We start from the raw sequence: 144,179 nt of genomic DNA on the forward strand, positions 1-144,179 counted from the left end.
TGTAAACATGTGTTAGGAATAATAAATTTACTGAAGTATGGCCATATTTTGTTCCCAGTGAATGAAGTATTGCACAAGTACTATTTGGTTAATGTAGTAGTTTGTGTGCTTATTTTTCTGCACGTTACATCGCCAGATTCCAACATACGTGTTGTGTGCTTTGATGGATTCTGTGCAGTTTGTAACACAACCATGTATTGATTTTTCGTGTCTTCATTTGACTGTGAAGTTTCGTGACATAAAGTTTTGAAGAATTTAACTTCCAGTTTTATGTCTGGATATAAATGTGAACAAATCATTATTGTGTAAATTAAATGACATCTGTTAAAAGTTTGGTTGTCTGACAGAATGTGTTGCATATGCAGTTTAGTTGGCTGTTTGCGGCAATTACAGACAAAAAAGTTCATTTCATCTGTGAGAATTTCGCATTATATGCACATTGCTCTGGCAGCTCTTGCTTATTTACTTTTAGTGTTCATAGATATTAATTTTTTAATGTGATTTTGTTCTTGCCATTGCATTGCAGAATTCCGTGGTAGATGTGCATAAAAAAGTGGTTCTACATGTTTCTTTCTGGTACATTTGTAAACATTCCATTTTAGTATCATTGCCCACACTGAATAGTACACTATGCCTGCTCAAAGTCTTTAGTGTATTTATTGCTATTCATTGCATTTGCACTGTTATGCCATTACTTGTTTAGAGAAATTCTGTGTCATTTGTACATGTGAAAGTTCTCATTTTTAAGGTTGAGAAACCTGTTGGGGTCTCTTTATTTTGGAGTGTTTCTTTGACCTTCAAAATTTTTATTGAAGCATTATTATTGTTATTAGTCAACTACTTAAATGTATGTACTTTTGCTGTATGGTATTTAATTTTCTTGATGTACAGATATTTTGTTGAATGATGTATGTCGTCTTTTGTTATTGCTGTCATAGCAGTTGAAGAAGTAGTATACAAGAATTTCTGCCAATGTTGCAACATTTTTCAACTTTACGCTTAGCTAAGAGAGAGGTATATATGTAGATATTGTTTTTGCATTTCTGTGATATGAGAAATAAATACAAAACAGTGGAGGAATATATCTGTACCTTTTGTTTTCATTGCCCCTTCTCTGCAGTTGAGTGGTCGTTGACCACAGTCTTCATAATTGGTAAGTATAAATTGTTACCAAAATTGATTTTAAAAGGACAATTACCATAAAGTCGTGTATTTTAACACAATAATTTCCTTGTTGAAAGACAAGATTAATTTTTTTGGGAAGAGATGAGTATTGGAGTAAAAGTTACTGTGTGTGTGTGTGTGTGTGTGTGTGTGTGTGTGTGAGACATCCTCTCATTGATGAGGTCATAGGAGACAGCTTGCTAGGGAAGTGAATGAGCACTGTTACTTTCAAAGGAACCACTTGGGTTCTTCTTGTAGTAATTTATGGAATTTACGGGAACCCAATACAGGATTGCCAGATGGAGATTTTTACTCCACTTTTCTTTCGTTTGAATCCAGTGCATTAGCCACTGCATCACCATTCATGGTTGAGTCTTTGGAAGATCATCTCTAAATTCAGGAATTGCAGAAAGTTAATGTGTGTAGTTTGAAATATTTAGGAACTGTAGATATGGATATTTACAGATATCAGTTCCATAAGTGATCTGCTGGATTAGCATCAAGTAAACCTAGCAGCAAAACCGTTATTGAGATAATATAGGTTTGTTTTTCAGGTGGAATATCTTTTTATTTTACTGTTTGAAGAGATGTAAATGGCCCCCAGCGGTCTTGTAAGGTGACCACATACTACATCTACATCTACATGATTACTCTGAAAATCACATTTAAGTGCTTTGCAGAGGGTTCATCGAACCAGAATCATACTATCTCCCTACCATTCCACTCCCGAACAGCGCACGGGAAAAACAAACACCTAAACCTTTCTGTTCGAGCTCTGATTTCTCTTATTTTATTTTGATGATCATTCCTACCTATGTAGGTTGGGCTCAACAAAATATTTTCGCATTCGGAAGAGAAAGTTGGTGACTGAAATTTCGTAAATAGATCTCGCCGCGACGAAAAACGTCTTTGCTTTAATGACTTCCATCCCAACTCGCGTATCGTATCTGCCACACAGTGTCTTTAAATGAGCCACTTTGGTAGCTTCTGTTTACTGGGGATGGTGCTGGAAGAGCCCATGGAAGTAGGGTGCAAGAGCATTCTCGCATTGCTCATAATGCACATTCCTGCGTCAGCTGACTGTGTGGAATCTACTCCAAGTAGGGAACCAGTACCTCGACCACTTGTGTGTGCATATGTATTGGAAGAATAAAGATGTGTAGTTAATTGGACTACGACAATTTGTATTGATCACCTGCTTGCCCTCCATGACCCCACACCCCACCACCACTCATCTTGAATGAAATACTGTATAACGCCATATTTGTGTCTTTTACCTGAAATATACTGTAAAAATGATAGTTGGTCTCAAAATGGTACCATGATTTCATCTATAGCAACAGTAATCACCTGTACAGAATTTTATTTGTAAATTTTAAATATTTTCTTGAACTTTGCGGGGTTTTCACTTTTTGTGGGAGTAATATAAAGTTATTTCTGCTCATTATTGTAGACACAATGTTATTCTGGAACAGAACTTTTGTACTTCAACAATCTTATGCTGTTGGGTACATCTGCAGAAAAGTGCTGAAAAATCTACAGAGTTATTCAGAGTTCATTTCTCCTCAATGCTTACTCCACACACTTCAATGTAAATAGTTGCCATCTAAAAACTGTGCAGCATATCTGTTGGTTTCTTTTACAATGAAACTGATGACTTCCTTTTTTCTTGACATCTCTTTCAAATGCAAACCACCTGATATCGTAACATTCTCCAGTGACTGCAGACTGACTTCCATCTGCACAAGGACTACTGAACTTTTTACTGTTCCCATCACATTTGTGTCATTTCCACTGTGATCACCATCAGTTGTTCACACACACCTTCATTGTCTGAATACCCTGGTAATCAAACTTCCTCAGTAATTCTATTATGAAAAGGAAAGTTGCTACTCACCATATAGCAGAGATGCTGAGTCACAGGTAGTCACATAGGCCTCTCTACAACTCAGCATCTCTGCTATATGGCGAGTAGCAACTTTCCTTTTCATAATATTTTTACATTCCTCACTAATTCTTCATCAGTGAAAACTGTATTTTACAATTTTTTAGTATTCCATTGTTTGATGGTGCAAGAACCATTTGAACTAAAACCATTTATATTATGCAGTAGAGTAGATGTCACTGTTCATAACTGAGCATACACTGATGAGTGAAAACATTATGTATAGCAGCTTAACACGGAAACCAAGCCCGAGTAGAGCTCGGTTCACAACTTTTTGTTAGAAAGATCGTCCTTGAGTATAGTTGGGGCCGCAATCTTTTCAACATGTGAGCCACCTGTCACTGTAAACCTGCTCATATTTTGTGCAAGAATGATGTACGGACATCTCACTGCTTGTACCTTGGCTGGTGCTGCCTTTTGTTGTCAATATCTAGAATTACTTCGAAAGAAACATTAGTAAACATAACAGCTGCTGTCTCTATTGGCTGAGCCAGTATGATCACAGTGACATAAATTCCTGCTTGTACTCATTAGGTTTCACAGGTGGCTGTAATTCTGCTACAAATATGTCACGTTTGTTGAGTGAGAGAAATTTTGGAAGCTCGAGAGGAAGAAATTGCTCAACAACTCACATTGCCTTATGTCATCCATGTTGGACTGTTTTTTAAGGAAACTGTGGCTGTTTTACCCTGTACACTGGAACAGATTGTAAGTAACTCCATCACCACTTCAAATGTACAATCTGAGTGTCATATGATGATAACAGGCGCCTATTGTTATTATTATTATTGTTATTATTATTATTAATTTTTTAGCAAAATGTAACCAAAACAGACAGCTAGCTGCATCCAGTTGGAACACATGTAACAAGATATCACTGTTTACCACCTGAAGACAATAGTACAAATTCTCTAAATACGTCTTCGGAGAAAATAAAAAGTGACTGACACAGATAAATTGTCTTGCTTGAACTTCTAAACTCACCTCGCACTTTTGTCTTGGGAGTATAATTATACTTTCTGTCCCTATTTTAGAATTTGTAATCTCTCAAAGAACTAAAGTAAATATGAAAAATAATTCTTGAAGCTTGGTCCTTTTTTAATATGTATTACTCTTGAAGATACATCAGTTACGTATGTGTTAGTAATGCTTTAAATAATGGCATACATGGTCGGTTTCCTAGGCCTGATATTCTACTAGGTAGCTGGTTTCCAAAATGTTAATAGCACGGTGGTTTGCTTGTGAAATGCAATACAGCAGTGATCCTGTGTAACATGAATTTGACAAGTCGTTAGAATTTCATAGATATATGGCACCATGTTTCTCTGCACAGGTAAATTACAGGCCAGTGGTTTGTGGCTATGGAGCCGACACCTAATAGTGTCCCAGATGTACTCAACTGGGTACAGTGCGGGAGCATTTGAAGGCTCATACATGAATGTGAGTTCACTATCATGCTCCTCAAACCACTATATCATTAGTCTGACTTGCAACGTGGAGATTTATCCTGCTGGAACAAGTCATCACCTCGTGGAAAGACATTAAGCAGAAATGGATGCAGATGATTCACAGTAACGTTCTTTTTGTTTACCGTTATCATGTTGCCTTCACTTACATCCCATAGAAGTCCAGCTGAATATCCCCCACACAATAATTTTGCCCGTGTCAGCATGCTTCTATGGCACACTGCAGATTTTAAGCAGCTGTTTTCCTGGATGACAGCATATGCAGACATGACCATCTACCTGGTGTAAGAAGAATCGTGATTCATCCAACCAGGACATGTTTCAATTGGTCCGTGGTCTATTCTCGATGATCTGATGCTCATTGCAGTGGTAATTAATGATGTTGTTGAGTCAACATGGAATATAGAGGGATTGTTTTCTTCAAGTGCAACACTTGTTACTGAACTAGCATTGCACTTGGTCATCAGATTGCTGCCTATCCTGCTTTACTGAACGACCAAGCCTCCAACCTCCATAGTCTGTGATTAAGTGTAGACATCCAACACCTTGTTGCCTACTCTCAGTTTCACCGTTGTTCAAACCACTTTCCAAGATGCTGCAGACAGTAGCCTTCAAACAGCCAAGACGCTATGCCGTTTCCAAGACACTCATTTTTAGAGCTGGGCTATAATAACACTCTGCCCTTTATGGAAGTTGCTCATGTCAGAGGATCTCCCAATGTGTGGTCCATATAATCACTAGAATGATTCCCTGTTCGCCTGTACTCCACTTATATTTGAGGGTCGGTCAAAAGTAATGCCTCCTTCTCCTCCTCCTCCTCCTCCTCTTCCTCTTCTTCTTCTTCTTCTTCTTCTCTCTCTCTCTCTCTCTCTCTCTCTCTCTCTCTCTCTCTCTCTCTCCCCCTCTCCCCCCCTCCCTCTCTCCCTCCCTCCCTCCCTCCCTCCCTCCCTCCCCCTCTCTCTTTTAAATTTGTCAAGAAAGTTGAAAAAACTTGACACCGATGATTAATTTATGACCTCTCATATAATCTCCATCCATTTACACAGTTCTGGTCCAAGTTTTAACAGGGGCATATATTCCAGTGTGGTAAAACACACAGTCCTGTTTCTGAAACCATTAATGCATGGACATTTTCATGGCATCCTGATCTTCCAAGTTATTGAATAATCAGTATCGTCCTACATTTAGTGAGAGAGGTAATCATCTGCAGTCATGTGGCGGTCCCCATGAATGATGTCATTGACTCACTCAATGTTGTGTGAAGTCACTGCAGCCACCGCCCTGCTGCTCCGAGTTTTGTCAGCCAATGATTGTCGCTCTTCAGCTTCGATACAGCAATGAACCTGTCTTCTAGGAGTGCGGATACCTACTTTTGCACCACCGTATACATTTTCAGTCTTTCACGAATGCAAGTGTGCATTTCACCTTCTACTTCCAATAATTCTAACACAGAATGCTGTCTAATATGAATATTGATGTCAGCCATTTTGCAAGAGTCTGCAGTACTGGCACCTGTTGATGAAGAAAGTTATTACTACAGTGGAGATTTGAGTAGTTTTGTGGAACAGTGCCAGATTCAAATTTTTCACATAACAAACTTTATTTAAGAAGAGAAAAATTACTTTTTAACTGACGCTCACCCTTTCCTAAGTCGTGTGCTTACGAATACCGCTAAACTGTATTCAATCTTGCAGTTGGTAGTGATCATGATGTCTCTGCTTGTCACTGTAAATTGGCAGTCAGCTTAAAAAGTGATAAATAATGGCACTGAAATTTTGTAATAAATAATATCACAGTTGAAAATAAATTCTGGAACAAATGATCAAAAACATTAAATAGAGGATTGTACCTGTTGCACTTTATAACAATATGAATTCAAGAAATACAAATTAATGCATAGAACAGCAAGAAATCTACAGCAAATAGAACTGTAAGAAGCAGCAACTGTGACCCAGGCTCAACTGATATTATCTCACCAGCTGAAGACTTCATCTACAGGCCAAATGAGAAAGCAGCTTGTAACTGACTGTACTTCAAATATGCCATTTTAAGATGCATTGTCCTAAACAGAGTGGAGCTTATGGCAACCTGTAGGCCACAGTGTCCTGTGTAGGGCTTTGCTTTGGCTGTTGCCTTCCACAAGGACGTCAGTGTGTTAAACAGTACAAAGTGAAAGGACAAATTTGGCATTTGTTAGCTTGCAGCCTCAACTACTGTTCTACATTATCATAAGACATTAACTTCTTAAGTCAGTCCATTAACACTCTTGATGACTGGAATTGACCATTACCAACCACTTATTTTTATGCCCCCACCCCTCCTCCTCTGTCCCACCCCCCTCCCACTGCCCCCCCTCCCACTGGCCCCCCTCCCCACCCCCAGCCCAATGAACCATGGACCCTGTTGTTGGTGGGGAGGTTTGCATACCTCAGGGATACAGATAGCCATACCATAGGTGCAACAGAAGGGTATATGTTGAGAGGCCAGACAAACATGTGGTTCCTGAAGAGGGGCAGCAGCCTTTTCGGTAGCTGCAGGGCGATCAGTCTGGATGATTTTACTGATCTAACCTTGTAACATTAACCGAAACGGCATTCCTGTGCTGGTACTGCGAATGCCTGAAAGCAAGGGGAAACTACAGTCATAACTTTTCTGGAGGGTATGCAGCTCTGCTGTACAGTTAATTGATAATGACGTCCTCTTGGGTAAAATATTCTGGAGATAAAATTGTACCCCATTTGGATGTCCAGGCAGGGCTACTCTGGAGAAACAAAGCTGTCATTCTATGATTGGAGCATGGAATGTCAGATCCCGTAGTTGGGCAGGTAAGTCAGAAAACTTAAAAAGGAAAATGGATAATCTGAAGTTAGATATAGTGCAAATTAGTGAAGTTTGGTGGCAGCTGGAACAGGACTTGTGGTAAGATGAATAGGGGTTTATAAACGCAACATCAAATAGGGGTAATGCGAGAGTAGGTTTAACAATGAGTAAGAAAATAGGAATGCTACTATGAACAGCATAGTGAACACATTATTGTAGCCAAGATAGACATGAAGCCTACAGCCACCACTGTAGTACAAGTTATATGCCAACTAGCTCTGCAGAGGATGAAGAGATTGTAGGCATGTATGATGAGGTAAGATATTATTCAGATGATTAAGGGAGCTGAAAATTTAATAGTCATGGGGGACTGGAATTTGATAGGAAAAGGAAAAGAATGAAATGTATTAGGTGAATATGGAGTAAGGAAAAGGAATGAAAGAGGAAGACGCCTGGTAGAATTTTGCACAGAGCATATTAATCATCGCTAATACTTGATTTAGGAAGGCTGTACACACCAAAGAGACCTGGAGACACTGGAAGGTTTCAAATTGATTATATAATGGTAAGACAGAGATTTTGGAACCAGGTTTTAGATTGTAAGCTAGTCCAAGGGTTAGATGTGCACTCTGACCACAATTTATTGGTTGTGAACTGTAGATTAAAAGTGATGAAACTGCAAAAAGGTAGAAAATAAAAGAGATGGGACCTTGCTAAACTGAAAGAACAAGAAGTTGTTGGGAGTTTAAGAGGGAGCGTTAGGAAACAATTAACAAAAATATGGGAAAGGAATACAGTAGAAGATGAATGGGCAACTTTTAGAGAAAAAATAGTGAAGGCAGCAGAGGATTAAATAGTAAAAAGACTAGGCCTAGGAACAATCCTTGGATAACACAACAGATACTGAATTTTACTGATGAAAGGAGAAAATATAAAAATGCATTAAATGAAGCAGGCTAATGAGAATACAGACGTCTAAAAAATGAGACTGACAGAAAGTGCAAAATGGCCAATCAGGAATGGCTAGAGGGAAAACATAATGATATAGAAGCATATGTCATTGGGGAAACTGCCTACAGGAAAATTAGAGACCTTTGGTCAAAAGAAAAGCAGTGGTATGAATTCAAAGAACTCAGATGGAAAACCAGTCCTAAGCAAAGAAGGGGAAGGTGGAAGGAGTATATGGAGGGTCTATACAAGGGATGTGAACTTGCAGGCGCACTTATAGAAATAGAAGACAATGTAGATGACAATTAGATGGGAGATATGATATTGCGAGAAGAATTTGACAGAGCACAGAGAGATGTAAGTCGAAACATGGCTCCAGGAGCCATTCTGTCGTTCTGTTAGAATGACTGATAGGCTTGGCAGAGCCAGCCATGACAAAAATATTCCATCTGATGTGGAAACAGACGAAACACCCTAAGATTTCAAAAAGAATATAATACGAGGGTTGAATGAAAACTAATGCCTCCTTCTTCGTTAATTGGGTTTGGATGGGAATATTTTAATAAATCAAAGACAGAAATAATCCTTAGAATGTGATATTTAATTATCAATATTCACTTTTCCACATAATCACAAGGTTGTTAGATACACATCTGTCAACAATGAACAAGTTTTCTGAAGCTGTCACAGAAGAAGTTGACACTCCTGGTTACGCAACCACGGTCTAACAGTTTTCTCAACGTCTTCATCAGAAGCATAATGATTTCCCCATAGATTGTCTTTCATTATTGGGAACAGATGGAAGTCAGACGGTGCTAAATCTGGACTGTACGGAGGGTGCCGTTTGGTGGTGAGATCCAGTCTCTGAAGTTCTGCTGTGGTGGCATGTGAAGTGTGTGGTTTCGCATTGTCATGCTGCAGGAAAACATTTCGCTTTTCCTTTTGGACCCTTGTTAGCTGCCATTTCAGAGTTCGCAGTGTTGTGATGTAACACTCTGAATTTATTGTCGTTCCATGATCAAGGAAATCAACATGGATAACACCATCTGCATCCCAGAACAATGTGGGACCGAGTCTTTGTGTCAATATTCCATAGACTGATGTTTCGTCTCTGGGTCGTAATGGTGTAACCACATTGCGTCTGCTGTCACAATTAAATGGAGAAAGGCATCACCTTCATTTTCGTAACGCAAGAGGAGTTCCTGGCAAATTTCAGATCTGTGCACTTTCACTTCAGGAGTCAGCTTCCGGGATTGCGCACAGATATTCCGATAACAAAGCAAAGCAATAATGTGATCCACACTTTCTTGTGAAATGCCGATTGTGCTTGCAATTTCTCTCTGAGTTATACGATGATTGTTCTGAATCAATCTGTCAACATTTTACGTGTGAAACTCGGTGGTTATTGTCACAGGACATCCCACTCTTTGTTTGTCATGCAGGTCAGATGTTCCCACCTCAACATCTTTAAAGTTACTCACCCAACGACGTGCAGCACTCACATCAACACAATCACCATAAAATGCATTCATTCTTTGATGAATCTCCTTTGGGGTGACACCTGCTGTACAGAGTTCAATGACTGGGCGTTGCTTAAATCGCATTGAGCGACCATCTGCACAGGGCTCCATGCTTCACACCGTAACAACAAAACTATTCAGTGCTAAGGCTTCCCGCCAACTAGAGCTGTAGAGAAGAGGCTATGGAACAAGCCAGTACCTGCTGCATACCAATGCTGCCAACTGTTGAAGAGTTACAAAGGTGGAGGCATTACTTTTCAGTCAACTCTCATAATTTCAATTCCAAAGAAAGCAGGTGCTGTCAGGTGTGGATATTACTGAAGTATTAGTTTAATAAGTCATGGTTGCAAAATACTAACACGAATTCTGTACAGAGGAATGAAAAAACTGGTAGAAGCCAATCTCGGGGTAGATCTGTTCAGATTCCAGAGAAATGAAGGATCAAGTGAGGCAATACTGACCCTTATGACTTCTCATAGAAGATAGGTTAAGAAATGGCAAATCTAAGTTTGTAACATTTGTAGACTTAGAGAAAGCTTTTGTCAGTGCTGACTGGAATACTCCCTTTGAAATTCTGAGGGTAAAATACAGGAAATGAAGGGCTATTTGCAACATGTACAGACACCAGACAGCATTTATGAGAGTCGAGGAACTTGAAAAGGAAGTAGTGGTTGAGAAGGGAGTGAGGCAGGGTTGTAGCCTAGCCCCAGCGTTATTCAATCTGTACATTAAGCAAGCAGGAAAGGGAACCAAAGAAAAATTTGGAGTAGAATTAAAGTCCAGGGAGAAGAAATAAAAACTTTGAGGTTTGCCAATAACATTTTAATTCTCTCAGAGAGACCAAAGGACTTTGAAGAGCAGTTGAATGGAATGGACAAGGTCTTATAAGGAGGATATAAGATGACCATCAAGAAAAGCAAAACTAGGCTAATGGAATGTAATCAAATTAAGTCAGGTGTTGCTGTGGGAATTAGATTAGGAAACAAGATACTAAAAGTAGTAGATTACTTTTGCTGCTTGGGCAGCTAAATAACTGACGATGGCTGAAGTAGAGATATTAACTGTTGACATAATGACAAGAAAAAGCATTTCCAAAGAAGAGAGATTTTTTAATATCAGGAATAAATTTAAGTGTTGGGGAGACTTTTATGAAAATATTGGTATGGAGTGCAGCCATGTATGGATGTGAAACATGGATGATAAACAGTTTAGACAAAAAGTGAATAGAAGCTTTTGAAATGTGGTGTTACAGAAGAATGCTGAAGATTAGATGGGTAGATCATGTAACTAATGAGGAAGTACTGAATAGAATTTGGAAGCAAAGTAATTTGTGGCACAACCTGACTAGAAGAAGGGATCAGTTGGGAGGACATGTTCTGAGACATAAAGAGATCACCATTTAGTACTTGAGTGAAGTGTATGGGGTAGAAATTGTAGAGGGAGACCAAGAGATGAATACACTAAGCAGATTCAGAAAGATGTGGGATGCAGTAGTTACTTGGAGATGAAGAGGCTTGCACAGTACAGAGTAGCATGGGGACCTGCATATTTTGACTGAAGACCACAAAAACAACAATATAATTTTTATATGCCTCCTGTACAATCATTGCTTCAAATTGGTCATCTACAGTAACAAAATTAGAATGCCATTTTTTTTTAATTTTGAATGCGGCTGTAAATCTGAAAAAAGTAAATATCAGAAAGGGTATATGCACAGATACAGCACATATGTATTGTCTAATTTTCAATGTTATCACCATTCGATCATGACATTGGTTGTAACAGTGTATCATCTTTCCTGTCCCCTGTGCAAGAATGCCTTATACTGTCCATTAAGGTGTGAGGGTGAATCAAATATACATGAGACTTAATTTTCTAAGTATTTTTAATTGATGGTAAAAAGTATTTAGGCCATTTTTCAGCATAGCCCTGCTGTCATAAAACATTACCTCCACCAAACAGGTAACTTCAACATCCTGTCCTCATAGAATCAAGTCTGTTGTGTATGCAGTCATTCTGGTCAAAAAAAAAAAAGTTAAGTCACCATGACATTGGCAGCTGACAGCCATAATTTTGCGTTCAATGGTCCCTCCATTCCCCATTCCGTGCTTGCTGCTTTTGATGCAAGGGTGTAATGATGTACCAGTGTTTCATCACAGGAGACAACGTGAGTTAGAAACAATTCTCTGCCCTAGACAAAGTATGCAAACAATTCAGTTTTTTATCAGTTGTCAAAAGGCAATGAAACCACCAGGAGCACAATTTCCTGAATGCTAGCTCGCCTGATGCAATAGCATGTCAGATTTAAAAGAACACAAAATCTCCTCGATTGGCAATGTTTCACAGAAGCCTGAAATTTAATGTGGTCGCCAATGTGAGATACTTTTAATAATTCCCGCCAAAAATCTCTTTCAAAATCTGGCAGAAAATCCAAAGAGAAACAGGATGTATGTAAAGTATGCCAATGGCTAGGCACAGTCAGTACCTACACTGTGTGGTATCAGTGGGAATGTTACAGTGACAATGGCACTGAAGTGGAGTTGCTAAACCCAACTTCCTGAAATTCCTTCACCAAAGAAGATGAAGTAAATATTCCAGAATTCAAATAATGAACAGCTGCTAATGTAACTGAGAAGTAGATTGTCTCAGTGTAACTGTGCACCAACTATGATCTTTCCAGTGTCTTCTGATATAATAGCTCCGTAGTTAGCAACTGTATACAACTGCTTCCATACCAAAGACAGACATTGCACAGCTCACACCAATACACAAAAAGAGAAATATAAGTGCTCTGCTGAATTACAGATGCATATCAGTGACGTTGATTTGCAGTAGGATTTTGGAACTTTTATTGCATTCAGACATTATCAGTTACCCCGAAAAAAACAATATATTGACATGCAGTCAGCACCGAATCAGAAAATATCATTCTTGTGAAAGACAAGTATCTCATTATACACACAAGGTAATGTATGTTATCGACAGGGGATCTCAAATTGATTCCATATTTCTAGATTTCCAGAATGCGTTTGACACTGTTCCGCACAAGATTTTTTAATCAAATTGTGTGACTGTGGAGTATCATTTCAGTAATGTGGCTAGATTCATAATTTCCAGTAAGGAAGATGACGGCTCATAATAACTGATGAGAAGTCATTGAGTAAAATGGAAGTGATATCTGGCATTCCCCGAGGAAGTGTTATAAGCCCTCTGCTGTTGCTAATCTGTATAAATGATTAAGGAGACAACCTGGGCAGCCATCTTTGTAAATGGTGCTGTCATTTAGCATCTAGAAAAATCGTCAGATGAGCAAACCCAGTTGCAAAATGATTTAGACAAGGTATCTGTGTAGGGTGGAAAGTGGCAGTTGACTCTTAAACAATAAAAAGTGTGAGGTCATCCACATTATTACTGATTGTCTACATCTAAAGACTGTGAATTCAACTAAATTCTTGGGGATAATAATTACAAACAATGTGAATAGGAATGATCTCTTGGAAAATGTTGTGGGTGAACCAAAGACTGCATTTTATTGACAGAACACGTACATAATGCGACAAATCAGTTAAAAAGATTGCCTTCACTATGCCTTTTGTCCTCTTCTGGAGTACTGCTGCACAATATGGAATCCTTACATGGCAGGATTGATGAACAACATCAAGAAAGTTCAAAGAAGGGCAGCTACTGTTATATTATCGTGAAACACGATAGCGTGTTACAGATATGATATGTAAATTGGGATAGAAATCATTAAAACAGGAACAAAGGTGCTTTTCATTGCAGCCAGATCTTTTCACAAAATTTCAGTTGCCAGCTTTTTACTGCAGTTGCCAAAATATTTTGTTGAATCCCACGTATATAGGGCAAATGATCATTTTAATAAAATAACAACATGCATGAAAAAATTTTAGTCTTTTTTCCAGTGCACTATTCAAAAGTGTATAAGTAAATCAGTTGTCTGGGCATTGTTCATTGATCCCTCTGCCAAGCAGTTAAGTGTTAATTGCTAACTAGTCATGTAGATGCAGATGTGATAACTGCAAAGGTTTTGGCATGACTTACATCGACCTCACCTGCAATCTTGGCAGCCGTGAGACACCTGTCACCCTCAAGAAGTTGTTGACCAAGGCTAATGTTGTTGTTTGTTATGCTGGTTCACAATCGGCTGTGATACTAAGTCTCAAGTGCTATGACCCGCCAAAGATAGCTTGTGCCAAGTAAACACTCAAGACCTCAAATGAGCTGCTTCTTTGAACTGTTGCGTAAATCTCCCAAGGGTTTCATCTGTCTTTATACCTTACCAAGAGATAAACTTAATAATAATAATAATAATAATAATAATAATAATAATAATAATAATAATGCACTGCACTGTGGAGATAGATAACTCTAAGCACGTCATGATGATGACTAATGGCATTGAGTGGCTCCACTCCACTGTTTTCACCACATCTAATATCTCTGCCCAACACAGACAAGAACAGAAACCTTCACATGTCAGTACCACACACGCAGGATCAAGAGTCGTGTCTATACTGTATTTTATACATTTGGTATGTTGTTGTTGTTCTCTGCAGTTTCTCCTCTGAGGTGAAACATTGTCCACCCAATTCTTAAAAATGATGGATGCCACGTGATGCCAACCAGATCTGTACTATAGGAAGGATGATCAGTCGCATCCCCATTTTAACTGTTGACGAGTTTTTATAATGCCAGAGTGTACAGGTCAGCATAGTCTCACAGTCACCTGAAGACAATGTGCCTCTTTAGTTTGAATGGCTTTGCATAGACTCCACAGTGTCTTACAGTGTTCAAATGCATTGATTATTGTCTCAGAAAGTGGGGTGTCTTAAAATGAGAAACTGCAAATTATTATGAAGGTACAGTTTAACCAATGGGTAGCTGCATTTTTCTTCCTGGAAGATACGAAAGTAACATTTGTTACAATACTTACATCATTCTTCCATTTGCTCTCTTTTATGTCGCCTTACATCTGTACATCTCTTTGTGGCCTGTGTGTGAGAGTAAATCAGGACGATAAACACTGAGTGTGATGAAGCAATGCCTGTATCTGTGCCATACTGCTGTAGCATTTAGCACATGACTGAGTCATTTGTATGTAGTTTTGAAAAGGTAAGGTAAATGAATTCCATATTTGAAGATGGTGAACACGGGTTACAAGTTTTCTGTATTTATGGTACAAATCCACACAAGAATTGTGCAATAAATGATACACAAAATTGTTAATGTATAACAAGTATTCATAAATCTAGAAAAGTAAAGAAAAAAATGCACTTTATTGTGGCAGTGTCCTTGTAAGCTAAATAGTAGCTCACAGAAATACTTAGTGTCCTATATTTCAATCAGTATATCTTCTAGTGGCTTGCGTTTGAGATCAGGAACAGTAGCATCATCTGCAGGGTATCCAACTGGCAGCAACAGAGTAAGTTTCTCATTTGCTGGCCGTCCCAACAGTTTACGTAGTGCTGGTCCACAGTTGAGTGGTGTGCTAGTGAGTGATACAAGCCCAGCATACTGAAATAAGGTATTATAAATCATTACTATTAGCATGATATGAGAGAAACCTACAAGTAATCAAGTGAAATTTGTATTCATGTTTATCTCCATTTTTGTGCACAGTAAGAATGTGTTTGTACACATTGTTAATGTCAAACTACTAATAATGGTTACGGAAAGATGAATTGGTACAAACAAATATATCATCCATCTGAAATAACTTGAGTAAACGGTGAAAACTCCAAATCAGGATGAGTGGACCAAGTAACAATTCTGAATCCTCATTACAAAAATTATTTCTAAATTTCATTTGTTTTAGTAAGCTACTTTGAGAACAATCAAAATTAAGTGGACATATATTACTCCTATAGAGAAAAAGTGATGAGCTTTGATTAGAAAATATTCATTTTGTTACTTTTAGTACTTGTGGGACCTTGTTGAAAATGTGTGCTGCAGAGAAACAAACACTTTTCTCCCAATACAACTGTCTTGTGCCCACTGAACAGAAACAGCTGTTCCAGGATGACTTTCAGAGAGACATCCATAATCAGTCATTGTTAATGCTGTCTTGGGTGATAAAACATGCTCCTGCTCTTTGCATGAACGAAATATGGTAAATCTGTAACTCTACATTGTTGGATGATGCTATTGAGGATTTCGCCAAATTGATGGGTGAGAAATGGGGTAGGTCAGTCTGCCAGCTATAGACTTGTACACACACATGCTTTTAGAATTGAAGGCAAGTGCAAATAATTGTGAAACACTGTAATAAATATATTTTGCAAAAATTATTTAGAGCAATCAGTAAAACAGTGCATCCAAGAGGGACACGCATTGTATCTGCTGGCAACAAGTAGGCCCAAATATTTTGATTTGGGTAACATAGATGTAATACTCTATGACCTTCAAGGCTATTGCAACATTATTGATCACTGGTATTGGGCAAAAGGTAATAAAAGCAGGAAGATATTTCTGTTTAACAGCTGTAATAGGAAAATAATTAGAAACTACCTGAGCAGTCACCAGCAAACATTCAGCTCTGGAAAAGATAATATGGAAAATCTCGGGCATAAGTTTAGATGATTTGTAGGCCATGTACTAGATAAGAAGAAGCTGTGGAGAGTATTAAGGAGTGAGGAGGACACTCCATCATTCAGTAGCAACGAGTAATGGTACAAGAAAGTAACCATCAATCACATAACACCTTACTCGCAAAATCCTGAGATTTCACATTCCATTCCAAGTTGAGAAACATGTTCCTTCCTTCAGCATACATCTCGTGTAATAATGATGGCTCTAAAATGAGAGACATTGAGGCTCATACAGAGGGGTACCATCAATCTGTCTACCTATGTACAATCTGCAAATGGAATAGAAAAAGAGAAAAATAATACTGGAATAAGATGTATCCTCCATCACGCACTATGGTGACTTGCAGAATACAGATGTTATGTGTCACACTCAGTGTTGAGTTTGATGCCAAATAACTGTGATTATTATGTAAAAATCACAAATGTTGGTATACTGGGGTATAATAAATTTAATACTGACAATTGTTGCACCCATATCACATTCATCATGAAATTACATTATATGCATTTCCAGAACTGGTTATCTGTTTTATCATTTAAGACAAGAAGAGGATCAAAACTGCTCATAAGAAATATGGTTTTCATAACAAAATTATCAACTTTGTATATCTACACTCCTGGAAATGGAAAAAAGAACACATTGGCCGTCGAATGGCGCTAGCTGCGCAGCATTTGTGCACCGCCGCCGTCAGTGTCAGCCAGTTTGCCGTGGCATACGGAGCTCCATCGCAGTATTTAACACTGGTAGCATGCCGCGACAGCGTGGACGTGAACCGTATGTGCAGTTGACGGACTTTGAGCGAGGGTGTATAGTGGGCATGCGGGAGGCCGGGTGGACGTACCGCCGAATTGCTCGACACGTGGGGCATGAGGTCTCCACAGTACATCGACGTTGTCGCCAGTGGTCGGCGGAAGGTGCACGTGCCCGTCGACCTGGGACCGGACCGCAGCGACGCACGGATGCACGCCAAGACCGTAGGATCCTACGCAGTGCCGTAGGGGACCGCACCGCCACTTCCCAGCAAATTAGGGACACTGTTGCTCCTGGGGTATCGGCGAGGACCATTCGCAACCGTCTCCATGAAGCTGGGCTACGGTCCCGCACACCGTTAGGCCGTCTTCCGCTCAGGCCCGAACATCGTGCAGCCCGCCTCCAGTGGCGTCGCGACAGGCGTGAATGGAGGGACGAATGGAGACGTGTCGTCTTCAGCGATGAGAGTCGCTTCTGCCTTGGTGCCAATGATGGTCGTATGCGTGTTTGGCGCCGTGCAGGTGAGCGCCACAATCAGGACTGCATACGACCGAGGCACACAGGGCCAACACCCGGCATCATGGTGTGGGGAGCGATCTCCTACACTGGCCGTACACCACTGGTGATCGTCGAGGGGACACTGAATAGTGCACGATACATCCAAACCGTCATCGAACCCATCGTTCTACCACTTGCTGTTCCAACAGGACAATGCACGTCCGCATGTATTCTGTGCCACCCAACGTGCTCTAGAAGGTGTAAGTCAACTACCCTGGCCAGCAAGATCTCCGGATCTGTCCCCCATTGAGCATGTTTGGGACTGGATGAAGCGTTGTCTCACGCGGTCTGCACGTCCAGCACGAACGCTGGTCCAACTGAGGCGCCAGGTGGAAATGGCATGGCAAGCCGTTCCACAGGACTACATCCAGCATCTCTACGATTGTCTCCATGGGAGAATAGCAGCCTGCATTGCTGCGAAAGGTGGATATACACTGTACTAGTGCCGACATTGTGCATGCTCTGTTGCCTGTGTCTATGTGCCTGTGGTTCTGTCAGTGTGATCATGTGATGTATCTGACCCCAGGAATGTGTCAATAAAGTTTCCCCTTCCTGGGACAATGAATTCACAGTGTTCTTATTTCAATTTCCAGGAGTGTATAACACAGTCTGGAGAACGTTAAAGTCAGTCATTGACCAGAATGTTTTTTAACAGTTATTTCTTCCCAGATGATCACAATAATTTTGAAGTTGCATATCTCTTCAAAACACACTAACTGTGTGCATATTTAGAGAGAGAGAGAGAGAGAGAGAGAGAGAGAGAGAGAGAGAGAGAGAGAGAGAGAGAGAGAGAGAGAGCAATAAGTCATTAATTGTTAATACTTACATGTACAGCTGTGATGAGTATTCCTGCTGCCATTGCAACACTCATCTCGTTGTAATAATGTATGACTTTTGTTCCATCTTCCTTTAAGCTATAGAGCTGCTTAAATACAAGGATGAGATATGGAGCAGTTGTAAGATACTCTTTAATCCAGTTTGTTCGGAGTGGCTTTAAATCAGTTGTCCACTGAACGCCTAACAGAAACAGATCATTAGGTAAACTTCTATGCAAGATAATATTATTTGGAATTTTGAAATTATATTGCTAATAAAACTGTATTACTAATGCTGTCAGAATTCACTTTATTGTAAAAGCAGTAACAAATCCTCTGAATTAGTAAGATTTAATGAATATAATATTTTGCACAGTATAAAATTAATGTCTACACTAAGTTGGATTTATCATGTGACTAGTACACCAAAACCTTTGTCACAACAACAGGAAATTTTGAATCATCGTGAATATTGGAAACAGCTTCAGTCTCATTATTTTAAATAAAAAAGTTCCAAGTTCATTGTTACTGAGGCTATTCCAAAGAAAACATTATTTAAAAATGGAAAAAGGCAATGTCGTTTTAAGGAAACATTAGTTCAAGAAGGTGGGCTTCTTGAATTTTACATCTTGAATGCAATTTTGTGATCGCTGTGTAGGTTGAAATTTGAAAAATAAATTTTTATCCACGAATATTTCATTCACAACCATAAACAAATCACCAGAGCATAAAGCAAACCATGGGAATCTCTGAGCAGAAAAGGATACAAACTATGCATGAATATTGTGACTTTTGCAACAACTGGTGCAAGATATGTAAATAGAGTATGCTTAAACACAAATTCTTTTATCTTTGTCAGGAAATTATAAACGTTGCTTCAGGCATCTATATACCTCACCAATGTCAGTACTCAGTACGTCAACAAGCAAAAAGTAAAATTAAAAATTTTAATTATTGTTCTGTATGGAGCATGACTCCTTTTGAGTACATGGAAACTTACTGAGAAGAAATACAGAGATGGTGTTTTTTTTTAAAAATAGTGAGCATTGAGAACAAACACACTAATTGGACAGTAGTGTTGAATTGTGTACTTTTCACCTGAGTGTCCAAAGAAGACTGAACATGAAGACCAATTTTAGTTAAGCAACAGTCTGGTTTCATAATCTGTTTTTTTTTTATGTGGGTGGTTATGTGGGGTGTGTTAGAAAATAATCCTTGATCAAAAGTATTTGGACTCACCTGTGTAATGCAGAATTGATTACTATATGAGGTGTGTTAGAAAAGTATCCAACATTATTTTTCTTTTGCAAACACCTGATTGATTTAAATTTAGCATGCCTGCATCAGCCTACTTGAACCTTCATCCGCATGCACGATTTTTTTCCCAACTGTCGACTGTGTCAGTTGCTGGCAAGCAGCAGTTAAGTGAGATTGTGTGTAGTGCTTGCATCAGTTTTTCATTGCAAGGGAAATGACGGAATGACTGGAGCAGCGCTACTGCATCAAATTTTGCCTGAAACTGGGCGCCAGCCAAATGGAAACCATTTGGAAGATTCAGATTGCTTTCAATGACGATCTATGGGCATCACACAGATTAAGGAGTGGTACAAGCAGTTTACAGGTGGCTGTAAATCAGTGGAGAGTGAGCCATGCTCTGGTTGGCCATCATGATGCCAAAATGACCAAGTCATCGCCAAAGTGAACACTGTGGTGATGTGAGACTGTCATGTAACTATGAGATAAATTGCAGAAGAGGTGGGCATCAGCACTTTTTCAGTACATTCCATTGTGTCTCAAGATTTGGCCATGAAGGGAGTGTTTGCGAAATTCTTGCCAAAGCTGCTGACAGTGGAGCAAACACAGCTTCATATTGAAGTCTCACAGTACATGATGGACTCCACAAACACTGACCCTGACTTCGTAAACACCGTAATCATTGGTGACAAGCACTGGGCATACAGGTACAACTCGGAAACCAAATACCAGTCGTCACAGTGGAAGAATTCCTCATCGTCGAGACCAAAAAGGCCTTCCAAGTGCACAGCAATGTCCAAAGTGATCCTGACTGCTTTCTTTGACTCCTGTGGTGTGATACACAATGAGTACGCACCACAGAGTCAATCACCAAAGGGTACTACCGGGATGTTCTCCATTGCCTACCTGATGCTATGTGGTGCAGGAGACCAGATTTGCAGTCAACAGAGAAATGATGCACCTCCATCACAACAGTGCTCCAGCACATTCCTCACACTTGATTGAGACTTTTTTTTTTTTTTTTTTTTTTGGACAAAAAACCAGATTCCTGTGTGTCGACAGGCTCTTTAATCTCCTGACTCCTGATATGGCCCCCTTGCAACTTCTGGCTGTTCCCAAACTCAAGAAGCCATTGAAAGGAAAGCAATTTCAGATGAGAGAACATTAAGGCAGCAACGACAGTGACCTAAACTCTATTCCAAAAGAGGATTTTTCAGCATGCTTGCAATAGTGGTGGCACTTGCTGGGAGCAGTTTGTGGAGTCTGAAGGGGACTACTTTGGGGGTGATTAGGTGTCCAGCACTCCAGGTAAGCCAGGTTTTTTCCCCTCCTGGCCAAAGGTCAGATACTTTTCTTACAGACCTCATATGCAATTATTTCTTTGTTGGGAATTTCAGTGACACCAATACATTGATGCCGTAGGAAAGTTATTGTAGAATGTAAATATTTTTGAATACAAGAAGACCACACACTGAAAAGCAGAAGCATTGAGTTGTTGATAGGTGTGCACATGCGCGTGTTCACACACACACACACACACACACACACACACACACATTCTTACTTTCAGAGTAATCCTTTGATGAGCTAAAGTAAAAGGCAGAAAAAGCACACACCTCAATCTTTACGTGTTGCCAGCTAGACTAACAGTGCTAGTGCTATGTTTCTCAGTGGGTGGACTAGTTATTTTGGGGTAGTGTCAGGTGGGATGGATAGTGGGTGTTAGAGACAGGGAGAGGGACTAAGGGGGTGTGGCTAGTGGCTTAGAGGGAGACACTTGCTTTGCCAGCTAGGAATGCAAGAGGGAGGGGTGGCAGGTATGTGGGCTATGCATTTAATGCACAGTTGTATAGGCTGGTGAAGAGCAGTGCACCCTGTAAGTAACATAGGTGTGACAGGGCAAAGGAAGGGGAATCTGTTGGGTGGAGGGTGCAGGGATTATATCTGAGATTGAGGCCAGAATGATTACAGGAGTGGAGGATGTGTTGTAAGAATAACTTCCATCTGTGTAGTTCAGAGAAGCTGGTGATGGAGTGAAGGATCCAGATGGCCCAGGTTGTGAAGCAGCCATTAAAACTGTGCATGGTGTGCTCAGCTGCATGTTGTGCCACTGATTGGTCAACTAGGTTCTTGGCAACAATTTGGCGGTGGCCATTCGTCATGGTGGACAGCTGGTTGGTAGTCATACTGACATAAAAGGGTTTGCAGCAGAGTTGGTATATGACATGCCTGCTTTTACAGGTTGCCTGGCCTGTGGCATGGTAGAATAAGCCTGTGACAGGGCTGGAGTAAGAGGTGCTGCGTGGTGGATATGGCAGGTCACACACCTTGGTCAGCCACAGGATTATAATCCCTGTGACAACGGATTGGGGATGAACATGGCATACAGATGGAGTAGAATGTTGTGTAGATTGGGTGGGCTAGATGAGAAGGATCTTGGGTAGGATGTCCATCATTTGAGGGCAGGATGAGAGAGAATGATAGCCTTGGCAAAGGATATGGTTCAGTTGTTCCATTCCAGGGTGCTATTGGGTGACCAGGGGGAATGCTCCTTTGTAACTGATTCTTGGATGTGGTGGGGAATAAGGCATTTGTGAGGATATGATATTTAAAATCTGTTTGACTAGATTTGGAGTGTATTGGCTGTTTGTGATGGCCTTCGTGTGGTCTTCAGCATATTGAGCAAGGGAATCCCATCACTGTAAATACGTTGTCCATGAGTGGCAAGGCTGCATGGAAGAGATTTTTGGGTATAGAAAGGAGGCATCTGTAAAAATGTTGGTACTGTTGGTGAGTAGTGGGTTTAATGTGGACAAAGGTGTGGGTGGAGCCACCAGAGAGGAGAAGGTCAACGTCCAGGGTACAAGAGGACCAGGTAGAGCAGATGGGAGAGATGTTGAGGTTGTGAAGAAATGTATGTAGGGTGACATGCACTCCATGTGTGTATTTTACTCTAGCTCAAAAAATGATTACTCCAAAAACTAGCAAGTTTTTTTTCTTTTGTGTGTGCCTATCAATGACTCAACCATTCTGCTTTTTGATCAGTGGCCTCCTTTAATCCAAAAGTAATTTATGTCATTATAGGCCATTTAGGTATTTAAAAATGCAACTGTCATGGTTGAAGCAACTTGAAATGCATTGTTGTTCTTTGTGATGGTTAGTTAAAATGAGGCAGCAATTGTTGTGCAGCAGATTGAATTCCTTCATAAATTGTTCAAGTCACTTGATTTACATGATTACTGTCATTGAGGTTAAATTGCAGACAACTAATGACCAGTGAATAAACCTCTGAACATGCCTGCAGAAGAAACTGCCTTTATCAGTTTTTTGCTGTAATTACATCGACAACAGTTTCAACACTGAATTGCACATCAGAGAACAGATCACTGCTCAAGCTTAATCTCATTTATCAGTGCTATTAAATATGTGTGTGTGTAGTATCATAAAGAGATATCCGTGATAAATTGCAATAAAATGTAGAGCAGATAAGGGAAAGACCTCACTGCATAAATAGAATAGTTTTGTTAACAGTCAAGCACTGACAATTATGAATATTATTGAACCATCAGTTTAATAAGTGATTGTTGTACATTATTATCGTCAAATATTAACAGAAGGATGGAAAGACTGATAAAATCCATCATCGGGGAAGATCAAAAATGTAGGTACAGCAAGGTCATACTGCCCCTACAACGTATCTTAGAAGACAGGTTAAAGAAAGGCAAACCCATGTTGATAGTATTTTTAGATTTAGAGAAAGCTTTTGAAAATGTTGACGTGAATACACTCTTTGAAATTCTGAAGGTATCAGACATAAAAACAGATAATAAAAGGGTATCTACAACTTGTACAGAAGCCAGACTGCAGTTACAAGAGTCAAAGGACATAATACGAATGCAGTAGTTGAGAAGGGAGTCAGGCAGAGTTATAGCCTATCTCCAATCACTCTGTACATTGGGCAAACAGTGAAAATACCAAGGTGAACTTTGAAAAGAAAGGGATAGAAGAAATAAAATGTTTAAGGTTTGCCAATGATGCTGTAATTATTTCAAAGATGGTAAAGGGCATAGAAGAGCAGTTGAACAGGATGGAAAGCAAAACATGGAAAGATGGATGTTACTACTTGGATAGCAAAATAACTGACGATAGTAGATATAAAGATGATATAAAATGCAAATGAGCAATAACAAGAAAAGTGTTTCTGAAAAAGAGAAATTCGTTGATGTTTAATGTAAATAAACAAGAATAGAATAGAAGCTTTGTAATGATGTACTACAGAAGAATTGGAAGATTGTATAGGCAGACTGGATAGCTAATCAAGGGGTACTGAATCTAATTGGGAAGAAAACAAGACTAAAGGAAGGGATCACTTGATATGTCACACCATGAGCCATGAAGGAAAGGTCATTTTGGTTATGGATGAAAGTGTGTGTTGGTGTTTGTGTGGCAGGTGGGGGTGGGGGAGAGGAGGGTGGCAGAGTGCAGTGTGGAGTAAACATTGTAGAAGAAGATCAACACTTGAGTACTGTAAGTAAACAAAAAAATGATTACAATTTCAGAAAAACTGGATGATTTATTCGAAAGAAAGAACTTCACAAATTGAGCAAGTCAATAACGTCTTGGTCTACCTCAAGTCCTTAGACAGGCAGCTATTTGGCTTGGTATCGATTGATAAAGTTGTTGGATGCCCTCATGAGGGATGTCATGCCAAATTATGTCCTACTGACTCATTAGATCATCAAAATCCCAAGCTGGCTGGAGGGTCCTGCCCACAATGCTCCAGATGTTCTCAACTGGGGAGAGCTTCAGCAGCCTTGCTGGCCAAAGTCAGATCTGGCAAGCAGGAAGACAAGCAGTAGAAACTCTCACCGTGTGTGTGTGGAAATTATCTTGCTGAAATGTAAGCATAGGATGGCTTGCCATGAAGGACAACAAAACAGGACATACAATATCATTGATGTACCGCTGTGCTGTAAAGGTGTCGCAGATAACAACCAAAGAATTCCTGCTATTAAAAGAAATGGCACCCCATACCGTTGCTCTTGGTTGTCAGGCCCTTTGGTGAGTGACAGTCAGGTTGGTATCCCACTGCTGTCTGGGGTGTCTCCAGACACTTCTTTGTCCTGAAATCTTATTGACTGGAGTAGAATTTTGTTTAGTGATGAGTCCCAATTTCAATTGGGCCCCAGTACCAGCAAAGAAACCCTGGAGACAACCAACACAAAGGTGGAATACCATACGACCCAACAAACAGGAGGGATGGTCTGGGGTGCCATTTCTTTTCACATCAGGACTCCTTTAGTTGTCATCCACAACACCTTTACAGCACAATGGTATGTCAACAATATTCTAAACCCATTTTGATGCCCTTCAAGGCAGTCCATCCTGGGCTTAAATTTCAGTAAGATAATGCCACCCACACCTGCAGAGAGTTTCTACTGCTTGTTTTTATGCTTGACTAAACGTACCTTGACCAATAGGATCACCAGATCTCTCCTAAGCTGAGAATGTTTGGAGCATTTTGTTGATCTACCATGCCAATTTGACAGAATTTTGCGCAATTTCTATCATGAGGGCGTCCAAGAACCTTATCAATCAATGCTAAGCCAAATAACTGCTTGCATAATGGGCAGAGGTGGAAAATCACATTGTTGATTTGCTCAGTTTGTGATTCTGTTCCTTATGAATAAATCATCCAATTTTATAGCAGAGATGCTGAGTCGCGATAGGCACAATAAAAAGATTCACACAATCATAGCTTTCAGCCATTAAGGCCTTTGTCATCAGTACACACACACACACACACACACACACACACACACACACACACTTCTGCAGTCTCAAGAGAGCTGAAACTACACTGCGAGCAGCAGCACCAGTGCATGATGGAAGTGGCGACTGGGTGGGGGTAAGGAGGAGGCTGGAGTGGGGAGGGGGAGGGGGAGGGATAGTATGGTGGGAGTGGCGGACAGTGAAGTGTTGCAGTTTAGACGGACGGTAGGAGAGAAGCTGCAGAGGGGGGAGGGGGTAAGGATACATCCTCCTACCACCACCTACTCCAGTCCGGTCACTAACATTACCTATCACATCCAAGGTAGGGCTACCTGTGAAACCAGTCAAGTGATCTACAAGCTAAGCTGCAACCACTGTGCTGCATTCTATGTAGGCATGACAATCAACAAGCTGAATGGCCACCTACAAACTGTGGCCAAAAAACAAGTGGACCACCCTGTAGCTGAACACGCTGCCAAACATGATACCCCTCATCTCAATGACTGCTTCACAGCCTGTGCCATATGGATCCTTCCCACCAACACCAGCTTTTCTGAATTGCGCAGGTGGGAACTTTCCCTGTAATACATCCAACATTCCCGTAACCATCCTGGCCTCAACCTTCGTTAGTAATTGTCCTCACCCATCCAGCCCCCTCCCTGTTCCCATTCCAGCACTACACAGCCATCGTTTCTCCACCACACCCAGTCTTTTAATTTCTTTTATTTTTATGATTATTTTTATTTCTCTCTTTTCTGCTACTTACCCCCTCCGCACCTTCTCTCCTACCCTCTGTCTAAACTGCAACACTTCACTGTCCGCCACAACCACCATACTATCCCTCCCCCTCCCCAACCCAGCCTCCTCCTTACCCCCACCCAGTCGCCACTTCCATCATGCACTGGTGCTGCTGCTCGCAGTGTAGTTTCAGCTCTCTGAGACTGCAGAAGTGTGTGCAAGTTGCGTGTGTGTGTATGTGTGTCTACTGATGACAAAAGCCTTAATGGCTGAAAGCTATGATTGTGTGAATCTTTTTATTGTGCCTATCGTGACTCAGCATCTCTGCTATATGGTGAATAGCAACTTTACTTCTCTCATATTTTTACATTCCATCCTGGATTTTCCATTGTTTTATCATCCATTTTTTTAAAAATTGTAATCATTTGTGCTGGTGCTGCAAACAGCTGAAAGCAAGGGAAACTACAGCTGTAATTTTTCCCGAGGGCATACAGCTTTACTGTGTGGTTAAATGATGATGGTGTCCTCTTGGGTAAAATGTTCTGGAGGTAAAATAGTCCCCCATTTGGATCTCTGGGCAGGGGACTACTCAGGAGGACATCATTATCAGGAGAAACAAAACTGGCATTCTACAGATTGAACCGTGGAATGTCAGATCCCTTATTTGGGCAGGTAGGTTAGAAAATTTAAAAAGGGAAATGGATAGGTTAAAGTTAGATTTAGTGGGAATTAGTGAAAATTGGTGGCAACAGGAACAAGACTTCTGGTCAGGTGAATACAGAGTTATAAATACAAAATCAAATATGGGTGATGTAGGAGTAGGTTTAATAATGAATAAGAAAAATAGGAATGTGTATAAGCTACTACAAACAGTGTAGTGAATGCATTATTGTAGCCAAGATAGACATGAAGCCCAGGCCTACCATAGTAGTACAGGTTTATATGCCAACTATTTCTGCAGATGATGAAGAGATTGAAGAACTGTATGGTGAGATAAAAGAAATTATTGATATAGTTAAGGCAGGCAAAAATTTAGTAGTCTGTGGGATTGGAAATCAATAGTAGGAAAAGTAAGAGAAGGAAAAGTTGTACGTGAATATGAACTTTGGGTAAGGAATGTAAGAGGAAGGTGCCTGGTGGAATTTTGTACAGAGCACAACGTAATCAGCTATCACTTGGTTTAAGAACCATGAAAGAAAGTTGTATACTTGGAAGAGACCTGGAGACACAGGAAAGTTTCAGATAGATTATATAAGGGTAAGACAGAGATTTAGGAACCAGTTTTTAAATTGTAAGACATTTCCAGGGACTGATGTGGATTCTGACCACAATTTATTGGTTATGAACTGTAGATTAAAACTGAAGAAACTGCAATAGGGTAGGAATTTGAGAAGGTGGGACCTGAATAAACTGAAAGAACCGGAGGTTGTAGAGGGTTTCAGAGAGAGCATTAGGGAACAGTTGAGAAGAACAGGGGAAAGAAATACAATAGAACAACAATGGGTAGGGTTGAGAGATGAAATAGTTGGTTGGTTGGTTGGTTGTTTTGGGGAAGGAGACCAGACAGTGTGGTCATCGGTCTCATCGGATTAGGGAAGGATGGGGAAGGAAGTCGGCTGTGCCCTTTCAGAGGAACCATCCCGGCATTTGCCTGGAGTGATTTAGGGAAATCACGGAAAACCTAAATCAGGATGGCCGGACGCGGGATTGAGCCGTCGTCCTCCCGAATGCGAGTCCAGTGTCTAACCACTGCGCCACCTCGCTCGGCGTATGACATAGTTAAGGCACCAGAGCATTGAGTTGGTAAAAAGACGAGGGCTAGTAGAAATCCTTGGGTAACAGAAAATATATTGAATTTAATTGATGAAAAGAGAAAATATAAAAATACAGTAAATGAAGCAGACAAAAAAGAATACAAAAGTATCAAAAGTGAGATCGACAAGATGTTCAAAATGGCTAAGCAGGGATGGCTAGAGGACAAATGTAAGGATGTAGAAGCATACATCACTGGGGGGTAAGATAGATGCTGCCTGCAGGAAAATTAGAGAGACCTTTGCAGAAAAGAGAACCACCTGTATGAATGTCAAGAGCTCAGATGGAAAACCAGTCTAAGCAAAGAAGGGAAGCAGAAAGATGGAAGAAATATATAGAGGGTCTATACGAGGGTGATGTACTTGAGAGAAATTTTATGGAAATGGAAGGAAACATAGATGAAGATGAAATGGGAGATGTGATACTGCGTGAAGAATTTGACACCGCCCTGAAAGGCCTAAGTCGAAACAAGGCCTTGAGAGTGGACAGCATTCCACTGGAACTACTGATAGCCTCGTATTAGCCAGCCATGACAAAACTCTTCCACTTGGTGAGCAAGATGTTTGAGACAGGCAAAATATCTTCAGACTACAAGAAGAATATAATTATTCCAATCCCAAAGTAAGCAGGTGTTGACAGGTGTGAAAATTACCAAACTATCTGTTTAATAAGTCACGGTTGCAAAATGGACGAATGGAAGAACTGGTAGAAGGCAACTTCAGGGAAGATCAGTTTGGACTCAGGAGAAATGTTGGAACACAAGAGGCAATACTGACCCTACGACTTATCTTAGAAGATAGGTTAAGGAAAGACAAACCTACATTTCTAGCATTTGTTGGTTTTGAGAAAGCTTTTGACAATGTTGACTGGAATGTTCTCTTTCAAATTCTGAAGGTGGCAGGGGTAAAATATAGAGCAAAAGGCTATTTACAATTTGTACATAAACCAAATGGCAGTTATAACAATTAATGGGCATGAAAGGGAAGCAGTGATTGAGAAAGGAGTGAGATAGGGTTGTAGCCTACCCCTGATGTTATTCAATCCGTATATTGCAAGCAGTTAAGGAAACAAAAGAAAATTTTTAATATTAATTAAAATCCATGGAGAAGAAATGAAAACTTTGAGGTTTGTTGATAATATTGTAATTCTTTCAGACAATAAAGTGCCTGGATGAGCAGTTGAGCAAGATGGACAGTGTCTTGAAAGGAGGATATAAGATGAACATCAACAAAAGCAAAACGAGTATAATGGAATGTAGTCAAATTAAATCAAGTGCTGCTGAGGGTATTAGATTAGGAGATGAGACAGTTAAAGTAGTAAATGAGTTTTGCTATTTGGTAAGCAAAATAACTGATGATGGTCAAAGTAGGGAAGATATAAAATGTAGACTGGCAATGGTAAGAAAAGCGTTTCTGAAAAAGAGAAATTCGTTAACATCAAGTACAGGCTCACATGTCAGGAAGCCCTTTCTGAAAGTATCTGTAGGAGTGCAGCTAGTATGGAAGTGAAATATGGATGATAAACAGTTTAGACAAGAAGAGAATAGGAGCTTTTGAAATGTGGTGTTACAGAAGAATGCTGAAGTTTAGATAGGTAGATCACATAACTAATGAGGGGGTACTGAATAGACATGGGGAGAAAAGGAATTTGTGGCACAACTTGACTAGAAGAAGGGATCAGTTGGTAGAACACATTCTGAGGCATGAAGGGATCACCAATTTAGTATTGTAGGGAAGTGTGGAGGGTAAAAATCGTAGAGGGAGACCAAGAAATGAATACACTAAGCAGATTCAGAAAGATGTAGGTAGCAGTAGTTACTTGGAGATGAAGAGGCTTGCACAGGATAGAGTAGCATGGAGAGCTGCACCAAACCAGTCTCTGGACTGAAGACCACAACAACAACAACAACAGCAGCAACCATTTGTTTGTTTATACTGTACATCCTTTCTACCAATTATGTGTCTGAAACAATTATATGTTTGAAAGTAGTAGACAGAAACTGCTATGCTTTGGTAGTTCTCAGAAACCATCAGTGAAAATGTGTGGGACATCCATGATCAGCTAGTATTGTCCGTGAAGTATTCTGATGACGACAGTAATAACCGACAAAGGAAAGTGGCATTTCTATACATTCCTTCATGTTTTTCTAACATAATCCTAATGACAGTTAAGCAGGACTGGTGTCTGTGTTTGTGGGAACAATAGCTTGAAACTGTTCTTATTTTCTGCAGATGCATGTCTCTTTCATCCAGTAATGATATCACTCATTATGAGATTGTTGAATAATAAAGGCAGATTAGTTGTATTCTTAATAAGTTCATTAATGGAATTTAGGAGCCACCTGTAACTCACTAACATTTCAAAAGCAAGTATTCGTCAAGGAGTACTGCTGCTGTTGGAAGCTGTGATTCAGCAATATGGAGACGCATATTCAAGTTACATCATCAGAAGAGAGAGAGAGAACGAGAGAGAGAGAGGAGAATATTGGTAATGTTCATGAAGAATGAATTTTAGTAGCTAACTAGTTGCCTACTTTGTGTACCACTGCCATATCCTAACAGAAATTGCACGTGAGGACTGACGGAAGTCAGATATATCCTCAAAGTATTTTGCTATGTAAGAATAATTTTTTAGTATCAACATGTATTCTAAAGGTGGTATTTTACTTACCATCTACCACATCAGACCAGCAGCATGAAACAATCCATTCTATTTAAAATAATTAATTATTTTAGTACATGTACTAAAAGTTTCAGGCAAAGGTGGTGTCATAGAATGAACTTCTTAAATAAAGTATGCATTAAGGCATTCACACATCATGTTTTACAAGACACAAATGGTGGTGAATGTTCAGTGACGTGGTACAGTAGTCTGCATGATGCATTATCATAAATTTACAGCTCAGATGTGCCTCTGTAGATCATGTTAATATGTAATTATCGCTACAAATGATAATCCCCAAAGTTTTCAAAGTGTTTCTGAAACATGCCATTTTTAAAGTTAATTTCCAGCCTCTTCACTTTGGAGGTATACTAGTGAGAAATGTTTTATGACTGGTTATTTTTTATTATTTTCCATCAATATTATCTCAATTTTTCTGATGTTATTGTATAATTACAGAAAAAAGTTGCAACATCAAGAAGGAGTTGTCACATAAGCAAAAGTTGGTAGGCATGTTTCCACATCTAGAAGATGATGTCTATTAAAATTTCACATCAACAATGTAGGAAAAGACATATTGCTACTTACTGTAAGGAAGACATGTCAAGTTGCAGACAGGCATGATTCAAAGACACTCATATATAGCTTTCGGGCACAGCCTTCGACAGTGAAGAGAGAGAGAGAGAGAGAGAGAGAGAGAGAGAGAGAGAGAGAGAGAGAGACAGACACACAAAGCAAGCAAGTACATCTCACATACATATGACCTCCAACTCCATCATCTCAAGCTGGAATGCCCAGTGACAAAGATGCATTAGCAACGTATCATTGAGTTTCAACGAGGTCATGTAATATAGCTATAATCCTTGGCAGGAATGTAGCCACACTATGTGATTGCTGGTAGAGTGTGTGTGTGTGTGTGTGTGTGTGTGTGTGTGTGTGTGTGTGTGTGTGCCTGTCTGTCTGTCTTTAGTCATGAAGGCTGTGGCTGAAAGCTGTATGTGAGTGCCTTTTAATCGTGCCAGTCTGCAACTTGACATGTCTTCTTTACGGTAAGTAGCAGTCTGTCTTTTCCACATTGTTGATATTCCTGCGTGGAATTTCCATTGCTTGAAAAATTTCACACTGGTCACATAAGTGTAGCACTAGTAGCACCACTATGAGGATGCAGATCAGGTTTGCTTTAAATACAGGCTGTAACGGTCGTGTTAGTTACCTTTGAGATTGGACATGGAGAGTTGATGTTCGTCAAGAATACCTTTAAGATGACAAAGATGCCATTACCAATGTCTGAGTGAGTTTCAATGCGGTCGTGTAATAGGGCTACAAGTAGCTGGATGTTTCTTCAGTGATATTGCAAAAAGACTTGGCAGTAATGTAGCCACAGTACATGACTGCTGGCAGCGATAGTTACGAGAATGTCCGGTTGCGAGAAGATCTGGCTCTGTCTGGATGACCACACAGTGCTACCAAGAGGGAAGACCGCCGTGTTCAGCGTATGGCTCTGGTGCATGGTACTGCATCTGCAGCAGCAATTTGAGCAGCAGGTTTCATCAAAGTGACACAACAGACTGTTGAAAATTGGTTGCTTTGAGGACAGCTCCCAGCCAGATGACCTGTAGTGTGCATTCCACTGATCCCAAACCATTGCAACTTGGTCTTCAGTGGTGTCAAGCAAGAACTCATTGGATGGCAGGATGGAGATCTTTCGTGTTTTCTGATGAGAGTTAGTTCTGCCTTGGTGCCAGTGATGGCCATGTGGTGGTTAGGAGGAGGCTAGTTGAGGGCTTGCAGCCCACCTGTCCTTCTGGTAGTCACATTGGACATACACCAGGTGTTATGGTGTGAGGTGTGATTTCATATGACAGCAGGAGCACTCTTGTGGTTATCCGACACACCCTGACTGCGAATCTGTATTTCAATCTGGTGTTTTGACCTCTTGTGCTGCCATTCATGAACAGCATTCTATGGGGTCTTTTCCAACAGGATAATGCTTGGCCATGTACTGCTGTTGAAACCCAACATGCTCTACAGTCTTCAGTGTTGACTTGTTGCCTTGGCCTGTTTGATCACTAGATCTATCCCCAGTCAAGCATATCAGATGACAACTCCAGCTTCATCCACAAGCAGCATTATCTTTTCTTGTGTTGACAAACCAAGTGTAAAAAATGTTGAATGCCATCTCACAAACTGACATCCAGCACCTCTAAAACACAGCGCATGAATGTTTTCATGCTTGCATTCAACTTTCTGGTGCTTACACAGTTATTGATGTACGAGAATTTCACATTTGCAGTGGCTTATCTTGTGCTCACATTAATCTGGGATCTTGCAATGTTAGTCACTTACATACATTACCTAGAGAAATTTATTCCCAAAATTTCATTACCCTCCATTAATTAGTTTTTGATGTTGGGTTTTTTCTGTCAGTGTAGTTCCATTTTAACTTTCAGTTCCAACCTAACATCATTGGTTTATGAATGAAATTATCTTTTTAGATATTGTCTAATTTTATTTCATAACTGTTTGATCATTTTATTGGATATTTGTTGGATCTGATAATTTAGGGATATACTCTAACACCTCTGATTATAAAATTGTGACTCTAAAAACCACTTTAATATTAAGAAAGAGAATATCATGATGAACTACCTGCAAAAAGGTTGGCAGTAGCCAATATTTTGAGATGCAATGAGACTTTTAATTTTCAATTCCAGTCTAACATTATTGGTCTATGAATAAATATCCTTTGAGTTCCTTTGGTATACGTCTTCAAATCCACTGCTTCAGCCATATATAATTTTAAAATCATGCACCCCTCTTGCTCGTTTCCCTCAAGGTCATTTTATTCTAGATGGGCCACCATGTTTTGAAGTCCAAAAGTATTTTAGAACTTGAATAAAAGTAGTGGTGTGTGTGTAGATAGGTAGTTTTTTAGATCAATTGTGCTACTGATTTTGCAGATAGATGTGATCTGTTCACTTTTTGCTTTTCGTTTTCTGTGGACAATTTTCTGCCCAAGTGATTTTCAATAAAATATGGTTACAGACGGAGCCAGGTCACCTGTGAATTCTGCTGGGATACTTATGACTTGTTCAGGCTTTGTGTTTTCAGCTGCTTTTCAACCCCATTATTACAGATTGATCCATCCCTTGCCGTTGGAGTATTACAACAGTTAAATGTTGAGAGCATACTTATAGTCTTTCTTTCTAAAGGAATATTGTGCAAAGTGCTGTTTTATAATCTAGTCCCTGCATGATCACTAATGTCTGGACACTATCTTTTGTGTCTTTGATACCCATTTACATATTACCAAAAATTTTTACACTTTTATGTCAGAACATGCAATGAGATTTGACAGCAAGAGTTACATTGGGTAGATTCTAGGGAACATTAGTAAGTGTGGCAGAACCAATATGTGGGAGGATAAGCAACAAAAAGAGATGGAAAGAAACACCGCGGTGGAATGATAAAATGAAGGATATAGTATAGAAGCAGAATAGAGCCTTTAGGGTATGGTTCCAGAAGAGAACAGTAGAGACGAGTGAAGAGGATCAAGCAAGAAGCAAAGAAGCAAAAAGAGTGGTGGCAGAGGAGAGATGAAAGTGGATAGAACAGTGGACCAGAATGATAGAGAAGGATAGTGAAGGTTAAAAAAAGGTGTTATATGGGATGATCAAAAGTAAGAGGAAGAACTGTACGACAGATTATGCCCAAATGGTGAACAACAGAGGCCAAGCTGTAGAGAATATGGAGGAACTCAAGAATATGTGGAAGGAGTATATTGAAGAACTCCTGAACTCGAATGGAGACCTGAATGAGGAGGAACAAACTGAGGAGAAAAAAGAGAGGAGGAACAGCAAATAGAAAAAGACCTTACATGGGGCAAATAGAAAAAGATCTTACATGGGGAGAAGTGGAAGAGGCATTGGGGAAGATGAAGGGGGGGAAGTCGTCAGGTCTGGATGAGCTAAGTGTAGAGATGATGAGAGCAGCAGGAGAGGTGGGGATACAATGGCTGTAGTGAGTAATGAAAAGTGTATGGAGACAGAAGATGATCCCAGAAGACTCAAAGAAGGGAATAATTGTCCTGATCTTTAAGAAGGGAAATAGGGAAGAGTGCAAGAACTATCAGGGGATAACACTGATGAATGATTGTGCAAAGATTTTTGAGAAAATTTTGGAAGCACGAATTTGAGCAAAATTAGAAGAAGGGATGAGAGAAGACCATGGATCTAATTTTTGCTGTAAGACAACAGCAGGAACAGCACTACGAATATGGAATAGATCTACTAATGACCTTCCTGGACATCAAAAAAGCATATGATAGTGTGCAGAGAAGCAAAGTGTGGAAATCCCTGGAGAACATAGGAATAGCAAAACAGATTATTTGGAGGATAAGAGAAATGTACCATAGAAGTCTGAGCTGTGTGAAAGTGGGAGGAGAGAGATCAGCATGGATTGAACAGAATAATGGCTTGAGGCAGGGAAGTGTACTTTCACCATTACTCTTCATTGAAGTGATGGATGATATAATGAGTACAGTAGCACAAGTAATTGGTGAAGAAAGATGAAAGCTATGGTGTTTGCAGATGATCTGATGATTTCAGGGAATAAGGAGGAGGAAGTACAAGAGCAGTTGGACATATGGGCATGAACAGTACAAGAATATGGGATGAAATTTAGTTCAAGTAAGAATGAGATGATTATCACAACAAGAATGAAGGAGAGAGAAACAACTGGAATAACAATTGGGGGGAACGATTTAGGAGAGTGGATAGTTTCAAGTATGTAGGAAGCCTGATACAGGAAGATGGAAGAAATGACAGAGAAATAAACAAGCAGGGGAGAAAAGCAGAAGCATTTCGGGAGAGTGTCAGAAGCCTGATATGGAGCAAGAATGTACCCCAAATCAGTAAAAGGATTATGTACCAATCACACTATGTCCCGATTCTGACATAAGCATCTGAAACCTGGGATACAAAAGGGAGAGAGAAAAGCAAAGTACAGGCTAGTGAGAAGAAATTCTTGAGGAACAATATTGGAGTGACAAAGATATACAGGTTAAGAAATGAGAGGATCAGAAAGTTACTAAAGGTGGGACCATTACAGGAGGAGATAGAGAAATCAAGGCTGAGATCATATGGACATGTTAAGTGATTGGAGGAGAAGAGGATACCCAGGAGGATACATGAGATGAAACTGGAAGTAAAGAGACCAAGAGGAAGACCAATAGACAGATGGCTGAAAGGAGTGGAAGAATGTGTCCAGAAGAAAAGAGAAGACTGGACCAAGGTGAAGATGGAGAGATGGTGGCAAGACAGAAGACGATGGAGAGGTCTATGTTCCAAACAGATGCAGCCAGAGGCTGGAAACTGTCCCAGATGATGAAATGAGATGAGTTACATTATCCTTCAGGTAATGAAAAATATTTCATTTAGCATGTGCCAGTCTGTGATTTTATGAGTTGCTTTGTAATTGCCATTCTTAAGTGGAGATCTGTGCAAAAGTGACCAAATATTTCATTTTTTGATTTTGTTTGAACTCAATAGTAAAATATATTGACAACTATCTCCTAAAGTTTCCTTCTTAAAATCATACGGGATGTGATGGAAAAAAATCTATGTCTTACGAAGTTTTCTATTTATGCTTGCATTGCAACTGTCTGTGGGATATCAATTCCAACACCCTCAAGAGATGCTTCCCTGAATGTGTAATGAATGTTATCAAGCCCATGTTTAAGTTCTTGCCAAATACTGAGCTACTAAGGAAATGTGTTCATGGAAAAACTCAAAAGCCAACTGGGTCACTGAATGTTCTTATTTTGAAAAATTGTCCCAAGATAACATTTTCATCATCTACAGTAGTAAAACTTTCAATATATGTTGTTTTTGTTTTTAATAATCAAAACATAGGGGCACTGGAAGTGTTACAGCATTTAGGCTTCAGGGATGGTGCATTCACAGTAAACATTCTTGAAAAATTTACCTTCCTTGTTTGTCTAGTGCTGAAATGTCTATTCAGGACGTATCAAAGAAGTAAGACAAAAGAAAAGTCTTGACAGAGAAATCTCTCACTGCAGTCCTGGAGCATTCTGAGAAGGTGTAATCGAAAAAAATATAAGTTTAATCTTTAAATCAATTTTTCCAGAAACATTTTATGACACGTACCTCTTTCTTGGGACATTTGTAATATAGTATAACTTCCTATTTGGCCCACACATTTCTCACAGTGCAACAAACAACACACACAGCTAAATTTTCAAATGTTTCGTTTAAGCTGAGATATGTATACAAAGGTGCTAAGCTTCCTGTACAGATCCTACCTAAAAGAGATAAAATATCATAAAATGCTAAAATATTAAAGCTTGTGGACTTTCCATTGTTTAAAATGTTATAAAATCTTTTTTAAAGATATTCAATGTTGATTATGTGTAATTGTGTGTGTATAAGTAGTCATAGCAAGTTCAATTTTGGCGATGATTGGTTTAATAGGTTATGAGGGAAAGGAACATTAGGCAATAATTTTAAATATATTAAAATTGATAACTTTATAATAATTTATAAATTTTGAAAGAAAATACAAAGTTACATTATTATATTACTAACCACCACATAAATTTTTACTTGTTCATCTTTAATATCTTAGGTACACTATTGGATGACATAAGAGTATGCTTTCATACTTCTCCCCACTTAATAAGTTTCCCCTGGTGTTCTTTTACTTATAGGATGGTGTATCATTGTTAATATTATTTTGCAGTTTACATATTTTTGTAGTGTGTCATCAGCTATTCACATAACCTTGAGCAGCATTTACTATTTGTTCATTGCCTGGATTAGATGACTGTTGCTTGTCAAACAAGGCAGCATAAATCTTTTTTAATTTACTGAACATGTATAACTTTCTGCTGATTTTTGTAGCATTTTGTATGTTGTTTACCACTGATAGCATTATTCAGGCTTTCAGAATTCACCTCATGGTTGATTCTTGGGCACATTGGTCATCATTCACTAACATTTCATTGCCTGATGTTCTTCCATTGTGCATGGCTAATTTTTGAAGATACTACTCGCACACATTGGTAAAACATTGGAAAGAAGAAATGTTATTGGACAATGAGAATTACATCAGAGAGTCAACAACCAGGTGGATTCGACATTATTGATCATTGTAGCTACAACTGCATCATCACCATCACCACTGAGTCTGTATAGGAACCAAGTCAAAGAGATCAGGCCTGTTTGACACCAAGCACTCTATTATATTTTCATCATGAGTTGCTTTCCTAACCGTCTGCACCAGTTAATTTATAGAGAAAGTTTTAACAAAAATTCCTCAAGAATTCCCAGCCCCCCTTTCATAAATCCTGCTTATGGGCTAGAACAGAAAGAGTAATCATTACTTTAAACAGGTAAAATATTATTCTGACCAAAAATATCTCTCAGAGTGTCTCACAAACTCCATACTAGGCTCAGTTCCTTTCTGTTCTATGTTGAATGATTTACCAATAAATAGCTATCCTTCATGAGATTTGTCTGCAGATCATACTGGTACTTCTGTGTTAGTTGAAAATCAGGATGCAGAAAAAAATTCCTGAATTGTTGATCAGTATCATCAGTAGCTTAGAATCTTGGTTTAAGCTGAATGGGTGAAATCTGAACATATCTAAAACTCACATGAAGAGCCAAATAACCAAAATGTGGCCAGATTGAAATTGTTCACAGCATCCAAGATATAGAAGTTGATTCCATGACATTATTAAGATTGAATCTATATAAAAATTTGAGTGTACAGACGCACATTGAGTACCCAGAAAACAAATTAAGCAGCTTTGCATTTGGAATGCAAATGTTATCTAATAAAAAAGTGTGATGTAGAAGTTACATTGAACAAATTATTAGGTATAATACTTTTTTTTCTTTTTTTTCTTTTGGTGTGGATGAGGGACTTTGCAATCATAATGGGGATACAGAAAAAATATCATTCGAAATATGTGCATTGTACATCAGAAAGAATGATGTTCCCCATTGTTTAGAGGCCTACAAATATTAACTATCTCATCCCTCCATGTTTATGAAATTGTTACCTTTTTGTATCAATATAGGCTCTGAAATGATAATTAAATGGACACCCTAGCTGCAAACAGGCATTGATGTATTTCATTGGGGACATGTTGAAAATGTGTGCCCCGACCAGGACTCGAACCCGGGATCTCCTGCTTACATGGCAGACGCTCTATCCATCTGAGCCACTGTGGGCACAGAGGATAGTGCGACTGCAGGGACTTATCCATTGCACGCTCCCCGTGAGATCCACATTCCCAACATGTCCACACCACTACATTCGTAGTACGCCTAATAGATGTTTGCCCATCATACTCATTACTCGTGGCAGATTAATCTACCAAGTCCCGTACGAGTTCGGGCATAGCGTGGGCGTTCGCACAAGAAGGTCAATGGCCGGGAAGCCATATTTAACTATATATGACAGTAGTATCTGTTCCCGAAAGAACAGTTACCGTGGATGACCATGCAGCTTTGCTAGAAATGAAATGATAATTAAATGGACACCCTAGCTGCAAACAGGCGTTGATGTATTTCATTGGGGACATGTTGAAAATGTGTGCCCCGACCGGGACTCGAACCCGGGATCTCCTGCTTACATGGCAGACGCTCTATCCATCTGAGCCACCGTGGGCACAGAGGATAGTGCAACTGCAGGGACTTATCCATTGCACGCTCCCCGTGAGATCCACATTCCCAACATGTCCACACCACTACATTCGTAGTACGCCCAGTAGATGTTTGCCCATCATACTCATTACTCGTGGCAGATTAATCTACCAAGTCCCATACGAGTTCGGGCATAGCATGGGCGTTCGCACAAGAAGGTCAGCTTTGCTAGAAATGAAATGATAATTAAATGGACACCCTAGCTGCAAACAGGCGTTGATGTTTTTCATTGGGGACGTGTTGAAAAAGTGTGCCCCAACCGGGACTCGAACCCGGGATCTCCTGCTTACATGGCAGACGCTCTATCCATCTGAGCCACTGTGGGCACAGAGGATAGTGCAACTGCAGGGACTTATCCATTGCACGCTCCCCGTGAGATCCACATTCCCAACATGTCCACACCACTACATTCGTAGTACGCCTAATAGATGTTTGCCCATCATACTCATTACTCGTGGCAGATTAATCCACCAAGTCCCGTACGAGTTCGGGCATAGCGTGGGCGTTCGCGCAAGAAGGTCAATGGCTGGGAAGCCATATTTAACTATATATGACAGTAGTATCTGTTCCCGAAAGAACAGTTACCATGGATGACCATGCAGCTTTGCTAGAAATGAAATGATAATTAAATGGACACCCTAGCTGCAAACAGGCGTATATATATTTAATTGGGGACATGTTGAAAATGTGTGCCCCGACCGGGACTCGAACCCAGAATCTCCTGCTTACATGGCAGACGCTCTATCCATCTGAGCCACCGTGGGCACAGAGGATAGTGCAACTGCAGGGACTTATCCCTTGCACGCTCCCCGTGAGATCCACATTCCCAACATGTCCACACCACTACATTCGTAGTACGCCCAATAGATGTTTGCCCATCATACTCATTACTCGTGGCAGATTAATCTACCAAGTCCCATACGAGTTCGGGCATAGCATGGGCGTTCGCACAAGAAGGTCAGCTTTGCTAGAAATGAAATGATAATTAAATGGACACCCTAGCTGCAAACAGGCGTTGATGTTTTTCATTGGGGACGTGTTGAAAAAGTGTGCCCCAACCGGGACTCGAACCCGGGATCTCCTGCTTACATGGCAGACGCTCTATCCATCTGAGCCACTGTGGGCACAGAGGATAGTGCAACTGCAGGGACTTATCCATTGCACGCTCCCCGTGAGATCCACATTCCCAACATGTCCACACCACTACATTCGTAGTACGCCTAATAGATGTTTGCCCATCATACTCATTACTCGTGGCAGATTAATCCACCAAGTCCCGTACGAGTTCGGGCATAGCGTGGGCGTTCGCGCAAGAAGGTCAATGGCTGGGAAGCCATATTTAACTATATATGACAGTAGTATCTGTTCCCGAAAGAACAGTTACCATGGATGACCATGCAGCTTTGCTAGAAATGAAATGATAATTAAATGGACACCCTAGCTGCAAACAGGCGTATATATATTTAATTGGGGACATGTTGAAAATGTGTGCCCCGACCGGGACTCGAACCCAGAATCTCCTGCTTACATGGCAGACGCTCTATCCATCTGAGCCACCGTGGGCACAGAGGATAGTGCGACTGCAGGGACTTATCCATTGCACGCTCCCCGTGAGATCCACATTCCCAACATGTCCACACCACTACATTCGTAGTACGCCTAATAGATGTTTGCCCGGCCATTAACCTTCCTGTGCGAACGCCCACGCTATGCTCGAACTCGTACGGGACTTGGTAGATTAATCTGCCACGAGTAATGAGTATGATGGGCAAACATCTATTAGGCGTACTACGAATGTAGTGGTGTGGACATGTTGGGAATGTGGATCTCACGGGGAGCGTGCAATGGATAAGTCCCTGCAGTCGCACTATCCTCTGTGCCCACGGTGGCTCAGATGGATAGAGTGTCTGCCATGTAAGCAGGAGATTCCGGGTTCGAGTCCGGGTCGAGGCACACATTTTCAACATGTCCCCAATGAAATACATCAATGCCTGTTTGCAGCTAGGGTGTCCATTTAATTATCATTTCATTTCTAGCAAAGCTGCATTGTCATCCGCGGTAACTGTTCTTTCGGGAACAGATACTACTGTCATATATAATATAGGAACTATTTGAGAAAAATCATTTTGTTAATAACGATGACTTAAGAAACAGAAAAAAGTTTATGCTTGCAATCTACCACCAAAAATTGTATACCCAGGCTCCTCAATATGTGGGAATGAAAATTAATAATGAATAAATTAATGAGACGAGGCTAGGTCCTCTGAAAAGAAAGCTACATGAGGCCCTGATACTGAAATGGCATTACTCAGTAGATAAATTTACGCAGTGTGAAGTGGTGGTTTGTGCTAGATACAACTTGCCACATATCCCACTAAATACATGCAGTTGTTCATAGAAATGTCGTTTTGATGTTATTTATTACTGTAAATATTATACCAATTATAATCTAAAATTTGTGACATGATGTCATAGGATGAATGAACCACAAAAAAGAAGAAGAAAAGAAAATTCTCCCACATCCGCTACTCATAAACTAATTTTCACAATTTTTTGTGGAGTGATTTAATTTCTTTCAATTATTACAGTAAGGCTGAAGAAGAGCATATATCCTGGTGATTTTTGCATGGGCATGAATTTCTGTTCTTTCTTAAAAAAATTTGTTGCACAAAGCAATGTTAATAAATTGTGTTGAACACCTTAATGTTTACATTTATATCTACAGTATGTGAAATAACAATGTGTACAAAGTTGTTGAGTTATAAGAGGAGATAAAAAGAAACACTTCTGTTATGTGACACAAATATCACAGGTGCACTGTTTCTCTGCTAGGCCAATGTTAGCAGGTGCTTTGACTGCTTCATATGTAACACATTGACATTGCTATTCAATTTGGAACACAGTTACATCTTATTGCTAAGAGGAACACATTGATGAACAATTAAATTATTATTGTTTATGTATGTTGTGCTTAATGAAAGTATCTACTGATGTTTACAGGTTTTTGGTGGCTGGTTACACTCTAAATGAGTTAGCTGTATATAACAATACAAATTCCTAGATGGAATAATACATAAAATAAAGACAACCAATTGCCTGTATCTGACTGATTTGTTTGCATAGAAACACCAACAGAAAACAGTATTTACATTAACTTTTGAGCTCTTGCTCCTTCTGTAGTAAAAGTATACACATTCATGCACTCAGCTGCACAGATACACAAATGCACACACCCACAGCCATGATGAGACTGATTGTTGATTATAAATAGCAGTTGCCTGGACAGATGCATGTGAGGAGGGTGTAGGGAAGGGTGCATGAGACAAGGAGGAAGTAACAGGATAGTGTGAGGCAGGTCTTTTGACAGATTCTTGGGGGGGGGGGGGGTTGAGATGGAAGGAAAGGAAATGAAGGTGAAGAAAAAGAGGGAGACAGGGAGGGAGAGGGAGAGGGAGAGGGAGAGGGAGATTGAGAGGGTGAGGAAGGGGGGGAGGAGAGAGAGAGAGAGAGAGAGAGAGAGAGAGAGAGAGAGAGAGAGAGAGAGAATACCCACTTGGGGAGGGGTGGGAGAAGAGTGGTGGAAGAAGGCAGTACACAATCGGGGAGGGGAAAGAGTGGTATGAACAGAAGAGAGAATGGGAAAATAGGTTAGGATTGGTTTAGGCTAGGGGGATTGTGAGAGTGTAGGATATGTGACAGGAGGTATCCAAATGGCTTGCATAGTGAAGCAGCTGTTGAAATCATTTGCATTGTGGTGCACAGTATGATCAGCAACTGGATGGTTTGGCATAGTTTGGTGTTGGCCATTTATGCAAGCAGACAGTTAGTTAGTTGTCATGCCCACAGAGAATGCTGCACAGTAATTGCACCATAGCTGATACATAATATGGTTGTTCTGACAGGTGACTCTGCCTTTTATAGGGTAGGAAATACCTGTGACTGCACTCTGGTAGGAGATTGTCGGTGGATGTATGAGACAGATCTGGTACCTGAGTTGACCACAGGACTTGAATAGGATTGGACAAGGATGTTCTATAGATTGAGTCAGCAGCAGAATACAACTTTAGGTTATGTTTGTAGGATTTGGGGTAGGATATCCCTCATATCAGGGGATGACAAGAAGTAGCCAAGTGAATGGTGTGGTTGAACATTTCAAGGCCATGGTGATACTAGGTGATCAGAGGAGTGCTGGTCCGTAGCTTTTTGCAGTCCCAAATCCCCCATCTCATCTTTACTGGCTTCTAGTTTTTCTCTAATGTGGTCTGGAATATAATTTGGCTTGTGTAACCCCAGTACATATTCCTTCCTCCAGTCAGCCTTAGTAGAGGCTTGTCAGCTGAGCACTTAAGCAGATGCTTCTGTTTTCTCCAAAGATGTCTAATTTTTCTGTATGTGGCTTCTGTCTTTCCACTAATCATGCTCTTATCCATTTTGTACTTTCCGCCATTGCATTTTTAAGTATCTGTGTTCCCTTTTGCCTGCTTCATTTGCTGTATTTTTAGTTTTTCTCATTTTTCAATTAAATTCAAAATATTTTGCTATCTTGTGTTATCTGAGGACTTATAAGGGGCCTTATGTTTTTGCCTACTTGATGCTTTGCTGCCTTCACTGTTTCATCTTTGAAAGCTATCCATTCATCTCCTGCTGTAGTCTTTCCCAAGTATCAAGCACTTGTTACTTGGTGCTCCTTTCAAAACTCCCCCTCTCTCATGTATTTATCTATTTATATTTTTTATGGTTTCTCATATTCTCTTTCCTTTCCTTCAGTTTTCCTCTCTCCTCTATTAGTATCTTCTCTCCTTCTCTCTGTCACTGTCAATCCTTTCAGCTACTGCTAACCTTTAAAGGTTTAAAACATTGTGTGTTGGTGGTAAGTCATCAGTAATTTTTCTCTCCACCTGTTACACTCACACGAAGTCATTTTTATGCTTAAACTTTGAATAATATGATTTCCTCTTTCTGCTGGATGAAAGCACTATCTGATCAGAAGTATCCAGACACCCCTGTGTAACACAGAATTGATCACTAGGTGTCACAAGGGGTGGACCCAACAGTGTAAAGTGAGGCAGAGAGTATTGTGTTGTTAAAAGAGAAACAGTAACTGTGGAGTGGGTTGGTCCAGAGAGCTCAGTGTCTTTGAACCTGGGCTAGTCATTGGGTGTCTCTTGAATAACAAATCCATCAGAAACGTTTAAACCCTTCAAAAATTGCCCAAGTCAACTGTTGGTGATTTGATAGTGAAGTGGAAACATGAAGGCACAACCACCATTAAATCATGACCAAGCAGACTTCACGTACAAAGAGACTGTCGACCATTGTGGAGTGTGATTGTAAAAAATCACATGAAATCAGCAAAAGGAATGACTTGTGAGTTCCAAAGTGCTGCCAACAGTCTAGCTAGCACAAGTACTGTACATAAGAAATTACACTGAAGAGCTGCAACAGGACATGGCATTGACTCGACTAATGTCTGAAGTATTGCTGGAGCGAACTGACAACATGAATCCTGCAGGGCTGTCCATAAATCTGTAAGAGTATAAGGGGGTGGAGATCTCTTCTGAAGGGCACGTTGCAAGGCATTCCTGATATCCTCAATAATGTTCATGTCTGGGGAGTTTGGTGGCCAGCAGAAGTGTTTAAACTCAAAAGAGTGTTCCTGGAGATACTCTGTAGCAATCCTGGACTTGTTGGGTGTTGCATTGTCCTGCTGGAATTGCCCAAGTCTGTTGGAACGCACAATAGACATGAATGGATGCAGGTGATCAGACAGAATGCTTACATAAATGTCACCTTCAGAGTCGTATCTAGATGTATCAGTGGTCCCATATCACTCCAACTGCACATGCTCACACCATTACAGAGTCTGCACCAGCTTTTACAGTCCCCTGCTGACATGCAGGGTCCACGGATTCATGAGGTTGTCTCCATACCCGTATACATCCATCTGCTTGATACAATTTGAAACGAGACTCGTCCTACCAGGTAACATGTTTCCAGTCATCAACAGCCCAATGTCGATGTTGACAGGCCCAGGCGAGGCTTAAAGCTTTGTGTTGTGCAGTGATCAAGGGTACAGGAGTGGGCCTTTGGACCCAAAAGCCCATATCGATGATGTTTCATTGAATGGTTCACATGCTGACACTTGTTGATGGTGCAGTATTGAAATCTGCAGAGATTTGCAGGAGGGTTGCACTTCTGTCACGTTGAATGATTCTCTTCAATCATCGTTGGTCATGTTCGTGCAGTATATTTTTTGTACCACAGTGATGTTGGAGATTTGATGTTTGACCAGATTCCTGATATTCACAGTACACTCATGAAATGGTTGTATGGGAAAATCCCCACTTCATCGCTACCTCGGAGATGCTGTGTTCCATCAGTCATGTGCCGACTATAATACCACGTTAAAACTCACTTAAATCTTGCCATTGTAGCAGCAGTAACAGATCTAACAACTGTGTCAGACACTTGTTGTCTCATATAGGCATTGCTGACCGCAGCACCATATTCTGCCTGTTTACATATCTCTGTATTTTAATACGCATGCCTATACCTGTTTCTTTGGCGCTCCAGTGTAAAAAGAATGGTCGAACAGCTCCTCATAAGCCACACATTTCTGTAGCTAGTGTTAACAAGGGAAGGCCTGTGCTGAAATTTTTTTACACAGGAAGAAGACAACGAAATGTACCGCCAAAATTTCAGCTGCTAAGAAGCACTGCAAGTATTTTGTAAAAAATGTTGAAGTTACCAATTTTTGCCGCAGCTTATTCAGGGGTTTGTACAGCCCTGCCTGCCTAGCGTGCAACTCGGCGAACCACTCACGCAGCGCCACGTAGTGGAATTATCCGGAGTTCACAGACATCAGTTTTAAGCACCTAAAGCATGGTTTACAATGGAGTGAATGGAAGCGAACGATGCCTATGAATGCTGTGTTATTAATTTTTAGTTTTGGAGCTAATATTCGGCATACAGAATACAACTCCTACCTTGTTCGAGCCACAATGTGAAACTCTGCTGTTCTTGATGGAGTATGCAGATTGGCACAGGGAAGGAAGACTGTAAGTGTCCCAATTTGTATGGAAGCGTGACACGTGTGGAAATCGTGCACTTTACAAGGAACTGCATCTCCATTTCTCCTTAGCACTGGTCCAAAATTTTCCTTGTACGTAGGCTGTCGTTTTTACCTGGCTTCTGATTACTATTGAGGTGAAATTTATAGACAGAACACTTAATTACTGATGTCGAGCTTCATCTGAAGAGTGGACACAGCTAGCATTTCCACTATGGTCATTTTTTGTTGAAAATAAAAAAAAAAAAAAACGGTCTAGTGGCAAAGCACACACTTTGTGATCCAGAGAGCACGGGATCAAATCCTGTTCAGACCACAAATTTTTTCACTATGATTTTTAACTGAGCTTTCACTTCTCACAGATATTGGAGTGGCCATGAAAGATATGTGGTTCGGATTCCACGTTAAACTGCAGGTCTCCATTTTCCAATTTCTGGGGAGGTTAGGGACACACAACTAGCTGCTGTAGTGTCCAGTTGAAAGACCTGCAAGGCACCTACTGGGTGCACCATACAGAATTCTCTTTTCCTCATGCTTGTTAGCTTGCTTGCTCCGGTGAAAACGTGGCTTAAACTAATCAAAAATTTTTTTGAATAACTTCATATCGACAGTTCAATTCTTGCACATGTAATTCTGATAAAAGTGGCTAATAGGGAAAGAGAAAATAAAATCATGGCAGTGTTTGATGTCACAGATGACTTCCATTAATGAGGACTTAGTTGAAATGAAATGTGTCTTGCAGTATTACATTTTATGACAATTCCTGTAAGCCATTTCTTATAATAATGTTTGAATGTTGTACATTTGACTATCAGTGTTGGCCGAGCGGTTCCAGGCGCTTCAGTCTGGAACCGCGCGACTGCTACGGTCGCAGGTTCAAATCCTGACTTGGGCAAGGATGTGTGTGATGTTCTTAGGTTAGTTAGGTTTAATTAGTTCTAAGTTCTAGGGGACTGATGACCTCAGATATTAATTCCCATAGTGCTCAGAGCCATTTGAACCATTTTTGAACTATCAGTGAAACGGTTCTTTGTTTATTCCCTGTAGCCGTCACAAAAATGCGAAGTGTCTATTGAATGACAAAAACAAACCTTTTTCTTGCACCAGGCACAACGGACAAAGGAAAAAGTCATGCAGTCAAGCACTGCACAGTAACCACTAGTTTTATTTAGACAGAACTGGGATGGAGTCAGAAACGGTCCCGAACGTTGTTCTGCTTATTGCACTGCATTCCAGGCATACTTGATCAAATTCGTAAAGTGTGGTGAAGAAAACTGGTAATGCACAAATGACTGGAGCTTAAGAACACTGTTCCACTGCTAAATGTGTCATGAGAGAGAGGTATTGGAAATTATGTTATCTGATAATTTCCTGAAATATGCTTTCCACTGTCGAAAAAAATCTTCATTGAGGCGTTGAATGGCTCTAATTGTACCAAGCGGAGTCCACGTTACATCTGTAGATTTTTAGTCGTCGTCCACAAAAGCAGAAGCGTCGTTATGTCCAGACCATGAATCCAACAAAAGCAATGAATTAGTTTCAGCAGCTGGTAGGAATACATTTCGAATGAAATGTTGAAAACAATTTTTTTTTCCATTTTTTCAGATTTTGATATGTTGATTACACGATTTTTGCAACTAAACAGTCCATTTTTTAGTTTTGGTCCTAATTTGTCTTGTGGTTCTTGAAGACAGATGTACAGCTGCAGAAACAGTAAACCACTCAAGTTTATCACTGGCATTATTGTATGTGAATGTATCATTGCATTAATTGATTGGGCAGCCGACTCCGTCTTTTTTTTCAGCCCGAAATTATGATGGTTTCTTTGAAAGGTTGCAGCCAATTTAGTTTCCAATTCTTCACCAATGTGAGATTGTTTTCCATCTCCTTTTAATAATGCTAATTAGAAAGGGATTAATGGAGTGAATCTATTACAGTCAAATTCAGATGAGATACCTTCCTTGGAGAATCTGCTTTTCCTCTTGAACAAGAACAAGAATTAACCAATCATGCATCGACATTGTCAGAATTATTCATTAGTATTTCCCTGGTCATAACACTGTTGATGACTGGAAACATGTTACCCAGTAGGGATCACCAATTTAGTATTGGAGGGCAGTGTGGAGGGTAAAAATAGTAGAGGGAGACCAACAGATGAATATACTAAGTAGATTAAAAAGGATGTAGGTTGCAGTAGGTACTGGGAGATGAAGAAGCTTGCAAAGGATAGAGAAGATTGGAGAGCTGCATCAAACCAGTCTCAGGACTGATGACAACAACAACAATAACAACAACAACATGGTGAATAGGCAAAATGATGCCACACTGTTAGCATAGAGGTAACAAAAACAACATCAAAAATACATTGGCCTACAGCCAACAGGTAACTGAGGCAGACACCCGTTTGCAATGAATTGTCTCATCTAATGCATAAAGCAAGAATAGTACTTTTTCATACAAGCAAGTAACTGTTGAGCTGCTTCTCTAATTGTGATGAGTGATACATCTTATCAGAATGTGTTTAGCAATACCTCTCCTGCCTCTTGCTGAGTAGAAGATATCTTTCAGTTTTAATCTGACTTAAGTGAATAAAAAAGGAATTGCAAATACACTCACCAAGAAACGTTTTGCATCACCTCGGTTCCAAGAGTTCCGGAATCTGTACAGAAGATTGTAATAGAGATCAACGTAAACATCATTTCTGCTCTTTTTATTGCTCTTGAAAACCACATGTTTCATGTTGTACCACCATACAGTGAGACCTTCAGAAGTGGTGGTCCAGATTGCTGTACACACCGGTACCTCTAATACCTAGTAGCATGTCCTCTTGTATTGACACATGCCTGTATTCATCATGACATATTATCCACAAGTTCATCAAGGCACTGTTGGTCCAGGTTGTTCCACTCCTCAACGATAGTTCGGAGTGGCATACGTCGGCCCCACAAAATGCCACCCCAAAACAGCAGAGAACCTTCCACATTGCTGCACTTGTTAGACAGTGTGTCTAAGGTCTTCAGCGTGATCGCGTTGCCTCCTAACACGTCTCCGACGATTGTCTGGTTGAATGCATATGTGACACTCATCGGTTAAGAGAGTATGATGCCAATCCTGAGCAGTCCATTTGGCATGTTGGTGGAGCCATCTGTACTGCACTGCATGGCATCGTGGTTGCAAAGATGGGCCTCACCATGGACATCAAGAGTGAAGTTGCACATCATGCAGGCTATTGCACACAGTTTGAGTTGTAACATGACATCTTGTGGTGGCACAAAAAGGATTATTCAACATGGTTGCATTGCTGTCAGGGTTCCTCCAAGCCATAGTCCATAGATAGTGGTCATCCACTGCAGTAGTAGCCCTTGGGTGGCCTGAGCGAGGCATGTTATCGACAGTTCCTGTCTCTCCCTATCTCCTCCACGTCTACACAACATCACTTTGGTTCACTTCAAGATGCCTGGACACTTCCCTTGTTGAGAGCCCTTCCTGGCACAAAATAACAATGCGGACGTGGTTGAACCATGGTATTGACCACCTAGGCATGGTTGAACTACGGACAATATGAGCTGTGTACCTCCTTCCTGGCAGAATGATCGGAACTGGTCGGCTGTCGGACCCTCTCTGTGTAATAGGCACTGCTTATGCATAGTTGTTTACATCTTTGGATGGGTTTAGCGACATCTCTGAACAGCGAAAGGGACTGTGTCTGTAATACAATATCCCCAGTCAATGTCTATCTTCAGGAGTTCTGGGAACTGGGGTGATGCAAAACTTTTTTTGATGTGTGTCGTAAAAGACACTAATAAGGACTGTCTTCACTAACAATGGAACTTACAATTATGTATTAGAGAATGGTACTGCAGACAAAGTGTTGCAGGAATTCCTGACTGCTAACAGAAGCCATAGAAGAAACTTGTCTATGAAACTGGTGAAGAGATTGGTATCACACCCAGAAAACTAAGTGAAGAGTGAGATAAATTGGGTGATTCTGAATATAAAATATCCATGACTGTTTTCCAAATAGAGAGAGTGGCATCAATAATTTACTGTATCAAAACAAGTTTTGGTCATAGCAGTGATCTGTAGTTACTTGTCACAAAATAAAGAAGGGAGATATGTGCACTTCACTTGTATGGACTGTTGGATGGATGCAAAAGAAAAAAATATTCATCACTGTATTCATGTGAATGATGCTGATGTGAAATATATCTCATCAAGCAGAATGCTTTTGTTCGTGAGCATCCTGCAACAATGCTTTAGTGTTGTTTAGATTTATCTGCAGTAAACTATACTGCTAGCTTAATTAACATTTATTTATACAAAATTGCTGAAACTTCCTGGCAGATGAAAACTGTGTGCTGGACTTAGAGTCAAACTCGGGACCTTTGCATCTTGCAGGAGAGCTTTTGTGAAGTTTGGAAGGTAAGAGATGAGGTACTGGTGGAAGCAAAGCTGTGAAGATAGGTCATGAGTCACGCTTGGTTAGCTCTGTTGGTAGAGCACTTGCCTGCAAAAGGCAAAGGTTCCAAGTTCGAATCTCGGTCCAACACACCGTTCCAATCTCCCAGGAAGTTTCAAATCAGCACACACTCCACTGCACAGTGGAAACTTCATTCTGCAAACAAAATTGCTGAGTTGCACAAATTTGTGCACATCCATAGCATTGAGCTAGTAAATATCTTGCTCAAATAATGTGGTATTCTGATAGCTTTTTAATTTGTTTTACACTTACCCATTCTTTTAGTGTAATTTATCTTTTCCTCTTCTTCCACAAGTTGTCTGATTTGCAGCTTGACTTCAGGATTTGATACTACAACATATGTCCAAGGCTCAGTGTGAGCACCACTAGGTGCTGTGCCTGCAAAAAATATGTTACTTAATTTAAGTAATATGGAGTAACATAAAAAATGTGTTTAGTAAGCCAGTAAAATGATTAGATAAAAGAAAACACACGTGCACATTCTAGATGTATTTGTTTTGAAACTAAATAATTCTCTTTTGTGTAAATATATTTACTACACTGTAGTCTTGAATATATTTAATCTGAAATGACAATACTAGGAAGGCCCTACTGAATGTGGCTTCCACATTTTATTAAGATTCTTAAGATCTCTTCTCATTTACATAGCATGAAGGCTATAGCTTAGGTTTTTTATGTGTAAATTTTTCTATGTTAATTGTGATCTTTCTTTTTACCTTCTATGTTGCATAAAATGTACAGAAAGCTTATAAGAACTCTGCATTAAACATCTGTTGATCTTAATGTGTGTCCAGAAAACCCACTGTGAACAAAATCACTGTGAAATTAACTGTGTTAATTAAATTGTCATGATAGATCTGCTGTTAAAAAACCTCTTGTAAACCAGATGAAACCAAAGAAAATGCTTCAGCCCTGCATGAAGCACATAAGTGGAATCATTGATCAATAGAGACCTGTCTACTTTTACAATATTCCCTACCACATAACACAAAGGGAAGTGAACATTACAAACTTTGAAACTTCCTGGCAGATTAAAACTGTGTGCTGGACCAAGACTCAAACTTGGGACCTTTGCCTTTCGCGGGCAAGTGCTCTACCATCTGAGCTACCCAAGCACGACTCATGCCCCGCCCTCACAGCTTTACTTCTGCCAGTATCTCGTCTCCTACCTTCCCGAGTTCAAGTCTCGGTCCGGCACACAGTTTTAATCTGCCAGGAAGTTTCATATCAGCGCACACTCCGCTGCAGAGTGAAAATCTCATTCTGATTACAAACTTTGGCCTTCAAATTTTGAAGCATTGGGAAGGGCTCATCTTGATTTGGGCAGTCATATCAGGGTGAGATGTGGAACACAAATAGATCAGATTTTAAAACATGTTCAATATGCCTTCCACAAATTATAGGCCTGCACCACTGATGTCAGTATTTTGTAGGACTATGGAACATGGTTTATGCTCATATGTTATACCATTTTTGGAAGACGAAAATCTCCTCTATAAAAATTAACATGAATTCCACAGAGATCTTGCAAAACTCAGCTCACTCCATTCATTCACAAGATCCAGAGTGCCATAGACATTGGCACTCAGGTTGTTACTGTGTTCCTTGGCTTAAGGAAGGTATTTGTATTGCCTTCCAAACATGGATCAACATGCTATTAAGCAGGTGAGGCCAATGGCCTTGTCATGTTGGTAACACCGATTCCCACCCGATCACTGAAGGTAAGCAACATTGGACCTGGCTACTACTTGGACGGGTGAATGTTTGAGGAAATCAATGTGCTGTTGGTTTTAAGGAAAAGCAAGTTGCCAAAGTGGCATCCAATTGAAAAACTTTTACCAGGCTGTGGTGCCACATGACATGCCTTTTTTTCAGGTGGTCATAACATTTTAGCTCAACAACAATCTAATGGATATTGCTGGAAGCTCCATGAGGCTGTTTTCAGATGATGCAGTTCTTTAATTCAAATAAATGTAACATTCTGTGCAAAAACAGATGAAAAAATCACCTACTCTACAATTATGCTATTAGTGAAAAATTATTAGAAAGAGTAACTGTTGTAAAATACATAGGAGTAACCATCTGGACTGACATAATGTGGAATGATCACATAGAACAAATTGTAGGAAAAGTAGATGCAAGGCTGAGATTAATAGGAAGAATCATAAGGAAATGTAATTTATCCACAGAATAAGTGGCTTACAAAATACTTCAACTAGTTTTTGAATGTTGCTCAACAGTCTGGGGTCCTTATTAGGTTGGATTATTGGTAGAAGAGACATAGGTGTTGTGGAAATGCTCAGCAAACATCAGTGGTAGGCACTACAAGAGAGACATTGTCCATCATAGAGAGGTTTACTACTGACTTTCCAAGAGAGTATATTATGAGGAGTAGGGCAAATTACTGATTCCTTCTGCAAACATCTTGTGAAATGGTCATGACCAGAAAATCTGACAACGTAGCACTAATACCAAGGTTTACTAGAATCATCCTCCCTTCTGCCATTTGCAAATGGAATAGGGAAGAGGTGATCAAATAGTGGTACCAGAAGTACCCTCCAACACACACCATATGGTGGCTTCTGAAGTGTAGAAGTACATGTAGATGTAGATAGTTGATATGACCAATGAAACCGGTTTTGGTGATAATGTTGATTCCATGTCACTGTGATGGTTCCCAGCAAGGGATTCTATCTTCCATGATGGTTGTGCCCCCAATCACATGATTGGAGATGTTCAACATTGGTTTGCTGAGTATGAGACTGAAATAACACTCTGATCTGGTCTTTATAGCAATATTGAGCCACTGAAATCTGTAATAGACAAACAGGAGCTCATTACCATCATCTAGCATAAATTGTGAATCTAGAACAAAAGAAGAAGGGAGGAAGATTAATACTTAATGTCCCATTGATGACAAGATCATCAGAGATAGGAACGAGCTCCAATTGAACAAGCAGTAGATGAGAAGTTTGCCATTGCTTTTCAAAGAAAGCATCCAAATATTCATCTGAGTTGGTTTAAGGAAACTGTGGAGAATCCAAGTGTGTATGGTCATAGGAGATGTGAGAGAGGTATCAGAGTGGTTATCACACTGGAATCACGCTCTGTAGGAGTAGGACTGAATTTCAATTCAACCATGCATTTAGCCAATTTCCAGAATGACTACTTCGAAAATCACACTGTGAACTTACTCTTCTATCCTTGTCTTTTTGAAACTTCTACTCTGTCTTTGACGACCTCATCATTGATGGGGTATTAAACCCATATCTCTCTCCCTTTTTCTCCTTGTGGACAGATATTTGAATCCTGCTGTTCTTTAACATCAGAACTGGGAGCACACAGTTATTCAGTCCATGACAAAGTAGTTTTGACTCAGAAGAAGTAAGAAGACAAAACAATGAACATTTTGTACAAATGGTGACCTAATTAAATAAACCTTTGCTCACTATCAGATTTGATCAACTAATCATCAGCAGCTACCACAAAATTATTTACATCAGGCTGTGTCATATTGCTGTTACTGTGACATACAAAATAAATCAAAAAACATCATGTGTCATTGAAACTGCCCTCAGCAGTAAAATGCATCAATATAGTCAACAGTAAAATTCATAAACATACTTAAATTATCTTAGTGCCTATTCAGGTTTCATCTTCCTGCAGAGAGCGCACTCTAGATATGTGTATGGAATCTTACAATGGACTAAAATTATTTAACTTAAGTAATCCATTTTACTGTTGACTGTATTAATACACTTGATGGCATTTTCAGAGATACATGATGAGTTTTTTTATTTTTTGTGCCACAATAAGAACAATACTATAAATAATTTTGTGTTACCTTATAGTGATTGCTTGATCAAAACTGGTAGTCAATAAAGGTTTAAATGCTGCTAAGAATTTTCACTAACTTAGATATCACTTCAGAATTATTAAATTACAGTTAGAGTACATGTATTTCCACAACGACACATGATAATCTGTCAGGTTGCAGTTGACATTGTTCATGACTTTTCACAAAATCAGGTCATAATTTTGTATAGCATCCACAAAACCTATCACTGACAAGGTGTTCACAAGAGTAGCACTTGGGTCCCTCATCCTTGGAATCTGAAGGTCAGACTGTTTGTTTACTACAGAACTCTCAAGTACTTCTAGGAATGATTGTCTGTAAATACACAAAACCACGGGTTCAGACAATTCTGGCATAGCACTGACAGCCACATTAACTACAGCTTTAGCAACTGCTGCAAGCGTTTTTGAAGCTAAAGGCAAATGGAGGATTTTTTTATTTCATTAATTGTGCATTTCAGCTGCTGGACTTACAAGTAAATAGTTGTTTAATGTACTGTTAAAGTTAGAAGTATATAATAAGCATCAGTAAGTAAAAGGATTTTTTTATTTCATTAATTGTGCATTTCAGCTGCTGGACTTACAAGTAAATAGTTGTTTAATGTACTGTTAAAGTTAGAAGTATATAATAAGCATCAGTAAGTAAAAGATAACACAGAAAAGTAACAAGCACTTCCCATGAAGTGACTGATAGCAGCACATGAGAAAAATGAGTTTTCTGGTTTTCTTGCTGTAAACAGTAAAAGCTCATTAAACTGCATAAAAATGCTTTATGTAAATGAAGCAAAGCTTCATCAACTCCAGGACTTTGTTTTATGGCAGAGGCTCAGTTTTTCCTTTAAAAAATTAAAAATGTTTGTTTTGCATTTGCACATTTCCTTCATTACTGTTCATTTTGAGGACACTAACTGACAAACGAAATTGATTAATTTTGTATCTTATAGTTTTGTATCACAGTTTGATGATGAAGTGTCTGTTTTTTGATATTGGTCATAGTTACTGTGATACCTAATTTCCAACTACATTGTAGTATAAAATTTGATGGGTTTGTAATGAGAAATATGGTGGCTGGCTACTTGACACTTGATTCATTTTAGATGATATGTTGCTGTGTACTAGATGTTGCTAACATATCAGAATTGTCCCTTAAGTTGGAAGGAAAGACACATTTCACTGGGTGAGCATGCCACGTGCAAATACTGTAGCCAGCAGCTTGGATGTGAACAGTTCATTGAAGCTGTTTCTCAAATTACTGATTACACATTATTGTTATTCTTATTACTGGAAGTAAATGGCAAAGAAGATGATGGCTTATACCAAAAGTTACATAATGGAAAAACTCATATTTAGGACAAAGCTTGACAAAAGTTTCTTTTCTATTCTTATCAATGGTCATTTACTAAATAAATATGACTAATATTACATAATAGATCTGAGCCTAATTCAAAACATTTGTATAAATTCATTTTTAATGCAGCCTACTGTCTTCACTTAAAGTGATACCTATGTGCTACTAATGGTTGAAAACAGGAATGAAATTCCAACACTGATGAAGCACTGAAACTCCTGCAGAGTGTCACATAACAGCTGTTTCTGTAGGAAGTGAAGCTCATTTATCGCCTCAAAGTCCCAGAAAAGAAAAGTTAAGAAGTAAAATAAAATTGCTGCATGAAAAAAAAAAACCAATATTTACAAAATAAAGTAACTTCATTGTCACCTGAAGCTAAAAGCAGTGGCATTCACAGTTTGCACGTATGAACAGTAATGACTTTAAAAGCATATGTGACAAGTTTTTAACTACAGATTTATCACAAATTGTTTCATTAGTGTTCCCTTTCATCAAAGTTTTCATTTAGTCAGTCAGATCAGTTCCATTTCTTACAGAAATCAGTTAATACCAGTCGATGTCATTTGATTTCTGTGTTCTATTAATAATATGAGTCACTGCGGGAAAAGTGCACACACCTTACCTAGGTTTATTTTTAATTTTCCTGGGGGGTGGGGGTGGGGGTGGGGGGGGGGGGGGGGAGTGTTGCAGGGAGCAGAGGAAGCAAGTCCCACCTTTCAAAGACCAAAACGTAGACAACCGTGGGGCAAATGGCAGTGCTGGGGTGAACAAATTGCACTTTACTCGCATTTTGCTGGTACTTCACATGTGCTTACTGCTTCAGAACACAGTGGTATGACAGTCACTCTGTAATGGCTTCAGTATACATGGTACTGTATTTCTAGATAGCCAATATTGGCGGCAGTCACAAAACAGTCATCCCCCCCCAAAGTGGACTGACTTACACCACCTTCAGCCGATCCAGGACTAGAGAGCCCTCATTCAAGACGTTGTGAATAAGCTTACGTCCACATCAAACAACTCACTCTTTAGAAATGCATGTAAGATGTAGGGTCTACACTATATTCCATATTATGACTCAGCAATGCACAGTATGGGGAATTAGATTACACCAACAGTCAGAATTGGGCTTCTCCTTGTAGTTAACTTGAGAACAGAATGACAAAAAAGGCAATAACACAAAAATAGCAACTGTTTTGCTACTTTCATTGTTGCACGGTACAGTAGAAAGCTCTGAGATTTGGAAGAGAGGCTCACTTGCACTATCTGATCAAAAGTATTCAGATACGCCAATGTAATGCAGAATTGAGCACTGTATGAGGTCTGTTAGAAAAGCAACCAACATTTTCTTTTGCAACCACCTGATGGATTTTAATCTGCCACACTTGCATGAGCAGACCTTCAACCTTCACGCCCATGCATGAATTACATCCTGTCTGTTGACAGCAGCAGTTACCGGCAAGCAGCAGTCGACTGCGGTAATGCGTAGTGATTGCGTCGGTTTTTCATTGCAAGGGAAATGACAGAACGACTGGAGCAGCGCTACTGGATCAAACTTTGCCAGAAACTGGGCGACAGTCAGGTGATAACCGTTTGGAAGATTCAGATGGCTTTCAGAGACGATGATGTGGGAATCACACAGATTAAGGAGGAGTACAACCAGTTTAAAGATGGCTGCACATAGGTGGAGAGTGAGCCACGCTCCAGTTGCTCATCAACCTGCCAACATGACCAGGTCATTGTCAAAGTGGAATCTATGGTGATGCGGGACCATCGTGAAAATGACGAAAGAGGTGGGTATCAGCAAATTTCGGCACTTTCGATTGTGACCGAATATGTGGCCATGAAGAGAGTGTTGGCGAAATTCATGCTGAAGATGCTGACTGCAGAGCAAAAGCAACTTCATGTTGAAGTTGCACAGGACATACTGGACTCCACAAACAGTGACCCCGAGTTTGTGAACACCATAATCACTGTTGAAAAAACCTGGGTGGACCGTTACAACCTGAAAACCAAATCCCAGTCATCTAATTCTTTCTCACGCAGACCAAAGAAGTCCCAATAAGTGCACAGCAACGTCAAAATGATGCTGACTGCTTTCTTTAACTCCAGTGCTGTAGTATACCATGAGTACATACCACAGGGCCAAACAATCACCATACAGTACTACAGGGATGTCCTCCATTGCCTACATAATGCCGTGTGATGGAAGAGACCAGATTTTCAGTCAACAGGAAATTGGTGCCTCCATCAGGACAATATTCCAGCACATTCCTCACACTTGATCCAGACTTTTTTGGCGAAAAACCAGATGCCTGTCCTTCAACAGCCTCCTTACTTTCCTGATGTGGCCCTCTGAGACTTCTGGCTGCTTCCCAAACTCAAGAGACCATTGAAAGGAACGCGATTTCAGACAAGAGAAGTCATTACAATAGCAATGGCAGTTGAGCTAAACTCCATTCCAAAAGAGGCTTTCTCGGAATTCTCCCCGAAATGGCGGCACCGCTGAGAAAAGTGTGTGAGTCCCAAGGGAGCTACTCTGAGGGCGATTAGGTGTCCAAAACTTCAGGTAAGCCACCTTTTTTCCCCAGCCGAAGATTGCATATTTTTCTAACAGGCCTCATACGTCACGATATGTGGATCCACCAGCATGTTCTTCATACAGCAGAGCACAGTGACTTCGAACGTGGACTGAGTAACAAATCCATCAGGGACATTGTCGACGGTTTGTGATGTAAAGTGGAAATATGAAGAAACAACCAGAGCTGAAGAAAAACAAGGTAGATCTCAACTACTGATGGACTGGAACCATCTAGTAGTGCAGAGAGCGGTTGTAAAATATCGAATTAAATCAGCAGAAGGAATCAGTTAGGAGTTCCAAGGGCTACCAGCATTGCATCTAGTATAATGACTGTGCATCTGATATGAAAAAGAGTGGTCGAGGAGCTTCTCATAAGTCGGACATTCCTGAAGCCAATGCTTAGCGACACTTCAAGTGGCACAAAGAGCAACGCCACTGGACGGTGGATGTCTGGAAACCAGTGATTCGCTGTGATGAATCACGATATACTCTGTGGTTATCTGATGGAAACGTTTTGGGTTGGCAGACTCCTGGAGAACGTTGCCTGCCCTCAAGTGTAATGTGAACAGTGAAGTATGGAGAAGAAGGTCTTAGGATATGGTTAAGATGTGATCCCCAACGCTAAATGAGGAAGGATATGAACACATTTTACAGCATTATGTAATGCATACAGTAGAGGACCTGTTTGGAGATGATGACTGCTTGTATCAGTGCGATAATGCACGCTGTCATGAAGCATGAGGCAATTGTTTATGGACAACAGCGATCCTGAAATGGAGTGGCCTATCTGGAGTCTCGACCTGAGTTAGAGCGTCAACTTTGCTCCAGACCCTAGAGTTCAACATCACTACATCCTCTAGTTGTAGCTCTTGAGAAAGAATGAGCTGCCATTCCTGCACAGACACTCAAACACCTAATTGAAAGTGTCCCCAGTAGAGCTCAAGCCTTCATAAAGACGAAGGGGTGACACACCCCATACTAATGTCCTCTAGTAGGTGTCCAGATATTCTGATCAGAAACTGCAGGAACAAAACCTGCGCTCCATAATCGAATGCCTGGTGTTACATTTTGCACCATCTAAAATTGTAAACTCAGTTATTTAAAACAATTTATATCCTTGTCCCTGCTTACCCCTAAGGTGTATTTTATTCCCATAGATGCCCATGGTCCTACATCATAACTGAAAATGAGCCACAGAGTCCTGAATTCATAGACAGCCATTTTCTACAGTGTGTCCCACATAAAACTGGTACGCCTCATGTCCGAGATTAACGTAACAATGAACTAACAAAAACGTTTACATAACAGTGATGTCAAAAAAAAAAAAAACTTGTAGTTACCTGTTTATAAGAGATGCTGGAAGTGGTGGCCATGGGCATCGAGGCACTGCGACACACTTTAATTCCGCAGGTGTGAAGTTGTTAATTTCTCTCGTAATTTTCCGTTTAAGATCTTCTATTGTCCGAAGACTGTCAGCATACCCTTTGCGTTTTAGTGCAGCCCATAAACAAAAATCACACGATGTTATGTCCAGGGACCTTGGGGCCAGAGGCCTCTATTGACAAGTCTGTCTTCACAGAACACGTTGGTGATGTGGGCCACTACTTTGGTTGGATGTGTGAGTGGGTTGTTCTGTCTTGCATACAGGTTCTCTGCATCTGTTAATTGTGCATAGAAAAAGTCAGAGACCTCTAGGTATCTGGCACTGCTTAAGGTGTAATCGAAAAATATGGGGCCAATAATCCGCATGGCGGACAATGCGCACCAAACACCTATCTGCTCTGAGTGGAGACATTTTCCATGTAGAGTATGTGGGTTGTCCTGCCACCAGTATCTGCAATTCTGAGAGTCTAAATAACCTGACAAATGAAAATGGGCCTCATCTGACATGAAGTAAAGTGCGGAGTAGTAGATGTTAACAGCCAGTTACAATAATGAACTACAATGAAGGCTTTCACTACCGGATGGTACTGTTGTTGATAATTCTTCCAGGTTATATGGCCGTGGTCCATGGAATTTTTCTATTCCTAACGTTTCGTCAAATACTGCGTTGGATATCTTCAGAGGTCTGCCGGCAGTTCTCAGCAGGACCAGCCATACCTCTGAAGATGTCCAACGTAGTATTGGACGAAACGTTAGGAATAGAAAAATTCCATGGACCACGGCCATATAACCCGGAAGAATTATCAACAGCAATAATAAACTCTTTTTTCCTGATCCTCAGATTTCAACACTCACACGATAGGCTTTAATTTCATATCTTTTAGTACAAGATGTACGAGATACACCAGACTGCTGCGGTAACCTCCTTACTGACTTGTGGGGACTTCTCGTAATGTCCATGCAAATTCTATCTGCAGTTTCAGGGGCCCTCACTATTGGTCGCCTCTTCCTCTGCACATTCTGAACGGATCCTACAGTTCTCCATTTCCTGTGCAGATCTCGAATAGTGAAGTTTCCAACCAGGATACTTCGCGTGAAACATTTCTTTACATTCCCTGATGGAGTCCGTCTTTATATAACACTCCACAATATCAGTTCGCTGTTCTAATGCAAACTGCACCATTCCTGTAACAACTCAACAACGGAAACACACAGACATACTCAACTTTCCGATAAAATGCAGTGAGACAGTGTTGCCACTTGACAAGCAATTCGACTAGAGATGATTAGCCTGTACATGACACACTGTTTGTGTGGGACTCCCTGTACTACATTACTGAGCAACCAGTCGTTGAGTTACCACTGTTCGTAATCTTTCAAAAATTACTAAACAGCTTCCTTCTTACATCCAATGAAACTTTTCCACCAAAGTGTGCCAACACTAAAGTGCCAAGTAAACTAACTTGGATAACAGAAGGGATAAAAATTTCTAGTGCTAGGAAACGGCAGCTGCACAAAGAGCTGAAATATAACAAAGATCTAGTTTCTATTGCATATGGATTTGGATAGCAGCTACTTTCTCGAAAATATTTGACAGCACTGGAAGGAGGGAGATAGGACGATAATTCCCCATATCTTCTCTTGACCCTTTCTTAAAAAGTGGTTTTATTTCCGCGTATTTTAATGATTATAAAAGTTTTTTCAGAAATGTTGTAAATGCAGCAAAACAAATGTTTAACAGCGAACTAATTTCAAATCATAAGAATAAATCAAAGGCAGCGTCGTCTGCTGTTAAATCAGAACTGGGCGATAAAGTCGGCAGCCACGAAATTTGTAAAATAAAGCATGAAAACACCACCATTGTAAATCCTGCTCAAATATCGGAACACTTCAATGAATTCTTTATCAATGTGACAAAATCAAAATTCAATGTTACAAATTACAAGAAAAGTGTATGTCCATATGGGCTTGATCGAAGAAATTTATCTCCCATGAAATTTAGAAATATTACAATGAAAGAAATATAAGACGTTATATTACCATTAAAAAATAAAAATTCGGTGGGTTGGGATGGGATGCCTGCGAAAGTAATTAAATCAATGTACAAAATAGTAAGTCCTCCATTAGCTGAATTAATCAACAAATCATTTGAAGAAGATTGTTTTCCAGAATCATTAAAATACGCGGAAATAAAACCATTTTTTAAGAAAGGGTCAAGAGAAGATATGGGGAATTATCGTCCTATCTCCCTCCTTCCAGTGCTGTCAAAAATTTTCGAGAAAGTAGCTGCTATCCAAATCCAAAACTTTATTGTATCACAGGGGATTATTTTGTGCAATCAGTTTGGCTTCCAGCAAGGGAAAAATACAACAGGTGCCATAAATAATTTCATAGAAAAAATTAGCACAGCTCTAGACAAAAACAGTAAAGTAGGCGGAATTTTCTGCGACCTGACAAAGGCTTTCGATTCTGTAAATCATTCCTTACTAATCCACAAACTACAAAAATATGGGATTAAGGGTGCAGTACTTCAGTGGCTTACTTCTTACTTATCTAATAGAAAACAAAGAACAATCATCTCTTCAAATGGTGTAAACTACCATTCAGATTGGAAAACAACAACACAGGGTGTCCCACAAGGTTCGATCCTCGGACCAATTCTCTTTCTATTGTATGTCAACGACTTACCATTAAACATATATTCACCATCCGTTCTGTTTGCTGATGACACGTCTGTCTTGATAGAAAGCGAAGAAACAGAAACGATTCCTGATAGAGTCACTGGTACATTACACAGGCTAGAGTAATAGTTCCAGTTAAATGGTCTGAAACTTTACATATCAAAAACAAACTTGATTTAATTCAGAACCAAACAGTCAAAAGACCAGGAAATTGGTATAAATCATAAAAGTGAAGAATTAACAGAAAAGCATTTGGCCAAATTTCTAGGTCTACACCTCGATAAGAATTTAAACTGGAACACACATATTGAGTACCTGTGCAGCAAACTGGGCAGCTTTGCATATGCCATGCATATGTTATCAAGTGCTACTAACATGTCCACTCGCAAAGTAGCATATCTAAGTTACTTTGAATCGGTGATAAGATATGGCATTATTTTCTGGGGGATCTCCAATATGTCTCGTGTACTGAAGCTCCAGAAGAAAAGTATCAGAAACATGTGCACTGCACAGCAAGGAGAACCATGTCGTCCATTATTACAGAAACTAAAAATTTTGACTGTCCCCTCCCTATACATATACGAGCTAATGATATTTTTACAGAACAAACCGGAATTGTTCATTAAAAACCAATTTGATCATCCATACAGTACAAGGAATAAAGATAATTTCATGCTTCCTGCCCATAGATTGAAATTATATGCTCAGGCAAAAAATTCTAAACGTGGAACTAAGGATACTAAGAAAGAAGTTACATGAGATTCTTATACACAAATGTTATTACTCATTAGAAGAGTTAATGGAAGATGAACTGATAATTTGGACAGAATCCAACCGCAAATTAGCATTATATTGTGAAAAAACAAATTGTCCATTATCAAGAAAAATACACTACTGGCCATTAAAACGCAGACCCGGAATTTAACCGACGGGAAGAAGATGCTGTGATACGCAAATTATTAGCTTTTCATAGCATTCACATTAGGTTGGCGCCGGTGGCGACACCTACAACGTACTGACATGAGGAATGTTTCCAACCGATGTCTCATACACAAACAGCAGTTGACTGGCGTTGCCTGGTGAAACGTTGTTGTGATGCCTCGTGTAAGGAGGAGAAATGCGTACCATTACGTTTCCGACTTTGATAAAGGTCGGATTGTAGCCTATAGCGATTGCGGTTTATCGTATCGCGACATTGCTACTCGCGTTGGTCGAGAACCAATTACCGTTAGCAGAATATGGAATCGGTGGGTTCAGGAGGGTAATACGGAACGCCGTGCTGGATCCCAACGGCCTCGTATCACTAGCAGTCGAGATGACAGGCATCCGCATGGCTGTAACGGATCGTGCAGCCACGTCTCGATTCCTGAGTCAACAGATGGGGACGTTTGCAAGACAACAACCATGTGCACGAACAGTTCGACGACGTTTGCAGCAGCATGGACTATCAGCTCGGAGACCACGGCTGCGGTTACCCTTGACGCTGCATCACAGACAGGAGCGCCTGCGATAGTGTACTCAACGACGAACCTGGGTGCACGAATGGCAGAACGTCATTTTTTCGGATGAATCCCGGTTCTGTTTACAGCATCATGATGGTCGCATCCGTGTTTGGCGACATCGTGGTGAACGCACATTGGAAGCGTGTATTCGTCATCGCCATACTGGCGTATCACCCGGCGTGATGGTATGGGGTGCCATTGGTTACACGTCTCGGTCACCTCTTGTTCGCACTGACGGCACTTTGAACAGTGGGCGTTACATTTCAGATGTGTTACGGCCCGTGGCTCTACCCTTCATTCGATCCCTGCGAAACCCTACATTTTAGCAGGATAATGCACGACCGCATGTTGCAGGTCCTGTTCGGGCCTTTCTGGATACAGAAAATGTTCGACTGCTGCCCTAGCCAACATATTCTCCAGATCTATCACCAATTGAAAAGGTCTGGTCAATGGTGGCCAAGCAACTGGCTCGTCACAATACGCCAGTCACTACTCTTGATGAACTGTAGTATCGTGTTGAAGCTGCATGGGCAGCTGTACCTGTGCACGCCATCCAAGCTCTGTTTGACTCAATGCCCAGGCGTATCAAGGCTGTTATTACGGCCAGAGGCGGTTGTTCTGGGTACTGATTTCTCAGGATCTGTGCACCCAAATTGGGTGAAAATGTAATCACGTGTCAGTTCTAGTATAATATGTTTGTCCAATGAATACCCGTTTATCATCTGCATTTCTTCTTGGTGTAGCAATTTTAATGGTCAGTTGTGTATTTACGTATACTGGAAAATAAGAAAATATAGATACTGCTACACAGACTAAATATAGTTTTAAAAATTAGTATTAGATTCTAGTATGTAATTTTTGACGTGTCTCCAGTACCATAATCACATGATTTGTAAGTGTATGTTATGAGAGTAATCATTCACAAGTCACAGAAACCTGGTCTTTTGAAGGACAGAAACCTGGACTTTTGAAGAAATGTAATCAGCTCTCGGTGGCTGTTAAATGTGACTCTTATGGAACAGTTTTACCGTAAGTGGTGGCCGTACCTGCCGCCCTAACGATGTTGCGAATGACGTCGGCGGGCACGGGGTCGTCGCTGAAGAAGCGCACGGTGCGCCGCCTGTTGAGCAGCTCGTAGAACTCGGCGGCACGCCGGCTCGTCTCCTCGACGGGCAGCCGGGTGAACTGGAGCGGCACGTGGCGCAGGTCCCAGGGCAGCGCGCTCGTCGGCCCGTCGCAGCCGTCGGCGCACATCTCGTCCTCGAGGCAGCCCTCTCCCTCCCTCTCGCGCGCCGCCTCTGCAACAAGTAGGGCCGAAGCCGCGCTTACCGACCGCCTTCGCTGGGATGCCTACTCGCTTATCCGCATCTATGATGGCCGAGTTTCTCACAAGGGAACCTCCCCATCGCACCCCCCTCGGATTTAGTTATAAGTTGGCACAGTGGATGGGCCTTGAAAAACTGAACACAGATTAATCGAGAAAACAGGAAGAAGTTGTGTGGAACCATGAAAAAAATAAGCAAAATATACTAACTGAGTAGTCCATGCGCAAGATAGGTAACATCAAGGATAATTTGAGCTGCGGATTGCCGTGGTACCGTGGTTAGCGTGCGCAGCTGCGGAACGAGAGGTCCCTGATTCAAGTCTGCCCTCGAGTGAAAAGTTTAATTTCTTATTTTCAGTTTATGTGAGAAACCCTTATGTTTTCATCACTTTTTTGGGAGTGATTACCACATCCACATGAAAATCTAAATCGGACAAGGTAGAAGAATCTTTTTACCCATTCGCCAAGTGTACAAGTTACGTGGGTCGACAACATATTCCTGTGTCATGTGACGCACATGCCGTCACCAGTCAGACGTGCTTTCCTGTGGAGGAATCGGTTGACCTATGACCTTGCGATCAAATGTTTTCGGTTCCCATTGGAGAGGCACGTCCTTTCGTCTACTAATCGCACGGTTTTGCTGTGCGGTCGCAAAACACAGACACTAAACTTATTACAGTGAACAGAGACGTCAATGAACGAACGGACAGGTCATAACTTTGCGAAAATAAAAAATAAAACTTTCCACTCGAGGGAAAACTTGAACCAAAGACCTCCCGTTCCGCAGCTGCACACGCTAACCACCGGACCACAGAGCTCCATGGCTCACGTTTTCCTTGATGTTGCCTATTTTGCGCATGGACTACTCAGTTTGTATACTTTGCTTATTTTTTTCATAGTTCCACACAACTTCTTCCTGTTTTCTCGATTGATCTGTGTTCAGTTTTTCAAGGCCAATCCACTGTGCCAACTTATAACTAAATCTGAGCGGGGTGCGATGGGGAGGTTCCCTTGTCAGTATCACTAGCTGTGTTGATACGAGGGTCACTCCAAAAGAAATGCACACTATTTTCGTAAAAATACAATTTTCATTCTGCATGTGCGAAAGCTTTACACTGTGTAGATACATCCTTCCCGCTTGTTTTCAAACTTAGTTCAACCTGTTCCCGTGAGTGGCGCCGTCACAGCATGCCTCCAAGATGGCTGCTACACTTGACGTTCGTCAGAAGCAACGTGCTGTCATAGAATTCCTGTGCTGTGAAAACTAGACAGTGGGAAACATTCACAAGAGGTTGAAAAAGGTGTATGGAGATGCTGATGTCGATCGCAGTGCAGTTAGTCGGTGGGCAAGCAGGTTACGTGATGAAAGCGGGCACGGCAATATTGAGGATTGTCTTCGCAGCGGCAGGCCCCGTACTGCACACAATCCAGACAATGTGCAGAGAGTTAACGAATTGGTGACTGCTGACAGACGCATCACAGTGAATGAATTGACACGCTACGTTGGGATAGGGGAAGGAAGTGTTTGCAGAATACTGAAAGTGTTGGCGTTAAAAAAGGTTTGTGCCAGGTGGGTTCCCAGGACGTTGACAGTGGCTCACAAATAAACAAGAAAAACGGTATGCAGCGAACTTTTGGAACAGTACGAGAATGGTGGACATGAATTTCTTGGAAAAATCGTGACAGGTGATGAAACATGATTCCATCATTTTTCACCAGACACGAAGAGGCAATCAGTGGAGTGGCATCATGCAAATTCCCCCAAGAAAAGAAAATTCAAAACCACACCTTCTGCTGGAAAAGTTATGGCTACGGTGTTTTTCGATTCCGAAGGACTCTTGCTTGTGGGCATCATGCCAAGTGGAAACACCATAAGTTCTGATGCATATGTGACGACACTGAAGAAACCTCAAGCTCGACTGAGTCGTGTTCGCCCACATCGGCAAAAGCAGGATGTTTTGCTGTTGCACGACAGTGCACGGCCACATGTCAGTCAAAAAGCCATGGAAGCGATCACAAAACTCGGAAGGACAACGCTAAAACACACGCCTTACAGTCCTGACCTGGCTCCATGTCACTATCATCTCTTTGGGAAACTGAAAGACTCTCTTCGAGAAACAAGGTTTGAAGACGATGTCTCCCCTGTACACGCTGCCGAACAGTGGCTCCAACAGGTTGGTCCAGAATTTTACCGTGCGAGTATACAGGCGCTGGTTCCAAGATGGCTCAAGGCAGTTGAGAGGGATGGAAATTATGTGGAGAAATGAAAATATTGTTCCTAAAACTGTAAAACTTTCAAACATGTAGAATAAAAGATGGATTTTTTAAAAAAAGTGTGCATTTCTTTTGGAGTGACCCTTGTATAACAGTGGCGACTGGACCAATGTTTATGCTGCAAAGTTTAGAGTGGGCATCTTACTCCGAAGGATGCACGTAAAGACTGAAAATGGGACCGTGTACCTACCGGTACACGCCTTATGAAACCTACTAGCACTGCCATTTAAAATCTTCGCACTCTGTAAGTTCTAATAGATATGAAAAGGATACGAAAGAAGACATTGACCCCATAAAACTGAAAGGTTTATGGTCTCTAGTGCATGGCATGGAGCACGTACTATTGTTTCTATGCACAATACTGATGTACACTTTTATTTCAACTTGTTTGTACCTTTCTGAGGTAACCATTGCTTCTACCGATCTTTGGTAACGACTCGCTTTTAATATGGATGAGGTCTCAATCCCGTTCATGAATACTGCAACATTTAACACATTTATCGAACTTCTCACGGCACGTGGGCACGTATCGTCCAACCACCTCTGACGTCCAGGTACGTCTCCCCACTACTACTTACCTTCCGCGCCATCCGTAACTGTTGGCGCAAAACCGAGCTTCTCGATCACTGTGAGTTCTCCTGGCGGTAGTGCTGCTGTGCTAGGCTGTTACCTGTAAGGTACAGATATCGATACTCTACATCTACATCCATACTCCGCAAGACACCTGACAGTGTGTGGCGGAGGGTACCCTGAGTACCTCTATCGGTTCTCCCTTCTATTCCAGTCTCGTATTGTTCGTGGAAAGAAGGATTGTCGGTATGCTTCTGTGTGGGCTCTAATCTCTCTGATTTTATCCTCATGGTCTCTTCGCGAGATATACGTAGGAGGGAGCAATATACTGCTTGACTCTTCGGTGAAGGTATGTTCTCGAAACTTTAACAAAAGCCTGTACCGAGCCACTGAGCGTCTCTCCTGCAGAGTCTTCCACTGGAGTTTATCTATCATCTCCGTAACGCTTTCGCGATAACTAAATGATCCTGTAACGAAGCGCGCTGCTCTCCGTTGGATCTTCTCTATCTCTTCTATCAACCCTATCTGGTACGGATCCCACACTGTTGAGCAGTATTCAAGCAGTGGGCGAACAAGCGTACTGTAACCTACTTCCTTTGTTTTCGGATTGCATTTCCTTAGGATTCTTCCAATGAATCTCAGTCTGGCATCTGCTTTACCGACGATCAACTTTATATGATCATTCCATTTTAAATCACTCCTAATGCGTACTCCCAGATAATTTGTGGAATTAACTGCTTCCAGTTGCTGACCTGCTATTTTGTAGCCCAGAGTGGAACTATATCTGTAACCTTACAACATCTGCGCCTATTTCAAGTTAGCAAGCCATGGCGTGTGTACGAGGGTACTTGTATCACCAGTATCACTTCCCCCCGTTTCCTGTTCCCATTTGTGATTAGTGCGTGAGAAGAACTGTCAGTGGAGCGTGTCGACAGTCTCCATAACGCTCTCGCTCTTACTAACTGATCCCGCGACGGAACAAGCCGCTCTTCGTTGGGTCTTCTCTGCCTCTGCTTTTAATACAGACTCATAAGGATCCAAGACTGACTAGCAACAGCCAGGAATCGGTCGAGCAAGTGTTTTTGAGCATATTCTTTGGTGGATGAATTAAGTTTCCTTAAGTTTTTTCCATTAATCTCAGCCTTGATATAGGGGAAACTGGGGGAGCACTAACGCCTTAAGAGATTTTCCGGTTTTTTTTTTTTTTTTTTTTTTTTTTTTTGGAATCTGTCACTTCCATGGAAAAATTTCATGGCACCCTCTGTGACCCATGAATATTAGACACATAGCTGTGTCCGAAAGAACAGACACTATGTGGAATTCGTAGCTGCGATACAAACTATGTAAACTGAACTGCCTGTAGTTGGCTCTGGCTGGGAATGTGGGTCGATTGAGAGGCGTACCGAGACAGTCGGTCCAATTGGGATAAACACTGTGACCGGAAGGCGGTTTGGTGAACGGAACTGCCTAATAAATTGGGGATCCCGGGTTCGAATATGGTGCGGCTCAGATTTTTCACTCGTAGCAGCTAACTTCGCATGAAGTCTCGATGCAGCTGGCATCATGAATTTCTTCCCTTTCCTTTCTCCCCCTCCCCCCTCCACCTTCAGTTTACGTAACTTGTACCAGAAAAATCGAAAAATGTTGAATACCTTCGGAGCTGTACAACCGTTTTCTAAAGGCTGCAACTTATCGGTATTCTCCCGAGTACATGGGTAATATCGACACCCTTACAGGATAATACCAACTTTACGAAATACAGGGACAGTAAAATTCCTGTTCGAAGAGAGTAAGATGTTATATTATCTTAATAATATATCTAAATATGCATGTTTTTCAGAAATGATCACTGTAATGGAAACAAAACTAAATCAACTTTAGCTTTATTGAAATTCAGACGTCTGCTGATACTTCTTGCTGATGGTTTTCATAAGTTCGTTTTAGGCTTTGTCTTTTTAAAACTAGAAACCCTGTCTTCTCCTGCCATCTGGGGAATTTTACTGAAATTTGCTTAAGGCATAATTTTTCGACAAGGTCATATGCAATTCGACGCAACTCAACCAGGGAAATACTAATGAATAATTCTGCCAATGTACACGCATGATTGGTTAATTCTTGTTCTTCTTAAAGAGGAAAAGCAGATTTTTCCAAGGAAGGTATCTCGTCTGAATTTGACTGTAATAGATTCACTCCATTAATCCCTTTCTAATTTTCTTTTTCTTGTCCTCGACACCTGAAATTAGATATAAGATCTTGTTTAAGCACAAAACTTTTTTTTCCTGAAGTCTAGAGCACGAGGAAATATCGAACCCTGTCAACAACGTCACATATTCGTCTGTTGGTAGATATAAAACACATGCTAAAATACACTGTAGAAAACATATTACGTAATTACCTACATTACGATTAAGAGAGTATTGAAACGCTTACCTCAGTTTAAATGTAAACCACAAAATTAAAATTCAGTAAAAATCAATTTTTTAGTACCACAATAAGACTGTCATTTACAAGAACTTATCAACCCTGCAGGCACACTTGGCATTGCCTCCTGTGCAGCGGCACAAGCTCCCAGGTACTACAGCGCTAATAAACTGAGAAAACGATGGTGTCGGTATTCCCTCGTTCTCCCCTACTATTGTTTTATATGGACGTTCCCGTTTAGGTCGCTTACGGTTACTTCTAGCTCTTTTACGGGTGTTACGGTTCGAGTTATGTCTCACCAACATCGTAATCGAACACTAATCGTTCTTTTCAGCAGTTAACGCTGAATATGCTACAATTATTTGCTTTCATGGTCAACTACCAACCCGTTGCTCAATTTTTGATCCTCCAAAGTTCTTCCTCCATGTTGCTAAAATCTTCTAGCATTGCGTCCGTCCTTTAGACAACAGCATCGTCTGCAAAAAGTCCCGTGGAGAATCTGATATTATACACTGGACCTTAATATACAGGATGGTTTTTTCTACCTTGTACAAGCTCTAGGGATTGATCGATGAGAGGATTCGGAACAAAAATGGTCTAATGAACTGATGTCTGGAAATGCATGGTGTTTGTGCTAGAGAATATTTATTCATTCATATTTTGTTAGAGAGACTGCAGTCAAATACGCGCTGTACCATGCAGCCATAGTTACAGTATGCATGGATTGCTCGTAGAGGGTGGTACTGTTCCTCATACGTGATGCCCTAGCGTCCTCTCCTGCTATAGTAATTGGTGATGTGTCCGGTTCACTTCTCATGCTGACTCGCCTTGTACTGGATGTGATACAGCGTTGTACACAATGGTTCCGTATCCGAATTTAGAATTGCCGACGTGGTGTGTACTAACGGAAAGGCAAATGGCAACGGGCGGTGGGCAGGAAGGTTGTATCAGGAGACCTATCCCTGCTGGCAACAACCACAGCATTCAATGTTTGCAACAATGTTTTGCACTTTGTCTGAGACATGGTCGTTTCAGGAAGCAGGAAATCATGAAGGACGTATCAGAAATCTATGGAGACCAGACCTGGAAGAACCGTGGAAGGCGACCGCCGAGTCAGTGCCAGGCAGTTGGCCCGCCAGTGCAGAGTAAGCCAGACGACCGTGTGGAACATTCTCCACGACAATTGTTTCTGCTTTTTCACTTACAGCGTGTACAGGGCTCCACATCGGGAGCAGTTTAGTGACTGGTTTCTTCACCAGGCAACCACGATTCCGGGATTTGTGTCATCCTCAGATTATGCGGAGTGGTATGGTGAGAGCGAATCATCAGCATCGGTGCAGCCGGAATGTGTGGGCCAGGATAATTGTCGACTGTATTTTCGGACCAGTCTTCTTTCCACGTCCCTTAACAGGCCGGAACTATCGGCGTTTCTTGCGGGTGATTTTGCCTTCCCTGTTGGAACAAGTGCCATTGATGGTTCGAAGGATTATGTGGCTACTATATGATGGTGCTCCAGACCACTTCGCCATTTACGTCCAGACGCATCTCAATCATGTCTTCCCTGGTCGATGGATCGTATGAGGGGGTCCAGTTGCATGGCCTGCTCGTTCACCGGATCTCAACTGGTGCCATTTCTGGTTATGGGATCATTTCAGAAGTATCTTGTATGCAGAGCCCCTTCCAGATGTGGAGACTCTGGAGCAGTATTTTCATGCTTCCTTTGACACTGTTCAGATGCAGTGGATTTCTATCCATCTGTGGTCGATTTCGTCGCGTGGATTTCTATCCATATGTGGTCGATTTCGTCGCGAGAATGCCGCTTTCGTCTCTCTTCCGCTCCACGTGCTCACAACGCCACCAGGCGTCATTCAGTCTCGCTGTGACCAATAACAGTAATGTTTTGGCTTATTTGTGTTTATCGTAAACAATATCAAATGGTTCAAATGGCTCTGAGTACTATGGGACTTAACATCTGAGGTCATCAGTCCCCTAGACTTGGAACTACTTAAACCTAACTAACCTAGGGACATTACACACGTCCATGCTTGAGGCAGGATTCGAATCTGCGACCGTAGCAGCAGCGCGGTTCCGGACTGAAGCACCTAGAACCGCTCGGCCACAGCGGCCGGCAAACAATATCAACCCGTTTGGATTCTCATAATATTATCTTTACCTCAGTCGATTTCGTCTCGTTCTGTCTGCTAGAAAGCCCTGAATACAGTCACAAATATGACATGATACTCCGTAAACTCGCATTATATTCACTGAAATACAGCGCTAAACTGCGTCTAACGCCTTCCGGAAGTCAAGGAACACTGCGTCATTCGTTCGGAACTCATCTTACCCTTTTTTCACATGGTGTCCTGCGAACTATGGATGAAGGGCAACTGACAGACTCCATATTCCTAGATTTCCGTACAGCGTTTGACGTGGTGCCCCACTGCAAAATGTTCAAATGACTCTGAGCACTATGCGACTTAACTTCTGAGCTCATCAGTCGCCTAGAACTTAGAACTAATTAAACCTAACAAACCTAAGGACATCACACACATCCATGCCCGAGGCAGGATTCGAACCTGCGACCGTAGCGGGTGCTCGGCTCCAGAGTGTAGCGCCTAGAACCGCACGGCCACACCGGCCGGCGCCCCACTGCAGACTGTTAACGAAGGTACAAGCCTACTGATGTGAATGGCTCGAAGACTTCTTAAGTAGTAATAGGGAAATGAGATAGTGAGATAGGACCGACGGACAGAGTGAGCAGCAATCTGCGGCTATTTGAATCAGGATCCACTGCAAGTACTATGACAGCTAGTCGGGAGGTGAGAAAACTTGCATTTCATGGTCGAGCGGCCACTCATAAGCCACACATCACGCCCGTAGATGCCAAACGACGCCTGGCTAGGTGTAAGGAGCGTAAACCTTGGACGACTGAACAGTGGAAAAACGTTTGTGGAGTGACGAATCACGGTACCCCTGTGGCAATCCGATGGCAGGGTGTGGGTATGGCGAATGCCCAGTGAACGTCATCTGCCAGCGTTTGTAGTGCGAACAGTAAAATTCGGAGGCGATGGTGTTATGGTGTGGTCGTGTTTTTCATGGAGGGGGTTGCACCCCTTGTTGTTTTGCGTGGCACTATCACTGCATAGGCCTACATTGATGTTTTAAGCACCTTCTTGCTTTCCACTGTTGAAGAGCAATTCGGGGACGGCGATTGCATCTTTCAACACGATCGAGCACCTGTTCATAATGCACGTCCTGTGGCGGAGTGGTTCACGACAATAACATCCCTGCAATGGACTGGCCTGCACAGAGTACTGACCCGAATCCCATACAACACATTTGGGATGTTTTGGTAGGCCGACTTCGTGCCATGCCTCACCGTCCGACATCGATGCCTCTCCTCAGTGCAGCACTCCGTGAAGAACGGGCTGCCATTCCCCAAGAAACTTTCCAGCACCTGATGGAACGTGTGCCTGCGACAGTGGAAGCGGTCATCAAAGCTAAGGGTGGGCCAACACCACATTGAATTCCAGCATTACCGATGGAGGGCGCGACGAACTTGTAAGTCGTTTTCAGCCAGGTGTCCGGATACTTTTGATCACATAGTGTATGTCTTCAAGGCTTGTACTAAAATGAACTTGATAATAGTTAAATCTGTATGGCTCTCGGCAACTTATTTAAAATGCGTGTTTCTGAATAATGGACACCTTTCTCGACTGAAAAACAGGGACTTTTACTTCTATTGTTAGGTTAGGTTAGTGTTTTTTAACGTCCCGAAGTCATTAGAGACGGAGCACGAGCTCGGGTTAGGGAAGGATGGGGAAGGAAATCGGCCGTGCCCTTTCAAAGGAACCATCCCGGCATTTGCCTGAAACGATTTAGGGAAATCACGGAAAACCTAAATCAGGATGGCTGGAGACGGGATTGAACCGTCGTCCTCCCGAATGCGATTCCAGTGTGCTAACCACTGCGCCACCTCGCTCGGTACTTCTATTATTGACTCCTTAACTGAAGCAGAAGGTTAGTATCCCCAGATCGTTGAACAGACTTCTGCAGAACATTCTCAAATTGACACCATACCGCTGAACCCGGCAAACTTTAGCTTGATTTGATGAGTTACTCCAAAAAGTGGTCCTGTATGGCACGATGAAGTGAAACTAAGCGAAGTGCGCAAGAGAGGGACATAGGCGAAGCATGCTAGCTGCTTTATTTTTATTTCACCTGTGACTGACAACATCCACATTACAAATAAAATTTTGTTTAGGGACTTCAGCTGTTCTGCTGTATGATTCTCTCAAAAGAATTTGCCATTAAGATGTATTCCCAAGAATTTAACAGTGTCAATCTCTTCTAGCAACTCGTCGTCGTATTTTAGACATACACTTGGAGGAAACCTCTTACATGTTCTGAACTGTATCTAGTATCTTTTCAGTGTTTAGTGACAAGGAATTCGTTGGATGCCAATATCCATGAAAATTTCACTAACCAATCTTCCTAAAACAATCCTTTTTTTTACTATTTATTTCAATGTTTGCATCATCTGCAAAGCAGAAAAAATGTGGCATCTGGTAATGTTAGCGATGACAGGTCATCAATAGCACAAGATGAAGTAGGGGTTCTAAGATCGAACATTAATGGACACAACATGTAATTAGTTTCTAGTTGTATGATGTTTTATAAGGTTATTGTGAAGAAGACAGATCACAGACTCTGCCAGTAGGGTGCAATTTATTGTCTAACGGATTAATTATATTCTCGCTCTTTTTCATACCAGAACCTTTTAGGAATCCAATGTGTGAATTCGACTATATGTTATTTGTAGTCAGATAGTTAAGAAGCATTTTCTAGACTGTTCTAGAATACTGGAAAAAGTATTTCTTTTACTTCCTTCTTATGCAGTAGCTAAACGTCAGCTTATTTCAGTCAGTCGGGAACTATTCTAGTGATGCCAAAAAATAAAAAGAATAAATTTCTTGGACAGCTGTCCTACCTTATCGTTTCTTTAATCTACTATCTTTTTAGTCACTCGTTTTAATGACCCACAACACAGGTGAAGTACGACAATCTTCAGTGAGAGAATCTGTTTTCTCAGTCGCCCGCTCCTCGTCGCAAGCAACAAGCCTATGCGGCAGTAACTGGCGGACAGCTGGTGACAAGTTGCAAGGTTTAACACGCTACAGTACAGCATGCGGCGTGCTGCTATGTCGCCCTGGTCGAAATGCTCCGTGTAAAATCCGGCAATGCCGCATGTCACGTGTTGCCCAGATGTTACGTCGGTGGAACTGCGACTAACACTTGTAGTCATGATACTCCGGCCCAGTTCTGTTATAAACTACGAAAACAGTTCCAACGGGGCAGTGAGCTGCAACGTTAAATGAAATACGTGACGAATGCAAACACACTGTGCAACACAATTAAAAGAACGCTTTTCCGAAACGCCTTAATAGTGTCCCACTGCGTCGTAAAAGTACGAAATTTGGCGCAAAAAAAAGAAAAAAGTTTAAATGTGTGGGAAATCTTATGGGACTTAACTGCTAAGGTCATCAGTCCCTAAGCTTACACACTACTTAACCTAAATTATCCTAAGGACAAACACACACACCCATGCCCGAGGGAGGACTTGAACCTCCGCCGGGATCACCCGCACAGTCCATGACTGCAGCGCCTCAGACCGCTCGGCTAATCCCGCGCGCCAAATTTGGCTCAAATGCCCCTGCACCTTCCTCTGTAATGATGCATTAACGGGGCGCCCTGTGACGTCAGCCATGGACTCAGTGACGCTACAAACAGCAAGATGTCGACACATGCGAAAAGAAGGCCACAGCTCAGGCGCTCACGTGAGGCGTAAAATGAGTTAATAATGTCGCACTGGCACCAAATGTCGCCACAATTCTGCCGAACACCACTTGGACATGTTCACTCGATTTTCTTAAAGAAGGCAGAGAAAAACATTTCAGACACATCGCCGCTCGCAATCGACACAGTGGATAGCTCACAGAGCCTCCATGAAAGCACCTCGTTCCTTGGGGCGGTGATTCTCACACATTTCGCTATCGAAAACTGTAGTTGGCAGTGTGATAATCAATATAACGACGTTCTTGACAACCTTCGACACTGCTGACACTCCCTTCTATAAGACAATTATAGGCCAGCAACTACAATGAATGTGATCACACCTGTTTGATGTCCAGTGCAACTGCAGTTTTTGCTCTGGTGTACAGGATGAAACCACTAGGGACCATTAAAACCCACAAGACGAAGTTTGAATGCGATTCAGAGGAACAAGGGATGCGTTTGATTTTTCAGCCCTCCTGTTTCATGCCCTCTTGTGGACTAGTCATGGAGAGATGCAACATTGATTCATGTGTGAATAAAACAGTAAAGGACTGCTCTAAGACCCCTGTTTGGCAACACCATCGGTGACACCTGTCCACTTTGTTGGTTACTTTAAACATGTACCTGTACAGAGACGAACTGTGATGGAGTCCTAGGCGCTTGAAAACAGGCAACCCCTTGACGCCCCTCCGATTCGCCGTGCCCACTAGCAGCCACAACAGTATCATTGTAGCCTGCCTGCAGGCACTTCGGACTCTCGCCTTCACATAGAGGGAGAAAATCGTAGCAGGAGACTTTACTTTGTAATATGTATAGATTTTGGTCAAGATTCGCTGCTCTCTCGAGTTGCGGCAGCTGTTTACCACGTTTCGCGTCAGATACGTCCCCCTCTGGGGCTGACTAGCTCGTAGCTCCCGTCATTGCCAGGAAATGTCACTCCAAACGGCACTTAAATATGGAACACCTAACTATATATATATATATATATATATATATATATATATATATATATATATTGCACAGTCATCTTTACTATAAGCAATAAATTGTATACACAAACTTTCCTCGTGGCTTAGTCTGTCTGTTGGTAAAAACATTAACAAAATCCCTATAGTAGCTCTTGAGATTACAGTCAGAAAAACGTGGTGGAGTACTTTAATTTAAAATATGCATAGATATCGAGACTATTTCTTCATGCAGATGTTGTAGCTTATGTCAAGAGTTCTGGCTGTATTTACGTTTATTTTACAATCGTTCGTGTCTCCTGATATTTTACTAACGCCTGGGACACAAAAATATAATAATTGTTTCGTAAATTAAGTAGAAAAAGAATTAAAAACAAACATTAATACAGCTTTTCCGCCCTTAGGGAGGTGTCAGTCAGACGGTAACAACTCTGACAGCAGTGAGTCTCGCGAGTGTATACAAGGTGATTCCGTGACGATGTTACAAACTTTCAGGGATGGTGGAGAGGGTAAGGTAAGGTACCCTCGTGCGGAAACGACTGAGTCGAGCCGCGCGGGGTTAGCCGAGCGGTCTGGGGTGCTGCAGTCATGGCTGGTCCCGGCGGTGGTTCGAGTCCACCCTCGGGCATGGGTGTGTGTGTTTGTCCATAGGGTAATTTAGGTTAAGTAGTGTGTAAGCTTAGGGACTGATGACCATAGCAGTTAAGTCCCATAAGATTTCACACACATCTGAACATTTGACAGTCGAAAGCCATAAACGAAAATCGCTGTGATACCTATGACACTGCGATGCATATAAGGATACTATTGCCGCTAAGATTGTAGGGTAGGCTAATTTGAGAGGTGGTAGTATGGAGCAAAACGAGAAAAAATATTTAGTAAATATAGGTGCTAAAATTCATACCTCAAGAGCTACGAGCACTTGTTCATCTTCATTACTGTGAAACAGATCTCTTCTATTAGACAAGTCCGCGTACCTCATTAGATATGCATTTTAGAGCTTGTTTTTACTGGACAAAAAAATGGTTCAAATGGCTCTGAGCACTATTGGACTTAACATCTGAGGTCATCAGACCCCTAGAACTTAGAACTACTTAAACCTATCTAACCTAAGGACATCACACACATCCATACCCGAGGCAGGATTCGAACCTGCGACCGTAGCGGTCGCGCGGTTCCAGACTATAGCGCCTAGAACCGCTCGGCTACCTCCGTCGGCTTTACTGGACTTCTTTTTTTTCTTCTTTTGGTGCAAATTACCTTCCATATTATCTCCTCCAAAAATATGGGAACCAAAGAACTTGCAGTAGATGACTTGTGTTCCGCGGTGTCGAAGATGAACAAATGCTCGTAGCTCTTAAGGTTTACATTTTAGAGAGCAAGTTCACTAGACTTTTTTTTGTTTTGGTCCATACCGCCACCTCTGGAAGCCGTATACCCTACAATATTAGCAGAAACAGTACCAATACATGTATTCTTCCACTGTCAAAGGTAGCAGGACGATTTTCGCTTATAACTTTCGATTCGGTGTTCTCCGGACCAGACACCCTTATCTAAAATTGATACATTTACCCTCCTCCGTTGTTCCTGAAAGTCTGTAACATTATCACACAATTGCCTAGTATGTAAGACGGCGCTTGTACAGCTTCAGCCTCGCAGTGGGTGACGCTTCTTGCAGTGTTTCCGCTTAGCTCTCAGAGACGGCACAGCTCAGAGTGGTGACGGATAATTCCAGTGCTGGCCAGGCGGTGCCAAATCCTACACGCAACACCAATGAGCACTTCCTACCGGATGCACGCAACAGATACGCACGCTTGCAGCCATCTCGCTGGAAGGCGACGGCAATCTCTTGCAAGCGATTGAAGGGCGAAGGGTTTCGTATATAAGAAAATCTGCCAGACCTACATGGATTTAAGGCATTGATGGTGAGCTTAGTTTTCCAAAATAAGAAGTCTGAACTGAACAGCTGGTAGTTCATTGAAGGAAACTGGACTGAGAAATTAACCCTTTTAAAACATTATTTGTCGGTCAGTGTGGCCGAACGGTTCTAGACGCTTCAGTCTGGAACCGCGCGACCGCTGCGGTCGCAGGTTCGAATCCTGCCTCGGGCATGGATGTGTGTGATGTCCTTAGGTTAGTTAGGTTTAAGTAGTTCTAAGTTCTAGGGGACTGATGACCTCAGATGTTAAGTCCCATAGTGCTCAGAGCCCTTTGAACCATTTTGAAAACATTATCGTATGGTTATTTTAAGAACTGTCATAGTCAGAAGTAAGAATATGAAAAAAATTCCCGCCGTTTTGTTTTCCAGCATGAGTGGTAATAGAGCACACAGGATTATTCATAAGTATCTCTGGGGTTTCAAAGACGACTGCGCGAGCATTCAGAAAACAGACACACATCAGTGGACAGAGGAGCTCTCCAAGTTTGTAACTCACACTACAGATGCTTAAAATGGGCAACCTTCGAATGCGGCAAACTTGTGTACGTGCATGCAGTTCTTTGCCACGAATTGTCCGGGCAGCGCGGGATAGCCGATCTGTCTGAGGCACCTAGCCACGGTTTGCGTGGCTCCGACTCCCCCCTCCTCCCCCCCCCCCCCCCCCCCCTCGGAGGTTCGAATCCTCCCTCGGGCATGAGTGTGTGTGTTGTCCTTAGCGTAAGTTAGTGTAAGTTAGATTAAGTAGTGTGAACGCCTAGGGATCGATGACCTCAGCAGTTTGGTCCCATAGGGACATCCAAGAATTTCCAAATGTTCGGGAAGGCGAGACACCAGCCGGCTTTGCAAATCTGTTGGCGTGGTGACTATGTGCAGGCGCGAATTAATTACATACGGCAGTGCTAAACGGAACAGAGGGTGAACAATGAAACTTGAAGACCTCATTATCTACCGATGCAACCTGTAATTATGAGAATTCTGGCACCATACGATCTGCTGGATGCATACGATCAATAGCAAGAAGTGCACTTTGGAAATACCAGCAGATGAGAAATTCCATAATGAAATTTTTATTCTGCAGCGGAGTGTGCACTGCTATGATACTTTCTAGCAGATTAAAACTGTTTGCCGGACCGAGAATCGAACTCGAGACCTTTGAAATTCTCGGGCAAATGCTCTACTGACTGAGCTTCCCAGGAATCGGTTAGCGGCAGGATTTCACCCGGAACAAGCCCGCGGTCTTTGTTCGGCGCCTGGGCATCGTCTCAGTTGACCCACGTGGTTTACCGCGTTCAGCTGCACTTGGAGTGAATGTTAAATTAATATCTTGCTAGGTCTTAAATTTTGCCACATAGTTAAACGACACGTTACAAAAAACGTGCACAGTTGGCCTCAGCTGTGCCAGGTACTTCCACAGCAAACATAAGAGAAAACAATTTAGCACTGAAATCTTTAAATACGAGAACTCAGTATTCAGATGAATAGCCTATAAAGAAACATACCTCTGTGTGAGAAAAAGCACCCAAAGCTAAAACAGGAAAAACCTACCCTCATAGAATAACTTTCTCGGAGAAAGAGCAACCACGGTATACTTGACACACGAGTTTCAGAACTCAGACATTATAAGCGAAACAAGCACCAGTGTTCACTATAATTCCAGAGGGCATCAAACTTACTTTGTTTTTGCTAGATCGATCCAGGCTGTTTTTGCGTGTTATTCACTGAATAGTTATGCTGAAAAGTTGTAGGGGTGGATGAAGAGCTAGCACAGCATGAAGGACGTTTTAAAGCCGTGAAACGCTGCAACATTTATTTCCTCCATAGCTGCTCTGTGACAAACATACACATCATCATTACTATTCTTAAAAAATGGTTTGAATGACATTTATGAAATTAATAAATCTTTCTGTTAAAAATAGACAGGACAAAGAATAACGACAGATTATTTTCCTGAGACGTTTGCAACAGCATATAGGACAGTAATCACACAGAAGCAGCCACAATTCTTTATAACCTCGTTTATAATGCGCAGGTATGGCATTGGAAGAATTTACAAGTTAAAATTCACCAATTACCTATGCAAATACTAACGAAATATGTCATATAAGCAAATATCTTACTGCTTTCATTAAGCATTGCTACTTTATGGCATTCTTATATTCCTTAATTTTCGTGGGTTGTTATGAGGGCCTACATAAACAAAACGACTTTCACTTATTTCTATGTAACGTTGATTTTAGACATCAGAGTTAGTCGTCTGCATCCGTGGCATTACTACCGACATGACAGATTCAAGACCATTGTTTTCGCGTTGTATGTTTGCTCTGCTGCTTCCCTCAAATGAACGTATTATAATAAGTGAATTAGTTAATGAAAATTTGTCCTTATTGCCCTTAAATAACATCACGTTATTTTTTGTTTTCTATTGCTGGCGATGATTTCAATTCTCTATCAATATTTTTATTTCTTTAATAATGCAAATTCATATTATATTACTGTCCAGAAAAACTTAAATTTCTTATCATTACTGAATTTCATCACAGTGTAACATGTGTTGGACTGTGACGATAACAACTTTGATGTAGCTTCCAGTTTGCGGAACTGGCGGCTCTTTAGGGGAGGGCCTTACACTACGGATGGGCGTGGAGGGGGCTGAATGGGCGGGACTTGTGCCGGGTGAAATCCTAGCGCTAAGGGCACGTGAGCTTCCCAAGCACGACTCACGACCCGGTATAAGGTAGGAGACGAGGTCCTGGCAGGATTGAAGCTGTGAGGACGGGTCGTGAGCCGCACTTGGGTAGCTTAGTCGGTAGGGCACTTCTGCGAGAAAAGTAGATGAGAAATTTCTTGCCACGATGCCGTCTCATCTGCTCCACTGCCCCCAGGTATTCTTCAAACTCAGACCCTGGATCGTCACAGCATACAGCACGCTTCGTCATTTAAAATCACTCATTCACAGTCATCAACGGCAAAGCAGCGTCACTCTTGTAAGTAGGCTGTTTAGGTTTTTTTATTGGTAACGCCACCTTTGTATAAAAATCACTGGCTGTGCTGTGTGCAGTCTGTGTCTAGTTTGCATTGTTGTCTGCCATTGTAGTGTTGGGCAGCGGCAGCTGGATGTGAACAGCGCGTAGCGTTGCGCAGTTGGAGGTGAGCCGCCAGCAGTGGTGGATGTGGGGAGAGAGATTGCGGAGTTTTGAAATTTGTCATGAACTGCTATATATATATTATGACTATTAAGGTAAATACATTGCTTGTTCTCTATTAATATCTTTCATTTGCTAACTATCCCTATCAGTAGTTAGTGCCTTCTGTAGTTTGAATCTTTTATTTAGCTGGCAGTAGTGGCGCAAGCTTTATTGCAGTAGTTCGAGTAACCAAGATTTTTGTGAGGTAAGCGATTTGTGAAATGCATAGGTTAATGTTAGTCAGGGCCATTCTTTTGTAGGGTTTTTTGAAAGTCAGATTGCGTTCCGCTAAAAATATTGTGTGTCAGTTTAAGAACAGTCTTATGTATAATTGTTCAGAGGGAACGTTTCACTCTTTACACCGTCTGGAGTGTCGTTGAACACTGCCTCCATAAATGAGTGGCTTGTGAGGGGAAACTCGACCATCGTAGCCTATTATTCTTAATTCATTGCGCAGAGTCGTACTATCTGGACTGCTGGTAGCATTTTGAAACTCGCGAGTGATTCCTTGCGATGGTTTCATGCTTTTTTTTTTCTTTTTTTTTACAACTGCTCTCCGCAATACTCAGTGGCCTCTATCCGTCAGTACAGTCTCCATTCAGCCGTGATTGTTCCTACACGTTCCCACCTCGCAATCACACCACAATAGCCGACTTGGACAGCTTTAGTAGAGTTGAAATGTCCTTGATGGATGTGTTACTGAGGTGACATCCAATAACTTGTCCAAGTTCGAAGTCAATGAGCTATCCTTACCGACCGACTCTGCTGTTACTGATTCTCTAATGATAACACGAGCCCCCACGTCTCCTTTTATACCGGCGAGCCCGCCTCTCATGACACCTAGTGGTCAGTTCCGCATTACATAGAGGTATTCTGGTGTTTTTGATTAGATAGTGTAAGTGCGAGGGTTGCCCAGAAAGTAATGCACCACATTTTTTTTTTTCAAATCCCATTCTATGGCCTTCCTGACCGACAGGGCATACACACCCTTGTTTCGCGCTGGAGCGTGTACGCCCTGTCGGTACCAGTCCTTGTTCTGGTGGTGGAGCCAGTGCTTCACTGTGTGAATTACCTTCTCATCGCCCTCAAAATGTCTTACACGAATGTGCATTCTCTAATGGCCCAAACAAGTGGAAGTCCGAGGAGGCTAGATTAGGGCTGTTGGGTGGATAGGGTAATATTGCCCAACCCTAGTTTGCGATGTCTTCAGCAGTCCTCAGACTTGGGTGGGGCCGAGCGTTATCGTGCTGCAGAAAAACATCTTTCTGGGGTGCTTGTGCGTCTTGAGTTTTGTTAATGTGTTGACATATGCTTCTGAATTAATGGTACCGTCTCTTGGCATCACATCAATGAGAAACACACCTTCACAGTCCCAGAACACTGTGATCATGACCTTATCGGCAGATGCAGTTGCTTTAAATTTTTTCTTCTTTGAGTAGTGGGAATGGCGCCAGTCCAACGACTGTCGTTTTGTTTCGGGTTCAAAATGGTGAAACGAGTTTTCATCACCTGTCACAAACCGGGACAAGAAGGTCTCCAAATGTCTTCAAAGGTCTCCAAAGGTCTTCAAAATGTTGCAACAAATGTAGATAAATGTTCTTTCCGTGCAGTTAGTGACCCAACGTTAGACACCGTGGGACCCATCTTGCACAAACTTTTGAATATCCAAGAGTGCGGATAATTGCATCCACACTTCCTTTGCTGATTGACAGATGCAGCGCCAACTACCGTGTCGCAATGCGTCTATCCCTTGCAAATGACAACATCAGTTCTCTGCAACATGTCAGGTGTGACAGCTGTGAATGGTCTCCCAGACCGCTGAAAATCGAGGAGCTCCGCCGAACCGCCTCTGATGACCTCACCCTCTCTGCCTAGCGAGTAACCGTACTTCTGTCGACAACAGATGCACCATAGACTTTGCACAAGCCTTTGTGAATATTCCCCACAGTTTCTCTCAATGACGGCACGTTGCTTGTAACGTACATCACCTGCAGACGCCATTTTGAAACTCTCCTGCAGCTACGCTATCTGTCGGAAGTGACGGAAACTCGGCGCGCTCACCTAGAAGACTTCAAATAACATAACGTAACGTTTCGCTTTCGTAGCATTGATTTCAGCTGAGAAAAAAAATCTCTTGCATTACTTTCTGGGCAACCCTCGCAGTGCTCTGGCGAGCATAACCAAGTATTGAACAACGTGTAAAACTTAGATTGTTAGTAAACTTATTCATGAATTCTTAACAGGTCACGGATTCAATGCAGATACTGATAGTGTCGTGTCGTATGACTGTTCTGAGGAGCCAAGAACAACTGAATATTAAATTACTTTCCTTGAGCAGTCCAGCAGAAACTTGTAGCTGCAGTTACAGTGCGGACTTAGTAACAATATTTTTACATTTCATTATGTGAGAATGTAAGTTTGTAGTTCTTCAAAGAACTTAACACCAGCCAGAAGACAAAGTAATTCGCAGATGCAGAATGAAATTACAGCAGATTAATGATAAATGTAAAGCAGTTTACGAATGCATGCAATGCTGCAAGCTTTTCCCAGCTTTTCACGGCTAGTGTACTTCGTGTCCCACCCTGCATCAGACAACTGAATGTGTGGAATGTACTGAGGTAGCTGAAACCATATTACCGGAACATTTTGTGAAGGTAAAAGGAAGCAACAGCGAGCTTCACAAGTCACTTTATCTGTTTCCATGTCGAAAATCACTGGCATATTTCTGAATGCCAAATTGCTAACAAAACCACCAGAAACGAGTAACTGCTACCAGCATGTACCTGTAGTAATGACGGTAATCCCCCGGTGGTCGCCGACGGATTCGAATGCGGGCACGAACGTCTCGCTTTTTGAGGACTGATTCATGTACGAGGGCTGTTCGCTTATTAAGATTAGATCCGTAGCGAAATGGAAACCACCGTGATAATCTGATGAAAGTTTCCACAGATGTGTGGGGCAGCAGCTGTAGTATGTCCGTCGATCGCGTCATGTCGCTCTTTTCAGTGCTGAACACACAGTGAGTTGGTAAAAATGCCTAGAAAACAGTGTCTCCAAATGAGTATGAGTGTCTGCTGGGAGATAATGCCTGATTTCATGCAACCCACTTAACATAAATGTCGTGCATTTCCTACTTCATGACGCCTCTCGGCCGCACATTGCAGGGGCAATGAAGATGCAGCGTTTACGATGAGAAGTGTTTGATCACCCACCATACAGCCCAGACTTGACTCCCTCAGATTTTCGTCTCTGTTCGCACGAACCACTGGCTACGAAGATAATACCTTCGCACAGACAACGAACTGCAGACCAGTGTAGAATATTAGTGGAAAGCGCAGACAGCTGCCGTCTATGACGAGGTATTGGAAAGTTGGTATAATGCTACGACATACGTCTTAAGTCAGAACAGTGGCTATATAGAGAAGTAGCTTGGAAGTGCAGCCAATTGTTACAAACATTCTTGATTTTCACTGTGATTTCCATTTCGCAACCAATGGGGCCTTACTAAACGAATAGTCCTTGCATACTCGTATGCGTAGCGAGCTGCCTACGGTGCTAAGGAGCTTACCTCCTTACCACTCCAGAGCGTACTTTTACGCGTGTCATAGCTTTCTCGATTTCCTTAACGCTGTCCACATCTACTTACGTTCTCTGTAAGCGTGTGGTATGGAGTATTTCCTATCAAAAATAGTTACACAATATTCTATTCCCTTTTATAAGAACATCGCTTCAGTGAACTGAAACAAATCTAGGTTTTCTAAATTGGGAGACACCTACGTCGATGACTTCACAAGTCAGTAGTCCAGAATTCGCCAATTTCTCGGAAATTATTAATTTCATGCGAAGTAAATTTTGTTCACCTTTGAGTGTTGCTTCTGCAATTTTTTCTGATGTTATCTACCTGCATCCAATTAGATCGTCGTCTTGGCCTTTTCCTCTCTCTTGGAATCCCGCAAAAAGCTTCGTTCATCCGTGTGACATCCATTTTCCTGGCCACGTGCCCCACTGAACCTCATTTAATTTAATTTCAGTCATGATTACTTCTTCCGCTCCATTGTGATTCCTGACCCTCTCTTAGTAATGCACAACCGAAATCTCTTCCATTTTTCGCTTAGCAGCGTTTAATTTTCGAACGATTTTTGCATTAAAACTCCATGTGCCATTGCTGTACTTTAAATTTGGCAATGCACTCTAAACTCTTCTTTCCAGATATGTCAGAAGCTTAGCTGTGATTCGCCGAAAGCACTATAGACCATTTTTACTTTTCTGTTTATGTCTTTTGCTGCACATTTACTCAGAGTCCTCTACAGCCCCGAGTATGCAAACTCATCCACTGGTCCTAAGAAGCAATTGTTAATTCGTTCTATTTTCTTCTCGATGCGCTGGCTGTAATTTTTTTGGGCGTATTGTAATTGATTTTCAGTCTACTTTCAAACGCACTCAACTAAGCTTTTCTAATCGTTGTGTTTTATCACCTCTACAGGCGAACAGTACAATTTATTCAGAAAAAGAAATATCATTAAGATACGTTGCAATAAATTTACTGTAGGATAGCGGAGTATATTTTTGGAGTTACGAAGTCTCCTTCCCTGATTGCTTGCTATCGTAATGAATTGTAGCTTTGAAGTGAATATTCTTTAGTATACGAACATAGATTGAGTCGAGTGTTGGTTCTCAGACGACATCAGAAGATATTTTGTTAAAACTCAGTCAAACCCTTTTTAAAAACATTGTTCCTTTATTTAATTTCTTTCACCACTTAACTTACGGTTTCTTGAGTTTCTTGAGCTATGTCCACATCTAAAGTATTCAAAGTCTTTCGTGCAATTGGTGGTAATTTTAATGAATATTTTATTATATTATAGGGAAGAGGTTGCGGTATCCCCGTTCGTTTTGTGTTCTAATTAGGAGTGCTAATGCTCTAACGTTCTGCAACCGGAATCGAAAACATGGGAAACGATCGCCTGAAGTAGCTATTCAGCAGTAAAACTACTGGAGATACATAAAACAATCATGCCAAAGGCGTCGTCAGTAGTTAAAACATCATCTCCATTTATACAACATTTTAATTAAAAATGTTGTTTTGTGGAATCAATGATATGAATTTTTCATCTTAGGCCGTGAATTTGTTTTCTATTTGTTCTTTGAGTTTTTTTTCTTTATTTTTTTCTAGAACTATAATTTTTATTTTGGGTATTTATTATTTAATAATTGATTATAGAGTTTTTGTTGAATGAGAACTTTTTAATTTAAATGGTTCTATGGTTGTTATGACTTTAATTTTGGATTGAATGTCTCTTATTTTTATGTCTTTTGTTATATATATTTCTTCTTTGGTTATTTATTATAGAGAGGATTCTATATCGGGAGAAAAAAATATAAATCGTTTTATTTTTATTGTTTTAATATTTATTCTTTCTATAGGTTTTTTAATTATTAGTCCTAATTTGATTAGAATTTTATTAGGATGGGATGGTTTGGGTTTAGTTTCTTATTGTTTAGTTATTTACTACCAAAATGTGAAATCTTATAGTGTGGGTATGTTAACTGCACTTTCTAATCGTATTGGTGATGTTGCTATTTTAATTTCTATTGCTTGAATATTGAATTTTGGTGGTTGAAATTATATTTATTATTATGATTTTATTTCTAATTCTTTTGAAATAAAGCTTATTACTATATTAATTGTTTTAGCAGCTATAACTAAAAGAGATCAAATTTCCTTTTCTTCTTGACTTCCTGCTGCTATGGCTGCTCCTACTCCTGTTTCTGCTTTGGTTCATTCTTCTACTCTTGTTACTGCTGGGGTTTATTTATTAATTCGTTTCAGACCAATATTAGATACTTATAATTGTGGTTGATTCTTACTTTTAATTGGTTGCATAACTATATTTATGGCTGGTTTGGGAGACGATGTTTTAACTACTGACGACGCCTTTGGCACGATTGTTTTATGTATCTCCACTGCAGGATGTGATTTTAGTGTATTTTACTTCTAATAAATGAAAAGCACCAGTTACCTATGATGAAGTCATATTTAGATGTACCGAAAGCTTTTAATAACTCTTTATCCTGCAACTATTTGGCTATTATCATTTACCGTGAAGAATTTCAATAGGTGCTGTTTCAGCCATGTTTAAAATCTTGAGATCTGTAGAAGATCGGAAGGTACGATCAACACTCCAAAAGTATGACCATAGCCCCCAAAATGACCTGTATCTTTACTTGACTGAACATCTTTGGGAAAACGCTGATCATCCTTCGCAATGCGTGGATCCAATGCGTAGTATCATTCAGCAACTCTTGTAAACACCACAGACAGTGTGGGTGTCGATAACCCATGGAGACCTGTCAGCACAGAGTTACGTACTTTTCAAATGCCTGGGTGATATGGCAGCTGAAAACAGCGGTTACGTTGGATGTGGTCAGAAAGTAATGCATAAAACGTTGGCAAACGTTATGAAATTGTTGGTGACTATTTTCTTAGTAAAACTGAGCTTTTCTTTCATATGCAGCAACCTTAACATTAAAAAGCCTTTAGCAATTAAAGTTAAATCTGTATAAATGTATTTGTATTACTTCCAAAAACTGCTGCTTCGATTTTCACATTAGAGATTACGTATCTCAAATACATTGCAAGTTTTTTTTAGTCATCTGCATAAGCGGTATTAAATTATCACCATGGAACATTTGTCCTTGCCCAGATACGTCTCTAGATGCGATGTAGCTGTGACCGCTGACTTCCTGTATCGATTTAGTCGTAAATGCTAGGAGCGAGCATCGATACCTTCGTGAATAAAATACTAACACAGGAAATCAGTGATTCGGCAACGACCCTTGGGCGTTTCCGAGTAGTGTTTGGCTACCAGCGAATGGTTCCCTCCGTGATAGAGCACGTCATTAAAGGAAAGAGCAATAAATCACAAACAGGGCAGTTCCTAAAATACCGTTCTCGTGACAGGAAGTTGTTTTAACGTCTCCTTGAAATTCTGAAATTTAGCAATAGCAGCCGCATTCACAGAGAACTGGATGCGAAACATCCATCACAATGCATGTGGCAACCATTGTGTTAAGCGGAAGCTCAGTTGGATGTCGTCAACTAGGAATTTTGTGTTGTCTCGCGTCTCAATCTAAAAGTTTCTTCTGTGTATCTCAGCAGCAGTCTAAGAAATGAAACTATCCTTGCTTTTCCTTGTTGGGCTTCATCTACCATTGCTGTGACGCTAGGAGATGCACTAACACAAAATCTCGGCGACTGTGCACACCATTTACGAGTTTGTCACTTCTCGGAATATGTAACAAATGTGTACTCATAATTAACTAATTCTGCCACCACTGCAGTGAGATTTGGTGGGGCTAACAGATAACGTAAGCGAAAGACCCTTTATTGAAGCCCGGCTGTATGTGACTCTAGTTTCTAAGCACACTTTGATTTTCGTGTCTCTCTATACATAGCATGTTACTTACTCGAGAAAAATTTGATGTACATTAGCTTTAAGCTAGTGATGCTAAGCAGGAGATCCCGGGTTCGAATCCCGGCCGGGGCACACATTTTCAACTGTCCCCGTTGATGTATATCAACGCCTGTCGGCAGATTAGGGTCTTGACTTACTTACATTTCAATAGCTGAATGGTCAGCAAGTTGGAATGTAACGCACGGGGGCCAGGGTTCAATTTCCAGCTGGGGAGGGGATTTTTCTCCCCTCAGGGACTGGGTGTTGTTCAGTCCTCATCATTTAATCCCCATTGTCGACGCGCGAAATGGCGTTGCACTTGGCGGCCGAACTTCCAGACTGGGAACTCCCGGCCACTGACCCCATACGCTCATTTCCGTTTATCCAGTTATCTCTGTCATTTCCTTGGTGAGTATGTTGCACATTTTGATTCTCTAGAAGTGTTCTTATTTAATTCTTTCCGGTACGCAAAAGTTAAGTCTTACTTTACTTTATGATATTGAGAGTAAATGTTAGCTGAATAATGACTAATGTTTTTCTTAATTTGCATAAAGCATTGGGAGCCTACTTACGTCTGACAATGTGGTTAGAATCCCCAAATCTTTTACCAGATTTCTACAATGAGCTCGTTTATTATCTCAGCTATATTCTTTTGGTCCTTTCCTGTTGTTTGATTTCTCTGCATTTTTGTTCACTTCCGAATACGCCGACATAATACGATAGCATTTGAAATACATAATGGGAAATTCAACGCCCCATATATACGGTTGTGAAACTTGCCAGTTCGCTTATGGATCGAGGAGAGCGACGTTTGAAAATACTTCGTGGCCCTATTTTTGGACACTACAAAATTATTGCTCATCCCTACTGTGGTAACAAAGTTTTCTCAGTTAAGGAGATTAACCTCAGAAAGTCACAGAAATGATTCATATGCGACGATTAGGAGGATAAGCAGGAGGAAACATTCAGTACTGGGCGACTGTCGATACTTTTGCATTAGTAATACCAGCTAAAGAAGGTGAGTGAAGTTGAAAATCCATGTTGCTCACTCCATTCCAAAAACATGATGGGTTTTACTAAAAGTCGTTCGTAGCGTGAACGTGGGAGTCCTGCATCGTATCTTTCTCGAAATATTTCACTAATTTTTAAGTGTAAAGTTACACCAGCTCTGTACGCTGGTCAACAGGAGGTACTCAGTACCGACAACAACTGATGGACTATCCAATGTGTTAGCAAAGTTTCAGACAAGCTAGCAAAAACGTTTGCCCGCAACTACAGACCTGCATTTTACAATAACAACATCGTAGCTAAGGTATTATTCAACACTAAAGACACAACAAAACCTTTGGTACACAGTCGTGTGTGTAAGATCAGATGAAAACACTGTGGAAACGTATATGTTGATCAGTTAGGCAGAACTGTTTGAGTTAGGTTGTCGGAACATGTGGAAAGCTGGAAACTAGGGAGGACACATTCGGCCTTTGCGTAACATTTTTTAACAGAAAGCCACCCATACCACTTACGTTGTGACATTACACACAGTGGTTTGAAAAAAGCAAGCAGGTGATACTACTAGGAATATTTCATATCAGTAACCATGAAACACAGAATGCTTGCCTCGATTAAAATGAAGTTAAATTATGCGAACTGTTAGAGTACAACAGCAAAATAAGTTTTATTGTTGTTTTGAAATATAATGACTTCCTTTATAACATAAATAAGATTTTAAACAATGGAAAACTTTCCATTATTAATACATCGTATCTGTATTCTGGTTGCGACAGCGAGTTGTCATCTGACAACGGAAGTAATCGGAAAAGCGATAGTTATTTTTCGATATTTTTAAACTTTCCTTGCTGTAAAGATTCTGGTGGAAGGGGAGAGAGATGAGCGAGAGAGTTGAAAATGGTTGCGGTCGCGCTGTTCCAGACTGTAGCGCCTAGAACAGCTCGGCCACTTCGGCCGGCCGAATTCGAAGAGTTCGTCCACACATAGCGCACCTTCTCCTTCAGCATAACAATGCTAGATCACACACGAGCGCTGTGACATCTTCGAGAATCCGACGCCTTGGGTTCACTGTCGTCGATCATCCTCCTTACTGTCCCGACTTGGACCCACCCGATTTTCATCTGTTTCCAAATCTTAAAGAACATCTTCGATCACTTCTCTTTGACAGTGATGACGTGGTGCAGTAATAGGCCTGGTCAATTCTAAAACAGTGTTAACTCCTTTTTTAAACATACGAATATACCGTACAGTGCTTGTGAGGCACAGGACTGGAAATCTGCAACTGACGTAGGATCCGATCATAATTTACTGGCAGCACATGTAGCACTGAAAAACAAATGATACAAGCGCAGGCCAAGAGCTAGTGGAAACATGAATCAGAAATATCGGAAATTAATCTTTTGATGCATAAATTGTATTAGGTATACAATGACTTTGCTAATGATGCGTCGGAATAATTGGTTGATCTGGCGATAACTTTTGGAGAATGTAATAAAATGTACAGAATTCGGAGAAACTGGCTGGAGAACGATTTGCATATAGGTGCCCGACCCATTTTCATCAACACTGCCCAAGTACCTCTCGACGCTGGATGTTTAGTCCTAGGAAACATGTTCGATGTAAGAAGGTTACGAACTGACAAACAAAAGCAATTGATCTTGCAACTACTCCAATGAATTACAAAGGAGCTCCGGTAATTGTAAGTATAAGTGTTTTACGAACGACGTACTGTAAATGACCTCTATCATACATTCCAATTAAACTGATCTACGTGGACATGGATTCCACCGCATTTTATTCAATGTCTCAGAAGTGCAACACACAGAAGATCGAATCTCTCCTATCAAGGCGAAACATTCTATTGCTGAGAAATTCATAAACTTCCAGACAGTACAACACTCCACCCAAAGCAAAATTAACAGAAATCTACATTTTAAATACACTCCTGGAAATGGAAAAAAGAACACATTGACACCGGTGTGTCAGACCCACCATACTTGTTCCGGACACTGCGAGAGGGCTGTACAGGCAATGATCACACGCACGGCACAGCGGACACACCAGGAACCGCGGTGTTGGCCGTCGAATGGCGCTAGCTGCGCAGCATTTGTGCACCGCCGCCGTCAGTGTCAGCCAGTTTGCCGTGGCATACGGAGCTCCATCGCAGTCTTTAACACTGGTAGCATGCCGCGACAGCGTGGACGTGAACCGTATGTGCAGTTGACGGACTTTGAGCGAGGGCGTATAGTGGGCATGCGGGAGGCCGGGTGGACGTACCGCCGAATTGCTCAACACGTGGGGCGTGAGGTCTCCACAGTACATCGATGTTGTCGCCAGTGGTCGGCGGAAGGTGCACGTGCCCGTCGACCTGGGACCGGACCGCAGCGACGCACGGATGCACACGAAGACCGTAGGATCCTACGCAGTGCCGTAGGGGACCGCACCGCCACTTCCCAGCAAATTAGGGACACTGTTGCTCCTGGGGTATCGGCGAGGACCATTCGCAACCGTCTCCATGAAGCTGGGCTACGGTCCCGCACACCGTTAGGCCGTCTTCCGCTCACGCCCCAACATCGTGCAGCCCGCCTCCAGTGGTGTCGCGACAGGCGTGAATGGAGGGACGAATGGAGACGTGTCGTCTTCAGCGATGAGAGTCGCTTCTGCCTTGGTGCCAATGATGGTCGTATGCGTGTTTGGCGCCGTGCAGGTGAGCGCCACAATCAGGACTGCATACGACCGAGGCACACAGGGCCAACACCCGGCATCATGGTGTGGGAAGCGATCTCCTACACTGGCCGTACACCACTGGTGATCGTCGAGGGGACACTGAATAGTGAACGGTACATCCAAACCGTCATCGAACCCATCGTTCTACCATTCCTAGACCGGCAAGGGAACTTGCTGTTCCAACAGGACAATGCACGTCCGCATGTATCCCGTGCCACCCAACGTGCTCTAGAAGGTGTAAGTCAACTACCCTGGCCAGCAAGATCTCCGGATCTGTCCCCCATTGAGCATGTTTGGGACTGGATGAAGCGTCGTCTCACGCGGTCTGCACGTCCAGCACGAACGCTGGTCCAACTGAGGCGCCAGGTGGAAATGGCATGGCAAGCCGTTCCACAGGACTACATCCAGCATCTCTACGATCGTCTCCATGGGAGAATAGCAGCCTGCATTGGTGCGAAAGGTGGATATACACTGTACTAGTGCCGACATTGTGCATGCTCTGTTGCCTGTGTCTATGTGCCTGTGGTTCTGTCAGTGTGATCATGTGATGTATCTGACCCCAGGAATGTGTCAATAAAGTTTCCCCTTCCTGGGACAATGAATTCACGGTGTTCTTATTTCAATTTCCAGGAGTGTATATCTATCCCCTATAATTGCATGTCAGACTTACGAAATAAATATACGCATGGACATCGTAAAGTAATGCAAACAAGGAAAATTACGGGATTTGTCGTATGAATTTGAACCCATTTTTTGTTATTGCATATCAACTTCAGTAACAGAATGATCATGTTCAGTGCAAGACTTAGTGGACTCATATGGTAAAAACAACAGAAGTCTACATTTTAAATGTATCCTCCTCCTTAGTCATACCGGTCGGGAATATAACTTCATAAGGGTTCATAGTGAAGAACATCCCAACCAGCACCTAAGATCCAAACTGTCTAATCATGATTTTTATGAATCCACTGGACTTAGTCTTGCACTGAAGACGATTGCTCTGTGTTTGAAATCTATATGCAATAATAAAACAAAAGAAAACTGTTTCAAATTTATAAGACCAATGCCGGAGTTTTCCTTGTCTGCAGTACTTGTGTGGTCGTGGCGCACGAACTTCCTAATGGAGTCAAATCTTCAGGAAGTAAGCTACACATGTCGTCTCACTTGTGCAACAAGAATAACGCATTGTCAGAAGAGAGCACACGTTCTGTGTTTCACGCAGACACAGTTCTGCTGCAGCACGGATAACTGGTGCAGCGTAGTATAGGAGTGAAATGGCGCGGCTACTGGAAACGCGCTCCATAGCTGAAGTACGCGGAACAGTGCGATTCTTGTGGAAAAATGTCTACAAATTTCACATTGATTCACCGTATAACTCTGGCACCACATGGACCAAATGGAATTTTGCGTTTAGCAGTAGTCAAATGGCGCCAACTATTCGACCAAGGCCTCAGAGACGTGAATGATACCGATCGATAAGTCCAGATATTGCACCATACTGTTTCCATCTTCCCCTCAAGTTGAAAGAACGTCTGGAGGGGAGTGATTTTTCAACGATGAGGATATTCACGCAGCGGTTCTCAAATGGATCCGTGACCAAGGACGGGATTTCTGTCGTCGAGGAACTGAACCATTGGTAGAGCGTTCCGGCCGTTGTTTACAGAGATTTGGTAACTGCATAGAAAAATAGTGTCGTGTATGTGCGTCACTTTGAAATGTAGAGCAGACTTGGCCTGTCATAATAATATGTAACTTACTTTTTGATGTCCCCTCGTATCACTGAATTTATCACATTAAGAACTGCTATTTTGTACCAAAATGAACAACATAGTTTGTTTTGGGAAAAAAAGCCTAGTGATTAGTAAGATTGCGAAACCACATTGCTAGTTATTTTTTAACGTTCGACTGAGTCCTTAGCGGGGTGAAACTAGAACATTAATGTTTTTATCGTTATTGTGGCCTTCAATCCGTAGACTGCTTCATGCAGCTCTCCACGCTGTACAAACCTCTTCACTGCACGCTACATGCGTTTGAACCTGCTTACTGTATTCATTTCCTGGTTACCCTCTACATCTTTACCCTCTCCACCCCCGCACTTTCTTCCATTACCAAACTGATGGTTCCTTGATTGATACTCTAGAATTTGTCGTATCTATTGACCTCTTCTTTTAGTGATGTTGTACCGTAAGTTTATTTTCTCTCCAATTCGAATCAGTACCTCCTCATTAGTTATATGGTCCACCGATCAAAATTTTAACATTCTTCTGTAGCGCCACATTCTATTGTCTTCTCATCTGAACTGTGTATCATAATGTATAGAAAGGTGTTAATGAGAGGAAATCAGTTGCCTCTCTCCGTGGACGCAGGAACACGGCACTGAGGTTTAGGGAAATCGGATCTTGACAAGCCGAAAGGTGTCGGTTCCTCCTGATTGCATTTGCCACTCGCGTGGGTGCACTAAGAGTGGAACGCATTATGAAACTAGGTGGGTTTAGCGTTGGCGAAAGCCACGATGCTGAAGCGGAACGCCCGTTGGTGCGACGACAGTGTGACGCAAGATTGGCTGCGTTCAGTTGCCTTGCGGCTGCCATTAAGAATTCTGCTAGAAGCCGTAGGGGTAGTGGTGGACTATTAACTACTCGAAGATTAGATCTAGGATGCTTCGGAATATCTCCGACTCTAGAATTTTGATGTAAATACAGAAAACCGCAATTTGTCACTTTTTTTATTCCGTTAACTAGTTTTCGGACCTTCTCAGGCTCCAGATGACGCACGTGGAAGTCACATGTTTACTTCATAGTGTAATGCTGGGCACTGGCTCGCGACAGTCTTTGTACGTGAATCCACCGGGCAGCTTTCATCGTGATTGCCAAACGGACACAGATCACTCACTTTTCACTAAAGATATAAATATATATACCGATTGTTACGATGGATCGCCAGCATCTGGAATGTGTTGTACAAACAGGTTTCTGTACTTACAATAAATAAAAAATCACAGATTAGAAAATATCTGTAGTGGATAATCTTATTCTAATCTTTTGATTCATAACTGTTTACTGAAAAAATCTGGAGTATAAAAGCGTCTAGTGCTAGATAAAGGAGTTACAGGTGCTAAAAAAGAAAAGATAAAAGAAAAACACAACGCACCGAATTTGATGTACAGCCACCTTTGGGAGTCTGAATGTCCACGTCTTTAATGTGACGCAATGAGTTTTTAAATAATTCCTCTCAATCATTTCTGTACAACAAATAGAGTCATACCAAAAGTTGATGTAGTACTTGAACATCAGGTACTAAATATGCTAGAATCTCCTAACTTTTGGTTTTACGTATTGATATAACCATGACCTGGAAGAAGCAATTAATGAGCTGCTCAAGCAATTAAGTTCAGCTGCTTTTACTCTTCGCGTAATTGCTTGTCTTGAAAACAAACGAATCGACCTCCTGTCATATTTTGACCATTTACGCGAGGAATAATATCTCATGGAATAATTAACTCAATATTTAGGAAGAAAGTATCGATTGTTCAAAAGCGATCAGTAACAATAATACGCGGTGTTCACCCGCGGCCGTCATGTAGCTACCTTTTCAAGGAGTCGAGCATTTTAACTGAACCGTCACAATACAAATAATCGCTTGTAAAATTAGTAATAAATAATCTATAACAGTTTGAGAGGAATAGTGATGTCCATAACTGTAATACTGGAAGAAGAAAATGATATTTACTACCCATTATTAAAGCTGTTAGTGGCTCAGAAAGAGTTCATTATACATCAACAAAATTCTTTGGTCAATTCCTCAATAACATAAATTATCTGACAGACAGCAAAGCAAGTTTTAACTGTCAAGTAAACTCATCTTTTGGACAACTAGTTCTTTTCCATAGACGGATATTATTGAAATAGTGGCAGCCTGTAAAAAAAAAAATTAAAAAAAACACACTAGTTTTCAAGCGTAGTTCCACGAATAGGGTTGATTGTAGAGATATTTTCATTAACGTTAAAAGCACTTACGTATACGTATCCTGTAAACTGACTCACATCTCATTATTTCGACAAAAATTGTTCAAGAGATCTATAAATATGTATCTAACTAAGTAAGTAACTAACTATTTCAATGTCTTGAGATGTGTTGGAGGAATGTACAAGGTCCCGAATGGTATCTGATTTAACTCTAAGCAAATACCAGTATGGTTTCTGCTAATAGGCCGTGTTAGACACCTTCCCATTCCCTTGTCCATTATTAAGAATTGTGAATTCGTATGTTATGTCTTTGTTATTACTTTTATTGTTATTATTCTGCAATTTCATAGTTTAATTTTTTTTACAATGAATTTTTAAAAACTGTATGAATACATTATGACATGCTATGTGACCTTCACGTGTATTTTGAAGCAGTGGCGTTCAAATTCCCTGTCATTCTAGGTTTACTTATTACGTAGTTTTACTAAATCTGGAAAAGGTAAACACTTTAACGTATAACAGAAATTTTAAGTCTTTTCTGAAAGTGTTTGTCTAGAGCGCAGATTTATACGGAGCTGAAACGCGGACGGTTAGCAGTAAAGATAAAAAGAGAAAGAAGCTTTTGAAATGTGGTGCCATAGAAGTATGCTGAAGATTAGATGGGTAGATCAGATAACTAATAAAGAGGTACTGAATCGAATCGGGGAAAAGTAATTCTATGGCACAACTTGGGTGAAAGAAGGAATCGTTTGATAGGATACATCTTGATGCATCAAGGAAAAGTCAATTTGGTTATGGAGGGAGGCGTATGGGGTAAAAACTGCACAGAGAGACCAAACACTGACTACAGAAAATGGGCTGAAACAGTCATGCAGAGAGGAAGATATTTGTATTCTGTCTCCAATGACCTCGTCGTTGATGTAAGATTAAGCCCTGATCTTCATTCTTTGCTTCCATGACTTTGTATCATTGTCGCAGAGTTTCGGTTGAACAAAAATTGAGTAAAAGTACTTAGAACACAGAATACAATATTTCAATCCCATGTTTGTGGACGCCATAAGAGACTTGTTCTGATGCTCACCTGTTCGTCGAACCACTCCTGGACTACTTCAGCCTTGCTATTCTGGACATTATTTCCTTGTAAAATGCAAGCCTGTCAAAGCTAGAGACACAGCTTCTATTGTCAACACAGAACGCGATTTAAACTGACAGTAATTATCACCTCAGCTCTTACAGTACTTTCTCGCCCATTGCATAAAGAAGCGACAGCCGTAACGGGTGACGTTAGTGAGGTAAAAATGAGAGGTGGCATTTTAGGCTGCTGAGTGTGAACAAAGTGAGTAACTATTGCAACTGTGAATTTGTGAACTTGTTTGTCCGGAAACTCTTAAGCTGTGATAGAAGATACGAGATGAAAACAAAAAAATATGCGCTCTTTTATTGTAATACTGCGGAGTTTACCTGCGCTTGTTGTGTCTTGTGAAATCCCTGCATGCGGATCACAGAAGGTGATAGGACTGAGCAGCCACGCTATGCAGTGGCTTCAGACTCAGTAACAATGCATATCTGACCAAATTGGATCAATAAACACTGTTAAGCTATTGTCCCGCTTTCCAGACCGCGCTTAGCTAGGTCACTGCCCTGCGACAGATGTGTGCTTAGAGCGCCCGCTTATCAGTCGAGTTGCCTAACACCACACAGAAGTGCGTGAATCCTGACCTACTTTGTCGCTCTTTTAGCCAGTCAGATAACGAGCAGATAATCGCCCACAAATTTCTCCTTGCTGACTATTTTAAGCAAAGTTCCCCGATCGTAAACTAGTGGAGCAACATGCTTCCCAAGAAAGAAGTTTGTGTGTACGCTGCTTCTGAAGCCATTTGGAATCCATTACCTCATCTCTAAACAGGAGTAACCATTATTTTATTCTCAATGAATCGAATCTTCAGTAACTAAAGACGATATATAGTATATACTCAGTGGTATGTGTACACACTCCGTCCAAAAAGCTGCGAGACTGATTTTGTTCCTGGCACATAAGCGACGTCAGCGTAGTAGCTACGATGGCAGCTTGGACTAACAACTGTAAACAATAGATGAGCATTCGATCATTCACCTGTGAGCGCGCAGTGGAACTCAAGCCTTCAAGGCATTCTACAGAATGTTTTGAAAAAAAAGAAAAGTGTGTACAGGGGCTAAGCGGGGCGGGGGGGGGGGGGGGGGGGGGGAAGGTAGGAGGAGAGCATGATGCAGAACACCAAAATCATTGAAACCATCACCATAACCTTTCTCTATTTTTTTTATTAATACAGTATAAGAAACTTTAGGACTGACACATGTCTGTATATGTATCGTCAACGAGGGAGCAACGTAGTAATGACTGCGTGGCCTTGCCTTCTCACAACTGAATAAGAGGAACTAAACCTACGTATATCAAACAGTGACTTCCTTTCTGTTAAGAGATGCAGTAGCTTCCTGGTGCTATTTGCAAACATAATCTGATTTCTCAAGTGAAAGTGTTTGTCAAATGAAACGATATGGTTCCAGAGACCTTAAACATCTATGATGTATATACGCACAAAGAAGAGACGAATGAAAATTTGTACCAAGTCTGCGATTCGGATCCCGGTCTCTATACAAATTTTCAATCATCACTTCATTCTGCATATATGCATCATATAAATGTTCGTGTTCATCACCCAGTCCTACAATCCAGAGTATATTACGTGAAATACGCTATTGTTTAAGTGGTCCATCGAAGCCACCGATTGTTAACCCCCCCAACAGCGGTGCTCTAAAGCAAAGAAATTATTGATTTTTATTATTGCACACGTCCCTTTTCCTTATTATTTCGACAGTATGTAGCGGCACTTACTACGCTAGTTTTACTTTATATTACAGGTGAGGTAATCCTTTGACCTTCAAAAGTCCTAGCCACGCTTGTAAGATATACTGCTTAGAACCACTGTGAGAAAGTCTATCACACACTGGAATTATGAGTAGTGTTTTACTGTAGAGCGAGCAACGTTATAGATTTTAGTGTGTGTCACGAAACAGCTGTTGCCCGAAGCGGAATCGTACATCACAGGACAATTCGTGGTCACGCAATGCGTGTGCCGTAAGCTCGTGCACGGAAGGCGTAAGGCAATACCGTAACTATGAGAAGCATAACAGGTTGACAATATGGTAAATGTATAGATGTTACGTCTTTGGCAAAAAAAAAAAAAAAAAATCATGGGAGTTCTGTGACTACAGTGGTCGTGAGTAAAACTAATTAATACATATTATTGGGTTGGTGTATAAGTTCGTAGCGTCTTTCCATAATTTTAATAAACACAATAAATACACATAACAGAGACTTTATCCATCAACAATATATCCTCCTTCACTATTTACAACAGTATGCCAACCTAGGGGTAACTTTTTCATTCCGCAACCGATGAAATAACATGGTTTTGAGGCGAAGAACTCATCGAACTATGTTTGGGGCTCATTTTCGTCCGGAAAGGTAGTTTCCTGAAGTTTCAAAAAATGTGTGTGAAATCTTATGGGACTTAACTGCTAAGGTCATCAGTTCCTAAGCTTACACACTACTTAGCCGAAATTATCCTAAGGACAAACGCACACACTCATGTCCGAGGGAGGACTCGAACCTCCACCGGGACCAGCCGTCCTGAAGTTTGTTCGATAGTTAGCGGAGAAGGTGAAAACCTGAGAGGGTAAGATCAGGCGAATAAGGTGGATGCGGAATGACTTCCCAACCCAACTCCCGTGTAGGGTTTTTTGTCAGTCTAGCAGAACGCGGGCAGGCGTAGTATCACTTCACCGCAGTCTTTCCGGTGGGTGTTCTTGGACTGCGCCTGCAAGACGTCTCAGTTGTTGACAATAAATTAAGCAGTGATAGTTACAGCTCGGGGAAGCAATTCGTATTACATCACATCGTCGCTGTTCCATCAGACATAACACAATTTTTTATGGATGCGCGCAGGTTTTTCTACGGCCAGTTGCAGCTTTGTTTGGGCTCAACAATTCCCTTCTTTTCCTTATGTTAGCATAAAGACACCGCTTCTCGTCACCAGTAACAATATGGGATAGGAATGGTTGATGTTGTTCGCGAGACAATTGATGACGAGCAAGCAGAGGTGCTCTTACGGCGACTCGCTGATTTTTGTGATTTTGGCTTAGAGGTTGCAGTACCTATGCACCCGATTTTTGAATCTTTCCTATAGAAAGCAAACGTCGCGTGATGGTGGAATGGTCACAGTTCATCACATTTGCGAGTTCTCGAGTACACTGACATGGATCATTATGGATTAATGCTTTTAAACGATCCTCTTCGAACCCCGAAGGTCTTCCTGTACGTGGGGAGTCACTAATGTTAAATAATCCCTCGTTAAAACGAGAAAAGCATTTTTTTGCCGGGCTCTGTCGAATGGCATCATACTCATACACGGCGCAAATGTTTCTAGCTGGCTACGTTTCTGTCACCAAAAAATGTTCAAATGTATGTGAATTCCTATGAGACCAAACTGCTGAGGTCATCGGTCCCTACACTTACACACTACTTAAACTAACTTACGCTAAAGACAACACACACACCCACGACCGAGGAAGGACTCGAAACTCCGGCGGGAGTGGGCGCCTGATTCGTGACATGGCGCCTCTAACCGCGCTGCCACTCCGCTGTTGTCACCCCTCTATTGTACTCAAGCAGAAGAATATGTCGGAAATGTTCCGATTTCTCCAATTGTCACTCCATTTTCTGGCAGCCACATGTCCACTCACTACATTCAAATGACAACGTGTAAATTCAAATAGCAACAGTGAACTGCAAATAAAAAAATAACAATTGATAAATAAACTCATAGGAAACGAAATACCAAGATGCAAAACAAAAACGGTAAGAACTTATGCACCAACCTAATAATAAACAGTGAGAGTGTGTCTCCTTCATTTTTACGCTGTGGAATCTGTAACGTGATGTAAATTTTGAGCTTAAGCCTACTGAGTACTTTTATGTTCCTTTAAAGTAAAAGAAATAATTACGGAAGAACGTTGCTCACAGCGTAACTTCTACGGAGACTGATCAGCTGTGCTACAGAGCCAGGAGTCATTGCGTTCGTATCCTGGGGAATGCTTTTCAGTCATTATACTTTAGGTTTTCCGCCGTTTCGTTACATCATGTGAGGCGAATGCCAGTAGGGTTTCTGAAACTATACGAACACTAACTTCCTTCGCCGTCCTTGTCCAGCCCAACTTAGTGCTACCTCTCTTTTCATTAGTAAATCATTCAGGAAACGGAGGTGCTAAGTGACCTCCACTAATTGTTAAGCGGCACCTTTCGGAAAATTTACAGATAAATCAGCTGATACAACATCTTTGTTTCGATTTAGGTACAGCAACTCACATTCAAGGGAAGGAATTTACATTTAAGTGTCGTATAAAAGTATAAAAATTTATGATAGTTATAAAAAATCAACTTACAGATAGCCTGTGACAGGAAAGACAGCCTTGGTTGTAGAACTGGATTTTTTTATTTCATTTATCCTCCCATGACGTGTTTCGCCTTAAACAACTCATCTTCCGACTGACAACTACCTGCTTAGCCATTTTGCACTTCCTGTCGATCTCATTTTTGAGACGTTTGTATTCCTTTTTGCTGCTTCATTTACTGCGTTTTTATATTTTCTCCTTTCATCAATTAAATTCAATATTTCTTCCGTTACCCAAGGATTTCTACTAGTCCTCGTCTTTTTACCTACTTGATCCTCTGCTGCCTTCACTATTTCATCCCTCAAAGCTACCCATTCTTCTTCTACTGTATTTCTTTCCCCCCATTCCTGTCAATTGTTCCCTTATGCTCTCCCTGAAACTCTGTACAACCTCTGGTTCATTCAGTTTATCCAGGTCCCATCTCCTTAAATTCCCACCTTTTTCGAAATATCAATGTGAGGCGAATGCCAGTAGGGTTTCTGAAACTATACGAACACTAACTTCCTTCGCCGTCCTTGTCCAGCCCAACTTAGTGCTACCTCTCTTTTCATTAGTAAATCATTCAGGAAACGGAGGTGCTAAGTGACCTCCACTAATTGTTAAGCGGCACCTTTCGGAAAATTTACAGATAAATCAGCTGATACAACATCTTTGTTTCGATTTAGGTACAGCAACTCACATTCAAGGGAAGGAATTTACATTTAAGTGTCGTATAAAAGTATAAAAATTTATGATAGTTATAAAAAATCAACTTACAGATAGCCTGTGACAGGAAAGACAGCCTTGGTTGTAGAACTGGATTTTTTTATTTCATTTATCCTCCCATGACGTGTTTCGCCTTAAACAACTCATCTTCCGACTGACAACTACCTGCTTAGCCATTTTGCACTTCCTGTCGATCTCATTTTTGAGACGTTTGTATTCCTTTTTGCTGCTTCATTTACTGCGTTTTTATATTTTCTCCTTTCATCAATTAAATTCAATATTTCTTCCGTTACCCAAGGATTTCTACTAGTCCTCGTCTTTTTACCTACTTGATCCTCTGCTGCCTTCACTATTTCATCCCTCAAAGCTACCCATTCTTCTTCTACTGTATTTCTTTCCCCCCATTCCTGTCAATTGTTCCCTTATGCTCTCCCTGAAACTCTGTACAACCTCTGGTTCATTCAGTTTATCCAGGTCCCATCTCCTTAAATTCCCACCTTTTTCGAAATATCAATGTGAGGCGAATGCCAGTAGGGTTTCTGAAACTATACGAACACTAACTTCCTTCGCCGTCCTTGTCCAGCCCAACTTAGTGCTACCTCTCTTTTCATTAGTAAATCATTCAGGAAACGGAGGTGCTAAGTGACCTCCACTAATTGTTAAGCGGCACCTTTCGGAAAATTTACAGATAAATCAGCTGATACAACATCTTTGTTTCGATTTAGGTACAGCAACTCACATTCAAGGGAAGGAATTTACATTTAAGTGTCGTATAAAAGTATAAAAATTTATGATAGTTATAAAAAATCAACTTACAGATAGCCTGTGACAGGAAAGACAGCCTTGGTTGTAGAACTGGATTTTTTTATTTCATTTATCCTCCCATGACGTGTTTCGCCTTAAACAACTCATCTTCCGACTGACAACTACCTGCTTAGCCATTTTGCACTTCCTGTCGATCTCATTTTTGAGACGTTTGTATTCCTTTTTGCTGCTTCATTTACTGCGTTTTTATATTTTCTCCTTTCATCAATTAAATTCAATATTTCTTCCGTTACCCAAGGATTTCTACTAGTCCTCGTCTTTTTACCTACTTGATCCTCTGCTGCCTTCACTATTTCATCCCTCAAAGCTACCCATTCTTCTTCTACTGTATTTCTTTCCCCCCATTCCTGTCAATTGTTCCCTTATGCTCTCCCTGAAACTCTGTACAACCTCTGGTTCATTCAGTTTATCCAGGTCCCATCTCCTTAAATTCCCACCTTTTTCGAAATATCAATGTAATATTCTTTATAGACATAATGTAAATTGTAAACTTACCTTTGAAAATCACGTTCCACATCACGTGAAGGCATTATCGGCATATCATAAAATATTTAAAAATCTTCTTTTGATAATTTGATACTTCTATATCTGTCAAATGAATATATAAAATCTGGAAATGAGTCCGTGATCATATTGTGGCGCTTTATTTTACAGGTCCTCCCATCACACAAACTTTTATTACACTTCGCTATTACCGGTTTAGGCTACTGCCATTTTCGGATCTACTACAAACAAAAAACAGTGGTATAACCAACTAAGTTAATTTAGCTGAAGCTAATCTGTAACAGACCTGGTGATACGTAAGATAATTTAGAAGAACGTCAACATGATTAACAGGCGTGGATACCAGCCACACATACCATAAAATACTATGATGTAGGTATCAACGTCAAATTGTATATGTAGGTTCACAGTCAGAATTGGTGATGACCTGGAAGCGTCTGGTATTAATATAAATAACTGAGGCCAGCCAAGGACACTATAGCTTGGGTACATGCGTAACCAGTATCGCAAATTTAATAGTTAAAATACAGTATGTGTAGTCATTAATTAAAATTACTTCATATGCTAAATGAGCATCTAACAATAAAACATGTAGTGATATACAGTACGTGGAATTAGATCGATACTTAAAATCCACATAATAAGCGCAAATACTAATTAAAAAGTCACACCTATAAATCGAAACTTTCAAGCAGGACAAAATAGTTAAACCATAATCGTAAGCGTAAGGTAATCAACGAAACAGTGACTGTTAATCAGAAAGTCAATAGCAGATAATACATTCGGAGTGGGATCTCAATGGCGCCGCCTCGTGGCTTCTCCGTTTGAAGCTCTACTTTTCCTGAGGCGGAGCTCGCGAAGGAAAGCCCCGTCTCCAAGCCGCTTCGGCGCTCGACGCTGCTCAAACCAGTAGGTTTCCGAACACATTAAAAAACTATTCAGGCTAAACTCCTTGTGTTCATTCAGTAGCAATTCCGATTGGCGTTTTCTGTGAACATAGATCTCCATTCTCTCGAGTAGGTTCAGTAATTGCCCCTTTTGGTGCCCTGTGCAACACTTTCATATTATCCTCTATGTTTCCTGCCGAACGTTTTTCTTTATCTAGATGTGTACCGAGTGCTCTTATTTTGCTTACATGTAAGTTCTCTGAAACGAGTCTTCAAATTCCTTCCTGTTTGACCGATATGAAACTTGTCACAGCCTTGACAATTGATCTAGTAGACACCAGATTCTAAGTATTTGTTTATTTTGTTGCCAACTTTGAGGCGTAGCCTAGAGACAATTGTAGCTTTCGTTTGAAATCCAACTTTCGCTTTCGTTTTTCTGAAAGCATGTGCAATTCTGTCGGAAAATGCGCCATTGTATGACATAACAACAAATTTCTTCCCCTCTGGATCTACTGTCTCCTTATTGTCACTTATTTTTTACTTTAGTTTATTATGAAGGTTTATTATGTCGCTGCCCCTATACCTCTCTGTATTGGTTACTTGTCTGATTTAATTCTTTCACTTCGTCGTTAGGCGTGAGCGGTAGTTTTAGCGTGCTATTGGTCATGGCTCTGAAGAACGCCCATTTATAGGATGATAAGATCTCACATTTATAATCGTGTTAGTAGCTGTCGTCTTTCTAAATATGTTAACCTAATGCCGTCGATCTCGTTAAGTTAATCTAAGATCCAAAAAACATATTTCTTTCTGCTTTCTGTTCCACTGTGAACTTAATTTTTTCATTCATCCCACCCATTTTTTCTGCTGCCTTGCTATTTTTTTTCCGTCGCGTTTGTACAGTAGTATGATGTGGTCTACATAACATCTGTAATAGACAGTTATTTCGCAGACGTCAGGATTTTGGTTAAAAAACTTATTTTGTAGCTCATTTATGAAGATCTCAGCTAAATAAGACTACAAACAATTTTTTAAATTTTATGTTTAACAATAAGATTTTTTTATCAAAATAACGGACTCGCAATGGACAACAGTTTGTTGCTATGTCATACAATTGTGCATTTTCCGACAGAGGTGCACATGCTTCCAGAAAAACGAAAGCGAAAGTTGGATTTCAAACGAATGGTACAATTGGACGTCAAAGGGAGCCATATCTGCATGTGAGCAATTTCGAACGGGGTAGTATGATCGGTCCCCGGGAAACGTAGTTATCATACAATGACATTTCGACTCGCACAGTGCATGCTGCTATGACAGTGATGCGTGTGTGGAAGCAGTGAACAGAGGAATAGCGTACGCAGCGACGAGCGGGAACTGGCCCACGGAACATCCCATGATGACCGTCATCTTGTCCACATGACCAGGGACCGTATAGCGTCATCTACAGTATTGGCTCGTCGCTGGAGCACTGCAACAGGTGTGAAGTTGTCTGCATCGAAGGTTCGTCGCCGTCTGCTGCAGGTTGGACTGGTTGCACGCATACCATTACATAGGCTTCCATTGTCCAGGAACCACAAGCTCCTCCGATTGCAATGGGCACGTGAACACCGTCACTGGGGTGCTGAGCGGCAACATGTAATCTTGTTGGATGAGTTCCGCTTCAACGTGTCCTACAGTGACGGCCGCATACGTGTCTGGCGGTACCGTGGTCAGCGCAACCTGGAGGGCAGCAATGTGGAGCGGCGAGGGGACAAACACCAGGTGTGATGGTTTGGGGCGTCATTGCATTGGTTGCAACAACCGATCTCGCCTCGTACGCATTGCGGGCACTTTGAACAGCAACCGGTATCTAACGGAGGTTGTGGAGCCTGAGGTACTTCCCCTGCTTTGGGCATCTCCACAAGCCACAATTTCAACAGGACCCTGCCCGGCCACATATTGCAAGGAATGTACAGGTTTTCTTCGAAGAGCGACGGGCATCATTTACCTAAGACATTTTTAATGTATTTTTATAGTCGCGTGGTTCCAGACAGAAGCGCCTAGAACCGCCGGCTTAAAATAAGAGCTTGAACTCCTTTAAATCTCCCAGCCATGTTTGAGCCGCCACAAAGATATTGATAGCACAGCCCCAGTGTCTTCAGTTCTTCTTCTGCAATCGAAGTGTCAGTAGTTGATTTAAGCTCAGTAAAACCCAGAAAGTCTTCTTTGGTAACAAAGGTCTCTATGTCAGTTACGTAATACAAAATGTCATCTGTTCCTTAGTGGTGACATCAGTTGTTGAAACACTGGTAAAATTCTTCTTTTAGCTGAGGAATTAAACCATGATCACGATGTCCTTGTAAAGCTAGGTTATTTCTAGCACACAGGACTATAGTCTTTATAACAGGGCTCAAGCATTTCCGGTTTTCTTCAATAACTGAAGATTTGTTGGTATCGAGGACAACAGCAATACTTTTTATTACTTGATTGGTGAAATACAAAAAGGCTACAGACGATCTTCTTCATCATGAAAACACAAAATATGTCAAATTTTCCTGTCTCGGGCATGGATGTGTGTGCTGTCCTTAGGTTAGTTAGAGTTGTGTAGTTCTAAGTTCTAGGGGACTGATGACCTCAGATGTTAAGTCCCATAGTGCTCAGAGCCATTTGAATTTGAATCTTATTTTAAGTAAACAACCGTTGGCTATTTATACCAACTGTTTTAGCTACTCTTTGAACTTGTGCATTTCAAAGTCTTGCGATACTCCAATAGTTACAAATATGATGGGAATTGTAAGATCAGTTTCAGCATTCTTCTCTGTCTCTGCAAACAGAAAAAGTTCCCTAGAGGAAGCTATATCACAACTACCGTTTACAGAGTCAAACAAAACAAAGTTGAAGTCAATGTGTTGAACAAGATGGGTGGAAAGGCACGATACCCTTATTACTTTCAAGGAGCTATTTGTCCCGGTCGTGACCTTGCTTGACGAACCTTCAAGTAGTCGTGAAACCAACGCAGAAACGGCTAGTAAAGCTTGTATGTTTAGTTCTGCTATCCGAAGAGGAGACTTCGTAGTAGATTTAGCAACTGCAGCATATTGCTTCTCTTTAACTCTAAGACTAAGCGAACAGCTCCAAAGTCCTAAAATGGATTTAACAAGTGCCTTAAATCATGTCAATGACATGCTTGAAGTGTTCAACAATATAAGGACGGATTCGGAAATACAATTCGGAAGTATATTTGAAGGCGCTGTTAAACTGGCAGAAGATATTGGAAGTGTAATAGAAATGCCAAGAACTATTTCAACACAAACCAAAAGAGACAACGTTCCTGCTTTAAAAGCCGAGGAATACTTCAGGCGCACAGTCTTTTTACCTGTTGTGGATCGTTTTATTGCCGAGCTAGAAACAAGATTTCCCCAAGATTTTCGCACCATACTACCACTTGTAGGTCTTATTCCTGCATAGTGTTTAAAATACGGTGAGGATGAAGTGATCCAGGTATCAGAGAAATATGAACAGTTTTTGGAGAGTTATAGAATGGAAGAAAAAGTGGTTTGATGAAAGTAGAAGACCTGAAACAGTAACTGAACCACTAAAGAACTGTGACAAGCAGTTTTTCCCAAATGCATATGTTTTACTTCAAATATTTGGGACTATTCCTGTTACCACAAGCACTCCTGAACGAAGTTTCTCTACTTTGAGATGAATAAAGACTTATTTGCGTAACACGATGGGGCAGGTGAGACTAAATGGATTGGCTCTTGCAAATAACCATAAAGAAAGAGATATGGACATTGAAAATATCATTAACATATTCAGTAAAAAGAAACAGAGGTGAATGAGCATGACAAATTGGGCAGAAGACGGAAATATACAGTGAATTTTGTTACAGAATTTTTTTATATTCATGTCAAGTTCAAGTTTTTACATTCATGTCACCTTCTGTATCCAGAAACTTAATGAAAACTTATTTGTTGTAAGTTCATGGTTTACGAAATTTATAAAATCTCCCATGTGAAAATAAGTTTCTTTTACTCTGAACTCCAAAACAGTTACCAAAAACTACTGTAAGCAACACCAGATTTTACCAGTTTGTCGGCGGAGGACCCCAACTCTCCTTTTGTTAAGCGATATTCCACTCCTCCAATCCCCTCCTCCCCCAATTGCCCCCCCCCCCCCTTTGACCGACTTCTAGAACCGCCCCTGATCCAGTATGACATCATTAGCTTACTAATTTCTATACCATCAAAACTGGCAACTTTTCTGATAGCAAAAGTTGCTGATTCTAGTCGCTTTATAAGATCCAAAATACGAATTTTCCAGTTACGATTCTCGTCTATATGTACACTCAAAAACTTAGTTTACTCTACCCTGGCTACTGACCTCTGTTGGTGTGTTACATTTATTGAAGGAACTGTACTTCTTGCAGTGGAAAATTGGATACACTGTGTTTTTTGAAAGTTCAGAGTAAGCCCATTCGGAGGAAACCAATCAATAAGTTTTCCAAAGACATTATTTGTAACATTTTCTATTGGAGTTTCTTTCACTGGATTAATAATGGTGCTTGTATCATCAGCAAACAGTGTCAGTTTAGCTTCTTGTTTCGGATAAGAGAGGAGGTCATCCACATATATCAAGAACAGAAGGGGACCCATGATCAAAGCCTATAGACACCTAATGTAACTTCACCCCGGTTAGACGAAGCGGTAAACTTCCTTAAATCACTTAAGCCATATAAATAAACTTTTTGCTTCCTATTATCTAGATATGACTTAAACTCCTCATGTGCTGTTCCATGTATACCATAGAATTGTAATTTCTGTAACATAATGTCATGGTTCACACAGTCAAATGCTTTGAATAAGTCACAGAAAATTCATATTGAAGCCTTTTAACTTTTTAAAGACAATTATGTGGGCGGTGAAATTGTATATTGCTGTCTCAGTGGAACAGCATTATGTTTGCACATAAAATGCACTTTCTAAGTATTATTACAAACTGTTTATTGGATAACAACACGAGCCCCTTACTACCAATCCATTCTGTGAAAACTGCACAACAATAGTACTTTCCATTTGCGCAATGTTTGAGATGCAAGTTTTAGGTGATTCACCCAGTATAAACAGCCACCGTGTTGAAACTAGCGGTAGCATAGTCGGCTGCTTTGAGCTGCAGGAGGTGCAGTGCTGAACCGACAACTTACAACTGGCACCAGGGTAGATTTTAGTTTCGATGCGTTAGTCAAAAATTATCTCAATTGCCTATTACAATTCACATAGAAGAGGTTGTTCAGAGCTTCAGGGAGAGCATTAGGGAACGATTGACAAGAATGGGGGAAAGAAATACAGTAGAAGAAGAATGGGTGGCTTTGAGAGACGAAACAGTGAAGGTAGCAGAGGATCAAGTAGGCAAAAAGACGAGGACTAATAGAAATCCGTGGGTAGCAGAAGAGATATTGAATTTAATTGATGAAAGGGGAAAATATAAAAATGCAGTAAATGAAGCAGGCAAAAAGGAATACAAACGTCTCAAAAATGAGATCGACAGGAAGTGCAAAATGGCTAATTAGGGATGGCTAGAGGACAAACGAAAGGATGTAGAGGCTTATCTCACTAGGGGTAAGATAGATACTGTCTACAGGAAAATTAAAGAGACCTTTGGAGAAAAGAGAATCACTTGCATGAATATGGAGAGTTCAGATGGAAACCTAGTTATAAAAAGAGAAGGGAAATCAGAAAGGTGGAAGGAGTATATAGAGGGTCTATACAAGGGCGATGTTCTTAAGGACAATATTACAGACATGGAAGAGAATGTAGATAAAGATGAAATGGGAGATATGACACTGCGTGAAGAATTTGACAGAGCAGTGAAAGACCTAAGTCGAAACAAGGCCCCGAGAGTAGACAACATTCCATTAGAACTACTGACAGCCTTGAGAGAGCCAGTCCTGACAAAACTCTACCATCTGGTGAGAAAGATGTATGAGACAGGCGAAATACCCTCAGACTTCAAGAAGAATACAATAATTCCAATCCCAAAGAAAGCAGGAGTTGACAGATGTGAAAATTACCGAACTATGTTTAATAAGCCACTGCTGCAAAATACTAACACGAATTCCTACAGATGAATGGAAAAACTTGGTAGAAGCCGACCTCGGGGAAGATCAGTTTGGATTCCGTAGAAATGTTGGAACACGTGAGGCAATACTGACCCTACGACTTATCTTAGAAAATAGATTAAGGAAAGGCAAACCCACGTTTCTAGCATTTGTAGACTTAGAGAAAGCTTTTGACAATGTTGACTGGAATACTCTCTTTCAAATTCTGAAGGTGGCACAGGTAAAATACAGGGAGCGAAACGCTATTTGCAATTTGTACAGAAACCAAATGGCAGTTATAAGAGTCGAGGGACATGAAAGGGAAGCAGTGGTTGGGAAGGGAGTGAGACAGGGTTGTAGCCTATCCCCGATGTTATTCAATCTGTATATTGAGCAAGCAGTAAAGGAAACAAAAGAAAATTCGGAGTGGGAATTAAAATCAATGGAGAAGAAATAAAAGCTTTGAGTTTCGCCGATGACATTGTAATTCTGTCTGAGACAGCAAAGGACGTGGAAGAGCAGCTGAACGGAATGGACATGGTCTTGAAAGGAGGATATAAGATTAACATCAACAAAAGCAAAACGAGTATAATGGAATGTTGTCGAATTAAGTCGGGTGATGGTGAGGGAATTAGATTAGGAAATGAGACACTTAAAGTAGTAAAGGAGTTTTGCTATTTGGGGAGCAACATAACTGGTGATGGTCGAAGTAGAGAGGGTATAAAATGTAGACTGGCAATGGCAAGGAAAGCGTTTCTGAAGAAGAGAAATTTGTTAACATCGAGTACAGATTTAAGTGTCAGGACGTCGTTTCTGAAAGTATTTGTATGGAGCGTAGCCATGTATGGAAGTGAAACATGGACGATAAATAGTTCAGACAGGAAGAGAATAGAAGCTTTCGAAATGTGGTGCTACAGAAGAATGCTGAAGATCAGATGGGTAGATCACATAACTAATGAGGAGGTATTGACAGAATTGGAGAGAAGAGAAATTTATGGCACAACTTGGCTAGAAGAAGGGATCGGTTGGTAGGGCATATTCTGAGGCATCAAGGGATCACCAATTTAGTATTGGAGGGCGGCGTAGAGGGTAAAAATCGTAGAGGGAGACCAAGAGATGAATACACTAAACAGATTCAGAAGGATGTAGGTTGCAGTAGGTACTGGGAGATCCGACACAGATGTTTAGCTGTAGAAATAGAAAAGAAGAAAATAATACTTTTAGCCACGAAACTTTCGAACAAATTCGTGCTTTCCGCTTCTCAATCAAATACTAAAAGATAAATATCAGTACTTAGGCTAAAGAGCACGGTGGTTATGCACTGCAGTAGGTTTAGCAACGGATGCTCGCCAGAGGGAACCGCTGTTCGCCACCTACCTTGGTCCTTAGAGCGCTGCTCGCGCGTGAAGGCGTTCCATTGGTACAGGAAGCGAGAGGCGACGTAGCAGACGAGCCCGGCGGCGATGAAGGGCCAGTACTGGCTGACGAAGGGCATGTAGGGCATGAAAGCCATGTCTGCCTCCTGCTCGTCGTCGTCGTAGTCGTAGCCGCCGCCGCCGCCGCCGTCGCACTGTCCGCAGGTCCTGGTGGCGGGCATCGCGGCTGCCGCGGAGCACCGCGCGTGGTGGGGGCGGCGGAGTGGGGGCGGCGTGTGTCTGCTGGGCTTTCTGGGCCCGCACTGTGCTCGGCGGCTCGCCTCTTCTCTGTAGGCGCTCCAATTTGTAGCACTTCGATTTCCGAAACCTGCGATTCGGGCCGTTGCCGGGGAGACCGAGCACTGTCAATCTACATGCGTTAAGACCAGACAGGACCGTAGCTACTGCAAAATTGTTTCGTAGGCAAGCACACCAGACAAAAAAATTAGACAGTTAAGAGACTCACGCTACTAGCCTGATAGTGGCCTCAGTTTCTTTAGAATGTCCTATCCAGCTGAAGCCAGTTGCTGATGATCAGATACTGTAGAGCTACCAAACTGCAAGGATGCTGACTGCTATGTTTCCGAATAGAATTAAAGGGCCAGTTTTTCGAAATATCGTAATTGACTTCCACTTCAACCCCTCTCTAAGAAGTTGTAGAGCTGCATCCCGACTGGATGTGATCGCACCGCTTTGAAGTGCTGTGTGAGAGCAGTTTTTGCTCTTGTGTATTGGTTGGGTCTACGAGGGGCGTTTGAACAGTCCGTGCAAAGTCTGGGAGATGGCACCACCGGCACGTATGGAGGTCATGTTTTGTTAGTAGCATCTTCGGAAAGAACGCGCTCCAAGTTTCAGCCATATTGGTCTATTTATTTGTGTTTGGCATTCGTGTGAATCAAGGAAGTCGAGTGATTGTCAAAAAAATGGACGAAAAAGAATTTCTTATGGTGATTAAACATTACTTTATGAAAGGCAAAACGCCTCAGGAGACTAAACAGAAGCTTGATAAACATTACGGTGACTGTGCACCTTCGGTTGGAACAATTTATAAGTGGTTTCAAACTTATCAGAGTGGGCATATGGGCACAAGTGATGCTGAACGTTCTGAACGCCCTGTGGAGGTTACGTCTCCAGAAATCATTGATAAAATCCACGATATGGTGATAGATGACAGAAGAGCTAAGGTGCGTGAGATTGCAAATGCTGTTGGCATCTCGAATGAACGGGTACATAATATTTTGCATAAACATTTGGACATGAGGACGATTTGGACATGAGGAAGCTATCCGCAATATGGGTTCCACGATGCTCACGCTTGACCAAAAACAGAATCGTGTGAAGAGTTGCAAGGATGGTTTGCAGTTGTTCAGGAAGAGTCCGCAGGACTTTAAGCTTCGTTTCGTCACTGTGTATGAAACATGGATACATTACTATACTCCTGAGACCAAACAACAATCTAAACAATGGGTTACCAAGGGAGAATCTGCACCATAAAAGGCGAAGACCATTCCTTCGGCCGGAAAGGTTATGGTGACTGTCTGTTGGGATTCGCAAGGGATAATCCTCATCGACTATCTGGAAAAGGGTAAAACAATTACAGGTGTACATTATTCATCGTTATTGGACCGTTTGAAAATCGAGCTGCAAGAAAAATGCCGGCGATTGGACAGCAAAAAAGGCCTTTTCCATCACGACAATGCACCAGCACACACATCAGCAGCTGTGGTCGCAAAATTAATGGAAATAGGATTCCAGCTCGTTTCACATCCCCCCTACTCTCCAGTCTAGGCTCCATCGGACAACTGTTTGTTCTCGAATTAGAAAAGAAATGGCTGGCGGGAAAAGATTTTATTCAAACGAGGAAGTGATTGCAGCAACTAATAGCTATTTTGTAGACTTGGACAATTCCTATTATTCGGAAGGGATCAACAAATTAGAACACCGTTGGACGAAGGGTGTAAGTCTAAAAGGAGACTATGTCGAAAAATAAAAAAGGCTTTCACCAAATACGGAAGTAGTTTTTATTTTTGCACGGACCTTCCAAACGCCCCTCGTACTAGGAACCTTGGTCCGAAGCGGCAAGGAAAAGTTATGGTTTTCAGCCCACCTGTTTCACACCCTTCTATGGCGTGAGGGGTGGGGGGAAGGTGGTGGTGACACTGACACGCCCGTGAATAAAATGGGAAAGGGTCCCCTAAGACTCCCGAGTTGGGCAACACCCCGATGGATGTGTACCGTTACTGAGAAGTTTAAAAATGCACCTTTACAAACAGAACCTGTAAATTAGTCCGAGGCACCTGCAGGTAGGCAACTAAAATTAGAGGTGCATCACGGAGTTGCCTGCCTACAGGCGCCTACGTTTGCTTCGCAGGTTTCCTCCGTAAACGTATATTTTTAAAAGTACAAAAAGGGTGCATGCTACCGAGGGTATTGCCGAGATGGTTTTTTTTAGAGGAACCTTTTATGTGTTATTTACAAATGTCAGTGTCACACTGTCGCGTCATCACACCACAGGAGGTACAAAACAGGTGGGCTCAAAAGGCGTAATTATCCTTTGCTGCTGTGGGTCACGTTCAAATTTTGTCGAATGATTTTGAACGGTCCCTGGTGCTTCGAACTTGTTCATGAGACCGGAAATGCAGTTGCAGTGCACTCCAATGGAATGCGATCACGTTTAGCCCCCGCGACGTCCTTAGAGAGGGGTTGAAACGTCCGGGAGTTTCAACAGCATAAAAGTTTCTCAACAACGACGCCCTCCCTGTTGCTTATCGCACTGTCTTTTTCGACCACGAAATGTGCGGGAATCAACGCCTTAAGGGAAGGGGTGGTTTCATTGACGCCCTCTATGCCACACCCGGAGGCCTTTTCGTGCCGATTCTGAGCGGGATGTATCTGAAATGTCCTCCTCGGCCGCCCATAAGAAAACCGCGTGATTTCAGAGCTGGATGTCGCCTTTCACCGGTCTGATCTCCGTCGCAAATGCGCCAAAAGAATGGTAGATATGTGGCCAAGATGGGGTGCGTCGACGTTCCCACAGTGTAATACGTCCACGGTGCTGGTGGGCAACTCTGTGGTGAAATTTGGTGTCAGTGTGACATCGATAACTGACCTTACACGTGAGCTGTCCCTTTTTTGCTTTTGCATGTGTTCACACCTTGCTGTTTGAAACGCCTTCGAGCACAAGGGTGATATCGCAGGACGCCATACTTCTGGACTATTACAGAACTAGGTTGTAGACACCTTTGAGCCAAATTTGAAGCTTATGTCGCAACGGGAAGCAATTACAGGGGTTAGAAAAAGTGGTTCTTTAATTATGTTGCACAGCGTAGTCCCAGGAATTTTCTATTGGATTAAGGTGGGTGATTTAACGGGCCAGTCGAGGTGCGATTTGGTATCAGAAGGATCATCAAACCAGGAACGTGTGTGTGCGGCACTGTCAACACGTCTATTGCCGTCTTCGAAAAGAGGAATGTACACAGCCTAAACGTCACGAAGACGTAGAAGAAGGGGCAACACTCAGTCACTGAGAATATTTCAGAATGATTTTTCATTGTGCAGTAGTGTGTGCGCTGATTTGTAACTTACAAATTAAAACTGTGTGGCGCACCGAGACTCGACCTGGGCCTTTCGCCGGCAAATGCTCTACTGACTAAGCTACCGAAGCACGACTGACGAACTGCCCTCACAGCTGTGCGTCCGCCAGTACCCCGTCTCCTACCTTGCAAATTTCACATTAGTTCTCGTGCGGTACTGTCACTCCTGTAAGGAAGGATATTGTGGACACATGGCTTAGCTACAGCCTGGGGGACCGTCTCTAGAATGAACTTTCACTCTGAAGCGGAGTGCCCTCTCAATCGAAACTTGCTAACAGAAAATCAACCGCAAAGGTCCCAAGTTCGAGTCGCGGTCTGGCACACAATTTTAATTTGTCGTGAAGTTTGAAATCAGTGCACACTCAGCAGCAGAGTGAAAATTCATTCAGGGAAGAATACCTCAGGCTGCGACTAAGCCACGCCTCCACAGTACCCTTTCTTGCAGGAGTGCTACTCCCACAAGGTACGCAGGAGAACGTCTGATGGAAATTTGATGTTTTACCGGATTCATGATATTCACGGTACACCCGTGAAACGGTCGTATGGGAAAATCCTCACTTCACTGCTACCTCGGAGATGCTGTGTCCGATCGCTCGTGCGCCGACTATAACAGCCCGTTCCATCTCACTTAAATCTTGATAACCTGCCATGGTAGCAGCAGTAACCAATCTAACAACTGCTCCAGACACTTGTTGTCTTACGTAGGCGTTGCCGACAGCAGTGCCGTGTTCTGTCTGTTTACGTATCTCCGTATTTGAATATGCGTGGCTGTACCAGTTTCTTTAGCGGTTCTATGTACAAGAAAACCACGCGATTTCAACGGTGGGTATCGCTGTTCTGACCTTCGTCGGAGAGGCGTCGGTAGGAGGTGTGTGGCGCCCTCTTCGACGTGTGAAATCTCCACAGCGGCGTTTTGCAGAATAGTGGTTACACCATAGCCTACCCCACACTTCAGGCGAACTCCTGTGCTGTGGCCTTCTTTTCGCATGTGTCGACACCTTTGACACCTTTCTGTCTGAAGCGTCGCCGAGCCAGAGGTCGACGTCGCAGTGCGCCATGCATTTGCACCATTCAGAAGGAGGCTGAACGCACCTTTTCTGCCAAGTTTCAAACTTGTGCATCGTAGTGGGATACAATCACAGAGTTTCGAAAAGTGCTCCTTTAGTTCTCTTGCGCAGTGTTGTTTCTGGAATAACGTATACTATATAGTTCGTAAGCGGAAGCTAAGTATGATCATAAGAAACAGCGGCATCTGGCATGCCCAGTTCCACGATTTACCAACCACCGCTTCGCCCCCGTGACATCGGTAGAACACGCCACTTCTCCACTTCTGTTTCTTATCAGTAACTACATGTACTCAGGAGCATATGAGTCAAAGAGTCTGTTGCAGAATTTTAATGCTATGATTAGAATCGATTGGCATACTCAAGTTCGACTGCCTTGTTGTTTTAACTCCAACTGGTGTGCGACATGACGCTCCTGTTTGATCTTAATGGAGTTCCCGTATGTATGTGTGTCCGTGTGCGTGCCTGAAATATCTAGGAGCGTTCAGCAAAAAACGGTCTCGCCCGTCGGAATTGAGTGATCACCCGTATGCAAAGTTACCTGACACATGATTTTTCTTTAGCAAGACAGAATACGATGAATCTCATACTAGCAAATAATTTTCATTGTAACTTCGAGAACAACTTCTTTTGTTAACTTGGCAGCTTAGTCGTTAAATGTTAGCCTACGGACATAAAGATCTGGTATTCGAAGCCTAGTCATTCCTAGGATTTTCATCCGTCACTTATCACTTCTTCCAGTTTTGGAAATCTTCGTTAATGTGAAACAATCCGATCTGCACCGTTATTTGGCGTCCACGTTCACTTGTAGGTCCCCATATAGCTGGCTGCGTGAGTCAGTTCATAGGTTAGCAGACAACGGCACAACACCTCCAACAGGACCACGCCTAGCAAACACCGTTGTGTTCAAACCACACTTCTGGTTTTGGCAGTCTTACCACTCCATTTGTCTAGTATGAAAAGCCAAAATGAAAGAGTGCGAACCTACTTCGCAAAGTTAACTAACGAGCACAGGACAAATTAGCTATTCAGAACTCATCTACAATCCGTGTGCAATAAGCATGCTGTAAGCAGTCTGAAATACTTATTCTGATTGTACTGCTGTACTTGACAAGCATATAGTCATGCTCGATACATTTTGTTTTCAGTAACTACAGTCAGTGCCACAAACCTTCAACGGTCAGAACGGTGGGAAATACGTATATAAACATCCGTAAAAGAGTGAAGGGCGCAGATTTTTCGTAATCTCCCTATATTATTGTGCATATTAGCATCTATTTCAAACTCTTATTTTTACTGAAAATCAAACGTCTAAAGGAACTGTTAATTCTGCTATCATAACAGCTGTTAAAAACTCTACAGCCGGCTGCAGTGGCCGAGTGGTTCTAGGCGCTTCAGTCCGGAACCGCGCGACCGCTACGGTCGCAGGTTCGAATCCTGCCTCGGGCATGGGTGTGTGTGATGTCCTTTGGTTAGGTGTAAGTATTTCTAAGTTCTAGGGGACTAATGACCTCAGATGTTAAGTCCCTTAGTGCTCAGAGCCATCTGAATCATTTTTGAAAATCTCTACAGAATACAGTTTATAACGGAATTATGTACTGATATCGTGCATACAAAGAAAATGTGCACATCTGGTGGGCTGATGTTCTTTCGGGTGACGAAGGAGACCAGGGTGGACTGACCCGACGAAACTGTGCCGCGATATCTCGTACTGGTGCGCAATCGCAGATAACGCATGTGCCTTACAGTGAGTGCTCGAGAAGACGAAACCAACGTCCCACTTAAGTGAAAAGGAGGGAGAAAATTCAAGAACCCGGGGAATAAACATAGCGTTGGCGGTGTTTTGTTCATTTACTATCCTCTTCGTACGCTTGACTTGAATCCTACAACGAATCGCATTGACCTTACACCTGTGTATGTTTAGAGGTCTGTCTTCACAGTTAAATAGCTTGAACACTGATACTTCGATTTCGTCATAAAATAATCCTGAGAAATTTATTTGCTTTGCGTGACTCTGTCGTCTGCTTCCTCGTAAATGTGAGAGATACACCTCTATCTCTCACAATGAAATGGTCTAGGACTCAGAGACAAATCTGTTTCATCGGATACCAAACTGCTATTGTGTTATTCTTGTATAATTCGAACAGTAGACTTTTGCTCAATTTCTGGAAAGAGGAATGTGCGCGTAAATTGTTACGATTTTTTAGAGGCTTCCTCGGTGTGATTAACAGAAGAAATGTTTCTGAACGGTTAGTAGCTTTGACTATTACATTTTAGGCACAATATTTCTACGACAAACCTAATGTTCTTCATCGTGTGCTACAAGTGATTGTCTTAGACGTGGTAGCCGGCTGAAATGCTACAACCTATTTCTAAAACACTCTTGCTGGACTAGCTGTCTAGGCACAACGTCAATTTTGTGTTAGATGAAAACAGATTTAGCACTGAGCTCTAATTTATCTCTAGCTTAGTGCTGAAGAAGTACAAAGATACACACAAAAACGTCATATATCTCATCAGAGAAGTTTATCGCGATCTGCTTGGAATCCAGACATCACACATACCCAAATCATCGCTCGCACCATGTAACGAATACCATCAGAACCAACGTGTACGGATGTTGCATACACGTGTCATCATCAAAAGGGCTAGACATCAGAAAGTATTTCTTTGAGTTATAACAAATGCTATGGAAAAACACCCATTACGCTTCTGTTCGTGTCGCCCGACCCACTTAAATACATGAAAAACGGAACAACTATTACATTTTATTGTGTTCGAAGTACAATATCGCAATAGAAATTGTAATGGCCCAGAAAAATTGCCAGAAAATCATATGATTTGAACCAAAAAGAGTTTTAAAGAAATAAAATGGAATTGAAAATAATACAGCCATGTACTATATAAGTTGTTTGTGAAACTTTTGCCATTTGCGATACGAATGGAAGTGTCCTGCTATGTCAGCTACAGTGCTGCTTCGGTTGAAGTCCAACGTTTACAAGCTCTGACGCTCCCAGAAAATGGATGTCATTTGGCGACTAAACCCAATACATACGTGTTTAAGGAACTGAGCAGGCGAGGAATAAAAGGATATTTGCAATTCTGAAAAGAAAATCGCTTTTCGTGTAGCACACGATCCGTCGCAGGAACATGGAGATAAAAACAAGTGGAAATAGATTTACATGCTTAGTCATTCTAATCCTATGATTGAGAAACTGTACATGCTGAGATTTTTTACAGTTCTTTAGGTGATCAACATCCATAAACAAAATTACATCACATTGTTGCACTTTCCGGTATCCTATTGTGACACTTCAAAGTATAAACTCATGATTAACTGAATTATAAACACGTAGCTACTAATGACGTAGGGAGTTCAGACAGTAAAAGTTACGTACGTCGTCCCACACTAAGATCGTGCACAAGCGTGGCGCACTCTCGGAAGAGAGTACATCGTCCAGGTTTCCTACATACAGTTCTGCTACGGTACGGGTAACAGCTGCATCGTAGGATGCGGCAACTGGAAACGTTCTCCAAAATTGAAGTACACGAGCGAAGCAATCGCTTAATGATTTACAGTGAAATTCTTGCAGTATATGGGCCAAATACCGGGGTGGTTATAATTCAAGTTCTGTGTGGGTTGTAATTATCGTACGACAGTGAAACTTGGTAGATATACTAATGTACCAGTTTACGCTGAAAAAAGTAGTTCCCATTTTGGTTAACAGGTGCAAACCTAGCGCTGTGAATGCAAGAAAGACGTATAGAAATGTTCCCTTATGTAATGCATTAGGAACGGAACGTGATCAGAAAAGGTTAAAAAAGTGAGAAAGGGATAATGTTAATTGTATTATTAACCGTTTTATATGAAAAAAGTGGTTTCCATCCTGTTATACTCTTCCAAAACAAGAATCACGCACAACAAGGCGGTCTCGATAAAGTGTAGTCGTCACGGTACATCCGACAGGCTCTTTGAGTGTAATGTCTTCGAAGAAGAAAGGACAGAGAATAAAGGTAAATCCGCACCACACAGTCGCATACACGAGTGCAAAGGCCCTTCGTGCTCAACACGCAGTGTAACAGTGCCCCAAATTCGGCAGATCTGTGTAATGACTGCACACTGTAGTGTACAGTCTCAGTCATCGCTCCATAGAATATTGCCCGGCCACATGTCATCCACTTCGATTTGTGTCAGAAAAAGTAGAGCAAATTCAGAACGTTGCTGCGGATCGTGAGGTTCCAGTTGCAACACCGTCTGGATCTTGTACTACTACCAGTATAATATGGCCTATCCCGCAAAATTTTCTGCACTTTTAGCCATGGGATGGACAATTCAAGTGACACTGCACGAGTTCTAGCACCACCCGGGGCATACGCTGCTTGGTCAGTTATAGCAACAGCATCATCAATAACTTACACTGGGATAGGACGTCTTCCTCTTCCAGGTGCTACATCGTGCGCACCCGATTTTGGAATATTATCACTTGCTTTAAACTACGCACATCAAAAAACAATTTTGCATCACCTCGGTTCCAAGAGTTTCGGAACCTGTACAGAAAATTGGAATTGAGATCAACATAAACATCATTTCCACCCTTTTTATTCCTCATGAAAACCACACATTGCATGTTGTACCACCATACAGCGAGACCTTCAGAGGTGGTGGTACAGACTGCTGTACACACCGGTCCTCTAATACCCAGTAGCAAGTACTCTTGCAGCGATGCATGCCTGTGTTCGTCCTAGCATACTATCCACAAGTTCGTCAAGGCACTGTTGGTCCAGATTGTCCTCAACGGCTATTCGGCCTAGATCCTTCAGAGTGTTTGATGGGTCACATCATCCATAGACAGCCCTTTTCTATCGATCCCAGATATGTTCGATAGGGCTCATGTCTGGAGAACACGTTGACCACTCTGGTAGAGCGATGTCGTTATCCTGAAGGAAGTTATTCACAAAATGTGTACGACGGGGGCGCGAATTGCCGTCCTTGAAGACGAATGCCTCACCAATGTGCTGCTGATATGGTTGCATTATCGGTCGGAGGATGGCATTCACGAACCGTACAGCCGTTACTGTGCCTTCCATGACCACCAACAGGGTAGGACGGCCCTACATAATGCCACCCCAGAACAGCAGGGAACCTCCACCTTGCTGCACTCGCTGAACAGTGTGTCCAAGCCTTTTAGCCTGACCAGGTTGCCTCCAGATCTATCTCCGACGGTTGTCTGGTTGAAGGCATATGCGACACTTATCGGTGAAGAGAACGTGATGCTAATCGTGAGCGGTCCATTCGGCATCTTGTGGGACCCATCTGTACCGAGCTGCATGGTGTCGTGGTTACAAAGATGGACCTCGCCATGGACGTCGGGAGTGAAGTTCGCATCATGCAGCCTATTGCGCACAGTTTGAGTCATAACATGACGTTCTGTGGCTGCACGAAAAGCATTCAACAAGATGGCATTGCTGTCAGGGTTTCTCCGAGCCACAATCCGTAGGTAGCGGTCATCCACTGCAGTAGCAGCCCTTGGGCGGCCTGAGTGAGGAATGTGATCGACAGTTCCTGTCTCTCTGTATCCCATCCATGTCCAAAGAACATCGCTTTGGTTCACTCCGAGACGCCTGGTCACTTCCCTTGTTGAGAGCCCTTCCTGGCACAAAGTAACAATGCTGACACCATCGAAACGCGGTATTTACCGTCTAGGCATGGTTAAACTACAGCCAACACGAACCGTGTACCTCCTACCTGATTGGAACTGATCGGCTGTCGGACCCCCTCCGTCTAATAGGCACTGCTCATGCATGGTTGTTTACATCTTTGGGCGGGTTTAGTGACATCTCTGAACGGTCAAAGGTACTGTGTCTGCGATACAATATCCACAGTCAAAGTCTATCTTCAGGAGTTCTGGGAACCGGGATGATGCAAAACTTTTTTTGATGTGTATATTTAATGAGGTAGGGCCTCTCCTCAGACTATTCAGTCTGCGATATTCTCTCAATGCAATACTGTAATTGCTTCCGTTCACCTAAAGTATTTTCACTAACAGCGCACGGTCTCTATTCTCAGTAGCCATTCTGTTTACTCACGTTATGGCATGTCAAATGACAGCGTTGATATTATACCGTCATACATACCGTGTACAACACCAGATTTGCAACTGGTGGCCGAAATTGGATCTAATTTTTTCCAGCATAAATCGGTTTTGCGTCAACGTACTAGCCGTACGATAATTGCAGCCCACAGTGGACCTCCGTGAGCAGCTGCACTTCATTTATAAGCACCCGGCACAATATCATGTCCAGCTACAGTGAAATGGTGCCAACGATGTGGGCAAGGCCACACAAACGTGCCTGATACTAATCGGGATGGAAGGTCATTGACATCGAGCACAGACAACAATATCCAGGCAGTCTTTCAGGAAAACTGAAAGAACAACATCTGGGTATAAAGAGATTTTCCAGTGACGAAGACGTTCACACAGCGCTTGTCGAATGCTTCCATGACCAATGAGCGGGTTTCCATCGCGAGGAACTGAACGATTGGCAGAACTTTCCCACTGTTGTTTACAGAGATTTGTTGACTACTGGGAAAATATTGTCATGTATCTGTGTCACTTTGAATTATAGTGCAGCAGTCAACAAAAATTATGTACAAGACCAAGAAAAAAGGCGTACGCCAAGGATGCTTTCTTTCTCCATTGCTCTTCAACGTGTGCATCGTAGAAGCTGCGACGGAAATAAAAGAAAGGTTCTGAAGTGAGACTGAAATTCAGGGTGAAAGAATATCAATGACAAATTTCGTAGATGACGTTGCTATCGTCAGTGGATGTCACGAAGCATTACAGGACCTGCCGAATGAAATGAACAGTCTACTGAGGACAGAATATCGATTAAACGTAAAAAAGAAAGAAAAAAAGCAATGACTAGAAACAGAAATGAATTAGCGACAAAATTAACATCAAAACTGGAGAAGACGTTGTGAAGACATTCTGTTACCTCAGGAGCAAGACACATGAAGGATGAAACAAGGAGGATACAAGAAGCAGATTAGCAGAGGCAAAGAGGACATTCCCAGCAAAAAGAAATCTGCTTGTCTCATGCAAAGGCGTTAGCCTGAGGAAAAAATTTCTGAGAATCTATGTCTGGAACATAGCTGTGTGCGGACTATATTCATTAACTGTGGAAAAACCGGAAAAGAAAATAATCGAGGCGTTTAGGGAGTGGTTTTAGGGAAGAACGCTGATAATAAAACGTACCGACAAGACAAAAAGTATGAGATACCCCGCAGAATCAGGGAGGAAAGAAATATGTGCAACACGAACCCAATTAATATACACGATGATAAGATGTGTGTTACAACACAGACCAATAACTTATATGTTCTCGAAGGAACCAGAGAGGATGCGATGTATAAGACGCGTATATTACCACGAACGGTTATCAGAAAGTAAGGTTACGAAGCCTGCAGTGAAACGTGTATATTTTATTTCATATAATCGATACAGCCAACTAATAGTAGACATATCACTTTATTTTTCGACATAGTCTCCATATCGGTTTAGCACTTGTCCCTTCGTGGGATGAGACTGAGTATACCCCCCTGGTAAAAGCCCTGTCCTTGCATGTTGAGCCACATTGTCGCGAAGTGTTTCATCTCCTCGTCTGAAGAGAATCATCGGCCTCCCAGACGCTCTGTCGAGTGAGGAGAAATTGAAAGTCGCTTGGAGCTAGGTCTGGTTGTACAGAGGGTGGTCGATGATATTCCAGCGAAACTGCTTCATCAGCATGTCGGTCTTCTTGCCTATATGAAGTCGCGCATTGTCCTGAAGGAATATGGCACCCTCAGTGAGAAGCCCTGGTCGTTCCTTCCTGACTGCTTCGCTCAATCGCGTCAAAGTCTTACAGTATCGGTCAGCGGTTACTGTCTTCCAATTGCCCCCCCCCCCCCCCCAAAAAAAAAAAAAAGTCGACGAGTATGACACCCGCGATGTTCCAAAACATTGTTGCCATCTTCTTCCCGATATATGGTGTCACCTTAAACTTGTTTCTCTTTGGAGAGTAGGTGTGTTTCAAATCCACTGACGACCACTTACTGCCGGGAGTTTAGTGGTGACTCCACGTTTCATCACCTGTGACAAGCCGGCCGCAGTGGCCGAATGGTTCTAGGGGCTTCAGTCTCGAACCGTGTGACCTCTACGGTCGCAGGTTCGAATCCTGCATCGGGCATGGATGTGTGTGATGTTCTTAGGTTAGTTAGGTTTAAGTAGTTCTAACTTCTAGGGGACTGATGACCTCAGATGTTAAGTCTCATAGTGCTGAGAGCTATTTGAACCATTTTGAACCTGTGACAATATGGCGACGAAAACTGTTCCCTTCCGCGAGCAACTGCAGCAAAAGCTGCAGACTCGCTCCCGTGCGGTTCTTCTTGTGTTGGTTGGTTAGATTTCGTGAAACCCATCAGGAACACACTTTCCTGTACTGCACAATATCGTGAATGCATCCGAACGACATTCCAGATTCTATCGCGGCAATGCCCTAACGTGATACTCTTTATTCACATGAAGTGTTGAGTGCTATTGACAAGGGATTTCAGATCGATTTCGTATTTCTGGAGTTCCGGAACGCTTTTGACACTGTACCACACAAGCGGCTCGCAGTGAAATTGCGTGCTTATGGAATACCGTCTCAGTTATGTGACTGGATTTGTAATTTCCTGTCAGAGAGGTCACAGTTCGTAGTAATTGACGGGAACTCATCGAGCAAAACAGAAGTCAATTCTGGCGTTCCCAAACGTAGAGTGTAGTGTTGTAGGCCCTTTGCTGTTCCGTATCTACATAAACGATTTGGGAGACAATCTGAGGAGCCGTCTTCGGTTGTTTGCAGATGACGCTGTCGTTTATCGACTAATAAAGTGACCAGAAGATCAAAACAAACTGCAGAACGATTTAGAAAAAATATCTGAATGGTGCGAAAAGTGGCAGTTGACCTTGAATAACGAAAAGTGTGAGGTCATCCGCATGAGTCCTAAAAGGAACTCGTTAAACTTCGGTTACACGATAAATCAGTCTAATCTAAAAGCCGTAAATTCAACTAAATACCTAGGTATTACAATTACGAACAACTTAAATTGGAAGGAACACATAGAAAACGTTGTGGCGAAGGCTAACCAAAGACTGCGTTTTATTGGCAGGACACTTCGAAAATGTAACAGACATACTAAGGAGACTGCCTACACTACGCTTGTCCGTCCTCTTTTAGAATACTGCTGCGCGGTGTGGGATCCTTACCAGAAGACTGACGGAGTACATCGAAAAAGTTCAAAGAAAGGCAGCACGTTTTGTATTATCGCGAAATATGGGAAAGAGTGTCACAGAAATGATACAGGATTTAGGCTGGAAATCGTTAAAAGAAAGGCGTTTTTCGTTGCGACGGAATCTTCTCACGAAATTCCAATCACCAACTTTCTCCTCCGAATGCGAAAAGATTTTGTTGACACCGACTTACATAGGGAGGAACGATCACCACGATAAGGGAAATCAGAGCTTGTACGGAAAGATGTAGGTGTTCATTGTTTCCGCGCGCTATACGAGATTGGAATAGTAGAGAATTGTGAAGGTGGTTCGATGAACCCTCTTGCCAGGCACTTGAATGTAATTTGCAGAGTATCCATGTAGATGTAGATCCAGATGTTGTCATGAATCGTCTCCTGCGCGCCAGCTGTATTCAGATATGCTGACGCCGTGCTGCGCGGGCACTGCGATCCTAGTCGGTGACGTTTCCTCTACCAGCTGTAGATTTTCGACACCATTCAGCGATATGCTGACGAGGCATTATAGTGTCTCCGTAAACCTCTACCAGCTGCCGGTGAATTTCACCATGGTTACATGTTACGCCCATAGAAATCGAATACCTGAGTAGGTTTCTTCGCGAGACCAGTTTTGGACGAGTCGCTATTTGTGTTTGCCTACAACTAGCGCTGTAGGTGACTTATAGGTGATACTCCTGGTAGTTGCCAACCGCATGTATCAGAATCAGAATTACTGCAGACTACTTATTTCTCTATAACAGACGAAACTCTTAGAACTTCGGTCTTGTAACTTCAGTTTCTCATCATCCCTCGTAGTTTATAACGATGTTATATTGTGCTTGCGCGCCGGTCGGAGTGGCCGAGCGGTTCTAGGCGCTACAGTCTGGAACCGCGCGACCGCTACGGTCGCAGGTTCGAATCCTGCCTCGGGCATGGATGTGTGTGATGTCCTTAGGTTAGTTACATTTAAGTGGTTCTAAGTTCTAGGGACTGATGATCATAGAAGTTAAGTCCCATAGTGCTCAGAGCCATTTGAACCATTTTTCTTTTTTTTTTGTGCTTGTGCGTGAACACTCCGTAACCTAAGGAAACCAGCGGACAGACATCTGCTTGGTAGTGCTTAGACACAATTGACCTCCACCTGTACCTTCACCACTGTTGCCTGTCGCACAGTAAATACACCCAAAATTCTGTATACAGCATGTGTAACAACATCAACAGAAAGCAATAAAAACGACTTTGTCGCCACCGGATACCCGACTTGGAATACAGAAAGCTAGCTCTGCCCGGAGTGGCCGCGCAGTTAGAGGCGCCGAAGCCACGTCAAGGTAGAATTTTTTTGTTATTGCAATCTCACCCCCAAAGGGTCATACTTTTTGATTAACTTTTCAGAAGCACTATTTAAATCTTACTCTAGTTATCTGCGCTTCTTAGGGAGAACTACGGTAATGAAGTACACCACTATACTTACAAGTATCTGCCAGCTCGCAAATACCGAAGAAGAAGTCTTCAGTGTCTGCTGTTATCGAGTGATTTGTAACCGCGTGACCGCTACGGTCGCAGGTTCGAATTCTGCCTCGGGCATGGATGTGTGTGATGTCCTTAGGTTAGTTAGGTTTAAGTAGTTTTAAGTTCTAGGGACTGATGACCTCAGAAGTTAAGTCCCATAGTGCTCAGAGCCATTTGAACCATTTGTTCTCGAGTGACCAACACAGAACGTCTTCGTCTCCAGGCCAGTTTGCACAACAAATCTTTGTGCAAGCCAGATAGGGGCCGGTACCTTATTCCTAGCTACTTTAGCTTATAATATCATTTTATAGTAGCTGTGGCTTTGAGTAAGTAATGTCGAACGCCAGTATTTGGCCTAGTAGGGTAAGAGAAGTGGAGGGTTAAGTTACGTAATCACCAGACTTTTCGTAATATCCACGACTAAAGCTCTCCTTATTGTTGTACGGACTGACGGCTTTGTTGGCGGTGATCCGTCTGTCGGTTGGGGACGTGGCAGTGAGCTGGGTACTGTTAGAGAGGTGAAGGTTATGTCCCGGCACTGGGTTTCACCCTCTTTCGTCTCTCATCATCGCACAACACACACATGACCCCACGCTATACACATATTCATTGCAGTCTCGTACACTCGACAGACACACATAGTTACAACTTTCACAGGCAGCGAGGAGGGGGGCCATTGTTCGAGGAAGATAACCCTTGACGAATGGGCATTCTTCAGGGTCTCGCAGTCAACAATGGCATAATGCCCTATCTTTCTTTGTTCCTTTTGCTTCTACGAATTGTATTTACTCGTCTTTCCCTTGTGTTTCCTGATGATTTCAAACATGTTGCACCAGCTTACACCGCCGAACGTTTTTCTAAGTCGACGTATACTACTAAAGTGTTAATTTTTCATACGTCTTGATTCCATAATTTAGATTTACGTGAGAAGTGCTTCTCTTGTGCCTTTTCCTCTCCTAATGCCTTTAACAGACCCTCAGTTTTATTTTCATTTGTTGTATGTTATTCTGATCAGCAACTTCGATGCATCATCAAACTGATGCGTACAACAGTTTGCGCAGTTATCTTTCCCTGCACATCTTCAGGATTATGTGAGTGATATTCTTCTTATATTCGGATGGTAATCCAGTCTCATTCACTCTGTTGAGAAATGACATACTAATTGAAAGTAGCGAAAAATCAATCGTAGCAGGTCACCAAAATTTTAATGAATTAGTATTGAGAATAGTGTTAATTTTCACGCTAAACTGCAACTGGTTGAGTATTCTTACGTTCATCCACAATGCAGTTCACGTTTTAGCGTGTATATTATAAGCGTTCTCACCTGAATCGAGCAGGTACCGCCACCGAAAGTGTATCAGTTTTTACCTCGCTTCAGACTGCCCGTGGCTCTCCACGTTGTTCCGTCCGTCACGCGTTTCACCCATGTTAGTAGTTCTAACAGACATCTAACACTCTTGCAGAACCAGACTTAAGTAATAGAAATTGGTGATTTGTATTGCGCCGGCCGTGGTGGCCAAGCGGTTAAAGGCGCTACAGTCTGGAACCGCGCGGCCGCTACTGTTGCAGGTTCGAATCCTGCCTCGGGCATGGATGTGTGTGATGTCCTTAGGTTAGTTAGGTTTAAGTAGTTCTAAGTTCTAGGGGACTGATGACCTTAGAAGTTAAGTCCCATAGTGCTCAGAGCCATTTGAGCCATTTTTATTGCTTTCTGATATCTTTATGGTTGTCATACATGTGTCGGTGGGTTTGGAGCACCGTATAGGTAAGACTGATACGGTAATGAATGTCATGGGAGGCTATCGATAATACAGGTTACTAGGTGCTGCACCAACTAGCACATCTAGTTTTGTAGGGCCCGAAAATATTTTCTTCTTTCTGACGTGTGTCACATTCCTAAAACTGAATTTTTGAAATTGTGCGTCACATAAGGTCCTGGCACCTTTTTCAGAAAACAAGATATCAATTTTGCTCTTTACTCGTCAATTCGCCTTGTAAGTAGGCTGTTTAGATTTTTATTTTGGTAACGCCTCGTAGCACTCTGTATGAAAATCACTGACTGTGTTGTGTGCAGTCTATGTCTGGTTTGCATTGTTGGAATTTTCGCTATTGTAGTGTTGGGCAGTTGAATGTGATCAGCGCGTAGCGTTGCGCAGTTGGAGGTGAGCCGCCAGCAGTGGTGGATGTGGGGAGAGAAATGGCAGTGTTTTGAGAGCGGACGATCTGGACGTGTGTCCGTCAGAAAAACGAAATTTGTAAGACTGGATGTCAAGAAATTATATATATATATATATATATATATATATATATATATATATATATATATATATAAAATGACTTTTGAACCCTATTGATACATTGTTTGTTCTCCATCAAAATCTATCATTTGCTAACTATGCCTATAAGTAGTTAGTGCCTTCAGTAGTTAGAATCTTTTATTTAGCTGGCGGTATTGGCGCTCACTGTATTGCAGAAGTTCGAGTGACGAAGATTTTTGTGAGGTAAGTGATTCATGAAACGTATAGGTTATTGTTAGTCAGGGTCATTCTTTTGTAGGGATTATTGAAAGTCAGATTGCGTTGCGCTAAAAATATTGTGTGTCAGTGTAGTGTTGATCAGAATAACTAGAGAGAGAAATGTCTGAGTATGTTCAGTTTTGCTCAGCTGTTTGAAAAGCAAATAACGTAGAGGTTTACCAGCACAGTCATTCATAATTTTTCTAAGAGGACGTTTCGACCTCGGTTGCTTTTGAGTAGCTGTGTATGGAAAATACCCATTGAACAGAAGGCAATAATGTCTTACAGAACTCAGTGGCGATGAAATGGAAGCTTACACAGCAATATTGTGATAGTCATGTCTCAAGAATATATTTAAAGCTTTTCTTTAAAGATTGCAGTCTATAGATACTATTAATACGAACTCAACAGTTACTAGGCTTTTACTGGAAAATTTTAGGTGAACAGTCATAAACAATGTAAATTCTCACCTATCGGGTAATTATCTGGGAACTGAAACAAAAGTTTCGCTGTAAAATAAGAGCCTTTTCCGTCTTATATAGTGCAGTATCCTATCCAACAAAGATGTTATTTCTTTTTAGAGTTCTTAAATTTGTTCTGGCTGACTTCAGTTTAGGAAAGACAAACAATTTTTGCAACATTTCCTTTCATGCAGTGGAAGCAACTCAGTCGTTATACATTACAGACTCAGTCTCATATTTATTATATAGTCTCTCCTTCTATCCTTATAACAATAGTTCTACGAGTAAAGACTGGTAGGTTATACACCATGAATTGTACTAAATATAACGTTTTCCGCGACTCGTATTTACGAAGACAATTGTTAAGACGTGCCACATTTTTCTTTGCTTTGAGTGACACACATATATGGAGCAGTCAAATGAAGACGAGACAGATGGGGAAAAAAGCTAAGTAAACAGATTATTGTGTCTAAATCAATCGCCTTAACTGTTATTAAATTTATTCATCTGTGAGAAAAGATGGCCAGTGCCTTATTGGGAAAATTCTGTAGTTGCCTACGGAACAGTTATTGTACCCAGGCGTGGACCTCTTCGTCCGAAGCAAATCGACGGCCAAGAATGTCTTTCTTCAGAGCCCCAAAACTATGGAAATCGCATGGGTAGAGGGAGGGTGTGAATGGAAGACGTGTAAGGGTTTCTCAGCGAAACCACTGCAGTGTAGCCGGAACAACCTTGGCAACGTGTGGTCGGGCGTTACCTATCCTCCAATAGAACAATGCCATCCCTCAACATTCTTGACCGTTTTGACTTGACAGAGCGTTCAGGTGGATATTTTGCAAAGATGCAAATTACGCAGGCATATTTTTTTGCAAATATTCTTTGTAAATGGAGGAAGAACGGTACTTGCATAGTCTGTAATTAATCGTAAACCACCTTAGCCAGCATCGTGTCGGTTATACGCGAAGGCGCGAACAGAGTTCACGGCAGGCAGTAAGCACCGGCCCGTCGTTTGTAAAGGCCAGTGCACTCAGGTCGTAGAGTATATAGAGTGCGTCCGGCCCACGTTAGCGGGTCGCGGCGGCGTCGAATCGAAGCGGACGCCGTTGTCACTGGCGACGGCCGGTATTCGCGATACACACGCCGGACAGCCTGGCCGCTTATCGACTGTCCGGGCAGCGGGCGCACAATTATTGATCACTGCCCCCGCTGCTCATGCTTCTTTCTCAGAGACTCGCGAGTGTCCCGAGCTCTTCACTCTCGGCGGACGTAACTTTTTTTTCACTATATCGTGCTACACCCGAAGAAAAAAAATTAAAGGCATTGGCATGACAGTCAAAAGACAAGTGAGTAGTCTCTACAGGTCCAGAATGATTTTGTTATTAGAGAATGTCATCAAGTGATAAGTGTACATGAGAAATATATTTTTTAAGATTTTCAGCAAAAAGAGAAAATTCAATTAAACATTACCGAAACATAGCAAACAAATGATGTGTCATTCCGTTTGTCAGTTTAAAATATATGGCAGTGTAGACAGGGAATCTTTCTTCGGAATAGTAGCTATATTTGAATTAGATAAAAAACACAAAAAATATTATAAAGGGGACACTCACAGAGACAAAATTATGACTGAAGCTTTTGGGAGAACTGAGCAAACAATTTAAAATCGACACAAGAATAAGACAAGGAGAATAGCCGAATAGATCCCTGAAAACCTGCCCTCATTACTACTCAACTCTGCCCTTGAAAAAATTGGGAGATAATGAAGAAGTACAGATGCTCGCCGACTAGGACCTAAACTCTGAACTGAAGAATTAGATTGTTTAACCTCTGTAGCGCAGATTACCAAGGACACCAACGATAAACAGAAACAGTTTGAATTATTGCAGAAATAAATAGGAAGAACTGAACTATTAAAATTTATGACTGACGATAAAATATCACTGCGGGGGGGGGGGGGGTCATATTGGCAGTAGCAAAGAATTCCATGCTGAAGAATTTAAATAGCCGACTAGATCACTGAAAACTGTAGTGAGAAAGAGACCAAAGAGTCAATATTTACAGCAAAATATGCCCTTCCATGAGCTATAAAAGTCGCCAAAAATATTAAAACAGCAGTTAGAAATAATTGAACATATAATTATCACAAAAATCTTAGTACGAAGAAAAATATATGGAATACATCACCCAAAACCCAATGCAGGAATTTTCAGTAACATCCCTAAAATCACAGTTACAATTCGTATGCGAAGAACCCAGCTCATGTGACATACAGAGAGAATGGACCGAAACACGCTGACACATCAGGTTTACATACTGGATTATAATGGTGCAAACAGACAAATATCTTAAGAAATTATGATCACTAAGTTAAAGGACCAGATTTAATCTATAGTGACACACAAACACAGAGCTGGAAGTAGAGAAGAAGACCAAGCAACGGACAAGGTCGGAACAACGAAGAAACACTCCACCGTTGGGCATGAAGGAATGTTCGAGTAAGTGAAGGCGAACAAATGTCGATTTCGCGTAGTCCTACCCGACTCTTTCGCGAAAGAAGAAGAAACGAGAAAGCTGGTACAGTATGCTCAAAAGAAATATCGTTTGCAGTTAACAGAAATTTGGTATGAAACGTGAAATTTTAAATAGCTGTAACCATGAACCAAACTGATTTCGGATATTACTACTGCATAAGTATGTTTAGTTACAGTTTAACGTTAATATATATGGGGGGTGGGCAAAAATATGCAAACAATGCGAGAAATGCATGCCTGAACATAAATGCAGATGCTACCTCATCCTGAAAGTTGTGCTGTTGTATTTGATCACGAATGGCACCTCTACAATGCCCCCACTACGTTGCAAGTTGTGGTCAGAATAGAGCCCTGTGCACTTGTGAGGGTATTATGTCAGAGCTAAGTGAAATCGAAAGTGGTTCTCGTACGGAGGGTGCTCCCATAACCAACGAGGCCGAAGTATTTGGTATTTCAAGAGGCACTATATCGCATACCGCATGCAGACAACCTGCAAGTGGGACAGTGCACCTTGCGCCGTTTCAGGCGTTAGTAATATAAGATACCATCTGCCCATAGGGATGGTGGCAGACTGTTGCACACGAATTTCTGCCAAGGTGTATCGTCTATTGCAACGAGCGAACAAAGATCCAGGTATGTACGCAAAACAACTGAATCGTGCAATGTGGTTATCGCTAATCATCAGCTCCATTTTATGCTCAGTGTATAGGTGGGTATTACCTATGATTATGTGGTTGGCTCTTGCATGCCACCCCAATGACTGAAATGACTAGTGTACTTAGTCTTCTTGAACGATTACTGGCAAATGTGCAAGTAACAGTTTACCAGCCCCAACGAGACACAGAAAACGTTGGGCAGCCATCGAGATCCTTGTTCGCTACGCCGCTGGTCACAAACTGCGGAGATTTGTGAGAGCTTGGCCGAGGCGCGTACTTCTCTCTCGACGGCGTTCCAGATCTTCTCAATAGGACTGACGTCAGATACCTGGGGGCTAAGCAAGCACTCTCGAGTCCACGTAATAGTCTTTTAATTTTTGGGACAGAATTGAGTAGGACAAGGTGGCGCACATTTACATCTACACTCCATAAGCCACGTAATAGTTTGTAGTGGAGGGTAATAGTCTTATCAAAATCTTTCAATGCTTCAACTCGAATGGTACGTGGAAAGAATGTTTTCGGCAAACCTTTAATTTTTCTGGTTTTCTTTTTGCAGTCATTTAGCAGGACGTATGTGGAAGGAGGCAATATGTCGTTCGACTATTCATGGAAAGTAGGTCCCTCGAATTTTGAATAGTAAACCTCCCTCGACTTTATTGAGCAGCTCCATAAGACTCTCGTGCAGTAAGCGATCGGCTGACGAACAGCGTCGCTCTTCCGTTGATCTTCTCCACCTCTCCTGCTAATTCGACCTGTAAGTGTTCCAGACGGATAAGATATGCTTAAAAATCGAACGTTGAAGTGTTTTGTGAGCTACACCTTCCATGGGTGAACTATTTTTCCTTAGGATTCCTCCGGTGAATCTCAGCGTGGCATGTGCGTTTCCTACAATATGTTAACTCCAGATTGATACCCCCAGCCATTTTACGGTTTTGACAGTTTACATGATCTGCCTCCAACACTCTAATCGAACAGAAGTGACTCTCTTAGGCTATTTACGCGCACCACGCTTCATCTATTTCCGTCCAGAGTCAACCGCCAGACCCTGGACCAATCGTCGATCCTCTACTGCACGCAACGTCTGGTGACGCGCGTACTTACTTAAGCTCGCGGGCTGCCGAGTCACGTGCCACGTCAGCAGCGCTCCTAGCTTCCGTGACGTTTATGGAGTTACGCGCCGATATGAATCGAATGCCTTCCTCGACACGTCACGTCAACAAATTATCCCTCAAAATACGCATTTTTCAGAGCACATTCATTTCATGTTCACTGAATCTTCAAATGTTTGCATTTATTTACGCGTCGTGAACATTGTTTCCATACCTACGAGGTTTTGTAACAGCTGCCTTAAAACCCTCCATAATAAATTTCTGCAAAGCTTTAGGTAAGGAAACAATGTTCACAACAAGTAAATAAACGTTAACATCAGAAGATGGGATGCCACGCATAAACACTATAAAAGAACTGGTTCCAACTAATTAAATAATTACCTTCAACTTCAACAGTTGCAGTGTGCTGTTACATTCACAACGGGCAAGAATTATTTACTACGTTAATACGAGGAAAAATAAAACAAATTACCGCAATGAGATAGGTAATCCCGGTTGATAAACAGTTACAAGTAACTTTGCATTTTTGGCCACAGGTAAGTGATTCGCGTGTTTGCCATTTAGAGTGTTCATTTTCATAAACACTATTATCAAATAATTTTTTAAATATTTCTTAGAAATACTTTCCATGAGTAATCAGAAAGACATGTGTTGTTTCTGTAAAACTAAATACACACACATCAAAAAAAAGTTTTGCATCACATCGGCTCCGACAGTTCTGGGACCTGTACGGACAATTGGAATAGAGATCAGCATAAACATCATACCCGCACTTTTTATTGCTCCTGTAAATCACACATCGCATGTTGTACCACCATACAGCGAGACCTTCAGAGAGTGTCGTTCAGATTGCTGTACACACCGGTACCCCAAATACCCAGTAGCACGTCCTCTTGCATTGAAGCATGGTTGTATTCGTCGTGGCATACTATCCACAAGTTCATCAAGGCACTGTAGGTTCAGATTGTCCCACTCCTCAACGGCTATTCAGCGTAGATCTCTCAGAGTGGTTGGTAGGTCACGTCATCCATAAACAGCCATTTTCAATCTATCCCACCCATGTTCGACAGGGTTAATGTCTGGAGAACACGCTGGCCTCTCTAGTCGAGCGATGTCGTTATCCTAAAGGAAGTCATTCACAAGATGTGCACTACGGGGGCGCTAATTGTCGTCCATGAAGATGAATGCCTCGCCAATATACTGCCGGTATGGTTGCACCATCGGTCGCAGGATAGCATTCACGTATCGCACAACTGTTACGGCGCATTCCATCGCCACCACCGGCGTACGTCGGCCTTACATAATGCCACCCCAAAACAGCACGGAACCTTCACCTTGCTGCACTCGCTGGACTGTGTGTCTAAGGCGTTCAGCCTGACTGGGTTGCCTCCAAACATTCTCGATTCGCAGTATGGATGGATTATCTATATACGTAATGAGGTTTGTATGGAACCATATGGAGTCCTACTTGCACTTATCCGGACTTTTGTTTCATGATATTTCCTTCCGGCAGCGCATGGTCAGAATTGTTTTGCTTTGGCTCATGCTTTGGTTATGCGGCTATTTATGTTTCGGTACTCTAGTGATAAGCCATTAATTGTGAATGTGCGTTTGTGTTGAACTGGTCGTCATGACATAACCTGTTTATACTCTCCGTTCCAGGCTCGCTAACTGTAACTAAGAAGTTATGTGCGAGATGTTGTTTCAGCTGTCGAACTACACCTTCCCTACCGCATGGTGGCCGTTCACTACGGAGCCTCCACCATAACAGTTGTCCGCTCGCGTACTGCACGGTCTGGACAGCGATGGGCCAAGTTGCCTTGTGGACACCGTACACTCCGCTCCTCCGGTGACCTACGATGAACCACTGCTACAAGGACACCAAGTTTTTATTTTTTCACACAAGACCTGTAGAATCTCACAGGTAGGTCTTTTGGACCATACGTATTTCCGCTGTTGATTTTCTGTTTCACTGCCACTTACCTCAGTACCTTAAATTCAGGCGTTCGTGCAGTGATTGAAAGCCGAAACGGTATTACTATCTTCTGCAGGATGGTAACTGAGCGACTGAATAGATGATTTCGACTCTCTTATTGATTTTGTGTACGACCAAAACTTCTAAGAATTTTTACTCAGACAGGCTGCCAAAATTTGACTTTCGAATACATAGAAGTCCTCTTTCATTGCTGCCTTTACCCTCATTTTGACTTCGTTATGCCTTTGATTGTCAGTTAGGCTTTCCATTGACTTACATCCGTAATGAAGCTTTCTTTGCCCTCGTAGAAATTTTGTAAGATGAATGTTCAACCACAGTGTGCCTTTCCCATTTCTCACAACCTTGCTCGCCACATGTTGGACTAACGAGTAAGCTGTATCGCTCAGAGCTTTTCAGTTTCATCATTTTCCGCTCCACATTTTAGTCCTCTGAGCTGAATGATGTTGACTGTTCAGATACTCTGCAGTACTTATCCTGTCACTCTTGATTAGCAAAAATATTTTCGCACTTTTGTTAACACTTGTAACACCCATAGTCATTGTTGCTATCCCATATTTATGATCACTCATGGTCTCCTCTACGCTATCAAATTTGAAAGTTTGGTTTTGTTAGTTACTAAGAAGTCAAAGACGTTTCCTTCGAACCTCCGTTCTCTGGTTCTTCGAAGTAGTTTTCAAACAAGATATTCAGAATGATATCACATGATTCCCTGGCTCCGGCATCGGTTTTAAATGCATGAACCTCCCATTCTTTAGCTGACCATTTGAAGAGTCCCCCTATTACAATACTCTTGCTTGATCCTAGTTTTTTTCTCTGAAGCGCTTTGTATCCACAGCTACTGGCGTAGATGGTGTCTGAAATCATCCTATTTCCATATCTGACCCACCATTCAAGCTTAACTTGAGTCAAATTACTCGTATTTTATACTAATAACCTGTAATAATCTCGCTAAATACTATGAAGTTAATTACGACAATAAATTGCCGACACCACTGGCGTCTTGTCAGTTATTGCTATATATGTGCCAATCTGAGTACGGGGTTTTGCTACCATTCACTTGCAGTTTCAGCCGCTAGACTGTTTTTAATACTATGTGACGACTATTGCCTTAAATAAGCAGTATTAATTTTGAGACTTTACCATGAATGCTCCTGCAGTTTACAAATACTACATGAACGTTATATCCTTCCGATCTGCAAGGACGAAAGTTCTTCTCTGAGTAGCTGATCTATCTTCTATTTATGCTTGCAGTTTATCATTGACCCTAGGAGTGGTCTATCTAACCTAGAAAAAGCACGTGCACGCGACATGTACTCTGCTATTTAAATAAGCCTTTGTGTGGTGCACCCCTGACCAAATCGGTGGAGGGGGGGGGGGAGGGGCGGGGGAGCGGTCCTACAGCTCTCCCCTCGATAGCGGAGGTCGAGAAATTCCCATAGATGATCGTTGCAGAATAGATATTGCACTCGACTGTAAACGAAAGAACTGTGATCGTCTTAGGGCATGATGCTGAAAATAGTCATACGTAGCTGCCCTCATTAATCTAGCCATGGGTGATCTCAGAACCCAGGTGCCATGTCGGCATTAGTTACTATTTGCAGCCGGCGTTGAATAGCTGTCACGAATCTGGCGAGACCTCGCGGCAAACATACCGAGTGTAAACTTATTCTTTTCCGAGCTGTCTGCTATTTACTTGAAAGGCTCTAGTCGTTGCTCCAGTATACACCCAATGTTGGAGCTCCTGATGACCAACGTGCCCACCCTGTGTCTTTGCCCGGACTTCGCCTGAAAATCGGACAGCTCAAAAAGTCGAGCCGTCACACGCTGCTGTCATTAATACAGAGCAGCCCCATACACTTTTTGCTACGAGCTAGGAGTTGAACAGTAGGGTCAGTTCTCATTCGCCTTCCGGTTAAAGATAAGCGAGTCCACGTCGAACATAGGCGCTGACCACGTTAATGTCACTGGACCCATCTTCATCTTCATCTGCAGTCCGCAAGCCATTTTACGGTGTGTGACTGAGGATACTTCTGGTACTATCTTTTCCCTCTTTCTTATTTCATTCAAGAATTCTCGAGGGACAGCAAAAAGGTCTGACTTTGTGCATCGGAAGAAGGAGAGATAATGAAATTTCAAGGGGATTCGACCCTTCCAACAGATGTTGAAGCTCTCAGAAAAGGTTCTCCGTTGTCGCCGCAGCTTAGGGCAGCAGCCTGAAATTTGTCGTTGTGGCCAATGTACTCCTTTCAGTCACAATAATGTGACCACTGGGTATGTTCGACGTCAACGTGCAATAACCACTCTCAAAACGGGAGGTGACAGCGCTACCAGTGCCGGCCGGTGTGGTCGAGCGGTTCTAGGCGCTTCAGTCTGGAAGCGCGCGACCGCTACAGTCTCAGGTTCGAATCCTGCCTCGGGCATGGGTGTGTGTGATGTCCTTAGGTTAGTTAGGTTTAAGTAGTTCTAAGTTCTAGGGGACTGATGACCTCAGCTGTTATGTCCCATAGTGCTCAGAGCCAGGGGAACCATTTTTTGAGCACTACCAGTGGAGAGTAAATAAAGCATGTCGGAGGGACACGGAAAACATTGTAGTCGTTGTCGTAACAAGGAACGATTTTTCCAACATCTAAAAGAGCATGATCATTGGCCTTCGGGCCAGGAGTGGAAACATTTCAGAAAGGCTAAATCTGTATACTGTTAGTGAACCGCAGTGCTTAAAACATACCATCCATGGTAAAATGGTGCATCAAAACCGTCGCTGAGAGAACTGTGGTGCACTACGGGACATAGGTGACGGGGTTCAGCGACAATTGTGGAGATGTGTCTGGGCGAAGAGACGTGCCACTGTTGAGCAAATGGTCACCCAGATGAGCCAAAGGGCTACCAACAGTGTCTCTTCAACGACCGTTCAGCGAATACTGCTGCGCATGGGCCTCCGTAGCAGGCGCCTGGTTTATGCACCATTGGTGGTTGCTGTTCATCGGTGGCGAAGGTAGGAATTTGCTAACTGTGACAGTTAGCTTTTTCAGATGAATCACGTTTTATTCTCCGTCAGACACATGATCGTTGGCGTGTCAGGTACTAAAACAATCATGGGAAGGGCCCAGACCAGAGGAGGGAACGCTATGGTCTGGGAAATGTTTAAGTGGAATTCTCTGAGTGAAATCGTCAGCCTAGGATGCACAATAGATCAACACAAGTATGCATCTATTCTTGGGGAACATGCCTACCGATAGAAGCAATTTGCGTTTTCCTCGGCATGGTGGCATCTACCAGCAGGACAGTGCGGCGTGTCAAGAGTTCTCAGTGTACGTACGTTGTCGAAGAGCACCAGGGTTAATTTACCGCACTCCGCTGCCCATTAAACTCCCCGGATTTAAACCCAGTCGAGAATCTGTGGGACAACCTCGAGCGAGCTGCGCGGAGTGGCCGCGTGGTTTGAGGCGTAATGTCACGGACTGCGCGGCCCCTCCCGCCGGAGGTTCGAATCCTCCATCGGGTATGGGTGTGTGTGTGTTGTTCTTAGCATAAGTTAGTTTAAGCAGGGACCGATGACCTAAGCAGTTTGGTCCCTTGGGAATTCACACAGACAACCTCGATCGGGCTGTTCGCACCATGGATCCTCAACCTAGAAGCCTCGTGCAACTGACCGCGGCATTTGAATTAGCACAGCTCCATACCGCTGTCGGTGCCCTCCAGAACGTAGTTGACTCTCCTCCTGTATGTCCGCGCTGCAAAAGTTAGTAATTGAGGCTTTTAATAGGTAACTGGAACGTGTACATTCTAGTTGTTGTCGGACGTTCACCATGTGTCTGTACAACAAACCCAGTTCCTATCCATTACCTACAATATACAAACTTTATTTAATCGCAAAAGCCGGCCGGGGTGGCCGAGCGGTTCTAGGCGCTACAGTCTGCAACCGCGCGACCGCTACGGTCGCAGGTTCGAATCCTGCCTCGAGCATGGATGTGTGTGCTGTCCTTAGGTTAGTTAGGTTTAAGTAGTTCTAAGTTCTAGGGGACTGATGACTTCAGAAGTTAAGTCCCATAGTGCTCAGAGCCATTTGAACCATTTATGTAATCGCAAAACCGGCCGGTGTGGCCGTGCGTTTCTAGGCGCTTCAGTCTGGAGCCGCGTGACCGCTACGGTCGCAGGTTCGAATCCTGCCTGGGGCATGGATGTGTGTGATGTCCTTAGTTTAGTTAGGTTTAAGTAGTTCTAAGTTCTAGAGGACTGATGACCTCAGATGTTAAGTCCCATAGTGCTTAGAGCCATTTTTTGTAATCGCAAAAAATATTTACAAACCAGAGAAGTCATAAACTAGCTGAAAAAGACCAAAGAGAAAACTACAAGAGACAGGTGGGACAGAGGTAATTCACTCTAGTAAAACTGAGATGTAGACAGAGGGTATACAAGGAAAAACAAAAACTAGGACTAAAATCTGCATGCTCACTCTACACTAACGATAATAAACTATGCAAATTCTTACAACAAAGTAAGTAACGCTAATAAAGAGTCTTCCTTCATTTCTTCTTAGAAGTACGTAAGCAATCTGCTAAGCTAAACATTGAGCAGGAAATAAATACCACTGCTGCTTTTGCTCTGCTTTAAATTGCAGCACGAATGACAGTTTGCTAGATCGGTAAATTAAAATTAAGCGGCAACGCTAGCGCTTGTGGAGGGTGATATTGCATAACTGATTTCGAAGTTTGCTCACTCTGCACCAACTGTTGCAAAATACACAATCTCCTGGAATAAAATAAATAACAGTACTAAAAGTACATAAACAGACGGAGTCCCCTCGTAAGCGCCTTTCGTACTCCATGGTCTATTTTCATTATGATATTTGTTCGTGTTGACCATACCTGCACATGGCGGTCTACGAAATAAAACGTTCGTGGTGCATTTGTCCGTTCAGAGCACGACACAGTTTACGTAAGCCACTCACGTTTCGACGGCACTCAGGCTGCAGCCACTCACTGCCTATGTTGCACTAGACTGTACCGGAAAGCATTAAGTACGCAGTTAAAAGGCGAGTTCCGAATAAAGTACCACAAACTCGGAAGTAAACTCGCGTATATTTTCAAAACCCTTCAATGAAAATAATCAGTTGCACTTATATTTGATAATCGTAGTGTGCGGCCAGAACTAATTACTAATTGTTGGTTACTGTATGAATAAGTTCAAATTTTTTTTCTACATAGCATCGCAGTAAAGTTTATAAGCACTATCGTCGTACTGTCGGCAAATACTTTTGTGCAAAAGAAGTACAGTTCAGTTTCGTAAGCAGAAGTTTCTCAGTGATACAGTCAGAAATATCTTGACGACGATCCATGTCTGCGTTTGCAGAGAATGGTCAAAAAGTCCCATTATCCCCTATAGCGTGTCCACATGTGGGATCATGA

The 144,179-nt window shown here is 41.8% G+C and overlaps 1 protein-coding gene and 5 non-coding genes across 7 annotated transcripts; all 6 read right to left on the reverse strand.

The window, feature by feature from the left end:
- Window positions 1-14,913: 14,913 nt before the first annotated feature.
- Window positions 14,914-114,176, reverse strand: LOC126455714 (iodotyrosine deiodinase 1). 2 transcript variants are annotated; one of them, XM_050091483.1, is made up of 6 exons: window positions 113,995-114,176; window positions 65,510-65,761; window positions 51,366-51,491; window positions 30,842-30,880; window positions 18,607-18,797; window positions 14,914-15,398 (listed from the first exon to the last, which is right to left on the reverse strand). In XM_050091483.1, exons 1-6 carry the CDS (start codon window positions 114,128-114,130, stop codon window positions 15,216-15,218), a joined length of 927 nt encoding a protein of 308 aa, XP_049947440.1. In that variant the 5' UTR covers window positions 114,131-114,176; the 3' UTR covers window positions 14,914-15,215. The 2 variants fall into 2 exon arrangements, with proteins under 2 accessions (XP_049947440.1, XP_049947441.1); XM_050091484.1 differs by lacking the exon at window positions 30,842-30,880 and having other exon boundaries at window positions 14,919-15,398.
- Trnat-ugu (transfer RNA threonine (anticodon UGU)) lies at window positions 39,456-39,530 on the reverse strand. The gene has a single exon. It is a non-coding gene; the product is annotated as a tRNA-Thr (tRNA).
- Trnat-ugu (transfer RNA threonine (anticodon UGU)) lies at window positions 39,816-39,890 on the reverse strand. Its single transcript has one exon. It is a non-coding gene; the product is annotated as a tRNA-Thr (tRNA).
- On the reverse strand, window positions 40,255-40,329 carry Trnat-ugu (transfer RNA threonine (anticodon UGU)). The gene has a single exon. It is a non-coding gene; the product is annotated as a tRNA-Thr (tRNA).
- Window positions 40,615-40,689, reverse strand: Trnat-ugu (transfer RNA threonine (anticodon UGU)). Its single transcript has one exon. It is a non-coding gene; the product is annotated as a tRNA-Thr (tRNA).
- Window positions 41,054-41,128, reverse strand: Trnat-ugu (transfer RNA threonine (anticodon UGU)). Its single transcript has one exon. It is a non-coding gene; the product is annotated as a tRNA-Thr (tRNA).
- Window positions 114,177-144,179: the final 30,003 nt, after the last annotated feature.

The sequence above is a fragment of the Schistocerca serialis genome, chromosome 2 (genome assembly GCF_023864345.2).
Source record: "Schistocerca serialis cubense isolate TAMUIC-IGC-003099 chromosome 2, iqSchSeri2.2, whole genome shotgun sequence".
Lineage (NCBI taxonomy): Eukaryota > Metazoa > Arthropoda > Insecta > Orthoptera > Acrididae > Schistocerca > Schistocerca serialis.

Bases quoted from the DNA above. Each gene is read 5' to 3' on its own strand.
- LOC126455714 (XM_050091483.1), bottom strand. From the start codon at position 114,130: ATGGCTTTCATGCCCTACATGCCCTTCGTCAGCCAGTACTGGCCCTTC. The intron at 51,492-65,509 runs GTACGGCCACCA...TATTTTTTGCAG, and splicing joins CAACATCGTTAGGGCGGCAG to GCACAGCACCTAGTGGTGCT. The intron at 15,399-18,606 runs GTAAGTATTAAC...ACCTTATTTCAG, and splicing joins TACTCATCACAGCTGTACAT to TATGCTGGGCTTGTATCACT.